The sequence below is a fragment of the Podarcis raffonei genome, chromosome 17 (assembly GCF_027172205.1).
Source record: "Podarcis raffonei isolate rPodRaf1 chromosome 17, rPodRaf1.pri, whole genome shotgun sequence".
NCBI classification, from domain to species: domain Eukaryota; kingdom Metazoa; phylum Chordata; class Lepidosauria; order Squamata; family Lacertidae; genus Podarcis; species Podarcis raffonei.
The window spans coordinates 2,520,403-2,662,966 of NC_070618.1; the positions used below are offsets into that span (position 1 = coordinate 2,520,403).

Sequence of the window (142,564 nt, forward strand, 5' to 3'; positions counted from 1 at the left end):
GTTTAAAAAACAGGGAGAGATATTAAATTTTGTATTTTTCTCTATAAACCTTAATAATATTCATTTTTTAAAATAAAAAAGTACAGGCATCCCCCCACCCACCCACTTGTGCACAATCGACTTGTGAGCAATGATGTATACATGCAGCACTGGGGAATACTTAAATTATTTAATGCATACCAGGAAATGGAAGAAGAGAACTGGGGAGATCTCATGAGGACAACCTCCCTGGAGCCTGAAGAGGACGTCAGTGAGGGCAGAGAAGAGATTGGAGGTGCGGCAGGGCTTTGTTTAGTCTGTTCAGTCTCCCTGCCTAACAGCTGACGTGTGGGGCAGCCCAGCAGGAGCAGCCGATTTCCGGCCCATCCTCCAGAGCATCCATTCCAATTGTGGATAGTTTTGGTACAGTATTTTTTTATCTGGGCTGGAGAGAGAGCAGCAGAGAGGGCGTTTAAAGGGCGTTTAGAGGGTGCTCCCCACGATCAAAGTCTTCCATGAAAGGAAGGGTGATATGAGCCAGAAATGGGTGCTTCTTGTTCCAAAAGACAGGAGTGAGCCCTTGGGAAACTGTGTTTACACTGGCTGAGGATAATACAGGAATAAACTCTTCCTTTAAGTAACCACAGGGCTCACCTATGGCATCCACATTAGGTAACAAATGTTGGCTGGAGTTCCTGATTACACACAGGTGTGCCTTACAATAATGTATGAAATACCTGTGAGACAAAAGGAAGTGCTTCTTCCCCCAAGGCATAATGAACGGGTAATTTTCCGCCACACAGTATGGTGATGATGTTCCCTGGCACTGTGGCTTTTTAAAGGATTAGGGTCTTTTTAAAGGATTAGGGTCTTTCTAAAGGATATGGGGCTGTTGTGGCCCTCAGCACATTGTGAAGCTGAGGCTCCAATACTTTGGCCACCTCATGAGAAGAGAAGACTCCCTGGAAAAGACCCTGATGTTGGGAAGGATGGAGGGCGCAAGGAGAAGGAGACGACAGAGGACGAGATGGTGGGACAGTGTTCTCAAAGCTACCAGCATGAGTTTGACCAAACTGCAGGAGGCAGTGGAAGACAGAAGTGCCTGGTGTGCTCTGGTCCAGGGGGTCACGAAGAGTCGGACACAACTAAGCGACTAAACAACAACAGCAACAAGCCTTAAATCATACGACAACAACATAACCCCCCGACAGCATACAAATCAGCATAGCTAATTCGACAACCCTCACCCCACCCCCTCACACAAAACTCGCTGCAGAGAACTGAATGCAACCAGCCATGCTCTGGGCTCTTCAGCCTCCCACACCGCCCACAAAAATGAGCAAATAGAGTCCATGGGTAGGCAAACTAAGGCCCCGGGGGCCGTATCCGGCCCAATCGCCTTCTAAATCCGGCCCACGGACGGTCTGGGAATCAGCATGTTTTTACATGAGTAGAATGTGTGCTTTTATTTAAAATGCATCTCTGGGTTATTTGTGGGGCCTAGGAATTTGTTCTTTCTTCTTTCTTTTTCCCCAAAATATAGTCCAGCCCCCCACAACGTCTGAGGGACAGCGGACTGCTGAAAAAGTTTGCTGACCCCTAAAATAGACAAATAAAGAACCTATCCTACACTATGCCAAAGAATGAAAGATCATTACTTCCCCCCCTTTTTTTCTCCCCCCCTCTCTCCCTCCAACCCAGGGGTCAGCAATCTTTTTCAGCCGTGGGCCGGTCCACTGTCCCTCAGACCATGTGGGGGTCGGACTATACTTTGAAGGGGGGGACGAACAAATTCCTATGCCCCACAAATAACAGTTGACTACCAAAATGTTTCGGAAACCGAAGCGCAGCTTCAGATTGGCTGCAGGAAGCTCCTGCAGCCAATCGGAAGCCCCGGAAGCCCCATCGGACATTTGGGTTCCAAAGAACGTTCACAAACCGGAACACTCACTTTGGGTTTGTGGCGTTTGGGAGCCAAAATGTCCCGAGTACCAAGGTGTTTGGGAGCCAAAGTACGACTGTACTGCTTTCTTCATTCCCTGTTTGCCATCTCAATAGGAGTCTCTGGCCACTCCCTGCTGAACTGACGGATCCCCGGCCCAATCCAGTAGAGATCTTCTTATGTTCTAGAAAATCATGGGGGGCGGATATTCTCAAATCCCTCTTTGCTCTGAAAGGAGAATTGTGGAAAATGCACAAATGTTGGGGACTATTTAGAAAGCACGAACAACGTCCCTTCCTCACACACACATACCCAGCCCTTCTGCCCATTACCCTGTCTCTACGTTCCTGTAGCTGTACCTCCGGATCTGCTTCCATTTCCCCTCATCTGGTGGCTTTCAGAATAATCTCATCCACCTGTTAGACCCGAGAATGTCATCTTGAATTTACAGCAGGGACTGGAAACAGGATGCTCCAGAAAAAGAATTTTAATTAAAGTCCTCTAATTGAATGCATACTTCTCAGCTAGGGAAAGCAGCTGGCGAGAGAGGGCTGGTGGCCTCGCCAACTCACCCACTGTGTGAGTTTGCAAGAGCAGGCCTTGAAGCGGGCAGCAGAACAGCAGCTCCCAGAGAGGAAACTGCCGACATCCATCTCAAGTCTGTCAAAGTTCTCCATCATATTCCCTGCCCTCCACCCCCCTCCACCTTGCTATAGTCATTCCTGCAAGGGCAAGTCCTGTCTCACAAACATATTCGAGTTCTTTGAGAGTGTCAGCAAGCATATAGATAGAGGTGACCTGGTGGACACGCTGCACTTGAACTTTCAAAAGGCTTTCAAAGTACCAAAGGCTCCCGAGAAAGTTTACCAGTCAAGAGGCAGACCCTCCAAGCGTCCCTATTTTCCAGGGACAGTCCTGGATTTACAGGTTTCTGATTTGATCCCAGAATGTCCTGCTTTTCCTTGTTGTTGTTTAGTCGTTTAGTCGTGTCCGACTCTTCGTGACCCCATTGACCAGAGCACGCCAGATGACCCCATGGACCAGAGCATGCTTTTCCTTAGGACTAACCTATTTTCATAAGAGAAATGTTGGAGGGTATGGAGTTATGTGACCTCCCACCCCAGAGTCAAGGAGATAAGTTACACTACAAGCTTTAGAAGACATCTGAAGGCAGCCCTGTATAGAGAAGTTTGTTTTAATGTTTAATGTTTTAGTATGTTTTTATATAATGGCAACCCAGTTAGATGGGTGGGGTATAAATAAGAAGAAGAATCAAAATCAGAATAATTAGAATAGGAAATCCCTATTTTCATCAGAGAATGTTGGAGGGTCTTGAGAGGCCCTCTCCTGGATCAGGAATTGGTTGTTGCAGGAAATGTAGGAATAAATGGACAGGTGTTATTTACAGAATGCCTTCTGTAAATCTGGGACTCTCACTGGAAAATAGGGTACTTGGAGGGTCTGAAATGCTCTGCACTTTACTAGTGCACCCCATTCACATGCAACCATTTCTGGTTCTTCTGCAACTTCTTCTTAAACAGAATACTCATGGCAAAGATTCCCTCTGTGAGGTTCAACCGGTGTGGAACTGAGCTGCAACTGTGCTCCATTTTCCCCAGACAGAAAGCTGGAATTGTATCCCTTGTGAACCAGGGCACAGAAGCTGCAGTACAAATATTCCCAATTCAGACTGTAGGCCGTCGCTATACCATAAGAAACCACAGGTGCTGGGGTTCCGGTGAGAATTAAAGATAGAAAAACTTTTAAAAGAAGCATGATTGTCTGCCTAGGAAGAGAGCGGGGAAGGAAAGATTCTGACTAAAATGTGTATGACAAGGCCGTGCATTCCAGACAGCTTTTGTCTGAACAAAAATCGTTTTTATGTGACTTTAAAAAAAGAAAGAAGCAAAAAAACAAGAAAAATCTCTTAAGTTCAAAAGATCAAGTTGCATTTTCATTGATGTTGGACTTGTGAGAGCTGCTCCATCAATCACAGTTGCCTTAAAAAAACCCATTAATGGCCCCGAACGTTGGAGATTTCCATATGGTTTATCTTTGTAACATTTGGGCATTTTAGCTTGAAACAGCGTGTGAATCTGTCAGTGTCAGAACCAGATGCTCAGCTTCTCTTTATATATCCCTAATAATGGCCAGAGGGAACCCTCAGGTAAAATACTGATAGCCATTTCATGGCAGAAAGCCATCCCCAGCCAGACTGCTCACTCTTCCATCTAACTCAACACACGGCCTATTGAACTGCCCACTGTAAGAAGCTTCAACTGGTGCAGTGGAGGCTATAAATCAGCGCATTGCTGGAGCTTTGAATCCTGCCTTGGCTCTGAACTCACTTAGGTTCTCTGAAGCAAGCAACTCCCTCTCTCAGCTTCAGTCCCTCCTCCTACAACATGAGTGTCCTGATGCAGAGCTGGTAGACAACGACCCTGCAAGGCACTTAGTCATTCAATAAATGCATGTGGAGTGCTTTGGATATTTGGAAATGGTATATATTTAGCTAAATATTACCACCAGCTGGTTTTGAAATAGAGAGGAAGCTAGTTTCACATCCCCCTCAATTTCTCCTCCAGATTTTCACTTGTGTATTTTGATTGCCGCATCATTCCTGTTTGTTGTTGTTGTTTAGTCATTTAGTTGTGTCCGACTCTTCGTGACCCCCTGGACCAGAGCACGCCAGGCCCTCCTGTCTTCCACTGCCTCCCACAGTTTGGTCCAACTCATGTTAGTAGCTTCGAGAACACTGTCCAGCCATCTCGTCCTCTGTCGTCCCCTTCTCCTTGTGCCCTCCATCTTTCCCAACATCAGGGTCTTTTCCAGGGAGTCTTCTCTTCTCATGAGGTGGCCAAAGTCTTGGAGCCTCAGCTTCACGATCTGTCCTTCCAGTGAGCACTCAGGGCTGATTTCCTTCAGAATGGAGAGGTTTGATCTTCTTGCAGTCCATGGGACTCTCAAGAGTCTCCTCCAGCACCAGAATTCTAAAGCATCCATTCTTCGGCGATCAGCCTTCTTTATGGTCCAGCTCTCACTTCCATACATCACTACTGGGATGTAGTCATTCCTGTAGTCTTCTCCAAATGTTCATTCCACATCTGGCTATAAGTTGCTCAAAGCCATCAGCATTTGGACATGCAGGCTATCAACCCTTGGCAGCGTCTGACATGTAGCCATCAGCATTTGATAATATTTGATAATATTTGAAAAATAGCATTCACTATTTTACAGGCTACCTTGCAAAGAAGTTTGTTTTATATTAACTTTGCTGATTTTGAATTTTAATGTTCTTGCGGTTTTGTTTCAGCTAGTGATCAAATCATTCTATTTTCTATAGCTCTGGGGTTATTAATATGCTGCTGGTCATGTTATGAGGATGCCTGATTATCGTCTTCCAAAGCAAGTACTCCACTCCAAACTTGAAAATGGTAAGTGTAATGCTGGTGGTCAACAAAAGAGGTTCAAAGACTCTCTCATCTTCAAAAATGTAGTATAAACACCGACAACTGGGAAACACTGCCCTGCAGGTGCTCTGATTGGAGAACAGCCTTTACCAAAGGTGTCATGGACTTTGAAGACGCTCAAACTCAGGATGAAAGGGAGAAACACGCTAAGCAGAAGGCACTTTTGGCAAACTCTCACTGTGATCAACTCCTGGCCAGAAACCTATGTCCCCACTGTGGAAGGATGTGTGGATCCAGAATTGGCCTCCACAGTCACTTATGGACTCACTGTTAAAACCATGTTTATGGAAGACAACCTTACTCAGCTATGAGTGATCGTGAAAGAAAGAAAGAAAGAAAGAAAGAAAGAGAGAGAGAGAGAGAGAGAGAGAGAGAGAGAGAGAGAGAAAGAAAGAAAGAAAGAAAGAAAGAAAGAAAGAAAGAGAGAGAGAGAGAGAGAGAGAGAGAGAGAGAGAAAGAAAGAAAGAAAGAAAGAAAGAAAGAAAGAAAGAAAGAATATGCTAGGGATGAATGTGAGAAGAAGCTACTTCAGAATATTGGCTAATCTCATTAAACACAGTCTACTAAGTAGCAACACCTCTCCAAGGCTTTGGGTAGATGTCATTCAGAGCCCCTGCTACTAGAAATCAAAGAAATCACCAAAGTTTATTTCTAGATTTTTATTCTCTCAAAGCAAGCACTCTTGTCGCTGAGCTGTGGTTGTTTTTGATGCATCTCTGACAACAGAGCTACTGATACTCCTGTGAATTTGCTCTTCTTAAGGAACTGATTTATAGCAACACGTTTTCTGATTATAGGGTACTTGTGGAGCTAGGAAGTCTAACAAAGGGCTCATCCACACTGACCTTTCCTCCCCTCTATTTGGGCATGGTCTCCACTTTAAAGCTCAGTGTCTTGGGTCTATGGAACTTTGTTGTGATATGTGATTGTGGCAGCAAGACTTTTATATGCACAAAGATGGAAGGGCCCTTTATTGCCAACAATGGAAGAATGGCTGTTAAAACTAACGGACTTAGCTGAGATGGCGAAGCTGACATGTTTAATCAGAGAAAAGTCATTGGAAGTCTCTCATGGACTTTTTGCAGGAAAAAGAAATAGTGACATTTGGATTTGAGGAGTGAAGATAATCTTTGTTTATAGAAAATGGCAAAAAAAAGAAGAAATTTGATTTTAAGTTTTGTATTTTTCTCTATAAACCCTAATAAAATTTATTTCTCCCCCCCCCCAAAAAAAAGCTCAATGTCTGGGTGCCCTTTTTTCCACTCTGGAGCTTTCTCCATGAAAACCCACTCTTTAAAGGGGAAAAGTCAAATTGCCCCTTTAAAGGTGAAAAGTCAAATTTCTGTGGAAAACTCAAATGGCCATTTGCTCCAATTCGGATTTAAACAGCGGTTTTTTTTGTAGGGACATGGAGCTTTAAAGTGCAGACCATGCCTGGAAAAGCCCTCAGTCTGAGAACGGTGACTGGCCCAAGGTCCCCAGCTGAGTTTCATGGCTAAGTGGAGATTTGAACCCTGGTCTCCTAGGTTCTAGTCTAGATTTCTGGCCAGTGCACCACACTGGTTGTCCCTGGGGTTTTGTGAGATAAGTCTCTTAGGAAGGCATTTTACTTCTGCTTCGTTAACAAGTGGCCAATCTGGAAACATCTCAAATGCCCTATTTACTACTTCATGTATCACAACAGCACATATTTTCAAAATGTGAAACACATTTCATCATTGGAATTTGACCCTCCATAAGTGGTTTCATTTGCCTAGGTTACTGCCCTACAAGGTCCCCAAAGCATTTTTCCGTTTGGTTAATTGCAGCTTGCTCAAGATCTATCCAAAATTTATTAGCACAATTATATATATATTTTTGCATTCTCGAAAGGTTCTCATTAACCTTTTAAAGTTCTTTGAGAATATCATTAAGCATGTGGCTAACGGTGATCCAGTAGAAACTTGTTAGTACAGTGGTACCTCAGGTTACATACGCTTCAGGTTACAGGCTCCGCTAACCCAGAAATAGTACCTCGGGTTAAGAACTTTGGTTCAGGATGAGAACAGAAATTGTGCTCCGGCAGCGCGGCGGCAGCAGGAGGCCCCATTAGCTAAAGTGGTGCTTCGGGTTAAGAACAGTTTCAGGTTAAGAACGGACCTCCGGAATGAATTAAGTACTTAACCCGAGGTACCACTGTACTTGAACTTTCAAAAAGCATTTGAGAAAGATCCTCAGGAAGACTCCTGAGCATAGATGCCAACTCTATGGGGCTAAGGACAGCTCAACACTCCCCCCCAAAAAAAAATATATGCAGGGACGGGGCTGAGCCCCACCCCTCCCAATCTGGAGGGGCCTCGCTAGGACTCCCCTGCTTTGAGTATGACTTAATTTTCTATAGCCCAATGTTTCCTGCTGATCTTCACAATAAGGGAAATTTTGCTCCTTTCAGTGTTGCTTTTTCAAAACACAAAAATATGACATCAGCAACAGTCACCATGGTGAAGAAAGGTGTGAGTAACACAGTCATATTAGAAAAGAAACATCCATTTGAGGGCCAAGTTAAACAAGACATTAATGGGACAACTTATGACGATGTGACTAAAACTAACAATGGAGACCACCAAGGTCTCAAACTATCTCCCATGCCCAGACAGACAATTCTCAAGAGACTGTTTTATCATTTGGCTTTTCCAAAATCCCTCACGCCTTCAGATTAATTCCCCTCCCACAAAAAACAAGCTGCTCTTTTGGTAGAAGTACCGTATTTTTCGCTCCATAAGACACACTTTTTTCCTCCTGAAAAGTAAGGGGAAATGTCTGTGCGTCTTATGAAGCAAATGCTGCACGGAGGAGGGGCGTGTAAACGGCTCCTGTCCACTTTGCCGCTTTAAAGTGAGCCACAGAGGAGGGAAGGTAGGGGAGCCAAGGCTCCCGTCCGTCTCTCCTCCGCAGCTTGCTTTAAAGCAGCAAAGCGGACAGGAGCTGCCCGCTTTACTGCTTTAAATAATTTAGTACAGCATTTGATTCAGCATATTTTTTTTCGTGTTTTCCTCCTCTAAAAACTAGGTGCGTCTTATGGTCGGGTCCGTCTTATGGAGTGATAAATACGGTATTTATGTTGCCAGTTATCTAAGTACCTTTCAGTACCACCTCCAGTTCTGTTTATATACTGCATATCCACATATGCATGGAAGTCAGTCATGGGTATCAAGATGATTTGGGGCATCTCTCAAGCCTACATTCCAGCATGTTCGCACTCCTGTCTCAGCGATGTTTACACTGGCTTGGTCCATGTCCACAGAATGGAAGATCCCCTGAGGATGTGCTCTGCAAAGAACTGGCTTCAGGCACCAGGTCCGTTAGCAGACCAACTCTGCATTACAAAGTTGCCTACAAACATAACATGAAAGTTGATAACATCAACCCTGCAGTGTGGGAATTCCTTGCAGACGACCGCAGTGCCTGGAGACAGATAGTCAGGTTGTGCATTCATAGCAGTGACCAAGAAGAGGAATGACCGCCGGGAGGAGTGCAGAGAGAAGAAATGCCATGGTGCATCTGCAGCAGCACAAATGCCTTCATCTGCCCCAGCTGCAACAACACATGTCTCTCCTCTATCTGTCTCTACAGTCACAGCAGGCACTGTAACTTCCCAACAATTTGATTCCAACCTCAAAGGCGCACTCCTTCCTTGTCTCCCGAGATAAACGGGTGACAACAACAATACATTTGTTGTTGTTTAGTAGTTTAGTCGTGTCCGACTCTTCGTGACCCCATGGACCAGAGCACGCCAGGCACTTCTGTCTTCCACTGCCTCCCGCAGTTTGGTCAGGCTCATGCTGGTAGCTTCGAGAACACTATCCAACCATCTCATCCTCTGTCATCCCCTGCTTGTGCCAACATCAGGGTCTTTTCCAGGGAGTCTTCTCTTCTCATGAGGTGGCCAAAGTCTTGGAGCCTCAGCTTCAGGATCTGTCCTTCCAGTGAGCACTCAGGGCTGATTTCCTTAAGAATGGATCCGTTTGATCTTCTTGCAGTCCATGGGACTCTCAAGAGTCTCCTCCAGCACCGTAATTCAAAAGCATCCATTCTTCGGCGATCAGCCTTCTTTATGGTCCAGCTTTCACTTATGGTCCAGCTTTCACTTCCATACATCACTACTGGGAAAACCATAGCTTTTACTATACGGACCTTTGTTGGCAAGGTGATGTCTCTACTTTTTAATACATACAACATATGTATTAATACATAATAAATGCAACCATACATAGGTAGCATAAATTTAAGAGCCCAGTTCTCACCTTGGACTTACTCCCAGATATGTATTTCTAGGGTTGTAGCCTAAATCATTTAAGAATAAACAAGCATGTTAGTTGTGATATATATATATATATATTTAATGGTGATGTTTTAATGTAGAATTGGCAGTCATTTCTCATGATCTCTTAATTACTAGCAACTTCATAATTACTGTATTTCCAGAGCAGAACCAATCAGCAGATTATTCCCACTGGGTGTCCATTGGCAGTCTGAATGGGGAAGCAACTGAGCAGCAGGTGGTTCAGAAATGTTGCCATGGTGCCAATAATGTGGTAGGCTGTGCTGCTGTGGCTTTGGCACTGCATAGCAAGCTAGCAAAGCAACAGCTGTATGAAAAGAATACCGCTCTGCCTGGACAGAGTCAACTGCGACTCTTTCGCTTGTCTTCACAAAGATTCTATTAAGCAGCAACTTGTAACTAAGGAAGTTACATGTAAATACTTGTAAATAAGGAAGAATTGAGAATTCCTGTGGTACCTCGACCGGTAGCAGATGCCTCCTTGTACAGTGGTACCTCAGGTTACAGACGCTTCAGGTTACAGACTCAGCTAACACAGAAATAGTACCTCGGGTTAAGAACTTTGCTTCAAGCTGAGAACAGAAAGCATGCAGCGGCAGTGGGAGGCCCCATTAGCTAAAATGGTACCTCAGGTTAAGAACAGTTTCAGGTTAAGAATGGACCTCCAGAACAAATTAAGTTCTTAACCAGAGATACCACTGTATGTGAAGCTGCCATCCTGAAATATATCAGTGTAACCCAGTGAGAGATTTTACTTTCTTGGGCTCCATGATCAATGCAGATGGTCACAGCAGTCACGAAATTAAAAGACGCCTGCTTCTTGGGAGAAAAGCAATGACAAACCTAGACAGCATCTTAAAAAGCAGAGACATCACCTTGCCAACAAAGGTCCGTATAGTTAAAGCTCTGGTTTTCCGAGTAGTGATGTATGGAAGTGAGAGCTGGACCATAAAGAAGGCTGATCGCCGAAGAATTGATGCTTTTGCATTATGGTGCTGGAGGAGACTCTTGAGAGTCCCATGGACTGCAAGAAGATCAAACCTCTCCACTCTTAAGGAAATCAGCCCTGAGTGCTCACTGGAAGGACAGATCGTGAAGCTGAGGCTCCAAGACTTTGGCTACCTCATGAGAAGAGAAGACTCCCTGGAAAAGACCCTGAGTTGGGAAAGATGGAGGGCACAAGGAGAAGGGGACGACAGAGGACGAGATGGCTGGACAGTGTTCTCGAAGCTACTAAAATGAGTTTGACCAAACTGCGGGAGGCAGTGGAAGGCAGAAGTGCCTGGCATGCTCTGGTCCAGGGGGTCACGAAGAGGCAGACACGACTAAACGACCAAACAACAACAACAAACCCAGTTTAATCCAACTGAGTTACCCTGATATATTTCAGGATGGCAGCTTCTCATACAAATGAATTATTGAACCACTCTGAGAACAGCAGCCCTGTGAGAGGAATAGGAGTCTCCTAACAACTCTGAGAACCCTTGACAAGCTACACTTCCCAGTATTCCCAATATGGGGAAAGCCATGACTGTTTGGTTCAAATGTATAGTGCGGGTGAGCAGCAGAAGCCAACAGAACGTAACCAGAACCCATTTGAATGAGTATCATAGAACTGTAGAGTTGGAAATGACCCTGAGGGTCATCTAGTTCAACTCCCTGCTATGCAGCTGTCCCCTGCAGGGATTGTACCTGCAACCTTGGCATTATCAGTACCATGCTCTAACCAACTGAACACTGTGTCTGCAAGTGTTTAAAATGGCTGAAAATACCACACACACACACGGACACATGAGAATGAACACAGAATTTAGTAACTAGGTTCAGCTCCGCTCTGTTTGACATACAGTTGCGTTTCTTCCTTTTCCCTTTCTCTTCTTGTATTGTAAAAATAAAATAAAAAAGGCAAAGGCAAAGGACCCCCGGATGGTTAAGTCCAGTCAAAACTGACTATGGGGTTGCAGCGCTCATCTTGCTTTCAGGCCGAGGGAGCCGGCGTTTGTCCACAAACAGGTTTCTGGGTCATGTGGCCAGCAGGACTAAACCACTTCTGGCGCAACGGAACACCATGACGGAAACCAGAGCACACAGAAATGCCATTTACCTTCCTGCCAGAGCGGTACCTATTTATCTACTTGCACTTTGACATGCTTTTGAACTGCTAGGTTGGCAGGATGCAATAAGGTAAAGGTAACGGTAAAGGACCCCTGGATGGTTAAGTCTGGTGAAAGGCGACTATGGGTTCTGGCTCATCTCGCTTTCAGGCCAAGGGAGCCAGCGTTTGTCCACAAACAGGTTTCTGGGTCATGTGGCCAGCAGGACTAAACAGCTTCTGGCGCAACGGAGCACTGTGATGGAAGTCAGAGCGCACAGAAATGCCATTTACCTTCCCACCACAGCGGTACCTATTTATCTACTTGCACTGGCGTGCTTTTGAACTGCTAGGTTGGCAGGAGCTGGGACAGAGCAACGGGAGCGACCTTCCAATCGGCAAGCCCAAGAGGCTCAGTGGTCTAGACCACAGCACCACCTGCTGAGTCCCTTATCTTGTAGAGTTACTTTGTCATCAGTTGATGTGACAAAACACTGAATGTTAAAGGGGAAATAAAACTGGGTAGTTGTGAAGTGATGGGCAATTTATCAAAGGGTACTATAAACGTTTATATATTAAGATATAATGGAGACAGTCAATGCTGCCGCTGATGCTTTTTTCTTCTTCTTTATCCTAAAATCTGTGCCTATGTTTGGAGAAAATGGCCAAGCTGCTTGTGAAGGCAGAGTTCACCTAGATGTATGGGGCTTGGTGGGAGCGCCATAGGCAGCCGTGGTTCACTGAAATCTTCATGGCTCCCGTTTCCTTTCCTAGCCTGGGAGAAGCATTAGAGCGAGATATTTAGACATCATAAATAATCATGTTCTATTTTAGCTGTTAAAATGCGGGGGGAAATGAATAATAGTAGCAGAAAACTGAATTTAAGAATCTCCCAGCGGTGCAATTGTAGCAGCAACTGATGAAGGGGAAATATAGATATTACAGCTGGGCGAATGAAGAGTATTTCTGGGCATTAAACTCAACTTCAATTGAACTGCAACTGAAGATATACACTGACATATACAGTGAGGCTCAATGGAGTCTTTAGTCATGTTGCCTTGTCATGGAACAATTGAAGAGAGACCCCCCGGCCATTTCCCTGCACATACAGAATTGGTCCCTTGAGAACACTTTCCAGGATTTAGAACAACATAGTTCGAACTCCCTGGTGAAATTAGGAAATTAACTATCCAACAGACTAATAAACTTTGTTGCTATGGAGTTTCCCCCTGGAATTGAGCTTATAGTTGTTCTGCTGATGGGCTCACACATCGGAAGCTGACATTGACCCTCAGTAACTGCAGTCAACAAGTTTCAGCAATGCCAGCCACACCATTTGAAAAGCCCTGACGATATCCGCATGACGATATCCGGATTGGCAACCAGAGCCTATTCCGGGATGACGGCGTTCATCTCTCAGATCGGGGAAATGACATTTGGCTGGCTAACATAACCAATAGTCTTGGGAATTGGTTGCGGCTGTGAAGGTGTTGGCGGCAAGCCGTTTGGGCTCGGGTGGCGGTTAGGCATTGGAATATGTCGTTGGTGCTTGGGAGGGCTAGGTGTGGCCATCGCCTACCCTTAAATTTTGGGTATTCCGTTAAAGGAATCCGGCGGTCGTGGATCCTGTCCAATGCCTGTGTGGCGGGGGGCCATGGCACGACCCTCGGTGACATCAGGGGAGAGCTTATAGTTGTATTAGCATCAACAGGCTCCCCCGACTGGTGGTTAACCCCTCTTCAGACTCACCCCTCACTGAGTGGGTGGAGTCTAATCTACCTTGGTCCAATGCCTAAGCCAATACCTTCTCACATGCTGTAATCAATAAAGTTGTGGCCTTTTCTTGCCCATTAACCTAATATACTGTGTCCACGTGTCTTCATTCCCCCAAGCGGGGATTGGGTCATCGAATCACAAGCTGATATTGACACTCAGCCACTGGAGTCAACAAGTTTCAGCGATGCCAGCCACACCATTTGAAAAGCCTGTTTGTTGCTGAAACTAGTTTAAGGACTTTCCCCAGGGCTGCCCTACCCGGCTGTCTGTCATTCTGCATTCTTAGAGAATATTGGGTCTCAGTGAAAAATAGAAGACCTGGTTCAGGACTCACAGACCACAATATCTCAAGGACCGCCTCCCCCCATATGAACCAACCCGGACCCTATGACCAACATCATCATCATTTGAGTCCCTTCTTTGTGTGCCTCCTCTGCAAGAGGCCTGGAGGGTAGGATCATGAGAATGGGTCTTTTCTGTGGTGGCTCCCTGCTTGTGGAATGCTCTCCCCATGAAGGCTCACCTGGCCCCTTCATTGCATATCTTTAGGCATCAGGCGAAAATGTTTCTCTATAGCCAAGTCTTTGGCTTATGGGCATTCCATGTCCTTTTAAATGTGTTTGTGAGAGGGAGGGTATTGTTTCATTTTTGTTTTTATTATGCATTTTGTGTTCTCGTTTTGCATTTTTATGGTGCAAACCGCCCTGCGATCATTTATTGTTTCATTTTCTCTTTCTGCAAATGCACAATGCTTAGAAATGATTAAGCAGTATAAAAACGTCTTAAAATAAAATAGGATGGTGTACACCACCCTGCAATGAAGTCTAGTCAGTGTTGCCATCCAGGAGCTGGCAGTGCAGTTGCAAGCAGCAGTAGCAGGGGGGGAACGATTAACCCTTTCCTTGTGGACTTGTTTTTTGCTGCTAAAATCACACAGAGAGAGCAGGTTGATGTGTGTCATTCAAAATCCAGTAAGTCTATTGTTGGGGTGGCAGTATTCCTGTGGTAGTTGCCGCAAGACGTGGTTAGCATTGCAGAGGGCGAAAGGACGACGTGTGTTTGAGTGAGAACATTAGCAGCTGTCCTTTGGGATCCAGTGTCAAGGACCTGTGAGATGAGAAATGTCAAACTGGGATGCAAGCAGGGGCTGACTGGCAGTGACTGGGAGGGACAGGGCATGTGCAACATCACTGAGTAACTGATGAAGACTTTGGGTAACTTAAACATGGCGGCTGTTGCATAGCTTGGTTGATTGAATGAATAAGCAGCATGAGAAGGCAGAACCGAATATTAGCACAGAGAAGTTATCTTTATATCCATCCCTTTGTCACGATGAGTTTGTTCACAACCCTTCTTATGAGCAATGATGCACCAAGTAGCCCCTTGAATTCATCTCTAGCAGCTACTTTCGTTTCCATCTACTATGTGAAGCTACTGTGAGTAGCTCTGTAACAAAGGTTGGGCTTGAAGGATCTCTTTGGGCACTTGCCATTTTATCTCCTACTTTCAGGTGCGTTGATTCAGCCTTCACTTGGTCTACTTTCTTTTTTGCTGGAATCCCTGTGATCCAATGGCTTATTTTATATAGATAAAGCAGAATGTAGACTCAGTATCTCCAAACAGTCAAAGCATGAGCTAGTAAGTACTGAGAGATACTGAGTGAATCAACTAGTTCAATTAAGGTTCAACTACACCAGCCCTCTTTGCATGAATCCCACCAGGACAAGTTCCCCTCCCAACTGGAGAATGATCTAATTTCTTCTCCTCCACCCACCCACCGTTCTCGGTGACACTCACTAAATGCTTCTATGTGGTGCTCTGACATGACATCCACTGAAGTCCAGCTCCGAGGGCCTTCTGGCAGTTCCCTCGCTGTGAGAAGTGAGATTATGGGGAACCAGGCAGAGGGCCTTCTCGGTAGTGGCACCCGCCCTGTGGAACACCCTCCCATCAGATGTCAAGGAGATATAGAACCACACAACTTTTAGAAGACATCTGAAGGCAGGCCCTATATCAGGAAGTTTTTAATGTTTGATGTTTTAGTATGTGTTAGAAGCCGTCCAGAGTGGCTGCGAGAGATGGGTGAGGTATAAATAATAAAAATTATTATTATTATTATTATTATTATTATTATTACTTATCCTGTGTAGGTACGGGCTGCATTTAGCTGGTGCAAACACATGGCAAGGATCACCAGTCTAGATTTCCATTCCAGAATTAGCACCACAACAAGACAGCATGTGTGTCGTTTATTTTATTTTCACCCTTTTTTTCTAACATTTTTACCCTTCTGTTGCATCCTTCACAGACACAGCTTCCCGGACATGGAATAGATTCCCAAAGAGAGGTTCCTAAGGGGCTGGAGACATGTTGTCATAGCACCAAAACCTTCCATTCCTCTCCTTCATTCCTGATGGCTGGATTTGTGTGTGCTCTCTTTTTCATGTTAGCCAGTCATATTCTCAGAACCTCTTGGAAGTGCCACAGCAGTCAGAAACCCATTTTGCGACTATTTGGAAGAGGGCCTTTAAGGTGGTGGCACCCACCATGTGGAACAACCTTCCCTTGGAAATATGGAGTGAACTGACTGTTTTGTGCTTTCAGCATATCTGTTTCCTCAAGCATCTCTGGGCCATTTACAGTGAATTGGCACAAATCACCAGCTATGGAGGATGCTCTGCTGGAGTAGATATTGTCTTGTTATGCATGTTTGTATTTTGGCTTTATGCTGTTTTAAATGTCATCTGTTGCTTTATGATTTCTGTACACCACTTTGCAATTTTCTAAACAGTACGGATAAGTGCTTTAAAATATATAAAGTGCATGTTATAAACTTAGACCTTATTACCAAGTGCTCAGTCAATTATAATACAGTGGTACCTTGGTTCTTGAACATAATCCATTCTGGAAGTCTGTTCAACTTCCGAAACGTTCAGAAACCAAGGCACGGATTCCGATTGGTTGCAGGAGCTTCCTGCACTCAAGCGGAAGCTGCGTTGGACGTTCGGCTTCTGAAAAATGTTCAAAAATCAGAACACTTACTTCTGGGTTTTCAGCGTTTGGGAGCTGATTTGTTCATCAACTAAGCCGTTCAAGAACCAAGCTTCCACTGTATAGATATTCAAATCCAAATATTCAGCAATCTTCTCTCTTACAAATTATTTCAATTTAGATGCTGCTCTTATTTCTTTGAAAGCAGTTGCCTTAACTGGTTTCCTGATTGCAGACCCCAACACCAGCTTTCCTGTACTTTTTCAGACAAATGACTATGAATTTGGCCTATCTGCTAGTCCATCCACCCAGTCACAGGAATAATAGGTGCAATGTCAGTACTGCTGTACTGTGAAATTAACAGGAGCTGTGCAACCGCACATCTGCTAGCGCACAGCTCCCATTCTTCATGCAGAAGATTGTCCTGGAAGAGAAAATATCATTTTAATGGCCTTTTTCAACCCTGTAAATTGCTCTGATCTGAAGTTCTGTTACGAAGATAATTCTGCTTTAAGGCTAGAATGGAGGCACTTTGGGTTAAACCACAGAGCCTAGGACTTGCCGATCAGAGGGCCGGCGGTTCGAATCCCCGCAACAGGGTGAGCTCCCATTGCTCAGTCCCTGCTCCTGCCAACCTAGCAGTTCGAAAGCACATCAAAGTGCAAGTAGATAAATAGGTACCACTCCAGCGGGAAGGTAAACGGCGTTTCCATGTGCTGCTCTGGTTCGCCAGAAGCAGCTTAGTCATGCTGGCCACATGACCCGGAAGCTGTACGCCGGCTCCCTCTGCCAATAAAGTGAGATGAGCACTGCAACCCCAGAGTCGGTCACGACTGGACCTAACGGTCAGGGGTACCTTTACCTTTTATGCCCAGAGAAGGTCCATTTGAATGGTATGAAACCCACCCAACCATAGAGGTGTTTGACAGCTGTATTTAAAAGCTGCCTTTTTAAAAAATAAAAAGGGGAGGGGAGGATGAATTAGGTAAAACCATCCCAGCACTCTGGAACTGGACGCCTGCATGATTTCCAGAGAGACAAAACACAAAAGGAACAAAGGTTTATTTTGCATTAGTTATGTGCTTGGCACCTACAAACAGAGTCCCCTGCAGAGGGCAAATCTTTATACATTTTCTTTCTTAATATATATTTTACATACCCATTTATTACCCTCTTTTAATATTCATAATATTGATTCCCCTCCCTCCCCCACACGCTAGAGACATAAATACATTTATCTACAACACATCAAAACAAATCTCTATACTGCAATTTCTGTATTCTGTTGCTCAGCGTTTAGACTTCCACACGACTTTAAAACTTCTTAGCACGTGCTCAGCGTCACTTGTTTGCTTACTTTTAAAAGAGCTGAAGTAAAACCAGAAGAGGACAGTACTTTAGAAAGAAAGAAAATTGGCCATGACTTGATGGTCCAGTTGGCAAGCTGGGCAGGGGATAAGAAGACTTTCCCCTGATGTTAATAACTAGCTTTCACCACTCCCCTGGTACATGCAAGATGGCTGGGGTTAGACTGCATACTTTCACAGAACAGGCCTAGCCTCTTACAGAACTCGTCATTCGACATTATCACAGTCTGGAGACTTCCTTCCCTTCCAGTTGACTCCTCTGAGTGATATATATTTTAAGCATGCCTTGCTATGGCTTTGCTAATGTTACTTAGGCTATCAATAGCTCAAAGGCACTGAACGTACGTACAATTACCGTATTTTTCCGTGTATAAAACGGTGCTTTTTGCCTTAAAAAATAGGCAAAAATTGGGTGTCGTCTTATACACAAATAGTGAATGCAGAGGGGAGATGTGCGATTAATGGCAGCAGCAAGTAGGAGATTGGCAGCAGCGAGGGGGCGGGTGATTGATGGCTGCGGCAAGGCCTGCTGGCGATTGGCTGTGGCAATTGGGCAGGTGATTGGCAGCTGCGGCAAGTGGGTGGGTGGGCTGTTGGTGGTGGCGAGAGGGCAGAAAATTGGCGGTTGCGGCGAGGTGTGCAATCGGCAGTGGCGGGCAGGCAGGTGAGCGATTGGCAGAAGTGACCCCCCTCCCCCAAAAAGCTAAACAACTTAATTTCTTAATTTGGGGTTTAAAAAAATAGAGGCCACCTTATACATGGGGTGTCTTATGCACGGAAAAATACGGTAAACACCGTTTCCCCTTACGCAGCATTTTCAACACAGAATCTTGTGCAGCAGAGATCCTCCTCTTTTTTTGCTACCAACCATGTTTAACAGAAGCCTTTCCCTGCAAAGTTAAAGAAAACCTTTTTTAATGGTTTAAATCCTCCTTCGCCCTCTTTTCAATGACATGCTTTCGTTAGGAAAATTATTGTCGTCTAGAGAGAGTGAAAGGCCCCCAACAGCAAGAACGCCAAAAAAAATTACTCAAGGAAGAAAATGCCCACTTCAAACACAATGTTCTTTTCCTACAGTGGGTGAGAGAAAGCCGTAGATTCAACTTAACGACTGGAGATGACAAGATAGGGAAAGATGGTGATGTTACAACAAGGGCCTCTTACTGGCAGTGCAGATCTAGGAAACGACGTCTTGTTGCTTGGAGCTGGGAAACAGAAGGAACAGCACACCCACACTGGACTTCCTCTGTTGTGAACAGTTCGCACCAAGTTCAGATAGTTAATGCATATACTATATAGGTCTCCCCACCCCACCCCAGGTTTTCTGCAACCAATGCCATTTTCTTTGTTTATTTTTTTTAAATCCATTAGGAACAGAAGCCACTCAGTTACATGACGGTCTTGATTCCAGTCTGCTGCTATCAGGTTCTTTGGGATCTAGCTAAGGATGGCTTGTGTTTCCATTCATTGTTCACAAACAAGTCCTTTTTCAAAAGTTGTAAAGCAACAGGGATGAGATCTCCCATAGAAATGACGAGATCCTCGCTCACTGTCGACCAGGATGGTGACTCCAAGCACCAGTTAAACCATGTGCACTGACATTTGTGAAGAGGACCCTGGGACAGCCCCGTATTGTCTATTATCGCAAGCGTTGGCTGGTGGTTGGCTGTTGCCGGGCGGGCTGATCACATGCATCCCATGATCCATTCCCGTCGACAGATATGGCCTCTCTCCAAAGGCCCCGTTGGAAGGCGAGGAGCAGAGTAAAGTGCTTTGGGTGTTGGCCAGTTTCTCGGGGCTTCCTGCCAACCTCGGAGAAGCTGGGAAATTGTATCCATACAAGTTGTAAGGGTTGTGAAGGGAAAAGGCGTTGTAGGAGCTCTGTTGCATGTGGCCACCGCTAAACATATGTGAGGAAGATGAGGTGGAGGCAGGGTTGCCAGCTTGCATGACATACTGGAACTGCGAAGTCGGGAATGACCCCAGCTGGCCACCGTAAGCTTCCATCTTGCCATTGCTGGGCAGCGAAGGAGGAGCCGGCATCCCTGAGATCAAAGATGGAGTCCGCTGAGGCATGAAGTTTTCAGAGGGCTGAGTGGCAGGCGCACCACCACTCTGCAGCCGGTTGTATCCGCTGTCGCCCAACCCTGGGTAGCTCTGCAGGGCGGCCATGTTGCTTCTTGCGCATGGAGGATAATCAGAGAGGTTTAGGTTGCACAGCTGGCTCTCCCGGCAGCCGACATTGAAAGAGTTGGGGGCCAAGTGGAAGGCCGGCGGCGAGCATGATGGAGAGAGAAGGTGAGAGGATGCAGAAGGGGAAGGTGTCCCTGTGCTGGATGTGGTGGGAGAAGTTCCTGTGCTGCCCCCTGGAAAACAAAAGCGACAACAAACATTTCTGTGGCATAATGCAGAACAACCACCAAGCGTCATCACCATGAATAAGGTCCATGAATAATAATAGTTTAGAGGTCCCGGGCCCTAAGGAAGTCAGACTATCCTCCACCAGGGCCAGGGCCTTCTCAGTGGTGGCTCCAACCTGGTGGAATGCTCTGTCCCATGAAACCAGGGCCCTGCAGGATTGAACTTCCTTCCGCAGGGCCCCGTAAGACAGAGCTATTCTGCCTGGCTTTCAATTTGAACCTAGCCTGATCTTTTATTCCCCTTCCTTCCTTCCCTCCCCCTCCCCTGGGAAAGACAGGTTGGAGTTTTGCCTGTTTGCTCTCGAGCAACCACACCAGCACCTGACAGGTTTGATGAGGCCCTAAGCTACTGAAGGCAATGGGGCCCTTTATATGTCCAGCTTTCCTTTGTCAACAACAAATTGTCACTGTTTTTTGTGTTGAATATATGCTATATGGCAATTTATGGACCTCATGGGTATCTAAAGCCATTTGCACTTGTTGCTATGCAACCAGTCCATGCAGAATGTAGGCACCCTATATATAGAAATGAGCAAACCAGTGATATTTTATGGAGCAGGCTAGCAGGCGGGCCCATGACTTACATCACAGGAGCCTACACAACACAAAACACTGTTGCTGTATGTAGGTTTTATATATTTTGGAAATGTAATCCAGTTTTTTTTCTTTAATTTTTTTAGGGGGCCCCAAGAGAGTGGTGCCCTAAGCTATAGCTTGCTTAGCTTATACATAAATCCGGCACTGTTTCTATCCTACTTTTGTTTACAGTCTCTGGGGTCTTTTGCCAAATATGTGCTATCTGCAAGTGAACAACACCTTTGATTAACAATGGACCCCATGCTTGCTTCCTTGTCACTCAGTTCTGACTAGGGATGAGCAAGAAATCAATTTAGCTGTCCCCAAAAGTTGAATTTACACTTTATGAAACAGTACAAGAACTAGAGCACAGCCATCCTATGAAATTAGCCCTTATCTGACATTTGATATGCAGTTCACCAACCAAAGTATGTTTACAGTAATGCACATATTAAGATGTGCATATACCTGTATATATTAGTTAAAATAACACTCAGAAAAATGCATTATATTAGGAGAAATTGCTTGTAAAAATGTGTACATTAGTCAAAACTGCATACAAAAATGTGCTTATTAGAAGAAATTCACACTAAAATGCTGGAGAATTTTCATAAGGATGTAAAAAGGAAAATTCATGAATTGCTCCAGAAATGTGAAGAACTGGATTTAAGGTTAGAAAAATGGGAGAATGAGAGAACCAAATGCACAAATTCTTCAAGCCCTGCTTCTGACCTCGATGTAAAATGAAGCAGATGGGTGGAAACAGATGTAGCATTTTAAGCATGATGGGAATTTTGGACACATCTTTGCTGCCTTGAAAACAAATGCCATGAAGACAATTAATGTGTTCTGAACTACTTCCACCACACTTATAAAGTGACATCTGTCTTCACGTTCCTTCTAGTTATCCCATATGACTTCCTCAAAAAAGAACATTGATATAACTTGTCATTTGACCAGTTCCCCATTGGCTTGTTGCAATAAGGAGGCTTTGGAATGCATTCTCGCATTTCCAAGTTGAGTTTCTATTGAAGCTGCCCTCTGCAAGGGGAGGTGTAAATCTGTCAGAAGGGAGCCCAGATTCTGACCACTTTGCAGTGGACCTGTATGTTCATTATTTCTAATTTTGTAAAACAATAATTTTACAGCAGACAATAAAAGGGATGGGGGAGATGAGAAGGGAAGATAATGCAAATTCATTAGGCATAAACTTATATTAGTTTAACATCAATCTATATATAGCTGACACTGAAACTGCTCCCCCGAGGAATAGCCCCACTGATTCTATGTGACGGGTTCAAGTCTGGCTGGCAGACAGAAGTTCTGAATACTCTCCAGAAATTGGGCTTTGCTCCTCAAGCCCTTCTAAACTTGGGCCCGGGCCAAGCAAGATCTGCGGTCAGGCAAAGAATCATGGACACAAGGAGACAACAGGACTGCTTGAGGCCCCCCGATTATGTAATCGTAGAAAATGAGGCGTATGTTGCAGCCCCGGCAGCATACCTCTATTTTCTCATATCAAGAAACATCAGAAGCTCTAGCCAGAAGCTCAGCCTTGCTCTCGCCGGTTTTGGAAGGAGCATTTGGAAAAGTCCAGTATGCTCAGAGACTTTGCACGTGCCCATTAGGGGAAATAGGAGGTCCCAAACATTTCTTCCTTAGATGTCCCTTTTATGATGAGGTACGCAGAGATACCATTGACCCCCAGCTGGTGAGGCTTGCTGACCTTCCAGATAAGTCTAAACTCAATTTCTTCCTCTTAGGCAAAGACCACAAGATGACTTGGATGGTCGCCAGATTCTTTGCGCAGATTTGCAGGCGCAGACCACCTCCGGAACAAATTAGTCCGCTAGGAAAACAGTCAAAATCAGCCTCCAGGGTGTCAGGGCCAATTTGTATGGGAGCCCAAATTTTTAGGTCTTTGTGTGTATATGCAAAACGAAAATTTTTTTTTCCTTCCAGTAGCACCTTAAAGACCAACTAAGTTAGTTCTTGGTATGAGCTTTCGTGTGGGAAGGAAAAAAAATTTTTTTGTTTTGACTATGGCAGACCAACACGGCTACCTTTCTGTAACTGTGTATATGCACTTATCTTAGATTTTCATCTTTAAGCTGTTGTTGTACACTGCTTTACATGTATATTTTATTCTTGTGAAAGCTGTCCCAGTTGTGCTTTTCGAGCTGGTCTTTGACTGTAATATTCACCGCACGCCACTGATAGGATTCTACTACATGTTTTGTTAGTGACATGTCAATTTCCCCCCCAGCATATTGATGTTGTATCTGGCTTTTGACATAATGGCAGGGGAAAATTGGCTTCATAATGATGTTTGTTAAAAATATTTTGCAGATGACTCTGGCAGATCAAAGACATGGATGAGAACCAGATTACTGCACAGAGGTAAGTGAAATGTTTGCTGCCTCTAATAAAGTCTCCAGTATATTATCTTGCATACAAGACCCAGCTAGCTTTCTATTCGTAACACTTGCACCTAAGATATTTCTAGTACCTCTGAATTTCTGAACCTTGTGACTTGTTGTTCTGTTAACCTGTCAAAAATAAAGAAGAAGAAGAAGAAGAGGAGGAGGAGGAGGAGGAGGAGGAGGAGGAGGAGGAGGAGTTTGGATTTGATATCCCGCTTTATCACTACCCGAAGGAGTCTCAAAGCGGCTAACATTCTCCTTTCCCTTTCTCCCCCACAACAAACACTCTGTGAGGTGAGTGGGGCTGAGAGACTTCAGAGAAGTGTGACTAGCCTAAGGTCACCCAGCAGCTGCATGTGGAGGAGCAGGGAAGCGAACCCGGTTCACCAGATTACGAGTTCACCGCTCTTAACCACTACACCACACAGGATTAAGCCCTGAAGAAGCAAATTGAAAATAGAAAATGACATGTCTGTTCAGGAGCATCAAAAAATGAATCCATACTAAGGTGCTCTGTGAAGTGTTGGCCACAGATCATTTATTCTGTGAGCAAGGTATTCTTGAGCTGAACTAGTTTCTGAAAGTTATAGGAAAGACTAAGAGTTACTCATGGTGAAGGATGGAGGAGAAACTTGAATCTGTTCACATTTTAATGTGAGCCAATGTAATTCACAGTACTTAAAACAATAGGCAAAGGTAAAGGTACCCCTGCCCGTACGGGCCAGTCTTGCCAGACTCTAGGGTTGTGCGCTCATCTCACTCTATAGGCCAGGAGCCAGAGCTGTCCGCAGACACTTCCGGGTCACGTGGCCAGCGTGACAAGCTGCATCTGGCGAGCCAACGCAGCACACGGAACGCCGTTTACCTTCCCGCTGGTAAGCGGTCCCTATTTATCTACTTGCACCCGGGGGTGCTTTCGAACTGCTAGGTTGGCAGGCGCTGGGACCGAACGACAGGAGCGCACCCCGCCGCGGGGATTCGAACTGCCGACCTTTCAATCGGCAAGTCCTAGGCGCTGAGGCTTTAACCCACAGCGCCACCCAATACTTAAAACAATTCTAGAACCAAAAAACAACTATCCAAGAGTTTTTTCAGCTGTACTTGCCACAACTCAGTTCCGGCACCTCTCAGCTGGGTGCCATTGTAAGAAAACGAGGAAGGCATTTGTGGTGAGTTCTGGCACCTCTTTTTCTAGAAAAATAGCCCTGCCGCTATCCTTCCACACTTCTCCAAATTTCGCGATGCAGTCCTCCAACCAAAAGATGCATACAAAAATGAACAGATGATGGAAAATAGCTTGTATTGTGCAAAATTGCATAGAAAAATGTGTATGTTTGGGAAAATACGTACTAATATGCCGACTGTTTTTTTTCACAAGGACTTTTTAAAAAATAAAAATCACAAACTGATGTGGAAATGTGGCAAAACGAGCTTAATATTGGGGTGGAGGATGAGGAACTGAAAGAAACCAACATTTTCAGAATGGTCTACTGCCTGGGGCATACACTCAAACCACTGTTGCCTGTGTTCACAAGAGTTTGTGGGGTTCCGGGCTGCTGGGCTGCTGGCTTTTTAGCATTTCAAAACATGAAAATTCTATATGGCAGAAGGAAAGTAGAAGTACAAAAGAAAGAAGCATGTACACTAGGGAGGATGCTGTGTCTGATCATTGTCTACGTCAAGCCTGAGATCCAGGAAAGGGAACTTCAAAATGGGGAGTCCCATTCTGGACAATGCTAGAGAACCTCTAAGAAGAGCAAGAGACAGAGTTTTCCCTGTCCTTCTGCACACCAGTGGAAGTGCAAGAAATTACACTGCAACCATCCATGCCTTTTCCTTTAACCTCATCAAACCCAGCAGGTGCAATCCCATGTGACCAGAGGAATCAGCAAGGTTCACAAAAGCAGTAGCTGATGCTTATCAGTTCCCTTCAGGCTGACATTCCTCCATCAATTATCCACAGAATGCTGAGTATTGGATTTGGAAGTCGCTGGCATTCAGCCCCCACATTTCCTGTACACACCGTCCATGGAATTTTCCACCAGATGATTACAGAAGGTCACAAATTGGAGCTATTACACATATAACCTGGGAATTATAAAACACTTGCGAAATACCCGTCACTGTGACAGGCATATGTATGTGCGGAAGGAAGGCCAGCAATGTGCTTTGGAGAGCCAGAAGGGCAAAAGAATTAGACTTTGGCTAAAGATACTTGGCTCCAAGTCCTTGCTTGGCCCAGTATACCTCGACCCAGTATACCTGAAGGAGCATCTCCATCCCCATCATTCATCCCAGACACTGAGGTCCAGCTCCAAGGGCCTTCTGGCGGTTCCCTCACTGCAAGAAGTGAAGCTACAGGGAACCAGGCAGAGGGCCTTCTCAGTAGTGGCACCCGCCCTGTGGAACGCCCTCCCATCAGATGTCAAGGAAATAACTATCTGACTTTTAGAAGTAATCTGAAGGCAGCCCTGTTTAGGGAAGTTTTTAGATGTTTTATCCCTTTATTATTATTATTATTATTATTATTATTATTATTATTATTATTCTGTTGGGAGCTGCCCAGAGTGGCTGGGGAAACCTAGCCAGATGGGTGGGGTATAAATAATAAATCATCATCATAATCATCATCGCTCAGTCCATGAAGCCCACAGTGTAAACGTGAGCCAGCCATGGTTTTCTCAGCCTGGACTACCTCCCAAGGTTGTTATGAGGATAAAATTTGGATAAGCCTTAAGGTGTGTTGATTTGGGCTCCTTGGAGGAAGAGCAGGATACAAATGTGACATATGAAGATCCCCTGCTGGGGGCAAAACTACCCAATGTCTTTGTCCTACTCCCATCGCAGTGTGAAAAGGGCTCAATGCACTCATGGATGCCACAGGGCTGGAGCACAAGCTGAGAATTACCTGAGGATAGTAATTTTTCTCAATCATTTGTGAAAGCTGGACCATAAAGAAGGCTGATTGCTGAAGAATGGATGCTTTTGAATTATGGTGCTGGAGGAGACTCTGGAGAGTCCCATGGACTGCAAGAAGATCAAACCTCTCCATTCTGAAGGAAATCAGCCCTGAGTGCTCACTGGAAGGACAGATCCTGAAGCTGAGGCTCCAAGACTTTGGCCACCTCATGAGAAGAGAAGACTCCCTGGAAAAGACCCTGATGTTGGGAAAGATGGAGGGCACAAGGAGAAGGGGACAACAGAGGACGAGATGGTGGGACAGTGTTCTCGAAGCGACCAGCATGAGTTTGACCAAACTGCGGGAGGCAGTGGAAGACAGGAGTGCCTGGCGTGCTCTGGTCCAGGGGGTCACGAAGAGGCGGACATGACTAAACAACTAAACAACAACAAAGTAATTTTTCTCAATCGTTTGTGCTTCAAGTGAAGGATTCTAAACTAGTTGCTACACATTTGTAAGGCTGGGGCTGGGGTTAATGAGTTTTGGCAAACCCTCTGCCCCCAGAGCCAATGTTAGCATCTCCTATCTGTGTTGTCTGAGAAAAAGAATTGTGTCTAGGAGCCAGCAACAGCTTCTGCACTCTTGGAAAATGACATAGTACAGAGTTACTGGAACTCTTCTCCCTCCCTAAATGTTCTTCATTAAAGTCAAGAAGCAGAGCCAAATATTTTTAATAATGAGAACCTGGATCGGGTTCAACTTGGTTTCAAAAATACCCCCAAAACATTTAAAGTGTTTAATAGTTTTTTGTCTCTCCCCAGTGCATAACATCTCATTGCCATGTGCATTTAATTAATCTCAAACCTGCTTCGTCCCAAGCTCAGTGTCAGTGACGTCATTTGTAAAGTCCAGCTCTTTCAGAGCCCTTATGTTTTGAAGTGTATCTCTATTATTTGGGCTGCTTTCTTTTTTTAAGCTGAGTAGAGCCTGGTTATTGGTTAAACCAGCTAGATGCTTCTTTTTCTGTAAAACAAACAGGATTCTACAGAAGGTCTTTTGCACCTGTCATTTTCCTGATCTTTTTCGGCCAGAGAGGTGACAGCTTTCTTAGGAGAAAGACGCGATGTCCTGGTCTGGCAAAATGCCACTTACTTGCTCAGTAATGTTATTGATGAGCAAGCCTTTAAAAATCAAACAAGCAGTCACACACAGAACACGATGTGCTGTTGTACACAAGTTAAAACCATTGCTCAGGGAACCTCAGCGTTCCTTGGAAGGTTTTTAGAGATGCCATAATGAGAATATCATCAAGGAGCTGATGTTACAATCAATTTTAGTACAGGCGGCAATATTTAGACACGTCCAACTGATGAGCAATCGCCAATGTGGAGGTCCTTTTTGACCGGGAAGAAGACAGAATGGGGGCAGAACAGGGAGTGGAACGGGGCTGAAATGGAACCCCTCTGCAAAATAGTCCTCTCCTGTAGTCATAGGGTAGGCATATTGGCATCTTAGAAACAAGGTTCTGGTTGTGTTTAGGGCTTAGAAATACTGAGTATTAAGTATTACTTGGTTCTGATTTAGTCCCCTGCTGCAACAACATTTACCGTATTTTTTGCACCATAACACTCACTTTTTTCCACCTAGAAAGTAAGGGGAAATGTCTGTGCGTGTTATGGAGCGAATGCCTACGGATGGCGGGGGGATCTGCTGCAGTCGTGAGCAGAGGATCCATGGTTCCCCTTCCTTCCCTCCTCCGTGGCTCGCTTTGAAATAGCAAAGCGGGAGAAGACCCGCTGAGTGGGGAGGAAAGAGGGACAGAGAGCCTGCTTGCTTTAAAGGAGCAAAGTGGGAGAGGAGAGGAGCCTTCTCCCCTTATACCCCTCTTCTGCATTATTAACAGCATCCTTCTCCACCCACCCCACGCGTGTTCCTTGTCCCTTGAGTGCTTTTCCTTCCCTCCCCACTTAAAACATGGTTACAAAGCACAGATCCACATGGATCCTCAGGATTTTTGCACTGGGTCACCCCAAATTCACCATCAGATCACATAGCATGTCCATGGCTACAGCTTGCACCAAAATAATCACGCACCCACTGTTGCCTGGGGCTGCAATGGTGCAAAAATGTGGTTACAAAGCATGGATCCACATGGATCCTCAGGATTTTTGCATTGGGCTACTCCAAACTCACTGTCAGATCACATGTCTGTGGCCACAGCATGAATCACAAAAATCATACATCCACTGTTTCATTTAGAATATTTTTTTTCTTGTTTTCCTCCTCTAAAAACTGTGTGTGTGTTATGGTCGGGTGCGTGTTATAGAGCGAAAAATACGGTAATCTATTATCAAATTCCCTGGTTGTCCCAAATTTATATCTTTGTTTCAAAAAGTGTGAACAATAAAATCATTTTAAAAAATAATAATGGACAAGCTATACCCACATATCACTTGCTCCCCACTATCATCCTTCCCTTCCTGTGTACAGCCACCGGAGATGATTAGATACGTTCTACATAAGTCACATTCTTATTTCACACAGATAAACTGTGAGGTCCAAGAAATTTTGGCCTTGCTCTGGAAAATCCAAGAATGTCCAGAATCCTCTGCAGTGCTCTGCAGGGTGGGGTTCCACAGTGAGGTACAAGGTAAAAGTAAAGGACCCCTGGATGGTTAAGTCTAGTCAAAGGCGACTATGGGGTTGTGGGGCTCATCTCGCTTTCAGGCTGAGGGAACCAGCGTTTGTCCACAGTCATGTAGCCAGCATGACTAAACCGCTTCTGGCGCAACGAAACACCGTGATGGAAACCAGAGCGGGCGGAAATGTCATTTACCTTCCCGCTGCAGTGGTACCTATTTATCTACTTGCACTGGCATGCTTTCGAACTGCTAGGTTGATAGGAGCTGGGACTGAGCAACGGGAGCTCACTCTGTCACAGGGATTTGAACTGCCGACCTGCTGATCGGCAAGCTCAAGAGGCTCAGTGGTTTAGACCACAGCGCCACCCACGTCCCTTTTGGTTCCACAGTATATGGGCCACAACAGATGCATTCAGTCATAGGTGCCAACTCCCTGGGGCACTGGGTGCCTAGGCACCCACAAAATTCCCCATGAAGGAACTGGACACCCAAAAATTTAGGCACCAGGGCCATGCACTGGGACTAAGCCAGCATTCCTGCATTCAGTCCAACTCTTATTCATCCTGAGGAAAAACCAATATTCTGGCATCTGTCCTTGGTCAATCACTGCCCACATTTTCTCCCCATTTTGCCTTCAGAGGAGATATTAGGATCCCTTTCAAAATGTCTGTTAATATAGCCAGGGAAGTTTTTCACATTTTTAGCACTCCCTCCCACCCCCCACCCCCACCCATAGTAACAGATCTGAGTAAGGGGACACATTTATTGTGGGTGGAGCTAACTTTTACTCAGAGAAAACCTATTGAAATTAGTAGACCTAATTTAGTCATGGTCACTAATTTCAGTGGGTATAATCTGAGTAGGCCTAGCATTAATTTTCAGCCCTTCTGTAGTTACCTGTGTTTGCAGGCAACTACAAAAACATGGATGGACAGGAGCAGCACTCCCTGTGAAGGAACAGCAGTGGCGTTTTGGAACTGATCCTGGAGTGTCTTCCACCAAAGGGACTTTCTAATGTGTGACACAAATAGCTTTACTGTAGCCAGTTTTAATACGTATCATTTCTTACGCTTTGCTGCTACAGTAATAGGCTTTAGGAGTTTCACAGTTGTTGCTTTTAAAGTGGCAGTTGTGTTTCTTACTGTTTCAAGAAACTGTTTCCTGGATCTTACAATTACTTTGTCTGCCACTCTGAGTGCTTCTAGAAGATGAGAAAAATATAGACAATAAAAAATAAATAAAGGCTTGCACAGGAGAATTTCTTAGTGAAACGGACATGCCGAAATCTGTCGTCTGGGCTGTGCTTCTCACATTGTTTCACGGCCTAATCCTGCTAATGTCCTCCTAAGCCCCTCTAAAAAGAAATAAGCCAACTACAAAACATTTATAATGACTGAGATCTTAGTGGACTGGGACTTTCAGTTATGTAAAAAGCACAGAGGAAGGAAGGAAGGAAGGAAGGAAGGAAGGAAGGAAGGAAGATTGTGTTAATCTCATTTATTTGGCAACAGCTTGCTTGTTTTTGTTTATTGAAATCAGTTTTGACTTTCTGACCTAATTCTCCTAAAGGAAAGTGACATAAATGGAAAACAACAATTATTTACAAGCTGTTTGTAAATACAAGCTGTTTGGACAACCTCTCCCCATACGCTGACCTGGACCCTGTGATCATCATCCCAGGCCTTAAGTGTGCCTCCTCTGCAAGAGGTCTGGAGAGTGACAACATGAGATTGGGCCTTTTCTGCTGTGGCTCCCTGCTTGGGGAATGCTCTCCCCAGAAAGGCTCTCTGGTGCCTTCATTACATATATTTGGGCACCAGGCAAAAATGTTCCTCTTCTCCCAGGCTTTTGGCTGATTAAACAACCATTTGTAACTGAAAACCAATGAAACACATTTTATTTTTTTAAATGGCCTTTTAAACTGGGGGAGGGCTATTGTTTTTGTTTGTTGCCATGTGATGCATTTTTGTGTTTTCCTATTGTAAACTGCCCTGTGATCCTTGGGTGAAGGGAGGTATATAAATGTAATTGATAATAATAATTTATATATGTCAAAGAGCCTGTAAAATGCTGACAAGTCCACAGATCAGCCCTGAACCTCTCTTGTTCAGCAACTCAGAAAGCACTGAGTTCATATTTTGCATGGTGGTCATAAAAGTCCAGCTGAATCGTAAAGAAGTTAGTCACAAAGAACATAATCTTCCACACATGAGCAGGAGTCCAGGGGGCAAACATTGTGTTGAGCCTGATTCTAGTTGTTTAGCAATGTGCCACAGGTCTTCAGTCGGTTCCTTATAAGATTCAGATGGTTGTTTCCAGGGCTAGCAATGTGGGCTAGCATTTTGTTGTTTAGTCATTTAGTGGTGTCCGCCTCTCCGTGACCCCCTGGACCAGAGCACGCCAGGCACTCCTGTCTTCCACTGCCTCCCACAGTTTGGTCAAACTCATGCTGGTAGCTTCGAGAACACTGTCCCACCATCTCGTCCTCTGTCGTCCCCTTCTCCTTGTGCCCTCCATCTTTCCCAACATCAGGGTCTTTTCCAGGGAGTCTTCTCTTCTCATGAGGTGGCCAAAGTCTTGGAGCCTCAGCTTCAGGATCTGTCCTTCCAGTGAGCACCCAGGGCCGATTTCCTTCAGAATGGGTAGGTTTGATCTTCTTGCAGTCCATGGGACTCTCAAGAGTTTCCTCCAGCACCATAATTCAAAAGCATCCATTCTTTGGCAATCAGACTTCTTTATGGTCCAGCTCTCACTTCCATACATCACTACTGGGAAAACCATGGCTTTAACTATATGGACCTTTGTTGGCAAAGGTAGGCTAGCATAGGCAGCGTTATTAAATTGCTCTTAGCTGTTGGTTCTACTGGGTTCAAGGTTTTACATAGCTGGAAAAATGCAAAACCGCCTGTCTCTTCCAGGGTGTCAAATCCTTATGCCTTTAAAACTTCCTGTTTTGCTTGAGCTTAGCTATTCTTGAGGGTCTCTTCAGAAAGCTGAAGACCATAAAAGCTGTAGGTGTAAAGTCACTTATGACTTTGGCAAATGGGTCCTGAACTAGGGACAAATTTTAGTTGATGCCATCCTGAATGAGCAGCCAAGGCAACAGTTGGTAGTAGGTCTGCAGGGAGCTCACCGGTCACATGGTGTTGGCTCGCTTCCTGGTTTTTCAGCTGCCAAATTGCATTTAAAGAAGCTAAAAATACATGAAATATTTTCCTTTCCTTATATTACTTGACTGTGTCAGCAGTTGCTGCGGCTGATATGAACATGTCATTTGATAGCCACTGGGGCAGAAGGTTATCAGTGCAGCTATGGAGTCAAGGCCTAGTGGTCCATCTAATCACTGGAGCAGAGAATGCCACACTTGGCCTGATAATCCAAGGATGCTCGCAAGCAAATGTGCGGCTAAAACATGCCCCAGGCTTTGAGTCAAAGCCTTTAGGCACAGGGCTACCTTTCACAGTCTTATAGTAGCTACATGGGAGATGTGTGATCTGATCTCCCAACATTTGATTTTAAAAACAGCTATGGGGCATTCTGAATTGGATCAGAGCAAATATATTGAGGAGGGATGTCAACTTTTTACTCCCATGCCATTATAAAGTTCTATATTGACATCACCACCCCTCTAGAAAAAGGAAAAAGGAAAAGAAAAAAAGACTGCTATTAGCCTGGCCACACATGTAAGTTGTAGAAAGTACTATTTACTTACAATGTTTTGACCAAGGGTATCAATCAAACAGAACATAACAGATATTCCAGTCCTAAGCGGTTGAAATATACTCGGAGTTGAGTTTGAATTTCTTGCTCTTTATTCAGCTCGTAGTAGCAATGAATGAAACTTTCCCAAAAATGTCTGCTATATATACATTATTTACCCAATGGGCCCCGTGTGATTGGCTAAGTACGGGCTGCTCCTGTAGGCCAATCAGGTTGTGGATTCACTTCCTCCAGAAGCCTGATTGGCTGCTCCTGCAGGCAAATCAGGTTATTGATTCACTTCATCCTGCAGCCTGATTGGTTGCTCCTGCAGGCCAATCAGGTTGCTGATTCACTTCCACCTGGAGCTGGATTGGGTGGCTCCTGTGGACCAATCAGACTGCTGCATTCTGGATCCTATTGTTCTAGGATTCAGCTCAGTACATAACAGGGGCAAATCACTAAAATCCATGGTCCCTGAGGTCTTTGTATGTAGCATTAATGGAACATAATCAGCAACAGAGATGGTTTGTTTTTGGGTTTGGTGCTAAATTCTTGAAAGAGCTTTGGACTGGGTGAGAGAGAATTTTCAACAGCACCCAGGAAATACCTCTCAAAACTGGATAGGTGCAGTGCTTTTGGGGGGGTGCAGGGGGATGCTTACCCCTAAACATTTTGTGAACCTTTGCACTTTTGTCCATTTACTGTATTTATTTTCCCCGATTTGAACTATAAAATGGAGGTTTTCTTAGGTCAAAATGAGAGTACACCTAAACATTTTTTTAGGGGGGGGAGCACTGGATAGGTCACACATCTGACAAAACAGAATGATACAGAAGTTTCCTTCTCATAAAGGTAAAAGTAAAGGGACCCCTGACCATTAGGTCCAGTTGTGACTGACTCTGGGGTTGCGGCGCTCATCTCGCTTTCTTGGCCGAGGGAGCCGGAGTACAGCTTCTGGGTCATGTGGCCAGCATGACTAAGCCGCTTCTGGTGAACCAGAGCAGCGCATGGAAATGCCGTTTACCTTCCTGCCGGAGTGGTACCTATTTATCTACTTGCACTTTGATGTGCTTTCTAACTGCTAAGTTGGCAGGAGCAGGGACCGAACAACAGGAGCTCATCCCATCGCGGGGATTCGAACCGCCGACCTTCTGATCGGCAAGTCCTAGGCTCTGTGGTTTAACCCACAGCGCCACCCACGTTCCTTCGCATACATTTAAATAAACTGTGGACTGAGGAAGCAGTAGTTAAATTATATCAGAACAGTGGGGGGCCATGGGACTTAATGAACCATGGAAGCACCTCCCAATGTTATCCAAATCATGGATCACCCTCAGCCCCCAATAGCCTTCGAACACAGGAGCTAAGAAGAGGTCACAAAATGTAATGGTCCCCTTTGCCCACCCAACCCTCACAGTTCAATCACTATGGATGAAGTGGGGGACTAGCTATTCTACTTATTTATTTCATAAAATTTATACACCGCTTTATATTTTTTTAAAAAAATAATTCAAAGCAGTTTACAAAAAGATAAAACAAGAAAATCAAGAACAATTTACAAGGGTACTTTAAAACACACAAAAGAAAAAAAAACTTAAAGAGATTAAAATTACCTCAATGTTTTAAGCACCTGGGTAAGGTAAAGGTAAAGGGACCCCTGACCATTAGGTCCAGTCGTGGCCGACTCTGGAATTGTGGCTCTCATCTCGCTTTACTGGCTGAGGGAGCCGCCGTACAGCTTCTGGGTTCATGTGGCCAGCATGACTAAGCCGCTTCTGGCAAACCAGAGCAGCACACGAAAACGCTGTTTACCTTCCCGCCGGAGTGGTACCTATTTATCTACTTTCACTTGACGTGCTTTCGAACCGCTAGGTTGGCAGGAGCAGGGACCAAGCAACGGGAGCTCACCCCGTCGTGGGGATTCAAACCACCGACCTTCTGATCAGCAAGTCCTAGGCTCTGTGGTTTAACCCACAGCGCCACCCGCACCTGGGTAGGCTTGCCTAAACAATAATGTTTTTAGCAGGTGCCAAAAACACGTACAGTGAAGGTGCCTGCTTGTTATCAATAGGCAGGGAGTTCCAACTGGTTTAATAGCTATTCCTTCTCTCCCAGTAAATTCTTCCGGTGAAATTTAGCACAAGAGAGCGGGTTGTTGGTTTTTTTTAACGCATGGTTTCCATTAGGTTTCCTGCCACTGTTGGACGTGGGTTGCTGATGTTTATGCTGCTTATTTGTTTCAATTGGTTTTATCTTTCCTTTTGGTTTTTTGCTAAAGGTTTTTGTGTGATTGTGAGCTGCCCTGCAGGGCAGAAAGGCAGGGCATAATCTTTTATCTAAACAAACTCTGAGAGGTCTAGTTCCATACAAGGAGCCACGGCTTAATTCTTAACACCATGATAATTAGGCTGGTATGGAACTGACAGAAGTTTATGGCATAAATATGCCTTATATTTATTGACAAGGGAAGGCAGCAAAACAGTACAGCTCCTCCCTGCTTTCTTGGTCACCACCCAGGAGGCAATCCTTGGCTCTGGGGCAGAACCTCCTGGTGATCCCTCAAAAGACCACCCTTGGGCATAGTTGCCTGGGAGAATGCAAACCACAGTGGGGATATTGTGACAAGCACACTGGAAATGTTGCCACTTTTCCCAGGAAAAAATAACAGCGGAGGTTTATTTCAGCCCTGGCCTTTGCTAAAGGCAGGGATCGTCTATCAGGGCTCCATGTTCCTTGGCAGTGACGAGATGGAAAAAGCAGTGCAGGAACAGTAAACTTACAAACGAGGAGCTTCATCTCAACTGGCAGATGAACAAGGGAAGAAATAAGGAAGGCAGAAGAGAGCAAGAAGTCAGCCACGTACAAGGAACCCCAATGCTGAACTGAAAATGCATTGATGTTCCCACCATTATGTTGACCAGACACCTTTCATTGTAAGTTCATTTAAGTAGGCATCCTCTTTCTCTATCAGAAAGAAACCGTATATTGATTCAGACCATGGGCTCCTGCAGCCTAGCATTGTCTGTTCCAGGGATAGGGAACCTATGGCCCTCCAGATATGTCAAGCTACAACTCCCATTTATGGGGTGCTAGGGGAGGGGTAGTATCTGATGGGGGATATGTCATGCTCCTTCTAGGGTAGCTTGCCCACCTTTGGTCCCTACCTGCACTCAGATCTCACCTGTGGCGCCTAAAAGCTGTCGGCATTTGACAGGGGCCCAGGAAATGGCTTCAACTGGCTGGATAAACCAGGTGAGGGTAGCCAATGGGGCTCAACCCCTCAGCGAGTTAGGGACTTCCCCCTGCATGTGAAGACGGGCTCTGGTGGATTGAGCGGATGAAACCAATAGTGGGCTCAATGGTCAAGAAGGCAGTTTCTGCACATGTTGTAGAGGGAAATGGGGCGCAGATGGGGCTCGTCAACCTGGGAAGGTAGCCCATCAAGAAAAAGGACCCTGAACCTCTGCTACCTTGTGGGATATCTTCAGGAGAAGAAAAGGCTCAGGAGCAAACCCTACACAAATCCAGAGTGGAGTCCCCAGGACGGCTGGAAGGCACCTTGTACACCTCCTTCCAGAAACTACTGCGGCCAAGCTGGTGCCAAGCGCATTGCTCTGCTTTCCTTTGGACCACATCAGTGAGGCCGAGAGGGAGGTCTTGTCACCTGGGCAGCCCATACACACTGCCCAGGCAGTGGGGAGGCCACTTCAATTTGTCTTCACCCTTTGAGGAGCACTCCATTGTCTCTCAAGACAGATGGACGCCAACAACAAAGTGTTGTTGGGGTCCAAAACATCTGGGGGGATCCAGGTTCCCCCAGCCCTGTCCTACTCCAACTGGCTGCAATTCTCCCAAGTTTTCAGGCAAAGAGGCCTTTCCTAGGCCTTTCGTCTGAAATCTTGCTTAAGTGGGAGGTTCAGCTTGGGATCTTCCAAACTCAAAGCACATGTGCTGCTCTCTCCCATACAGTAGGGGTGTTAGCCCAAATATGAACTACCCATACAGAGAGCTTTGCAATGGCTATAAAGTGCCCCTGTTACGAAATCTCCCCTGTTTCTGAAACTAGTAGCTGAACTTTTTCTGGTTTATATCTCTGCACGGCTGTCAAGAGTCCCAGGACTATCAGGGATTCAGCTGGATACCATATGCCCATTAGAGCGGCTCTGCAGTTGCTTCCTTGCCACCATTCTGGTGCCCATTATAAAATGGCTCACCTTGTTGTTTCTGCATGGTGGTGAAATCTTCAAAGGTGAGCGTGCGCACGGGAGGCCTCCAGAATGCATATGTTTCCATAATGGCCTCCAGGCCAGTTCTGTGAAATGAAAACAGAGGGAGAGAGACAAGAGAGAGAGAGAGAGAGAGAGAGAGAGAGAGAGAGAATGCCAGTGAGTAGGTATAGCCACTTTAATAAATGAGATTATTTCAGCTTTATTGTTCTCTCTGTCAACAGAAACTTTCTGAATTGCTATGTTGTGCACACCTGTGCTTTTTTATTTGATTTTTAATATCACCCATGCTTTTAACGAAACAGGTATTCCCCTTCATATTTTCCTGTTGGCTTCTAAATCATCCACTCCTTTGTGAGAAGCGGCTTTAGTGATTAATTTGGCACTGCCTCTTTGATCAGAAAAACTGATCTTTCCAAGCTGTGCCTCAGACTCTGAACTGGGAAAACCTCTGGAAGGGACATGAATAAATAAAAATTAAACAGCCCATGCAGAAAGTGAGGCAGAAGGTGATAAGCCAGGGGCGGCATTCAAGGCCTGTAGCAGAGCTGGAGTCCAAACTCAGAGTTGGCTTGACAGCCTCCATTATTGTCCGCAAAGCTAAAGGAGAACTGGGGAAAGAAACAGCAAGAGAAGTGAGGAGGAATCAGGGGAGACCAATTAACCTTCCTCCATTACTCACTCATCCCTCTTTTGTTTTATTTCCTATCGCTGGCCTGCTTTCTTATGGCTCATTAAATTTGAGAACCTGCTCATGTTCCATTTCTGCAGCCCTCGGGCCCCTAGAGACTCTTAAGGGAGCTTGTGTTGCTGCAGCTAAAAAGGTTTCCTGAACATGCATGCCATTGCTCAGTTGACTTTCCAAAGTCACCCCGGAAGTCTGGATGTTTAAAATATATAGCGCCTGGCAAAACTCTGTATTGTAATAGCAAGTCTGAGAGATGAGAAGTTGCTGTACAGTGTTTATTAGCTGCTAAGCTGCTGAGTGTAAGAACAGAAGATGTTTCCACCTTGCAGTCTCACAACAGCACAGGCTATAGCTCCACAAAAAACCCCAAACCCTTCTGGTTCACGTGAAATCCACAGGAGTCGCACAAGGCTCAAGTTGACAAAACAATGTGAACTTGCATTGTTAACACTAACACAGTCCAGAAAGAAACTTTAAAAAGAGCTGCTTCACACATTTGAAAACCAGAAATAATGTTTATTAGCAGTGTGGGGAAAATATGGCTTAAGAACCTCCTTTGGATAAGGAGCCTCTTCGCTTTGGATCACTTAAAACAAGCTCCACTTTGCTCCAGATCCAGGGCAGGGGCTTACTTCAGATTTCCAAACCTTAACTATAGCAAGGGAATAAGCATACAGATATAATGTAGTCCAAGAAAACATTTGGACAAGAGCACAAGGTTGGGGAATGTTGGACTGAAACGTCTCCTCTGTTGGAGACAGTAATGTTTCTGGAAATTCCAGAAAGGGATTTTCAGTTGTGCTCAGAACCTATTTGTGAGCAATTGGATGTCCACTGTGAAAACAGGATGCTGGACTAGATGGGCCTGATCCAGCAATGCTCCTCTTTTTGACAACTCACTTCAGACCCTACCACCAAGGGTACTTTAAAGTTAACCTCAGGTATTCATGTTTAAAAGACGCCTGCTTCTTGGGAGAAAAGCAATAACAAACCTAGACAGCATCTTAAAAAGCAGAGACATCACCTTGCCAACAAAGGTCCATATAGTTAAAGCTATGGTTTTCCCAGTAGTGATGTATGGAAGTGAGAGCTGGACCATAAAGAAGGCTGATCACCGAAGAATTGATGCTTTTGAATTTTGGTGCTGGAGGAGACTCTTGAGAGTCCCATGGACTGCAAGAAGATCAAACCTATCTACTCTGAAGGAAATCAGCCCTGAGTGCTCACTGGAAGGACAAATCATGAAGGTGAGGCTCCAAGACTTTGGCCACCTCATGAGAAGAGAAAACTCCCTGGAAAAGACCCTGATGTTGGGAAAGATGGAAGGCACAAGGAGAAGGGGACGACAGAGGACAAGATGATTGGACAGGGTTCTCGAAGCTACCAGCATGAGTTTGACCAAACTGCGGGAGGCAGTGGAAGACAGGAGTGCCTGGCGTGCTCTGGTCCATGGGGTCATGAAGAGTCGGACACGACTAAACGACTAAACAACAACAACAACATCCATGTTTTCATGGACCTCAGTTACTCTCAAGCAGTAGTGGACCTTGTGGTGGGATGGAGCAGGGCAAGGGCACATTTGGGGCTTAGTAGATGCACCAGCAGAACCAATTGGGTGCTTCCACTCATCCCAGACCTCACTGCTGTCCCACCTTGGCAAACTCCAGGGTCACCGGTCTCAGGAAGATGGCTCCATGCCTCTACCCTGCCAAATGGGCTGCTACTGCATGGAGAACGAGTTTCACAAGATGATATCAGACTTTGATGAAATGGTTGCAGATTTGAATTCCTAACCAAGACTGAAGCTCTCATGCATGACCTGGTCCAAGTGGACTGCCTGCCTGTCAGCTCAGGTTTCCTAGTCTCTGCCCTCCCCCCAGTCCTATTGCGGACTAATGTTGTCTGTTCAATCACAAACTCTCATTTTTCTTTCTGTCGTTAATGATGGACTGGAAGGAGAAAGAGGGAAACTGTATAGGCTCCATTTCATTTTTAAAAACCTAGCCTCTTTAATAGGTCTTCAGAATTTACTGTCTCTTGTTTGATTTTCTTTTGGGTTTTTAGGGTTTTTTTTAGTGCCATTACATTTTATTAATAGGTAATATATTAAATGACCCCATTGTTCCCCCAAAATGGGAAAAGATGTTCCACGTATCTCTTTGTTTCAGTAACTCTTTCCATATGGTTCGCCTCCCCCACCACATCTGTGTTTTTTGCTGTCTTCTGAGTGTTCTTGCATGAATCCCATTCCTTGGCATCTGGAATATCTTGCTACATTTTCCACCCCACCTAGCTGATCTGAAAAGCTTTCCCCACCCCCAGCGTACACCGCCAATCTCAGTTGTCAGAAAGCAACTGCATATCTAAAAGTTTCACTTCTGATTTGAGAACGCCAAACCGTCACTGATGGAAAGTAGCATCTCTCCAAGGCAAAATGGCCATGAGAGCAATCTGCCAAAGATTTGTTACGAAAGTTGGGGAGGATTTGTTTTGTTTTGGCATATGTCGTAGAGCGTTTTCCAAATAAATTTGGGATTTTATATGAAATTAAGTATACACTTTGGTAAAACACACATACACTTTGTCCCTTTCGGCTTAACACTCTCAGTACCATTTGAATAATCACAATATCCAGCATTCAGCTTAAGTTGGTTCTCACAGAGGCAGAGTTAAGGATAGAGAACTGCTATATTTTTAAGCACATATACAGAAAAGTTAGCTGGTGTAATATTTTTCTGCTTTTATTTGCAAAGTATCCCTAATGAGGGAATGGCAACAGTGAGGTGGAGCAAATTAGGGGAGCTGAGCAGGAGTGAGGGTTAGAAGATGAACATTGTTAGGGACGGGGCTAGAAAAGAGGACCCTAACAACTGTATTTTAAAACCAGATAGATGAATGACAACTCTCTGTAAGGATTGAGAGCCTTATTTCTTCTGGTTTTTACATTCATCTCTCTAGAGACATTAAATGCATCGGAGCAAATGAGGGGTGTAAAAATTCCCAAAACAAAAGCAAACTCCATTTCTGTTTCTCAAGACACAGGCAAAAAAGGAGGGGTATTTTTGTTATAGTTATTATCAGTGCTTTTTTCTATAAAACAATGTTTAGGGGTACTCTCATTTCCCTACTCATATTGAAATTGTTGTTGTTTAGTCGTTTAGTCGTGTCTGCCTCTTCATGACCCCCTGGACCAGAGCACGCCAGGCACTTCTGTCTTCCACTGCCTCCCGCAGTTTGGTCAAACTCATGCTGGTAGCTTCGAGAACACTGTCCCACCATCTCGTCCTCTGTCGTCCCCTTCTCCTTGTGCCCTCCATCTTTCCCAACATCACCACCCCTCAATGAGGCCGAACTTAGATTCACAAAATGTTTAGGGGTATGCGTACCCCTGCGTACCCCCCACAAAAAAAGCACTGATGGTGATGATGATTAGGGTATGAAATATTCAAGGCACATTGAATGCATTTTGTAGAATTATTGCCTTACTTAGCTTGTGCCATGTCGATTACTCAACAACTGTAACCTGTAGTTCACACTGGCTACCTAGTGCCTCATTATTTTGTAACTACTCATTTAACGAGAACCTGGGTTCAGATTTCTCCCCTAGCATATTAAATCCAGCCAAGCTGTGGCATTATCTATACTAGAGATATCTGGTAGAGATAATACCACAGCTTGGCTGGATTTAATACGCTAGAAGAGAAATCTGAACCTCCGGTTCTCTCTTGTTCTCTCTCCCTCCATCTCCCCCACCCTCCAGGTCAAGCACCCCAGCGAACCACTACACCACACTAGGTTAAGTTTGTTTTGTGGAGTAGTACATTTCGGTTGGTGTTCCCAAGCCACCAATTAATTCAGCCAGGTTTTATAGGGTTGTGCAGGGTTTTACCCAGAAAAAAGGGGGAGGGTTGAGGATTGGTAGAATTTATGAGCAAATAAAAACCATGGCTTTAATCCAGTGTGCAGTTAAGCATGCTTAAGCCCGTTGACACCAATGGGAAACCGGCATGCCTAACTCGGTGTTGGAGCCTGCCCCATAGGTTTCTAAATGGACAGCAAACTATGCTTTTAATGGCAACGTTACACCGTGTGAACGCTGCAGTAGCTAATAAAAAGAAACAAAACCTGGAGACTGAGAGGCAGAGAAGGCCTCAATTATCCCAGGATATAGTGTGGGGGAGAGACACAGTTTCTAAAAGGAAAGGCTTGATGAAAGAGGATACCAATATTGTAATCCTTTTTGATTGTTTGCTACTCGTTTTTCAGCCCTGGGGGGAGTTTTGAACAAAGGAAAGTTTGTAATGGAAGGCAAAAGTTATGGGTGCACCCCCAGAGCGGGGAAGGATAGCTGTTGATCCCCCTCAGATGAGACACAATCCCCAGATTCCGAGCTTGCTTGCTTCAAATAAAATAATAATAATAATAATAATAATAGTTTTTGCCCTTGTAATTATGGATATTTATTGCCACTTTTCCTTTGTGGTGATTGAGGAGGCACCCATGGCTCTCCCCAACCCCATTTTACCCTCACAACAACAAGCCCTGTGAGGTAACTTAGCTGATCAAACACTAGAGATTTTAATAGCCAGCATTTTGGTTGTTGAAAAATTGCTTTAGCGTTTGATCAGTTGAAACATTAGTAATAATAATAATAATAAATTATTATTTATACCCCACCCATCTGGCTGGGTTTCCCCAGCCACTCTGGGCGGCTTCCAACAGAATATTAAAAACACGATAAAACATCAAACATTAGAAACTTCCCTAAACAGGGCTGCCTTCAGATGTCTTCTAAAAGTCAGATAGTTCCTTGACATCTGATGGGAGGGCGTTCCACAGGGCGGGCGCCACTACCGAGAAGGCCGTCTGCCTTGTTCCCTGTAACCTCACTTCTCGCAGAGACGGAACCACCAGAAAGCCCTCGGTGCTGGACCTCACTGGGCTGAACGATGGGGGTTGAGATGCTCCTTCAGGTATACTGGGCCAAGGACGTTTAGGGCTTTAAAGGTCAGCACCAACACTTTGAATTGTGCTTAGAAACATACCGGGAGCCAATGTAGGTCTTTCAGGACTGGTGTTACCGGTATATGTAAACATCCTGCATTTATGTTACTGTGTTTTATTTACTTTTAATTAATCCAAAGCTTTGCTATGCTTTTGCAAATCAAGGGTTGAAAACTGGGAACCACAAGCAGTGAGAAGGTAGAGAGGGTGACTGCACATCCCTTTCTGCTGTCCACACGACAATATTTCTGATCACTTTTTTGATAATGTTTACTGGCGTTCTAGGGACGCGGGTGGCGCTGTGGGTTAAACCACAGAGCCTAGGACTTGCCGATCAGAAGGTCGGCGGTTCGAATCCCCACGACGGGGTGAGCTCCCGTTGCTCAGTCCCTGCTCCTGCCAACCTAGCAGTTCGAAAGCACGTCCAAGTGCAAGTAGATAAATAGGTACCACTCCGGCGGGAAGGTAAACGGCGTTTCCGTGCGCTGCTCTGGTTCACCAGAAGCGGCTTAGTCATGCTGGCCACATGACCCGGAAGCTGTACACCGGCTCCTTTGGCCAGTAAAGCGAGATGAGTGCTGCAACCCCAGAGTCGGCCACGACTGGACCTAATGGTCAGGGGACCCTTTACCTTTACCTTTACTGGCGTTCTGTTTATGTATCTCTCATGTTACTTGTAAACTGCCTTGTGAAGATTTGTATCCAGAAAGGAACGACATATATAATTACAGTGAGAGAGAGTGTGTGTGTATATGTATGTACACACATACATACTAGGGTTGCCATATTTTGAAGAGCAAAAAGGACACATTTGCTGACTTCTGCTTTTGACTATGGATCACTATGACGACTCTCATTTTACGTACCCTAATACACACACTGTATGGCGATGGTAAGAAACATATAACAGTAGTAAAAAAAAAAAAAATCTGGGTGAATTGAGAATAATCACAGAGCCCCCTGCTGGTTCTGTACAAGGCTAACTATGACGCTGAAAATTGTGGTGAAAGAAAGAAGACAAGAGTAATTCAAAGTACACAGTGGGGTTATCTACGCTTGAAATGTATATCAATTTTATAGCAATTAAGCTGTCATGGCTCTCCCACTGCCTCCCCAAATCCTGGGAACTGTAGTATGTCCTTCGTTTGTGAGCCTTGCCATGTTCTTGGCTGATTTGATTGACATCCTATGCTCTTTTAAAATGGGGGGGGGGTGGAAGGGGAGTAATGGGTAGTTGTTTTTAGTTTAATTATATATTTTGTGGTTTTATATTTTGATTTTGTTCTGTGAACAGCCCTGAGGCCTCTGGGTATAGGGCGGTATTTGTATTCAATAAATCATAATAATAATAATGCTCCCCCGATTCTACAGGTGAGGGAACGGCTGTTGAAGAAAATTAATGTGTGTGTAATGCAATAGAAAACCTCTTCAGGACAGCTTTATTCTGCCTTTCCCTTTAGCCCCTCCACCCAATTTCTCCGCAGAAGGCCTCCGAGAATTACAGCATCTCGTTGGCTGAACCCTGCAACAAAATCTTGGCAGGATCTTCGTTAACGCTCACAACTATTTGTGTGGCTTTCCTGCAATAAGCCCCCCAGGGCAGCTTTCTTAAATGTGTAATACCTTAAAGATTTCAGTTCCGTTTGACGTCAGCAGAAAGCTGCGCTGAGCTCTCCGCAGCCACAGCCGTGTAGCAATTTCCTGCCCTATACCTAATGTTAATGAGCCACAAGTTTCTGTGATTCCCAGAGTTTTTTGGGGTGGGGGGGAGTCCAACCGCACTAGGCCAAAGCCTTGTGGATGTCTCATTCAGATGCTGGACTTCGGCCCCCCAGCCACATGTTCATGGACCACTCTCATCACTCACAGACACCTTCAGACCTGCTGAATGGAGTTAATTTATTTACACAAACTTCCCTGGCCCTTCCCAATTTTCCCCAAACAAGGCTCTTGAATCTATCAGTCCTCCTGAGACCCATGCTTCATCAGGGAAGGGACAAATCCCTCCAGCCCATCCTAGAAATTATTTTCAGAAATGACTAATTTCCCAGATGCGTGGGAAGTTCATCCAAACTCCAGACTGAGTTCAGATTGGACTCCTAGGCCTAATAGTGATTATATCATCGTCGTACACCAGAACTGTGGGATGTAATCCACTGGGAGCAGTCAAATACAACATTCCTTGTTTTGCTAGAGTGGACATGCAAGGGAATGTTTGGTCCAGCCAGTCGAAACTTCCTGTTCCTCCTGGGCTGGAGCATCCGTCCTTGCATGTGACTAGTGGGTGGGCGTGACCTTTCCAGACTTGGTAAAAGGACAAGTCATGCTGCCACTCTCGCTTTTCCATCTTCCTTTCATCCTGTCAACTTCCTGGAATGAACTGCTGGCTGCCAGCCAAGCAGTCCCCCAAGTTATCTCCCATATGGGGTAAACCTGTTTGTACAGGTTTGTAAATTTAAGCCTAAAGGCTGCCTTCGGGGATCACACTGTGCTCTGCCTGATCGTGAGTAAACTTACTTTTTATTGCTTATGAATAAGACAGTGGTATATTTATTATTTTAGGAGGGATTCAAGGGGTCTTACCAGGAAAATATTAGAACACATTTCAGTCTGGACAAGCCAGATGGAACTGCGTATTGTCTTAAGAAACTCACATGAGTTTGCAACTAGTTTTCTGCCATGTAAATGGGAATGCACTCTGCTGAGTAAAGAGTTTGGATTTGATATCCCGCTTTATCACGACCCGAAGGAGTCTCAAAGCGGCTAACATTCTCCTTTCCCTTCCTCCCCCACAACAAACACTCTGTGAGGTGAGTGGGGCTGAGAGACTTCAGAGAAGTGTGACTGGCCCAAGGTCACCCAGCAGCTGCAGGTGGAGAAGCGGAGACACGAACCCGGTTCCCCAGATTACGAGTCTACCACTCTTAACCACTACACCACACTGGCTCTCAAGGAGAAAGGAAGTAAAGGAACTTGCTAGTGCAAGTTAGGAAGGATATTGATAAACAATATATCCTCTCTTGCCACCCTGAACATTCCCACAAGAACCAACTGATGTAGCCTTCCTTGGCCTTCAGACTATGACTCTCCTTGATGTCACCTCTCATATTCTGTTGCGCTACTTGCTAGAAGGCAGCAAGGAGAGCTGCATCCATGGCAATGTGGGTTTCACTGTGTACCAAGTCCTGGAGGCCTCTTATGGGCCTGGAGCCTGGAGGGTCTGGTCCAGAATTGATCCCTGGGAGACGATGCCTAAAATCCCAGAGTTGGACCTCCCCCCACAACACACACGCTTCAAGCTTTTCCACCATCTGCAATGTTCACTGGATCAGAAATCCAAAAGAACTACCCAACCACCCAGACTTGCCCAAATAAGAGAGGAAACCTGGCACCCTCCAGATGTTTGGGTCTGAAGTTCATATCAGTCCCAGTCGGCAGGGCCTATGGGAGTTGTAGTCCAAAACGTCTGAAGTTAGGGAAGGGCATCCTCTGGTCTTGATAGAGACCTAGTGGGGTGGATGGCATAAGTCTCCCGCTTGGACTACTGCAACACGCTCCACGTGGGACTACCTTTGAAGGTGACCCAGAAACTGCAATTAATCCAGAATGCGGCAGCTAGACTGGTGACTGGGAGTGGCCACCGGGACCACATAACACCGTTTCTGAGAGATCTGCATTGGCTCCCAGTAGGTTTCTGAGCACAAATCAAAGTGTTGGTGCTGACCTTTAAAGCCCTAAATGGCCTCGGTCCTGTATACCTGAAGGAGCGTCTCCACCCCCATCGTTCAGCCTGAGAGCCAGTGCCGAGGGCCTTCTGGCGGTTCCCTCATTGCACGAAGTGAGGTTACAGGGAACCAGACAGAGGGCCTTCTCAGTAGTGGTGCCCGCCCTGTGGAACACTCTCCCTTCAGATGTGAAGGAAATAAGCAGCTATCCTATCTTTAAATGACATCTGAAGGCAGCCCTGTTCAGGGAAGTTTTTAATATTTAACGCTGTACTGTTTTTAACACTTGATTGGGAGCCGCCCAGAGTGGCTGGGGAAATTCAGCCAGATGAGTGGGGTATAAATAATAAATTAGTAGTAGTAGTAGTAGTATGGTGAAGAGGAAAGCAATCACTGGGCTAGGAAATCAGTGCCTGTTTCAAAAAGCATTGTGAAGAACTAGAACTATCAAGCTTGGGCAACCTGATCAGAATCACCCACTGAAACCAGGGCAATTAAAGCAGCACGACAGCCTATATCTGTTCTGATCGCTGCCCTCCCAAAAACATATAACCTGGTCCAGCGATTCATGCACATAGCATTGGCTATGAACAAGGATCTGAGAGGGGGATCGCCCATTTATTTATTTCATAACATTTATATATTGCTTGATTGTAAAAGAGCAGAGCAAAGCAGATGGTAAGTGTCATTAGATTTGATATCAGTCACGTCTTGGGGAGGGGCGAATGTGACTGGTACAAATAAAACTGACCACAGCCATGTTTGAAGATGCAAGTGAAGCCATCTGCTGCCTCAGATGCTGCTTCCAGGGTCTTTTAACTACATAAGGCACCACATTGTGCCTGGGGGACCTGCTCCAGCACCGTGGCCAGAGAAGGATGATACAATAAAGGAAATCAGAGGTGATTAAAGGGACTCCTCTTACCTGTTTCTTCCAGAATCCCTGAACCCTTTTGCAAATGGATTCCGGTCAATTTTTAATCGTGTAATCTGTAACAGAATGTAAATTAACTTAGATTCTATGGAGAATATTTCATTCCTTAACACTTTGCATAACTTTGATCATTCCACAATTACTCTTCTTTTCGTTGGTGCTTCATGCCATTTCACACTGCCCCCCAGTTAAACAGTTTGCAGTTGCGTTAGGGGCATGCACAATGAATTTATTGCTTCCATAAATGGTAAATTAACAGTTCTTTCTCACTGTAAATTCTGGGTTGCGTTCAATTGCATTTTATTCAGAATTAAATTACACACTCACCTTGTATTGTATATTGTGTGTGGTGTGTGCGTGTATTTCTTTCTTCAACTTGTAAATCAGCTATCCCTGATCAATACCCCTTGCTCTTCCTAAAATCCCATGTCGCTTATTCTATGAGACCTTTAGGCATCCCTGCCACCTTCCTCTACAGCAGTGTTTCCCAAACTTGGGTCTCCAGCTGTTTTTTTGGACTACAACTCCCATCATCCCTAGCTGGCAGGACCAGTGGTCAGTGATGATGGGAACTGTAGTGCAAAAACAGCTGGAGACGCAAGTTTGGGAAACACTGATCTATAGCTAAAATGAAGACTGCGTTGGACACGGGTGGCACTGTGGGTTAAACCACAGAGCCTAGGACTTGCTGATCAGAAGGTCAGCGGTTCGAATCCCCGTGACAGGGTGAGCTCCCGTTGCTCGGTCCCTGCTCCTGCCAACCTAGCAGTTCGAAAGCACGTCAAAGTGCAAGTAGATAAGTAGGTACCGCTCCGGAGGGAAGGTAAACGGCGTTTCCGTGCGCTGCTCTGGTTTGCCAGAAGCGGCTTAGTCATGCTGGCCACATGACCCGGAAGCTGTCTGCAGCCCTCGGCCTATAGAGCGAGATGAGCGCGCAACCCCAGAGTCGGCCACGACTGGACCTAATGGTCAGGGGTCCCTTTTACCTTTACTAACCATTATTTATCATTCCCTCCGCTCCTTTTATCATTTCTCCTTGTGTTGAAATGCTGTGTCGGCTTTTAGGAGGTTATGTTGCAATAAAAATAGCAAATCTCAGAAAAGCATTCTATCTTCAAAGCTGCAATTGGTGTTTCTAGATTTCCATCTCTCTCATATCTTGGTATTTGTTTTTCCAACTACAGTGAGCTCACGAAAGCAGCAAAGTACACTCAGTCCTTCGCATGTCAGCTGTTTCTGGGAGAATGGCAAAGTTCACAGATGGCAATTCCTACTTTAGCCTGTCCTGTTCAGGAATTTGCTGAACAATGCCCGATGGCATTAAAACTGGAACCAACATACATTACTTTGTAGGATCTGTAGTACAGGGCAAAGAGTTTTGATCTTGTCAGGGGACCAAGTAAAGAAAACAGATTGTGCTTTCGTATGCTTTAAGCTACATACTATGTAATGACACTGTGCATCTTTCATTGCAGCTGGTTGACCTCACAAGAGAGAGATTTCATGAAGGATTTGGGAAAAGAAAACAGATACCCATTATGAGGAAAGCCCGCTCTCAACCCTTGAACACTTCTCCGTGTTTTCCTGAGTTCCTAACGCGGACAATTTTTTAATAGCTGTGTAAGTAGCTTAAAGTCATAAAGTCGCAGAAAGGGTTTCTTTGTCTTCTGCAAAATTCAGCGTGTATTTACGATTTTGAGATTTGAAATATACACATGTACTCGAAACGCTGTTGGGTTATCTTGACATTAATGTTAGGTTGGTTCCTACTGGAATTCTTCCAAAGACTTAATATTTCCATATCAACAGCCTGTAAACTCAACTGTCCATGTTGCAAATCTCCTTCTGTTCCTGATTTATGACAAATTCTGTTCCTCTGTGGAATTTGTGTGTGGGGTTTTTTTTCCACAAGTTGGGTTACACCACCTGTCTTTTTCTTTCAAAGCTAACTTATGCTGTCGTTTTCGCTTGCTCTGCTGACTTATTGCTGAGACCACCACTCCGTGCATGCATTGTAACAGGACTTGGCTTGTTGTGACACTTTTGCTGATAGATTTGTTTATAAATGTATTAACTAGTGGGCCATAGTTTGGCACAGACAGCATAACTTTCATTTAAGAGCAGATCAAAACCTGGCGGCGGTTAACAGATGGGCTGCTAGAGCATCTTTTTCATTACCTGCTGGTTTTGATAAGCAGTGACGGTGGTAAAGACAGTCTCTGGGAAGTTGAAGGTTTTCACCCCATCACCTGTGGGGACTGGCTTTGTGGGAGACAGGTCACTGCTGAAGTCTTTGCGGATAACATGGACGCGGGGCTGATACTTGTGCATTGAGTGCAGGATTATCTTTGGGAAAACAGAGGAAAGGCAAGGGAGATTTACTTGAAATGCACCATTGCATGTCGAGACCCTGCAGCCACCCCCTCGTTGGAAATAATTCACACAAGGACACGGATATTAGGTTTATGTTATCAGGCAAATTTTGGCCACAACTTTATTGAAATTACAGAATGTGAGCAGTATTGGCTTAGGCATTGATTGGACCTGACTGTATCTGACTCCTGCCCATTGTGCAGGAAGTCCAGCAAGGGTAAGCCACTGGTAGGGAGAGCCCTGTCGATGCAAACCAACTCAAGCTTCCCCTGGTGTTCCCATCGGGGTCGTGTCAAGGCCCTAGCCCCCCAGCCGGGCTTCAGACTAGATCAACACCCCCGGGTTCCTTTAATGGAATACCCTTAAGCATGGAGGGGCAGGTGATGGCCACACTTCCCCTCCCCCCCACAAGGTCAAACAATGCCTAACCGCAACCCTAACAAAGTTGTGGCGATTGCTACGAGGTAGGCGAAAACCAAGCGGCCAGTGCCAATTTGCCAAGTGGAAAAGTTCCTACCAGGCCCCTCGGACAACCAAGGCGACCAACCGAAGTCCATAGCAAGGTCATTGCCTAACCTGCAAAATAGGGAAGGAGGGCGGGTGACTGAGGAAGTGAGCCAAAGAGGAAGTCCTCTGGCTCGCTCCTCCGTTTAAACGGCCTCGGCCACGCCCCCCGGCCAACAGATTGGCTGGCCAGGCTCTGACATGGCCGGGATCCCCCAGGCAACGGGGGACAAAATCCCCTGCCCCCGGTGGGGAGTGGGTGGCCACGTGGTCCACCGCAACTCCTCCCCACTGGGAAGTGGAGCGGATTTCTAAAAATTTCAGAGCTGATATTTGGGGATGGATACTGAACAAATGACTCCCAAACTAGTAGCCTGATGAGGATAGAATTATATAATAATAATAATAATAATAATAATAATAATAATAATAATAATAACAACAACAACAACAACAACAACAACACCCCCACCCATCTGGCTGGGTTGCCCCAACCACTCTGGGCAGCTTCCAACACATATAAAAACATAGTAAAATATCAAACATTAAAAACTTCCTGATACAGGACGGCCACCTTCAGATGTCTTCTAAACGTCAGATAGTTGTTTATTTCCTTGACATCTGATGGGAGGGCGTTCCACAGGGTGGGCACCACTACCGAGAAGGCCCTCCGCCTTCTTGCAGTGAGAGAACCTCCAGAAGGCCCTCAGAGGTGGACCTCAGTGTCCGGGCTGAATGATGGGGGTGGATAAGCTTTAAAGCTCAGCACCAACACTTGGAATTGTGCTCAGAAACATACTGAGAGGCTGCATAGATCTTTTAGAACCGGTGTTTTATGTTCCCTGCAGTCACTCCCAGTCCCCAGTGGAGCTACAGTGGTACCTCTGGATGCGAACAGGATCCATTCCGGAGCCCCGTTCGCATCCTGAAGTGAACGTAACACGCGACTGCACAACTGCGCATGCACGGGTCGTGTTTCGCCGTGTCTGCGCATGCGCGAGCGGCAAAACCCAGAAGTAACACATTCCATTTCTTCCAGGTTGCCGTGGAGTGCAACCCGAAAATGCTTAACCTGACACGTATTCATCCCGAGGTATGACTGTAGTCCCTAAACCTTCTTACCGTTGGTTGCCAGTGTCCAGCATGCACACACTGGGCAGGGGGAACACCAGCCCAGTCCTCACTGCCAGAATGACCCCACCCCCACTGGAGCAAAGCAGGGCTTCCCTGAGCAACCTTCTCACCCATGCGGGGGGAGTCCAACCGGCTGACATGACCCTTGGTGGCTGGAAAGGAGCACTGGGCTAGGCGTGCATGGGGGCACCCCACACACTGTGCCCCTGCCTTCCTATGGCCCTGCAGGAAGAGCAGAAGCTGAACCTGATCAGGTGCCTGGGGCGGCGCATATACCCTGCGCCCATGGGCGGGGCCAACTGCCCGCAGGGCGGGGCAGGACGCTCCACAGGGCTTCCAAGGATTCTGCCTGCCCCCTCCCACTCAGCTGTTCTACAACTGAGGGGGAGGCAGCGGGGGGACCGTTTGGGGCAGCACGGAGCCTGCGGGCGCCCAAGTCACCGCGTCACTCCCAGGAGAGACGCATGGCTCGGGCACACTGCAGGCCCCGCGGTGAGTGCCACCCGGCATTTTGTCACCTCAGTGGTGACACCCGGGGCGGCCCACCCCCACCACACACCCCTTCCTCTGCCCCTGCTTGGAGGAAGGGCTTTGCGCTAAGGAAGACATGTAATATGTGGTGCCCAGACCTGAAAGGGGCAGGTCTGAAGCAAAAGGCTGGTGAAAAGGGAATGTGCTTCTTAATAACTTACATGGCCTTGGTCGTCTAGCTCGTTGTTGGTCAGTTTAAGTTTATCAAAACTGACAACCTGCCGCATCCAGGTGTCCCCAGATGCCAGCGAGTCGGGGTGAATATAAACCCTTGGAGGCACAGGGGAGTCTGCGTTGCCCGCTACCATCCACTTGGAGCTGTGATACACATACCTGCGAGAGACGAGGATGCGAGAAAGGAGGCTTTAATATTCAAAGTGCAGACACAGACAACACCTGTAGTCCCCCTCCTGCTAAGAGCTTTCCTTCTGCACTCACCCAACAGCGTTCAGGCTCAGATTATATGCACAGGAAGGAAACCGCGTGCTTCATCTTTAATGGAAACCAGATGATACCTGGAACCAGTTCCTCCCTTTTGCATCTCTATTAATCCTCTTTTCCAATTACTGTCCCAAGAAAACTTTGCACATGGGACAGACTAATTGGTTAACCCTACTAATCCACAGATGAAAGCCTTTAGAGATATAATAGGAATATTTCATTACTTGCAGATGACTCTTATAACACACTCTGCACCTGCAAATGCCATTTGCTTCTCAGTTTACACAGCGGAGGTCCCATGATTTCATCTCTAAAAATCCTTAGTTCAGACTTCATTTCGGTGTGCTGCAACACTGGCCATGGACATTTTAGTGTCCACCCTGTTATCTTGATCGTAATCTGCTTCAACTGTTTTTAATATAGTATATTTAAATTGTTCTAACCCACCCTGAGATCTCATGGTGAAGGGCGAGTAAAAATATATATAACTGATGAAGAGGATAGCAAGCTGAAAGTTTTCTATTCAGTGAAAGTTACTAACATCAGAATCCGCACCCAAAATCTGCTGGGATGAGAGTTTGGAATTGGCAGGTCTTGGGCTTTCCCAGCGGAGCCAGAGCTCAGCCAAGCTTACACCAGAGTGAGACCCTCAGCCCAGCTGGGGGGGCATCTTCAATTGTTTCTGTTTGCTTAGAGCCACAGGGGAGAAGAATGCAATAGGAGTTACTTACAGCAAGGTAAGCAGTGCTTTTTTCTTTAAAAAAAATGTTTAGGGGTACTCTCATTTTCCTACTCATATTAAAATACTGCCCCTCAACGAGGCCAAACTTAGATTCACAAAATGTTGATGATGGTGGTGGTGATTTTATAGACATGTGTGTGTGAGAGAGAGAGAGAGAGCGTGTGCGCACACTATTTTTTAAAAAGCAATTCTGACCCTTTTGGGTCTGGCGCTGAGCTTTCTCTCTTGCTCGCTCAGGCTCTCTGGTTCTCAATGGAGCACTTAGTTAATAGTTCCCATTCCTTAGCAGCTCTTACCTGTACCTCTTGTTATCCACAGGCACAATGTCCATGGCGATGTAATACTGCTGGTGGGGGTCCAGTCCGGTAATCTTCACTCTCATTGCAGGAAACATTCTCCTAGAAATATGAAGGTTGAAAAGGAAGGAGGAAAGTGGTCAACGGAGTCATCCTGATGAGCCTAAGACAGCTGCTCTGTTGAGACAGAACTGTGCAGGGGCCTACAGATTATGGCTGGGCTTGGTGACAAAGTATTAGTTTCTACCAGCAAGCTGTGAAGTTCATTCCCCGCCTCTTAATTCACACACTTGCTCCGTGTGCATTGTCTTTTTGTGTGCCCATACTTAGTTGCTGAGAGTTCTGCTTACAGAAAGTGGCAGGAAATCCTCAGAACTGAGACTCTTGACAGCGTTAGGTAAGAGGAGCACTCTATTTAAGCATCACACTTAAGAAGGAGGTCCTTAGCTCAGTGATAGAGCACATGTCAGGGAATCCATTTAAAGCTGAATCTATCAAATTCCAAAATACCATGAGACTCTTAATCTCAGCTTTGTGGATTCAAGTCCCACATTGGGCAAAAGCTTCCTGCATTACAGGGGGTTTGACTGGACGACCCTTGTGATTCCTGCCAACATCAAACATTAAAAACTTCCCTAAACAGGGCTGCCTTCAGATGTCTTCTAAAAGTCAGATAGTTGTTTATTTCCTTGACATCTGCTGGGAGGGTGTTCCACAGGGCAGGTGCCACCACTGAGAAGGCCCTCTGCCTGGTTCCCTGTAACCTCACTTCTCGCAGTGAGGGAACCGCCAGAAGGTCCTCGGAGCTGGACCCCAGCAGAACGTTGGGGGTGGAGACGCTCCTTCAGGTATGTTTAGGGCTTTAAAGGTCAGCACCAACACTTTGAATTGTGTTTGGAAACGTAAAAAGCATAACAAAACATCAAACATTAAAAGCTTCCCGATACAGGGCTTCCTTCAGATGTCTTCTAATAGTTGTGTAGTTCTTTATCTCCTTGACATCCAATGCTATGATTTCTATGATTCTATAAGACCCAAAACACAGCCACCCTGCAAAAATTCACATTTATCCGAATTTTGTAATGCAGTTCCCCAACCAATCATAGAATTGCAGAGTTGAAAGGGACCCAAAGGATCATCTAGTCATATCCCTTGAAAGGCAGTAATCTCAACTAAGGCACCCAACACAGAAATGCATTTGCTAGGGGGTAAGTGTGCAGAAAAATTAGTACAGTAGTGCCTCCAGTTACATAACCCTCTGGTTACATAACTTTTGGGATGCGAAAGCAGCAAACCTGGAAGAATTTTACCATGTTTTGCCCCCCGCGCATGTGCAGAAGTGGTCTACCACCGTGCGCACATGCGCAGAAGCGGTCCTCAGGTTGTGGAAGCCTCAGGATCCAACCAGACCTCCGGAACAGATCCCATCCGCAACCGGAGGCACCACTGTATATTGGTGGAAATAGTGTACAAAATTATATCATATTAGAAGAAAATGCTTGCAAAAAAAAGTGTACATCTGTCAAAACTGGCAACAAAAGTTTGTTTATTAGGAGAAATTTGCACTAAAATGCTGAAGAATTTTCATGAGGATTTCTTTTAAAAAAATCACAAGTTCCTGCAGAAATCTTGAGGAACAGACGGTGACAATTATACAAAGCTAGATGAACCAGTTGTCTGAATTGGTATAAAGTAACTATCTAAGCTTCTATGCTCTTTATCAACACGACAAAGTGTTGCACTATTTTGGCAATATGCTACCTATCTCTTCAGTAACTAAACATAACTAACTTGAATTTGGAATGGCTAATTTCCTCCTGGAATGTTTTATGTCAAGTTGCAGATTTTTTATAAAAGTTTTGCGACACAGAGCCTGAACAAGGTCTTCCACTGTAGATATAAATTTGTAGAAACACTGCCCAACACATTCCGTTTGCTGCACAGAGCCTTTCTTAGCTACAAGTTTATAAATCCACCGCATATTAAATAATAACCATCCATCCCCACATGGTATCAATATAACTCAGACAGGACTATGCTTCAGTCAAAAGGCAAGAAATTACCTTCACACAGAGCACAACAAACATCAAGAAAGTGAACTACAGGCTTCAGGTCATATCACACATGATACGCTTGTGTGATGATGGAATTGCACATGAACCTCTTAGAAAAAAAATGTACCCCTTTTAGAGATAGGGGTACATACCACCCAAGCCTGAAATGACAATTCACATGATTTTATATAGCCTTCTCTATCATGCACAGACAGGCATCATACAATCAGCGATAAAACTCATATACTCTCCTATCAAACGCTGGGGACAAACGGGATGCCTTGTGCGCCAACCACTTTTAAGCATGTCAAAGGCATGTGGCTGGCACTGCTACAGAGGCATTTGGAGACATTTTATTGTTCTACAATAATAATAATAATAATTTATTATTTATACCCCGCCAATCTGGCTGGGTTTCCCCAGCCACTTTGGGCAGCTGCCAAGAAAATATTAAAAACACAATAAAACATCGAACATTAAAAACTTCCCTAAACATGGCTGCCTTCAGGTGTCTTCTAAAAATCAGATATTTGTTTATTTCCTTGACATCTGATGGGAGGGCGTTCCACAGGTCAGGCAGAGAAGGCTGGTTCTGGTTCCCTGTAACCTCACTTCTCGCAGTGAGGGAACCGCCAGAAGGTCCTCAGCGCTGGATCTCAGTGTCCGGCTGAATGATGGGGGTGGAGACTCTCCTTCAGGTATGCAGGGCCAAAGCCGTTTAGGGCTTTAAAGGTCAGCATCAACACTTTGAATTGTGCTTAAAAAGCATAACAAAACATCAAACATTAAAAGCTTCCCAATACAGGGCTTCCTTCAGATGTCTTCTAATAGTTGTGTAGTTCTTTATCTCCTTGACATCCAGTGGGAGGGCGTTCCACAGGGAGGGAAGGACTATTGCAAAGAACACACCCCCACGTTTCCCCTAATTCATTGTCCAAATGAATTAATCCTAAATTAACCCTCAGTCCACTCATTTCCTCTGTGCAAATAAGTCACCCCCCATCTCTTTCTCTCCCCCAGGATCATGCCATACACACACACTGTTTCTCCTCAGTTCTTTGCCCAAACATACATGTAGCTACTCCAGCAGTTGGTGACCCTCTGATTAATATATATTTTATAATAAATATAATATGAGAACATCTGTGTCTGTAACATCAGTTCCACCCCCCCCCCAATAATTACCCCTGTTCATCAATCACCACATCATTCCCTCCCCATAAATTAAATTAAATTGAGGCTGCAATCCACCCAGCACCAACAAAAAGTGTTTAATTTCTCTGAAAAATCAATCTGCACATCATTTAAAGAGGAAGGGGAAAGGCAGGATTGTAAAGATGACAGAGGAAGAAGTCTGCTAAAACGTAGAAAACCGCTGCTCTGCGTCCAGCGTCCAGGGACGCAAAGGGACTCTCAGCATAGAAAACTCCTCAAGCAAACATGCCAATAAACTCTCGCCTCCACTCACTCGCTCATTCCAAGTTTTTGCAGAATCTCCAGAATGAAACGGGGAAGCAAAGAAGCGACGCTTTGGGATCTGTTAATGCAGGTGGGGGCTCAGGTCACACCTGTGGCTAGGAATGCTGCATTAGGGCATGCTGAATTTTTCAAAATCAAAAAAAGAGGGGTGCTAAGCTAAAATGTTGTAAGAGACTCGGGAATTCAAAAATATTTCAGTTAAATTAATATTGTTTAGTTTTGTTTGTTAAGGAAAATGTGTGTAAAAATGCATAGAAATCATTTCAAATGGTTGCCAAGTACTTGCAATTATATTATATATTAATATTATTTTTCTTTATTAATGCTATTTAGAATTGGCCTGACCTTTTCAGAAGGCAAAATTAAAATTATTTGGTTTTCCGAAAGCAGTTTGTGTTCTTCTTCCTCATATGTAGGCTTACCAAGTTAAATACAAAAACGATGGCAGCTTTGAATCCCGCACACCTAACGACATATTCTCAAGACCCCCCTCACTGAAGAAATTTGCAAAAATTAAGTTTCGCTCCCTAAAATGGCACACCCTAATGTCATAATAGACTCTAGAGAGTCCCATGGACTGCAAGAAGATCAGACCTATCCATTCTGAAGGAAATCAGCCCTGAATGCTCACTAGAAGGACAGATCCTGAAGCGGAGGCTCCAAAACTTTGGCCACCTCATGAAAAGAGAAGACTCCCTGGAAAAGACCCTGATGTTGGGAAAGATGGAGGGCACAAGGAGAGGGGACGACAGAGGACGAGGTGGCTGGACAGTGTTCTCGAAGCTACCAGCATGAGTCTGACCAAACTGCGGGAGGCAGTGGAGGACAGAAGTGCCTGGCGTGCTCTGGTCCAGGGGGTCACAATGGACAATGACCAACAATGTCATAATACCAGGGACAACTAACATGGTGTTCTCCAGGTGTTGCAAATACAACTCGCCCCCAACCATTGACGAGGACAACTGCTACCCCTCACATATAACCCAGCCTCCTGGTCTCTCCTCTGCCCCCCAGATCTCATCCTCTTTCCTTTGGTTAGGACGGGGGTCAGCAACCTTTTCCAGCCGTGGGCCGGTCCACTGTCCCTCAGACCATGTGGTGGGCCGGACTATATTTTTTGGGGGAGGGGGGAATGAACAAATTCCTATGCCCCACAAATAACCCAGAGATGCATTTTAAATAAAAGGACACATTCTACTCATGTAAAAACACGCTGATTCCCGGACTGTCCATGGGCCGGATTGAGAAGACGATTGGGCCGCATCTGGCCCCCGGGCCTTAGTTTGCCTCCCCCTGGGTTAGGAGAACAAATGACACATTCTGTGCACCCTTCTTTTTTCTCTGAAGGACTGATGCACCCAGTCTAATTCACGCATCAAATTTTCTTCAGTGTGTGTGCCATCCCACTGATGGCCACCTGACACCAATTTCTATTTATAATGACATTATTTTCCTAGTGCCATCCTGGTATTTTACCAAATGGAGACAGTAGCCCTGTTTTATGAACAAAGAATATTTGCTGCTGGGGTCATCGAAGAGATTATAACTCCTCCTCCGGCCACACTGGAATCCTGCCAATTCAGTGTTGTTATATAACGGAAGCAAGAAATGATTTTCAGTGGTGGCCGCAATGCCTTCCGCTCAAACGTAATAAGCGGGGAAAATACTTCCTATTTATATAGCATTTAGTGTGCTTTACACAGATTACCTCAGGAATCCTCACTGCACTATTTATATATCTGTGCTGTAAACTGGGAGAGGGGCTGAAGAGGAAAATGGCAGCTTACTTGAGGCCACCTGGTGACTTCATAGCTGAGGCGAGGTTTCAGCTGCAGCCTTGACCCTTAGCCAGCATTCTCATGCTACCTAGATGGAACCTCCATATTCAGAAGCATTCTACCACCAAATAACAGCTTTGTTGTTTAGTCGTTTAGTCGTGTCCGACTCTTCGTGACCCCCTGGACCAGAGCACGCCAGGCCCTCCTGTCTTCCACTGCCTCCCTCATGCTGGTAGCTTCGAGAACACTGTCCCACCATCTCGTCCTCTGTTGTCCCCTTCTCCTTGTGCCCTCCATCTTTCCCAACATCAGGGTCTTTTCCAGGGAGCCTTCTCTGCTCATGAGGTGGCGAAAGTATTGGAGCCTCAGCTTCAGGATCTGTCCTTCCAGTGAGCACTCAGGGCTGATTTCCTTAAGAATGGATAGGTTTGTTCTTCTTGCAGTCCATGGGACTCTCAAGAGTCTCCTCCAGCACCATAATTCAAAAGCATCAATTCTTCAGCGATCAGCCTTCTTTATGGTCCAGCTCTCACTTCCATACATCACTACTGGGAAAACCATAGCTTTTACTATACGGACCTTTGTTGGCAAGGTGATGTCTCTGCTTTTTAAGATGCTGTCTAGGTTTGTCATTGCTTTTCTCCCAAGAAGCAGGCATCTTTTAATTTCGTGGCTGCTGTCACCATCTGCAGTGATCATGGAGCCCAAGAAAGTAAAATCTCTCACTGCCTCCATTTCTTCCCCTTCTATCTACCAGGAGGAGATGGGACCAGTGGCCATGATCTTCATTTTTTTGATATTGAGCTTCAAACCATATTTTGTGCTCTCCTCTTTCACCCTCATTAAAAGGTTCTTTAATTCCTCCTCACTTTCTGCCATCAAGGTTGTGTCATCTGCATATCTGAGGTTGTTGATATTTCTTCCGGCAATCTTAATTCCGGCTAGGGATTCATCCAGCCCAGCCTTTCGCATGATGAATTCTGCATATAAGTTAAATAAGCAGGGAGACAATATACAGCCTTGTCATACTCCTTTCCCAATTTTGAACCAATCAGTCATTCCATATCCAGTTCTAACTGTAGCTTCTTGTCCCACGTAGAGATTTCTCAGGAGACAGATGAGGTGATCAGGCACTCCCATTTCTTTAAGAACTTGCCATAGTTTGCTGTGTTCGGCACAGTCAAAGGCTTTTGCATAGTCAATGAAGCAGAAGTAGATGTCTTTCTGGAACTCTCTAGCTTTCTCCATAATCCAGCGCATGTTTGCAATTTAAAATAACAGCTACTCAGGACAAAACCATGTTTTGCATTTACACCTTGCTTATAGGCATCCCCAAGGCCTCCTGGTGACTATAGTTGGAAACATTAATATTGGATTCAATGGACATTGGGCCCAAATTCAGCAAACCTCTTGTGTTCTTACCAACATTTGGTCAACATGCTTCTATCTTGGGCTATCTTGGGTCATATGAACAGCCTCACAGCAATACATCAGAGCAACAAGGTAAATGACCACTCATAGAAGACAAACTAGTGACCTTATTTCCCTCAGTGTGTTCACAATAGTTATTTATAATACTGAACAAAAAGAATTAAAATGATGTGAATTCCCCCGCCAACCTCTCCGTCTCTTCCTTCACTACACAAAGGCAACAAACAAAGTCAGTAGGTAAAAGAAAATTAAATACAAAGAAAGAAACCCATACCAACTAAAACAATACCCCAACCTCAATAAAACAACCAACAAACAGGCTAAAATCTGACACACAGCCACCACAATGGTGGCACCAGAGCGTGCCAATACCCATATCCCCACCCAACAAAACCCCAACAAACCAATAATGTTGTTAACAACACTGACAACATTGCTTATAAACCTTATACCCAACACAAGTGTCACAAAGGCGCTTAACACCATCTCACTGACCATTCCCCTATCACAAACGACAGGCAGGATGTCCTGTTCTTAAACAAGGCCCTCCATGCCAGCTGAGACCCAGGACAAACGGGTTGGAAGCCAGATGATCCAAATATCCCCAAGCAAATACTTATATAACTACATATAGGCTACTTTCTGTAATCTACCCCCCACTCTTTAACCAAAATCTAAGTCTAACCCCCCCTCTTCCCCCACCCATCACACTTTATGCCAACACAACAAAATAGGTTGGATAGACAATATAAGGTGAGAGACACAGGACAACCCTGACGGGTTGGTAGGGAATCATCCTATAAAGTAGACAAGCAGAATGGCTTGCTTAAAAGCAAGTACACTAAACGTGAGGGGGTTGGGAAACTCTATCAAAATAAAATGCATCACCTCGTATGTAAACACCATGAAACCACACATTGCCTTCCTACAAGAAATACACAATTCACCTAAAGGAAACAAACTCCTGAGCAAACCCAGCTTCAGTCAACAATGGTTTGCACCTGACTCTTGAAAGGCTCGTGGAGTAGCTATAATACACAGGAGAGACCTGAATTTCTAAGCCACAACAGTGCTAAAAGACAAGAGAGGCAGATTCTTTTTCGCTAAAGGGATACTAGACGGCAAAACCAAAGTGACAGTGGAAGCTACGACCAGGAGAAGAACAAATATGGATAAGCAGTGGTTAACATACAGTGGAATTTGAGATTTTATAGGACAGGAACCAAGACTGAGAAATCTCGAGGAGTTAAGAAATCTGGTTACGGATTGGCTACAGGTACATCAGATTAATGAATTGCTTAAGATAGTTAGGAAAAACGGCTTTGTAGGACAAAAGTCTTAAAGACCTATTAGATACAAATATAAAAGTAGTATAAAAAATGTTCATACTGCTGCTGGAGTGGGAAACTAAAGAGGAATTTGTGAAATCAAGCATGATTAAGTGGGCACAAGATGTGGGTCACAATATTGATTATGAATTATGGGGAAAGTTGTGGGAAATAAATATGAATTTCACAGCATGTTATGTGATAAAAGAAAATATGATGAAAATGACCCACAGATGGTATTTAACACCCACCAGATTGGCGAAAATGTCTGAGAAAGAAAAAGGTATATGTTGGAAGTGTGATGAAAATGGGGGATACTTTTTCCACATGTGGTGGTCCTGTAAAGTAATTAAGGAATATTGGGAAATTATATATAATGAATTTTAAAAGATACTTTAAAAAACTTACCCCGAAACACCACCACCGCAGCTAGAACCTTATTGGCACAAAGCTGGAGAGCAAATATAGTACCCACTAAGGAAGAATGGCAGTGTAAAATGTTTGAATATGCTGAACTGTCTGGCCTGACAAACAGGATAAGAGAAAACAAATATAAGTCATACAAGGAGGAATGGATAATGTTTGTTGACTATTTTAAGAACCAGTATAAACAAATACATAGCTTAGCAGGTCCAGAAGAGTTGAAACAGACAGAGTTTTTAATAGATAACAAATTGGATGATTAAAAAGATGTAGATTACACAGAGTAGTAGAAAAGCAAAGGAACCAGGACAAGAGTGGAAGTCATATGGTATATGTATACATGCTGTATTTGGTACGAAGTTGTAAGTGCAACAGGGGGGTAGAGTATGCTTTCTGTTCCTGTTTTTGAAAATGCAAAGAAAAAAAGAAAAGAAAAAGAAATACAAGACAAGATAGGGGACATCAAAATGCCCTGGCTAACACACCACCAATTGCATGCCTTCTTAAACAATCCAGTAGTAAAATCAGCAGCAACAAAACTTCCTCCTAACAACAAAGGGACATGGCAAGGGGGTGGTATGCACAATATACAAAATACTGCTCCAAAATCCCACAAACCCCATCGACGTAATCAAAAAACAATGGGAGGATGACATAGGCTATGAAATTAACCCCACCCAATGGACTAGAATGTGGTCCAAATCCCACTTTAAATCCATCTCAGCTAAAAGAAAAGAACTCACCCTGAAACTCACTTACAGATGGTACCTAACACCTCAGAAACTAGCGCTGATATGCCCAGGAGCCTCACCAAAATGCTGGAGAAGATGCATTTCCATAGGCACATACCTCCACATGTGGTGGGAATGTCCCAAAATCCAACTCTTCTGGACATCAGTCATACAAGAAAGAAACAAAATAACTAAACAAGTCTTAGAAGTCACCCCAGAACTGGTCCTATTTAACATCTTCCAAGAGAATAATGCCCACTCACATTATAAAGAGTTCATAACCAACCTACTCTCAGCAGCCAGAAGCATAATAGCCAGACAGTGGAGAGACCTGTCAGGACTAAACATGGACCAATGGTATCAAATAGTATGGGAAACAGTCTCACTAGAAAAATTAACCAATAAACTGAAGCTGACATGGGGACAAATAGAAGAAGATGCCTTCACCCCAGTATGGTTCCCCTTTATCACACACAAAGCCCAACAAGACAACAAGAAGAATCCACCAGCATACAAATCAATATGGCTAACCTGACCCAAAAACCCACCCTCTCACACACTCCGACACATAAACAAATCTCACTACAGCCACCCAAAGACAACCAACCACACCCTAGGCCACCCCCAACCTCTCTCACTGTTATGTACTGAAGTTCAGACCCTGGGCCAGCAGGGGGTTACTGCAGATAGCTTTCACTCAGGTCCACATATGCAAATAAGGGATTGAAAGTGATGTTCAGTGATTGGATAGTTACAGAAAATGGTTACTGTTGCGTTCTAGTGGAGCTCTATAAGCAGGCTGGCTAACCCTTCAGTTCAGTTCAGTTCTGTTCTGGCCTGTGAATAAACAAGAGCTGTTTGAAGAATCACTGTGTCATTTGATATGTTCACCCACGACTTAACACTCACCACCAAGGAAATATAACAAGTAAATAGAAAGAGAAACTCACACAAGTGACGCTGACACAAAACCCCACACATACAACTAAGCAGAAAAATAGAAGCATTATGTAACTGATCTGTAGAAAACACAACTTGAAAAAAGAGACAATGCACATATTTCTGTAAACTAAGAAATCTTTAATTAAAAATATATTTTTTATAAAAAAATGATGTGAATGTTCCCACAAACAACATCATTTTTTTTTTTACTTGTATTAAACTAAATCTTGGGAGATATGCGCAGGAGTTATATTTATGGGGGGGTTATAGTCACCTCCCAATGCCACCTTTACCCCAATAGCTGCTTCTCCCATCTTCTTGACAATGCATACGCTCCTCTCATCCCTTTCTTAGTTCATTTACAGCCTGATTCAGCTCTTTGGTGCCAATGATTTATATCTCATTCATCCTAAAAACAGCAACGTTTTCATATAGCCAGTTGACTTTGACTAGGGCCTGGGGACAAAGATTATGGACAGTAACCTCAAAAGCTTTGTTTGCCTTCTATGGTCCCAGCACCTAGGTAAATCTAACTGGCTACATGAGAACTTCAATCATAGGAGCAAACTCCTAGGGGCCAAAGTCCCTTTGCCCCCCCCTAAAATATTTGAGGGGGCCGGGGAGCCCAAAAATTGATGGGCATTGCCATTCAAATAGTGTGTGTGAGCCACATCACGTGATCAATTATGGGGGTGTGGCTTACCTGCCCCCTCAAAAAAATATTTTATTAAAGTTGGCACACCTGACCTCAGTATTTAAAAAGGGAAGATGGCTGGTGGTTTCCTTTTTTTAAAAAAAAATTATGTTTATTAAAATTTCCAAAAAGATATAAAAGAAAAACAGAAAAGAAAAAGAAAGAAGAAAGAAGAAAGAAAGAAAAAAGAAAGAACAACAGTTAAAAAAAGTTTACCTTACTCACATTCCGTGCCCAATTTCCTTGACTTCCCCACACCTGCCCTTCTTGTATTCCAATTCCAGTTTTTAGCTCAGCAATTTTTGTCCCCACACTTTACCTTATTTCCTCTAATTCAATTTACTTAATCAATTTTAACTTCTAAACCTCAATCTTTATATTTCAAAACTTATTCTTAAAATACTTTTCCTAAATTCCCCCCATCAATTTAATTAACTTATTTTAACTTAGAAACTTCAGTCTTTATACACCAACACTTATTCTTAACAATCTTTTGCTAAGGTCGGCCCCAAATCCCTTCCCCAAAATCCCCATTTTTATGTTAGTGGCAAAACCAACTTAATTAAAACAAAATATATTTGTACACCCTTTAGATTCCCGAAACCCTAGGCTGGTGGTTTCCAATGAACTGAAGCAATAGCTGATTGGGACAGCAAATAACAGGAAACAGATGCAAAACACCGTCATCAACAAACCACTTGAGTGGGGTTCAGGAAAAAGTTTGCCACACTCCAAATCTCTTTTGCACCAGGTGTATAGACCCCTGTCCCCCAAAAAATGTTGTGCAGTACTAGTTTTAATGATTAAAGGACATAATGATATGTTCTGATGTCATTTATCACAATTTGTTGTTGTTTAGTCATTTAGTCGTGTCCGACTCTTCGTGACCCCCTGGACCAGAGCATGCCAGGCCCTCCTGTCTTCCACTGCTTCCTGCAGTTTAGTCAAACTCATGCTGGTAGCTTCGAGAACACTATCCAACCATCTTGTCCTCTGTCGTCCCCTTCTCCTTGTGCCCTCCATCTTTCCCAACATCAGGGTCTTTTCCAGGGAGTCTTCTCTTCTCATGAGGTGGCCAAAGTCTTGGAGCCTCAGCTTCAGGATCTGTCCTTCCAGTGAGCACTCAGGGCTGATTTCCTTCAGAATGGAGAGGTTGGATCTTCTTGCAGTCCATGGGACTCTCAAGAGTCTCCTCCAGCACCATAATTTCTTCCCATTCTATTGATCACAATAGTCTTTTCTATTGGGCTCTTTAAAAATGGTTGGTTGTGGGTTGGAAATAAGCACTGTGGAAAAGTTCTTTCCAAACCAGTTCAGAATGGCACAGAAGGAATTGTCCGTGGAACATTTGCGATCTATTGCTCCACCTAGCTGTCGCTTCTTCCATTTCATCACCTTAAAGTCTGCATTTTTTAAGCATGAGGTATCTGGCGGCATTTGCAGCTTCCTTGCTTTTTAAGCAGCATTCGTAGGAGCACAAGGAAATCTTGCTGTGGCCAGAAAGGCTCTGGGTAGTTAAAGCTAAGAGCATAAAACTGTCCGGGGGGGGGGGGAGAGGAGGAACCCTTCCAAAACCCCATATTGAGGGAGAGGATTTGTCTATTTGATGAGGTTAGCTTCATAGCCGGACACAGTCTTTAGGCAAGATAAATTACTATGGAGTGGCTTGGGGGCCTTGCCTCATTTCCACCACACCGGCTTGTTAAACCTGCCAAGTCAAATGGGTAGAGGAAGTTGCAATTTACAGCCAAGGTCTCCCTAATTGGAGAGAGGAGGCTGGGGAATAGCTAAAGGATGTATCAGGTTTCCGGGGCCTGATCCAGAAGCAGCCCTAATAGACAAGGTGAAGCAAGACTGAAGGTGGCAGAGTCAGACAGGTCTCAGCCATGAGAGGCAGCCCAGCGGAAAATCCTCCAGCACTGTAATATATAGACATCATGGCACTGATAGCCTTATTCTCCATTAATGTGCCTTTTGAAGCTGTCCAACTTAACTATATCTTGCGGCAACGATTTCCATATCTTAACCACGATCTGTTGTGAAGAAGCACTTCATTTTGTCTCTCCTCAATGTCTCACTTTCAGCTTTATTGAATGACCTAGCTGCTAGAATTAAGCAAGAGGGAAGGTGATGGACTATTTTGAGCTAGCTGACCTGACTGGAAGAATCCACAACCAGAAAGAAGAGGAGTTTCAAGAGGACTGGAGGAAATTCGAGGACTATTTGAATAAATATTGTAATATAAAAAATTAGAAATTACTTGAAAGAAACACATAGGCCTAGGATTAAATTAAGTTATAATTAAATAAATGGGATTTAGAATGTTAAGAAAAGTGAATAAGATGGACTATAATTGGAAATTGTTTTAGTTTAATAATGATATTGGAAAGCTGTTACCTTTAATTACAAGGAAACTCAGAAGGGAGGGATTTGAGGAAGTCAACCAGGATGTTTAAAAGGTTGGATTTGTGAAGAATTAAGTTTGTTGTTACTGTTTATCTGTTTATTGTTCCCCCCTTTTTTCCTTTTTTCCTTTCTTCTTTTTTCTTTTTTTCTGTTTTTGTGTATCATTTTGCTTTGTGGTTTGTGTTATCACAGTGGAAAATCTAATAAAATTTTATTTTTTAAAAAAGAATTAAGCAAGAGGGAGAAAAACTTCTCTCTATTCACTTTTTCTTTCTCTCTCTCTCTTTGCCAATTAATTTTTATTAAGTTTTCTTTAAAAAATAATAATAAACAGATTAACAAATTTAGCAAATATCAGATTAACAATTCTAAAATTAAAATTAATTTCCAATTGAATATATCCTTAGAAGTTGACTTCCCACCCTTAGCTCCAGGGTGTTTTTATCTCTACCCATTTTCTCTATACACAGTGATGTGAACAATCTTCCCTTTTTTATAAACTGAAAAGCCCAGGGCATTGTAACCTTTTCTCATAGAGGAATTTTTCCAGCCCCCTTAATAATGTTGGTAGTCCTTTTCTGAACCTCTTACAGCTGTCCAAAATCCTTGCAGTGGGGCAGTGTAACTGCATTGGACGTCTGCCTACAGATAGCTCCATGTGTCAAGGCATGGCTCAAAGGACCTCGTCATGGGAGAAGAATTGTTTGCGGACTTCAAACTCAGACTACCTAGGTAAAAGGTAAAGGTGAGGGAACCCTGGACAGTTAAGTCCAGTCAAATTCGAGGGGCACAAGGGAACTGGTGGAAGATGCAGCTGCTGCCCAGGCTTGGGGTGGACACTTCAGCAGGTCCTCAGTGGTGTTAGCCCCTAACATTGTCAGATTTTAAATGGTAAAAGATAAAGGACCCCTGAACGGTAAAGTCCAGTCAAAGACGACTATGGGGTTGCGGTGCTCATCTCACTTTCAAGCCGAGGGAGCCGGCATTTGTCCACAGACAGCTTTCCGGGTTGTGTGGCCAGCATGACTAAACTGCTTCTGGTACAATGGGACACCGTGACGGAAACCGGAGTGCAGGAAACACTGTTTACCTTTCCGCCACAGCAGTATCTATTTATCTTCTTGCATTGGTGTGCTTTCGAACTGCTAGGTTCGAAACCTAAACATTAGGAAGAACTTCCTGACAGTAAGAGCTGTTTGACAGTGGAATTTGCTGCCAAGGAGTGTGGTGGAGTCTCTTTCTTTGGAGGTCTTTAAGCAGAGGCTTGACAACCATATGTCAGGAGTGCTCTGATGGTGTTTCCTGCTTGGCAGGGGGTTGGACTCGATGGCCCTTGTGGTCTATTCCAACTCTATGATTCTATGATTCTAGGTTGGCAGAAGCTGAGACAGAGCAACGGGAGCTCACCCTGTTGCGTGGATTCGAACTGCTGACCTTACAATCAGCAAGCCCAAGGGGCTCAGTGGTTTAGACCCTTATATTACCCATGCCAGGATGGTGCACAAGTGTTTCTCCACTGGCCTCCAACAGTGCGAGGGGCTCCTTGGGTGCATTTTTCTGGGGCTGAGAGGTTTTCATGACATTTGCTTTGCCAAAATGAGCCCTCCAATCAGTGCTGGATTTACGTATTAGCTAAACAAGCTATAGGGCCCCCAAAAAATTTAAAGGAAAAAACCCAGCATGTACATTTCCAAAATATAATATAAAAAACAAATAAAATAAAACCTACATACGGCAACAGTGTTTTGTGTTGTGTAGACTCCTATTTGTTATGTGCAAATGGCTTTAGATACCTATTAGGTCCTTAAATTACCATGTAGCATATATCCAACACAAAAAATAGCGACAATTTGTTGTTGACAAAGGACAGCTGGGCATATAAAGGGTACCATAACCTTCAGTTGCTTAGGGCATCATCAAACCTAAATCCAGCCCTGACTCCAATATTTCATTTCACATGAATGTTTTACCCGAGAAATAAGAAACAGAAATGGCATGTAAGCATAATGGAGTCTTGGGTACTGATTTCCTCTTTCCCTACGCAGGAGCAGCTCCCCTGCTCAGAGACCTGTGTCTGCAAAGTGTCTACAAACGGCAAGAGATACAACCTAAGTAATGCAACAAGTCCTACAAATCCATCAGGCCTGCCTTGCCTGAAAGTCGGTAAGATGCCAAAGAGTTTCGTGGATGGAGAAAGCATCAGGTGCAAGACAGCGAAAGCGGCTGCTAGGAGCCAGCTGGTCCTGGAACCTGGGATCCCAAGAGAATCCCAAGAGACTTTTAAGCACTGCAGTACAGATTTCTGAGGGGAGAACAGAGCCAGCTGCAATCATAGTTCAAAGGATGGGAAACCAGTTTTTTTAAAAAACCTGACCTAAGTGAAGTCATGGGAGATTTGCCATAGATGTCAATTGGTTAAGATTTTCAGGCTAAGACAGGGTAACCTCCATGTAGCCAGTGTGAGCAGTCTACAGAAACAACTGTGCAAGTTCTGTGCAAAAGCACAATGGCTTTGCTCCCAGCACACAGAAACACCATTACATTCCATACTAGCAGCATGGAACACAGCACAAGTATGCAGTTAAAAGAGTTTAAAATAGTAGGGCCTCATACAACCCTACCTGTACTCAAGTCTTATATATATCTCATCTCATTTAGAGACTACTCTTCATTAGAAAAAAAGAAAACCAGAGTAACAAAACAACAACGTACAACAATATCCCAACGACAAACAGGAAAAGACATGAAAATCCCTAAATTGGAATTCTTAATCATAATCAGAAGAACAGCAGCCACTATAACACACTCCAAAATCACCATTCAACAATAATATAACACAGCCTGCTTCTTATATGGAAACATCAGGAGGTCGCCAAGTCTTGGGTGGGTAGGTCTTGTGCAACAACTAACAACTCAATAGGGCGATGTGTAAAAGGTAAAGGTAAAGGTACCCCTGCCCGTTCGGGCCAGTCTTGCCAGACTCTAGGGTTGTGCGCTCATCTCACTCTATAGGCCGGGAGCCAGCGCTGTCCGCAGACACTTCCGGGTCACGTGGCCAGCGTGACAAGCTGCATCTGGCGAGCCAGCACAGCACATGGAACGCCGTTTACCTTCCCGCTGGTAAGCGGTCCCTATTTATCTACTTCCACCCGGAGGTGCTTTCGAACTGCTAGGTTGGCAGGCGCTGGGACCGAACGACGGGAGCGCACCCCACCGCGGGGATTCGAACCGCCGACCGTGTGATCAGCAAGTCCTAGGCACTGAGGTTTTACCCACAGCGCCACCCGCGTCCCGTTAGAGCGATGTGTAGACACACTCAAAGTTTCATCCAGCTAATTCAATGGAACCTGGATGAACATCATGAAACTGCATTCAGATGCACTCCCAACACCCACATCCATTTCACCCATGTGCAACAGCTTGCTTTTATGTGTAGATCACACTCATTGGACCAGGAGGTGAAGGTTTTAAAGCCAGACCAAAATGCTGCAATGAATTCCCTAAGCTTAAAGTCACACCATGACGTTTCTATTCTACCATTTCTGCCATGAGCTCAGAGTGGTGGTATAATGTCGGCCTCTGTCCTCTCATGTTCCATCTTCACAACAAACCTGTGTGGCTGAGAAATGTCTTGAATGTACTGTCAATCAATTTATTTGGGGTAAGAGAGGGAGGGGGGAAATTATCTCTCTCTACATCATACTAATTCATCTTTATATTTAACCAGAACATACTTTTTTGCTTCACTGAGCTACTGATGCTCAATTTCATTTTAAAAGAGACCCTGCCCAGTATATACTGCATTTACTGATTTCAAAAAAGTTATATACCACTTGATTGTAAAAAAAACAAACCTCAAAGTGGTCACTTTTTTACACAACAAGTTAAGAACCTGCTTATAGGCTTCATAGTGGAATATATAGAATCACGTTTTGGGTTTTTTCCATTCCCATTGCTTATATAGTTGTTTGTTTTTTTAGGTGTTATTTGTCGTGCTGTTTAAAAAAACCAACATCTTTTTTAAAAGCACAATTGAGAAGTTCCCTGGGAAAAGGGATTGATCGTTAAACCACTCTAGGGATTGTAGCTCTAGGATGGAATAGGGAGTGTCCTATCAACTCACAGCACCCTTCACAAACTGCCCTGAGTGGTATGATGCTGCTTTAAATGTATAGTTCAGATAGCTTGAAGCATCTGCATATCCCATAAAGCCCTCTGCCAGCAAACAGGCACAGAGTCACCTCTTAAAGCCTATTTGCAAACCTACAACTGTGTTGAAGGAGTATTCCTCACTGAATGTGATATGATTCCGTAAACATGAGAACAGCGGCTGCCAAACATCCATTGTTTGTTTCCAGTGATCTGTATAATTAGGAACCATGTACAGTCTAAAACAAATGACAAACGCTAGATTATTACCTGTACTCATGGGGAAAAGGAGAGCCTTGAGACAGGTAAGAATTGGCTTCTAAGATGTGGATTGTTGAAACTTCTCCAAACCCATTGGGTTCATCTGGAGCAGTAGCTCAGTGTCACGTGGACCATAATACAGGCCACAAACATATCTTACACTTGGTTCCTCTTATGAAATTCAGGGAATTAAAGGAGAGCAAAGAAAAAGGATAACCAAAAACAAACAGTGGGGGGAAAGAGGCTAAATCTCCTTCCCCCAAACTTTCCTTCCTGTTAAGTGACTGAACACTATTAGAGCCTGGTGACTCCTTTCTCTGTCCAAGGTGCTGATTATTTGCAAAAATGAAAATTAATTGGAATTAAAATGGGAACTGGCTGGAATATGCAACACCAGTTTAAAAGAAAACAGACCATTGGGTGCCTCTGAAGTTATCATCACCCAATTGCTTTTAATGGATCTTTTAATATTATTGTTTTAAAGCTGAAGTTCTAAAAGCTTCCAAATGTCATGAGTTTTTTTGTATTTGCATATATAGGTTACCATTGGAAATGCTTTAAAATCAGCACTAAAGGTTTCATGCTGGCCAGTGGTAAGGCACCAGTACTAATAATATATATTTTGGTGGGAGCAGCTTATTGTTTTGCTCTTGTTCTTATTATGCTTTTTTTTTGTTTTTATCTTGTGTTTTTAGGCTGTGAGCTGCCCTGAGATCTACAGATGGTGGGCAGTATACAAAATTATTATTATTAATATTATTCTTTAGTGTTATTCTTTTTAACAATCACCCTTCTGAATGAAAATACACATACGTATACATGCATACACACCTAAACATGTACCCATATGGCAACAGTTGCTTTGGTATGGCCATAGCTAGGATTAAGAGATGAAATCTGAAAGGTTTTGTGTACAATTATGGCTTATATTTCCTACATACAGTCAAACCTCGGATCTCAAACGGCTCCGTTTCAGTTTCCAAACTCTGAAAACCTGGAAGTAAATGCTCTGGTTTTCAAACGTTTTTTGGAACCCGAATGTCCGATGTGGCTTCTATTTAAAGCAGGCATAGGCATGGCTGTCGCCAATGGAAGCTAAGGCAGTTAAAAAGTTAAATATGGAGTCGAAGTGGCCAAGATATTGGGAAATTCTGGAAAAGGAAGGGGACAAACTGAGATTGCAGAGTTTTGAGAAATTAAAAGAGAAGGTGAGAGATTGGTTGCACTATCACCAAATAAATGAAGTGTTTAAATTGGACAGTAAAATTGGCTTCCAGGTGGAAAAATCAAAATTGGAGACTGAATTGTTAGAATCCAGTACTAAGAATCTGTCAAAAATGTACAATTTGCTGCTGAAATGGAATACACAAGATGAAACGGTTAAATCAACTATGATTAAATGGGCTCAGGACATTGGTCATAATATTTTGTTTGCTGACTGGGAAAAGTTGTGGACCACCGGGATGAAATTCACGGCATGTAATGCCTTAAGAGAAAATATTATGAAAATGATTTATAGGTGGTACATAACCCCAGTCAAGCTTGCAAAGATTTACCATTTGCTTGATAATAAATGTTGGAAATGTAAAGAAAAGGAAGGTACATTTTTTCACCTTTGGTGGACATGCCCGAAGATTAAGGCATTCTGGGAAATGATCTATAATGAACTTAAAAAGGTATTTAAATATACCTTCACTAAGAAACCAGAGGCCTTTCTCTTGGGCATTGTCGGCCAAGGGGTGTTAAAGACGGACATAACTTTCTTTATGTATGCTACAACAGCAGCTAGAATACTCATTGCAAAGTACTGGAAGACACAGGATCTACCCACACTGGAAGAATGGCAGATGAAGGTGATGGACTACATGGGCTTGGCAGAAATGACGAGCAGAATCCGAAACCAGGGAAGAGAAGCAGCGGAAGAAGAATGGAAAAAGTTTAAGGACTATCTAAAGAAATATTATAAAATTAATGAAAGTTAGAATGATGTTGGACTGGAAAGTAAATGGTTACTATTAGCAATGGTTAAGACAAGGAGAATAAGGAAGATTAGCTTAAATTTAAAGTAAAATAAGGGAAGATTTGCTGAGTAATTGATTAGAATTTGGAATACAGAAAAGGGAGGCATGAGGAAGTCGAGGAAGAAAGGTTTAAGAAATTAGGATATGAAATGATACTTGTTTTTTGTTTTGTTTCTGTTATTGTTTGTTTATGTATTTGTCGTTGTTATGTTTTGTTTGTGTGGCTATAAAAACTGTTTCATAAAAATATTTTAAAAATATATATATATAATTAATAATTCCCTCCAAATGAATAATGAAAAAATAAAATAAAAAAATAAAGCAGGCATAGGCAAACTTGGCCCTCCAGATGTTTTGGGATTACAACTCCCATCATCCCTAGCTAACAGGACCAGTGGCCAGGGATGATGGGAGTTGTGGTCCCAAAACATCTGGAGGGCCGAGTTTTCCTATGCCTGGTTTAGAGTTTCCCTGTTGAATTGAGGCTCCTGCTTTCAGTTTTCGAACGTTTGGTAAGTCAAACAGTCTTCCAGAATGGATTACGTTCGAAAACCGAGGTTCCGCTGTATCTCTGTTGTGAAACTTACTGCCAGGCGGGGCTGCCTCCAGAGCAGCATGGATGTAAAGCTAAGGCATGGATATTATGATGAGGGAAAAGTCTCGTTCCAAGCTTCAACCCTTGTCAGTCTTGGGAAATGAGTTTGTGACAAAGCACGGACGATACCGTGACAACCTTTCTATTTCATCAAGTCAATTTCACGTTGAAACTCAGAGTCTTGTGCTGAAGGGATGCCTTCGTCTTACCTGCCTGCTTTAGTGATGATCATTTCTGTGCCAATATCATGGAACCTTTTCCAGAGGTCAGCACACTGCAATTCCACCTGGATCTCCTCCATGGATGAGGTAGGAGGTGGTTGAGAGATGGGGCCGCCGGATGTGAGGTCAGAGTGTGTGTCAAAGGAGCAGGATGTCCTCTCAGCCAATGCTTCAGTGTCTGAACCCGTACTCTGCTCTGAATCTAAACAAATGAGAGGGAACACGAGATCAAACTATCAGTTTCTAAAATTCCCCACAGAAGGAAGGCATAAAGAAAAGTCAGCATAAGGATTATTTTTAAAAAAAATAAAGTAAAGTAAAGAAAGACGAGTGAAACGGCATCTCTTTTATTATATGCATGCTATTGTTGTGATTTACAATCTGGTTTCTGGTTTTCTGTTCCTAACATGACATCTGGAATTTTCGTTAAGTTTTAAAGCAGCTGTATGAAATTGCCCACAATATAAAATATAAATAGCAAGAAATGTATTCAGGATGCACAATAATGGAGCACTCCAACTGGAGATGGGAGGAAAAGAAAGAAAGAAAATTCACTCAACACCAGAGAAATAATGTTCTGGTTACTCATATGTCCTGCCACATATGTTGCTCTTGCAGTTAGGTATTTTTAGACAAAACGCTTGTTTTCCTTCTTTTTAGTATCTCAGAAATAATGGGTGTTGCTTTTGGTTTTGGGTTTTTTTTGGCAGAGCTTTCTTTGCAAATATATGTTATTTGTTCCTCTATTATAATTTCTGGAACAATGATTTTTTTCCCCCTTGAGAAAATAACCACATTGCACTAAAGCTGCAGAAGGAAGGATGGCGAACATATGGGAAGAATTATTGGGAAAGTAATTGTTATTTCAAGGGACACCTAGGTTTTTGCAGGGGTCTTGGGATATAAAAGTCTGACTAACAAAGGAGGGGGAAACAGAACAATGGGGCTGAACGAAAAAAATGGCTTGTGCCAAAGCATTTTCAAAAACTGCTCTGCAAACACCGAATGTTTGTGGAGGCCATGGCCATATTGTGAATATTTCCATGGCCTTCTGAGGTTTGGTGAGCTGGAAGGCAGGACAGGGCCCTCTTGGTCATGGCCTCCTGGTTGGTAAATCTTTTTTCTAGAGATGCCCAGCTGCTTCCCTCTATTAAGGCTTTCAAGTGAGCCATAAGAGCTAGTTCTATTTCGCCAAGCATTTGGCATGATGTGACTCTCTCCATAATGTGATGTTATTGGATTCCATTATAGTGCTATTAAGGGACGCGGGTGGCACTGTGGGTTAAACCACAGAGCCTAGGACTTGCTGATCAGAAGGTCGGCGGTTCGAATCCCTGCGACAGGGTGAGCTCCCATTACTCGGTCCCTGCTCCTGCCAACCTAGCAGTTCAAAAGCACGTCAAAGTGCAAGTAGATAAATAGGTACCGCTCCGGCAGGAAGGTAAATGGAGTTTCCGTGCACTACTCTGGTTCGCCAGAAGCGGCCACATGACCCGGAAGCTGAACGCTGGCTCCCTCGGCCAATAAAGTGAGATGAGCACCGCAATCCCAGAGTCAGCCACGACTGGACCTAATGGTCAGGGGTCCCTTTACCTTTACTTATAGTGCTATTTGCTACTTCTTGAGGGAAGTTTTTAATGTATGACATATTAGTGTATGTTTGGTATTTGTGGAAGCCGCCCAGAGTGGCTGGGGAAACCCAGCCAGATATGCGGGGTACAAATAATAAATTATTATTATTATCATTATCATTATCATTATCATTATCATTATCATTATCATTATCATTGATGTGATCGTTTTCACATTTGTCTTGCAGTTTCATTTTTTATTATTGTTGAGTTGCCTTGTGAACCGAAAGGTGGAGTACATGGTTTTATACTTGTAAACCGCCCTGAAAGTATTATTGGATGGTATACAAGTATAATAAATAAATATAGGATATACTCTAAGCAATATCACTGGCCCCTCCCTAGGATTTTCATTTTGATAAAACGTTAAGCCTCCAGTCCTTTTACTTATAAATAAAAACAGGCAAGCAGTATTCAGTTTTCTTTCCTTTTATTGGTCGTTTGCACAGATAGGAAGGAGAACTTCAGCAATGTATTGCTAGTGCAAGGAAATGATTTTGCACCAGCCTAGAGAATTTGTACACATTAAACACATTAAACAAAAATCTGATTATCAAGGACACCGATATGAAATGACACATCCCATACTGCATGCTTAATATGTTTTATTAACTTAACTATTGATCGTGTTGAAAAACATGAGGACAAACCATCTAACAAGCAATATAATAATAATTTATTATTTGTACCCCGCCCATCTGGCTGGGTTTCCCCAGCCACTCTGGGCGGCTTCCACAAAGACCAAAAATACACTAAGATGTCACAAATTAAAAACTTCCCCAAAAGTGAAATTGACATGTTTAATCAGATAAAAGTCATTTTCTTTAACATTTGTTAAAGACTGGAAAGCTCACATAGACTTTTTGCATGAAAAAGAAAAAGAAATGATGATATATGGATTTGAGGGTTGAAGACAATGTTTGTTTATTGAAAGTGAATATTGTTTTTATATAGTGGACAAATGAAGAATAGGAAGTTCTTTATTTTCCCAATCTTATTTTTCTATGTTTCTCTTTTAACCTCTTTTCTACTCTTCATTCTTTCTTCCTCTTTCTCTATTTTTTCTCTCCCTCGCTCCCTTTTTGTGTATTTATTTTATCTAGATAAAAGTCTTGGTTTGGTTTTTAAAAAGGGGGAAGATATTAAGTTTTGCATTTTCCTCTATAAACCTTAATTTAAAAAATTATTATTTATTTTTTTTTAAAGGAAGATGTCCCAAGGATTAGAGTGGCCTTACTTCCAAAGAATAGTACTTGTCTTTTATATAGAGCAGGGGTGTCCAACCAGTAGATCGCGATATACCGGTAGATCCCCAGCTGATCCTAGTAGATTGTGGGATCGTTATCATGTACAAAAAGTTACGAGGGGAAAGCTAAAAAAAACCTCTGTGCAATCCTCCCCCAAAGAAGCTCAACAACGCAATCCACCCACCCCACGCACGCTCCTCCCCCCCCCATGACAATAGGTAGGTCACTGCCAGTTTTTTTATACTGGGAGTAGATCACAGTCTCTTGGGAGTTGGACATGCCTGACACAGAGTATTCAAAACACTTCACAAAGAATGCAAAAAGGTAGAAGCTAGTTCTCAAAAGTGACACCTGTTAATGTTTATTGTAGCTCAACACATTTCTGATCTACAGTTTCTTCTTGAGGAGCAAGTCTAGACTTTCTTTCTTTTTTTAATCTATTTTTTATTAATTTTTACATAAAATTTCCCCAAAAAAACCATACAACATATTTTCTCATCTTATTCAATGTTTTGAACTTCCATCAATCACATCTGAAGATTTTTCAACCTTTATCACTTAATCTGCATTGCATTAATTTCACTATTGCTTTTAATAGTCCTTCACTAATAGTTCTCTTTGTACTTTTCTCTGCGATATTTCACATAGTCCTCCTTACAAAACTTCTTGCAGTCCTACTATTGTAATCTGTTGATTACAATTGCTTTTCAGATGGTTCACATATTTACTCCAGTCCTCTGAGAATCTCTGATCCTGCAGGTTTCAAATCCTTCCTGTCATCTTGTCCAATTCTGCATAGTCCATAAGCCTAGACTTTCTGAAGCAGATCACACAAACTCTGCTTGTTGCCCATCTGGCTCCAAAAGGAACCAGCTTCAGAAGCTCTAAGTCTGCATTTGAAGAAAGAAACCTACAATAAACCTCCATCGCTGGCACTTTTGAGAACTGGTTGCTCTCTTTTTGCATTCTGTTGGGTTTCTGTGCCACTCACCTGACTTGTTTGGATTGTCAAAACACTTCAGATAGCTTTTAAGGCCATAACCTTTGCAATAGCTCAGGCTGGTAGGTCAGGATTATTGTGAATGGAGATTAAGATGGAGAGGTTATAGCCTGCCTAATGCCAGCCTTACAAGTTCATGGGAGAATGAATGGAGTTTCCGCTGGGGATTCCCTCATTTGTAGCTTAATCTCTTAGGCACTATGCCAGCGCAGCTATAATGTGCTCAAGACTGCCATGATTCAGCCACATCTAATTTATCAAATAGTTTTCATTTGTAACAGCAGCTTTCCGTAGTAAACCTATGATCAGAGAAGACTGAACGAGAGACAGGCAGACATGGGTGTGACTGAAATATACTACACAGTTGTTTGCTTAAAAACTGCCATCAAAAGCTGTTTTCAAGTCATGGGGTTCGAGAAGGCAAAATGAATTTTTTGTCATTTGACAGAAAATGTTCTGCTGATGAAACATCACCTAATTATTCTGGATTTTTAAGCAACCTCTCTGCCTAAGATAGAATGGACTCCTATATTGTTTCTCATGAGAAAAGGAATTCAACAAATTATTTCTTTCAGTTGGGTCAAAGATATAGATTTCCCTCTACGTCTCTATATAGGCTGTTCTAATGTTTACATAATGCATTCTAACACTTTTGGGCTCCTATAGATACATGAACCCGTGCAATATTAGGGCAAAGCCCATGGCAGTTCATGTGTTAAATTTACACTGAATTCCCAATGCAAACCTGCATCCAAAATAAGGGCACAAGCCCTCCACACAGAATTAAATGCACACAGATGTCAATTCCCCATAGGAAGTCAACTGAGCCTTTCCCACCCTCCCACTTTGCCAGCCATCAGCTGGGCACATATGTTGAGCACACTGCAATATGCCTCACAACAGGTGTCCAGTGGCACAGAGCATGTTTCTCCCTTGCCAAAAGTCCCTTTTGGGGGAAGGGTGGTTTCAAAGTCTTCAGTGGAACTGAAGACATCTCTTCGGAGAGGCTTTGCAGCGTGCCATTTACAGCTGCCAAAAACCAGTTCAGTCAATAAGTGGAAGCTTAAAAAAAGCAAAAACCCTACAGATGAACTGAAAGTTGGCTCCTGCACTTTGGTATCTGTCCTATTAACCAACCCCTGGCTCTACCAATAGGTCAGCCTTCCACCAACCTGGTTCCTTCCAGATCTTTTGGACTACAGTTCCCATCAGCCTCAGCCAGCACAGTCATATTGGTTGGGGCTGGTGGAAGCTGTAGTTCAAAGCATTTGGAAGAGACTACGTTGTGGAAGGTTGATGGCTTCTCCTGCTTCCACCTCCATCATCTGCCAAAGACAAGGATGGAGATAAGATTAATTCTGTGGCCTGGCATTTGGCAACTTAATGTTTCCATAAAGGAAATGAGGGAACTTCCCTCAACTTGTCATTATTTTCCACACTTATGATGGTTTGACAGATGCCAACAATTCCAACAGCAATTCTAAAGGTTCCATAATGGTAAGGAGGAAAGACTCCTGAAAGCATTGCAACTGCACATAACTTTAATTTCCCATTACTTCCTGTTTCCCATTATCCTTTCTTGTTCTCTCCTGCATCTCATCTTTGCCTAGATAGTCAGCCTTCAGGCAACGGCTTTTTATTAATTGATTTTAGGATTTATCATTTGCTTTTCAGCTCAAATGAGCATTCAAAGTGGGTAATAATATGGCCAACAAGGAGAAAAACCAAACCCCATTAAAACAGCCCAAAGCAAATCAGCAGCATTATCTTAACAGCAGGAAGAATGATGCAAAGCCAGTAGAACTCTCTAAATTATGAAGGCTAAAAGCCTGGCTCAAAAGAAAAAATCTTAGTAAATGATTCAAGAATCTGAAGATCTAGAAGAACTTGAGTGGGAATGAATCCTATCAATGCAGGACCAAAACAGAAAATGGCTCTATGGTTGAGGGCAACCTGGCTTCTGCAAGAGGAGTCATCGAAAGGAGGGAGCGGCTGTATGTCTCTCCACCAGCTGCTAACCAGCCAGTCTTTTCCACTCATGTACTTAAAGCAAGCCCCTCAGTGATGCGCCAGAAGAGCACAGGAGCCTCTCGTTCTCCAAGTCTGCCAGATGTCAAGGAGCTGTCAAGTGAGCCCAGGTCAAGCACAGGGCAGGGAAGCATGGGAGACATGGAACACAATTAGCTTTTTATTAACAGAAAATAACAACATAGTAGGTCCTCTTTTGATTCCTCCCAAGTGGACAAAGGCAAGCTCTGGGCCTGTATGGCCCATTGCTCAGCAACGTTCAGGATTCTCCTTGAGTAGAGTGTCAGAGGGAAAGGAGAGCCAGCAGGACAGGGATTGTCCTGCTGCTGTGTAGCAGGGTCAACCTCTGACTCCTCTCTGTCTGTCTTCACTCACGCTGTGACTCTCAGCCTCTAACCCTGTCCTGGAAGACCACCTCCTCTTGACTCCGCTTGACTGCTCAAACCCCCTGCTTCTAGCACCTCCCAGCTCACCCCTTCCCCAGATTGCTCTTCCGTGTCCCACCACCATGATTCAGTCTCTAAGTCGTCATCTTCTGTGCCCTCCCTGGGGGGATCATGGGCAAGTGGCTCCCACCAGTCTTCCTCATCCAACCAGCCCCTGTATCAGAAATTTGTTGTTTAGTCGTCTTAGTCGTGTTCGACTCTCCATGACCCCATGAACCAGAGCATGCTTTGGAAACTCTCACTTTCTTCTCAAAGCTTCTCCTTTTTTATGTCCATGGAGTTTTCTTGGCAAAATACTGGAGTGGTTTGCCAGTTCCTTCTCCAGATGGCTCACGTTTAGTCTAGACGTCAGAAATGGAAGAGTGTTAAAAGGCTGCTTCTGCTATGAAACACCTTCCTTGGGACATTCTGGGTTTTTTCATGCTGTTGAAAATCCTGCTGCCAAAAGGAAGGTACCCTTTATCACATGTTGTGGACTTGTAAGGTAATAAAAGCTTTCTGGGAGATGATATATAATGAAATGAAAAAAATGCTTAAAATAACCTTTGTTAAGAAACCAGAAGCTATTCTATTAGGAATTACAGGTACCGACATCCCAAAGGGACAGAAAAGACTTTTTATGTACAGAACAACAGCCGCCTGGATGTTACTTGCCCAGAAATGGAAAGAAGACAAAGTCCCTACCAGAGAGGAATGGCAAACCACACTGATGGACTATGCGGAGATGGCAAAACTGACTGGAAAACTCAGAAATCAAGAGGATAATAACTAAAAGAATGGGAATTTTTTTACAAGTTGTTTAGGAGACCACTGTAAGTAGATGGAAACATTAGCAGGATTTTGATCTCACTAGTAATGTAACAATTACCATGGATGATATGATTTGATATAAAAACTGTATGGAAGAATATGCAGTAATAAATGTTTAAAAGGCGGCTCCATGGAGGGAGTGGGTCTGGAGATTCGAAAGAATCTCTTTATATGGATATGTTTTTCGTTTTTTATTTGTGTATAACGTTGTATGTGTAAAACCAAATAAAAATTATTTCGAAAAAAGAAAGAAAATCCTGCTGCCATTTTATGTGGTTTTGATTGTTGTCTTTTATGTATCATACTTTCATTGTGCGTTTCTTTTGTATTAATATTGATGTTGTTCACCACTTTTGGGGAAACCTTCAGGCTAAAAAGCAGTATAAGTTGTACCATACCATAGCTGGACGTCACAGATCTACACATGGGGGCAGATGAGCCTTCAGCCATTCTGGGCTCAGGCCAGTCAAGGCTTTACAAGTAAAAACCAGCACCACAAAAGAAATTGGTAACCAGTGAAGCTCCTACAGTATAAGTGTTAAGATACTGCTTGGACCTGATTTTTTAAAGTCTACATACTTTATTTTAACCTGTGTACATATAATACATAGCAAAATGACAATGACCTTAAAAAAAGGAGCAAACCAGTTCCTGCACCCACCATTGCGTGGTGAGTTCCCACCCCAATGGAAATAAAGACACATGACACAATTATTTAAGGTTAATGGGCTAAATATGGCCACAACTTTATTGGTTGCAGGTGATGAGCAGTATTGGCTTAGGCATTGGTCCTAACTGACTATATCCGACTTCAGCCCATCCGCTAGAAGTCCGGGAAGGGTTAACCACCAGTAGGGGGAGTCCTGCTGATGCACATCAACTAGGAACTCCCCCAGGGTCACCGCTTCAGGGGCATGCCTTAGGACCTCACCTCCCCAGGCTTTGAACAGGGCCACACACCCCAGAATCCTTTATTGGACTACCCTTCAATATGCGGGGCAGGTGATGGCGCTTCCTCCCCTCTTCCATCTACAGAACAATACCAATACCAATGCCTAACCAGCAATACTAAGAAAGTTGTGACGATTTGCTAAGAGGTAGGTGAAAACCAAGTGGCTGGTGCCAATTTGCCAAGTGGAAAAATTCATACGGGAAAAGAGGGAGATCTCTGGCTGCGCCTGCGTTTAAATCGGGCGGGCCATGCCCCCAAAGCCAGCCGATTGGCTGGCCAGGGGGTGACGCAGCCGGGGATTCCCCCAATTGCGCGGGGGTTGGGCTCCAGCCTCCACGCGGGTGGTGGGGACGTGACGCCTGCAATCCCGCCTCCTCTGTAGGGCGGAAGTGGCTTTGAAGCAAAACACTTCCTTCATCTTCACTGAATTTGTCCAGCTTTCCCTGCTGCCACAGCAGAATTGCAGCTACAACCAGCATAATTTAAAGGGGGGTGGGTTGCTCTGAAAGCGCTGCATCTGTAGCCTGAACCCACAACTCACATGCTGACAAGACAATTGTGACAAGGCTTGTTCACCTCAACTACCAGTGCCTTCCCACCACACACACATGCCAAAAGCACAAAGGGCTGCTCTCCCCACTCAAGAGCACAACTTGGTGTTTGTTGCTTTGCAAGTTATATTTGCAAAGATATTAGCCCCTACAGTTGCATTTCACATCACAGGGACATCACCGTCTTACAAATCTAGCTGTTTCTCTCATGTCACACACAACAATGTATTAACAATGCCCTTGCATGACCTTCTGCAAAATAATGCAATGCAGTGAAAGAGTTTCAAATTGCAGTCACAACCAGCTTCCTTTCAACTGTTCGACACAATGTTGTGTTTGTAAAGATATGTATTAAAAAATTGCCACTAGGGGAGTATCAAGATTCTGGAGAACTGTTCTGTGCAACTACTGTTGGGAAGTTTTCTAACATTGAATCTGCTTGCATTAACACTTCTGTAGCACTCTGATTCCCACCCACACCCCAAGTTAAAAGTTCATCCTCAAGATGATTCTTCAGAGCCATCTTTTCTACAAGCTTGCCAGGAGATCAACGCGGTCCAGGAAAAGGCTTGCTGCAAAAGGCACAGGCGTGAGCCAGCTGAAAGACACATCTGCTCTGATCTCTTACAAAGCTTCCTTTCCCCAACCATGAAATCTCAATGGAACTGAACAGACCTCGCAGGACAGGCTTTGCAGCACGCTGTGAGCAATTTACAGCTGCCAAATCCATATCAATCAAATCCCAGGGGAGATCCTTCCTTCTTCAAACCGAGCAAGTTAAAAGGGGGGGTGGGGTGAAGGAAACTGCCATCAAATTCAAACACACACACACACACCAAGTAAATTTCTACAGCTGGAACAACTTCATATGCTACCCTTAAAAATTCCAAGCTATCAAACACATAGTGGGCAAAATTTCAACACAAACGACTGGAAATCCCTTAAGGTATCTCTCCATTTGCCATTGGCTGCACTGTTTTGATTTATATAGCTGCCATGACTGCAAGCTCTAGCACTGCGGAATGGCAGCGAGAGGTGGGTGTGGAAATTCAACTGGCCACAACCTTATCGGATACTTAATACAGCTATGAATGCAAAAACTGGGACCAAGGTGGAACCAAGTTGTTTGTCTCTGCTTGGAATTACCAAGGGAAACGGCTCAGCTATCCAACAAGCAAAGGTCCATTGGTGCCATGGCTCAAGCTTGAGCCATCTTACTATGATGGAGACTTATGCCTTATTAAAGATAAAGGACCCCTGGATGGTTAAGTCCAGTCAAAGGCGACTATGGGGTGCGGCACTCATCTCTGCTTTCAGGCCGAGGGAGCTGCCATTTGTCCACAGACAGATTTCTGGGTCATGTGGCCAGCAGGACTAAACTGCTTCTGGCACAACAGAACACTGTGACGGAAGCCAGAGCACATGGAAATGCCATTTACCTTCCCACCACAGCGGTACCTATTTATCTACTTGCACTGGCGTGCTTTCGAACTGCTAGGTTGGCAGGAGCTGGGACAGAGCAACAGGAGCTCACTCCGTCGTGGGGATTCGAACCACTGACCTTCTGATCAGCAAGCCCAAGAGGCTCAGTGGTTTAGACCACGGCGCCACCCCTGTCCCTTTTACCCTCTTACCTTTCACCATGCCTCACTACAGCCTTCCCAACCTGGTACCCTCCAGCATGGCTGTGCTGGCTGGGGCTGAGAGTTGCCATTCCAAATATCTGGAGGGCTTAAATATAGAAGAAGAGTCTGCTAGAACAGGCCAGCTGTCCATCCAGTCCGGCATTCTTGTCTTACAATGGCCAACACCCATGGGATGCTTGCAAGCAGGACCTGAGTGCAACAGCACTTTTTCTATTTGTGATTCTCAGCAACTGGTGGTCAGGAACATACTACCTCCTAAGGTGGGGGTAGCACCTATCCATTGTGGGTAGAAGCCATTGGCAGCCTTATCCACCATGAATTTGTCTAGGTAAAGGTAAAGGGACCCCTGTCCATTAGGTCCAGTCGTGGACGACTCTGGGGTTGCGGCGCTCATCTCGCTTTATTGGCTGAGGGAGCTGGCATACAGCTTCCGAGTCATGTGGCCAGCGTGACTAAGCCGCTTCTGGTGAACCAGAGCAGCGCACGGAAACACCGTTTACCTTCCCACCGGAGCGGTACCTATTTATCTACTTGCAGTTTGTGCTTTCGAACTGCTAGGTTGGCAGGAACTGGGACTGAGCAACGGGAGCTCACCCCATCGCGGGGATTCGAACCGCCGACCTTCTGATCAGCAAGTCCTAGGCTCTGTGGTTTAACCTACAGCGCCACCCGCGTCCCCAATCCTCTTGTCTAATCCTCTTTTAAAGCCATCTGACTTGGTGGCCACCACTGCCCCCTGGTGGAATCACACAATCCGTCAATGCCCAAAGTGGAAGCTGTTTTTAAAAGCCTAGCACTTCATATCTACGGTTTTGAAAGAGGAAGACTATGGCTTATAGATGATCTGTATACATATACAGTAGCTGCTTGCTTTTCAGAAGGTTCCTCCACTCCTGAACATCGGGGACAATGGTGACTTATGCAGTGAGAAGTATATTATTTATATTTTTTCACACAAAGGCGTTGCATGGCAATTACGTTCTTCTGAGTGGCAACTTGTTTAAAGTATAGCTATTGGGACCACTGGAAAACATTTCTCTCCCGATCTCAATTAAAGGGCTTTTTACGTGGTGAAAAATCTGCAGCACAAGCCTATTTTTGCTTTCATGAAAGTATATATGGCCTGCTACATGGAGTGGGTCTTTTACCAAGGTAAGTTTATGCAAGGTGGCAGCCTTAAAGAAGCAAAAGCAGGCTTCTAGACTGCCCTTCATCTACAGAGATACCCCTGCAGCATGCAAAGGTGAAGAAAAATGAAACAAACAAATCCAATATAAGACCACTGGGGGAGGGGAGCACCATTCATGAAAACTACAAAGGCCATTACAAAGCACAAAAGCAGAATAGACTAGAACATATTAGATTAGATTAGATATTAGATGAAATGAGATGAGATTAGAACAGAGTCTGATCAATTTTGGATTTTAAAATGCCTGGGGAAATAAATGAGTGTTGTCCTCCTGCTTACATGATTGTTGTGTTGGCTCCAGTCACACATGCCCCTAATGGAAAGGTCTCCTACAGAGGCGGTGCCACCCCAGAGAAGACTCTGTCCCACACTGTCACCTAATGAAGTTTACCCAACTAGAAGCCTCCTCTGAAGCGACACCCTGCACGACCAATTACAAAACATTCCGCATGCACACCATTTGAATGGCAATGCCCATCAACTTTGAGGGGGGCAGCCCCCTAAAATATTTTATTGGGGGGCTAAATGAACCTTGGGCCCTAGGAGTTGGCTCCTGTGACTCCTACAGGTATTGGGGTCCCCAAACTGTTTAAAGTGTCGGTGGAATCAATAAAATTGCGTTATAAGAATTCTAAGGTCTCAGATATAAAATACATGTCCATAAATTTACAAGGCAAACACATATACACTGTAAGTATATAAACCACGTGTCTGAAATAGTACAGGAGAACAGTCCTGAAGCCGTCTTGACTCTCCCAATGGCCTCAAATATTCCTCTTCAGTGAGGAAGGAAATGGGAAAGACTCCCCATTGTCTCTTTACTCACAAATCCTGTCTTAAGGGCGTATTTGTGCATGAATAGGGTGAGTCCATGACCTGAATTCAGGAATTAAAGTATTAACCATCACAAAAGAATGGCCAGGCTGCCCATGTAAAGGCAATCAGTGACCATTATCAGGTATCCTGGCAGACAGGATTTCTGTTGTAGACCACCTCCTTCTGTGATGTATGTATGAAGTTCGGGGGGGGGGGTCTTGAGTTACAAGGTGGGCAATTTCAAAAGTCTATATAAGGGCTTGCACACCATTGTTCTGGGTTCCCTGCGTGTGGTGAGTGAGGACCCTGTTGCAACAGTTTAATAAAGATCAGGCTTACTGGCAGCTTTGCTTCTCAATATTCTCTGGTTGGCCTCTGTTATTTTCTCCTACCAATAGGGAACCCACTTAAGGACTCTGTACAGGTTCTTGGGTACCCCATAAGGGAAAGGAGTAGTTTTTTCTTACAACAATTGTAGAACAAATAATGTTATTAATGGGGGAGGGAGCGGTGTTTAAATTTTCATTCTGTTTTCTATAGGCAGGAGATTTTTGTCTTTGCACCCAGCTGTGGGTTTGGCTGCTTTGTCAGTTTGCTTTATCTTTCCGAGAGAAGTGGGTCCTGCTCTTGCCCGCACTGCCCTCTCTTCCTCCTCCTCCTCCTCCAGCAGGCACAGATGGAAAGACCAGAGGAGACGCAGCGGGGCACTTGGCTTCTCTGCATCTTGCAGTGTTTATAGCCTTGACGTGACTTTTCCAGCAAAAGTTGACGTGGGCACACACACACCACGTCCCCCCCATCCACTCGCCCACCTCCCTTTTCCCTTTCATCCAAACCGTACACCAGAAGTTTCTGCTTTCAATATCCTTGTGCATATATTTTTTTGAACGGGCTCACGGGGGTTGGGGGGTGGAAAAAATCAATACACGGGGAAGTAACGCCAACCCAATAGGAGATGCGGAGTTTCCCTATTAAATTACCAGCTTCAGACTCTGGCGATCAGAAGTGATTTCCTCTTTGATGCCTGCAGCAGAGGAGTTCCTGCCACTTTCGAACACATTTCGTCCCACCGAGACTCCGGCTCTGAACCTCAAAGGGCTTCTCCCAAAGTATCCCCTATTCCTGCCACTTGGGAATGTGGAGTTCTTGGAGGATATGACTCTTAAGAGCAAGCAGCAAGTTTCCTGCCTGTGCAACAGATCTCTGCCTCATGCTTCTCTCCCTCCCTCCCTCTCTCTCTGCATGGTGCCTTCCTTGCCCTGACAGGAAAAAGAGATGGTGAAAGTCCTATAGCAGTGCTCAGAAAACACCTCCCTTAGCTCTTTTACCCGGAGAGCCATGTGGGGCATGTGCAGAGCAAGGTGACCACCCAAAGCCTTTGCAGTGGAAACCAAGGTCCTTTATCTGATCAGCAGCACCTGGCCAGGCCCAGTTTTTAGGCTTTGATGTTGATCCAAGTGGAACTGCAAGAGTTAAATAATCCCATGAGCGCATTGTGAGGACTTGTTTTTATTATTTTACCAAGGAAGAAAGCATCTAGCAGGGACCACTTATTTTCTCCTGCCCAAGCCCCATTTGAAGGAACAGCAGCTGCGTAAGGATACGGAAGCGGAGCCACAAGATTTAGATGCCACTGGTGCCCCCCCCCCAAAAAAAGAAAAGAAAGCTGAACAGTGATTCTTAATTGGCTTGTGGAAAAATGAAAGAACAGCTATAGTGTCCCTAAATCTCAAAGGCCCTAATTCAAGGAGGAAAAGAATATCAGTGTCTGCTAGGCATGATGGCTATACAGTGGTACCTCGGGTTAAGTACTTAATTCGTTCCGGAGGTCCGTACTTAACCTGAAACTGTTCTTAACCTGAAGCACCACTTTAGCTAATGGGGCTTCCTGCTGCCGCCGCGCTGCCGGAGCATGATTTCTGTTCTCATCCTGAAGCAAAGTTCTTAACCTGAAGCACTATTTCTGGGTTAGCAGAGTCTGTAACCTGAAGCGTATGTAACCCGACGTACCACTGTATTGGCTGCATACTGTCTGCGAGATGGGAGTGGCAGCGGGACCCAGCATTGAGGTCTGTTTTGGGGGGGACACCCCATGGATCCAGAGAACTGGTATGGACTTCAATAATATGGTGTCCTGAGCAAGGACAAAATTGCCCCCCTACAAAAAAAACCCCTCTTATTTTCACAATAATTCCTTTTGTTACAGTTGCTTTTTTATGAATGTTCTCAAAATTATTATTATTATTACGAGAGATCCATAGATCCAGACAGAACAGGCACAGCTACTACTCATTTAGCAGAGGTGGGTGGGTCCCCAAGACCTTCCTAAATCTTTGGGGGGGGCAAACATTTGTACCCTCCTCTCTAACTCTCAGGGTTAAAGGATTTCCACAGCGGTCTGAAACTAACGTCGCAAACATCTCATGAAAACGATGAAACAGCAGAGCAATTTGTGACAACGCCGATGTTAAACCCACTTAAAATCTCTACCAATAAAATAAACGGTATCGAAACACCCAAGCAAATCAAAAGGCTTGACGTGGCACCGAAAAGACAACAGTCTCCTGGGACACATAGGGAAGTCCAGCATGAACTATCAGTGGAGGCCAGGCCATTTAGGGCAAGGGGGGCACTGTCCCAACAGCCTACAAACCCACCTGCCTCCTTTCTGACAACCAGTTCATCAAGCTGCCCTGGCAATCTGCCTCCTCCTCTTCAGTCTCAGTTTTGCCCTTGCAAAACACAGCAGGGAGGAGGATGGGGGCAAAAACCAAATTAGCTGGATCCGCCAGTCCTTTGCACTGGCTTCTCCTACGGTTGAGCTCCTCGGCTTCCACCCAACCAGTTATTTATTTATGAGATATATTGCCTCCCCTTTGCCCAAAGGTTTGTTGTTGTTGTTTAGTCGTGTCCAACTCTTCGTGACCCCCTGGACCAGAGCACGCCAGGCACTCCTGTCTTCCACTGCCTCCCGCAGTTTGGTCAAACTCATGCTGGTAGCTTCGAGAACACTGTCCCACCATCTCGTCCTCTGTCGTCCCCTTCTCCTTGTGCCCTCCATATTTTTCTTTACAGCATTGGACTTTCCTTTCACTTCCAGGCATATCCGCAACTGAGCGTCCTTCTGGCTTTGGCCCAGGCGCTTCATCAGCTGTGAATCTACTTGTACTTGTCCTCCGCTCTTCCTCAGTAGCATGTTGGACGCCTTCCGACCTGAAGGGCTCATCTTCCAGCATCATACCTTTTATATGCCTGTTGTCTTTGTCCATGGAGTTTTCTTGGCAGGGATACTGGAGTGGCTTGCCGGTTCCTGCTCCAGGTGGAGCACATTTGGTCAAAACTCTCCACTATGACCTGTTCATCTTGGATGTCCCTGCACGACATAGTTCATAGCTTCTCTGAGTTATTCAAGCCCCTTCGCCACGGCAAGGCAGTGATCCATGAAGGGGTCACCCAAAGATAGGATTGCCATATTTCAAGAAGTGACCGTTCCTTTTTTTTTTTTTTTGCTAGGGTTGTTGAGCTTCTTTTGCAACAAACAAACCAAAAAAAGTTTTTGAGCTATTTATTAGGAAATTCACCATATCCACATGCCCATGTTTCCCTGGACAGTTTTGCCGATTTTTGGAAATTACGCATGGACGCTACTTCTGACAGACGGATCACATATATGTGCAAAAAATTCCAGACATATGGCAGCCCTATCCAAAGGCCCCAGGGCAGTATAAATAAGACAATGAAACCACAATGAAATCACTAGACAGGTTACCCCTGAGAGATAGCTCAGTTGGTAGAGAATGAGACTCTTAACCTTGGGGTCGTGGGTTCAAGTCCCACATTGGACGAAAAATTCCTGCTTTGCAGGTAGTTGGATTAGATTATCCTTGTGGTCCCTTCCAATTCAACAATTCTATGATTCTATGATCACCAGCATTGAAAAAAATATATAGTAGCCATGTGCAATCTGAAAAGCATTTGTCAAGAGGCTTGCGGATCTTCGCTTGGAGAAGAAAAAGCCAAGATGGAGAGGGAGTTCATTTACCGTATTTTTTGCTCTATAAGACTCAGTTTTTCCCTCCTAAAAAGTAAGGGGAAATGTGTGTGCATCTTATGGAGTGAATGCAGGCTGCGCAGCTATCACAGAAGCCAGAACAGCAAGAGGGATTGCTGCTTTCGCTGCGCAGCGATCCCTCTTGCTATTCTGGCTTCTGAGATTCAGAATATTTTTTTCTTGTTTTCCTCCTCCAAAAACTAGGTGCGTCTTGTGGTCTGGTGCATCTTATAGAGTGAAAAATACGGTGCTTCATGTATTAATGCAAGCCTCCCTAATTTGTGCGTCAAACATAAAATAGTTCATCACTTACACAAAGGAGTCATTTTTCCTTGGAGGTACAGCCCAAATTAAAAAATTACCGTATACATTTAACACAGGGCAGTGACATTAAATTTCAGGTGCTTTCAGCCTGCCTGGGCAAACAGGTGCAAAGTCTGTTGTCTGAAATCTGCCAGGCAGTATATTCTCATAACAATTCCAACTGCAGCCTCCAGAAACTGGTTTTGGCTCAGGTTTAAAAAAAGGAGCAGCAGCAGGGGTTAGCCATAACATGCAATAAAAAGTGGGTAAACATAGATGACACTTCAAAGTACTGAGCTGGGAGGCTGCTCAGCAGGAAGAGGAAAGGAAAAAGTCTATAAATATCAGTTGCACTGGACGCTCGAAAGAGGAAATTGTGATTCTGCTCCAGCCAATAGAAAATGCACACACCCTGGGGTCACTTGGATAAGTGAGAATCACATGCGGAATGGACAAAAGGGAAACAGGAGACTTTTGAATCCTTGTCCTAAAAGGCCCAGGAGGTTTAATAAAGCCTAATCTGACTGCCTCATTTGAGGAGCACAAGATGAATTTGCCTGTCCTAGAAGGGCAAGACATATTTCCAGTGGCCTGGCCTCTCAGTGGCTGGGAGAGAGCCTCCATTTTCCAGCTTGTTATATTTTAAAGGTAAAGGGGCCCCTGACCATTAGGTCCAGTCGTGGCCGACTCTGGGGTTGCAGCGCTCATCTTGCTTTATTGGCTGAGGGAGCCGGCGTACACCTTCCGGGTCATGTGGCCAGCATGACTAAGCCGCTTCTGGCGAACCAGAGCAGCGCACAGAAACACCGTTTACCTTCCCGCCGGAGCGGTACCTATTTATCTACTTGCAGTTCGTGCTTTCAAACTGCTAGGTTGGCAGGAGCAGGGACCGAGCAATGGGAGCTCACCCCGTCGCAGGGATTCAAACTGCCGACCTTCTGATCAGCAAGCCGCAGGCTCTGTGGTTTAACCCACAGCGCCACCCATGTCCCTGTTATATTTTAGAGAGTAGAAACTCTGGGTGCATTGGGGGAACCTGAATTAGGGCCAGCCCAAGACACTTGGGCACCTGAGGCGAACCACAAAATAGCGCACACATCCTGCCAGGGAAGAAGGGGCAACTGAAGACCTACATTAGGAGCAAAGGAGTGGGATAAAGACAGGGCTGGATTTAGGTTTGATGAGGCCCTCAGCTGCTGAAGGTAATGGGGCCCTTTATATGTCCAGCTCTCCTTTGTCAACAACAAATTGTCGCTGTTTTTTGTGTTGAATATATGCTATATGGTAATTTATGGACCAAATAGGTATCTAAAGCCATTTGCACATGTTGCCGTGCAACCAGTCCATGCAGAATGTAGGCACCCTATGCATCCCATTTGCAGACGGGATCTGTTCCAGAGCTCCAGTCGGATCCTGAGGTTTTCTGCAACCGGAGGGACAGTTTCTGCGCATGCGTGCACAGTGGTATACCGCTTCTGCACATGCGTACATGACGAAACCCAGAAAAATACTTCCAGGTTTGCCGTGTACGTATCCCATAGGATACATAACCGGAGGTGAACATAAGTAGAGGTACCACTGTATCTAGAAATGAGCATTACTTACATTATAGGAGCCTACACAACACAAAACACTGTTGCTGTATGTAGGCTTTATTTTATTTGTTTTTTATCTTATATTTTGGAAATGTACATCCAGGTTTTAAATTTGGGGGGGGCAAGAGAGTGGGGCCCTAAGCTATAGCTTGTTTAGCTTATATGTAAATCCGGCACTGGATAAAGATCCACATACGGAACAAGGGAGGGAATCAAAGGTCATCACAGGGAAGGGGAGGGGCCCACTCTGAATCAAGCACACGCTGGGACCCCTCAATTTTGGGGGCAGCCTGGTGCCTCTGCTTCAGGGTGGTGGCACTGGAGGGTCATAGACAGGGATGTGTTGAGATATAAGAGAGGAGAGATAAGGGAGAACTAGCAAAATAATAACAGGGCAATCAGAGAGGAAGGCATGGGCAAACTCAACCGGCTTGGTACATTTTTGCACATTTATGCATAGCTGACCCCTCAGCGTGGGGTTTAATACGCAGTTCAGTATTTTCTTCTTAAAACGCTTCAGGTACGTTAGCTAGATGGAGGTTAATTCTATTAAAAACATTTTAAGGCCACAGTGTAATTTTAACTGCTTATAGTGGTACACCCGGTATAAATTTAACCTTGAAAACAAACATTTTAATATGGGAATCTGTGACTCATGATGGCTTTTGCATACACGTGAGCCCATGCCAGGAGCACGCAAGGAGCACAGGAAACACTCCCCTAGGTCGCATGCTGTTGCTTTGCCAACAAATTATCTTTGGGATTCTCAGAGTCCCATGAGCTTTGCTGCAGCCCAAAAGCAGGAATCTTGGTGCCTGTGCATAAAATCCAAATGGCAGCAAATCCCTGCAGTGATAAATATATGCAGTATATATAATTAATTGATAATGTATCACTACTTAAAGGTAAAGGGACCCCTGACCATCAGGTCCAGTCGTGACCAACTCTGGGGTTGCAGCGCTCATCTTGCTTTATTGGCCAAGGGAGCCGGCGTACAGCTTCCGGGTCATGTGGCCAGCATGAGTAAGCTGCTTCTGGCGAACCAGAGCAGCACAAGGAAATGCCATTTACCTTCCTGCCAGAGCAGTACCTATTTATCTACTTGCACTTTGACGTGCTTTCGAACTGCTCAGTTGGCAGGAGCAGGGACCGAGCAACGGGAGCTCACCCTGTCGTGGGGATTCGAACCACCGACCTTCCAATTGGCAAGCCCTAGGCTCTGTGATTTAGACTGCTGCACCACTGCCTGAGCCAAGCCACTTTCTCCTGCCTAAGGGAAAAGCCAACTCATAAAGCTACATGAGGCAAGACTGTGCGCCAAAAATACCTGCAGGAGCCAAGACAATGCTAGAAGCAGCTTTGAGCTCTGGCGGAAAAGGTCCTTAACAAGGTGAAATCTCCAGCTATGCAAACTCTTTCTGGGCCTACAGGTCTCTTTACATTGCATGCTTCTGCTGTTGTGTCAATGGGAAGTATTGGATAGAATTTGCTGTATCCCTCAGCCTATCAGGAGGATAAATCTCTGATCAATCATGCTGGCTATTACTTTTCTATAAAACTGGTTGAATTTATTATTATTATTATTATTTTGGAACTAATGAAACCGCCCCATTATTGCAATTTATTTTTATTTTTTTTACCCATCCTTCAATTAACTGTTGCCCAGAAGAAGAAAAATACTTTAAAAGTGCTAGAACAGCTCATTGCTTTCATAATAGCTGGCAGAATTTACGTTCCTCTTTTAGTCATTCTGATATTGCCTGCTGTTGAACTGCATAGTTAAATAGTAGATTTGGGAATTCAAAGTCATTCCCTACTTGCTTAGGTTTTCTAGTACATTTGGTTGAATGTTTTGTCATCTTTGTCCCTTGGGCAAAAGGATTCCCAAATCCTTTGCCACTTTAGGGCTCGTCTACAGTTCCGCTTGCGCCGCGCTTAGAAAGCATGGGTCCGAACATTTTTCCCCTTTCCCTGCTCCTTTCCAAGGGAAACCCCACTCTAGCCATAGATCGGAAGAAATGGCAATCTGGGGGGAACCCAAATCACTGTTTTCTCTGGCTGAGCACTAAAGAGCAGTTTCCCCAGGCAGGGGAAGCAGTGAGAAAAAAGGATAAGGCCTTGGTTAAAATGCTGACCCCAGGGAATCCAGGAACATCCCCTCTCTGCGGGTGCCACTACCGAGAAGGCCCTCTACCTGGTTCCCTGTAGCATCACTTCTCGCAGGAAGGGACCCACCAGAAGGCCCTCGGCACTGAATCTCAGTGTCTGGGCAGAACGATGGGGGTGGAGACGCTCCTTCAGGTATACTGGGCCGAGGCCGTTTAGGGCTTTAAAGGTCAGCGCCAATACTTTGAACTGTGCTCGGAAATGGGCAAAGATCAGAAAAAGAAACAAATCCAGTTCAAAAAGACATCTATCCATTGATTCATTCATTTACTTATGTGCTTAAAATGTTTTTATGTCACCTCTCACTGAATGGAGCAATGGCAGAGGTCCCATGGCAGAGTACAATTAATACAGTTACAACAGGTTTTTTTATTTCAAAGAAGCCGGTAAAAAATAATCCACAAATACCAAAATTCAATGCATACGTACAACAAAAAAACATCAGTAACAAGCAGACAAGCAGACATCATCCTCACATCAGCCCAAACCTCCAGTCGAGTTTCCCAAGCTGTTTCATGTAGAAGGGAGACAGAAAGGAACCTGGAGAGCAATAGAACCACATTCTGAGACTTCAAATCCTCAAAAACTGGAACCAGGCCTCATCCAAGCAACTGCTCTGGAGAGATACTAGGCTTGGTGATACTGAAAACCACTGAGAAGTCCAGGGGAATTAGCAGGGTGGCACTCTCCCAAATCCATTCCACTGGGCTAGTCATTCATCAGGGTGGCCGAGGCTGCTTCCATCCCAAAACCAGGCATGAAGCTGAACTGGAATGGATCAAAACCACCTGCAACATCACAGACTACCTGGAGCTGAGAAGAACCACACACACCAACAGCTTGCCCCCAAATGCTGGGGTAGTTATCAGAAACCAGGAGATAGGAATTAAGTTTCTTCAAGCTATCGATGTTCATACCTTCACTCCCAGAGGCCTTAGCCACCTTCAAGGTCCAAATGTCCAGTCCTACCTGATTTTACAAACTGTAATGGACAAGATTCCACCACCTTAGTTCCAGCCTATTTCTAGCACTGATGTGAATAGCCCTGGTTTATTTTTGGATAATTTCCTTTGCACATACTCTCCTTTAGAAACAAAATGGTCATTTCCCACTTGCATTGCAAAATGTATCCTGGACTCTTCTTCTTATTCAGTACAATATGATATATTTGGTGTTGAGGTTGGGATATGGTGCGATCCTACCAGAATCAAGGACCAGCAAGCTCAAACTCACTTGGGGCTTGCTCCTAAGTAAGTTACTATAATTTCCCCTGGGACTAAGTCTTACTGAAGTCAATGGGACATACTTCTGAGTAGACATTTCTAGGATTGCCTGATCAGTCTTATCAAATCCCACTGGGTGTTAGGATAATGTGAAGCTTCTTGCTTACAGTCCAGCTGCTCATGTGTCAGGGCATCAGATCAGAGAATCCAGAATAGGAAAGAAATGTTTCCCAAATTACAGAAATATTTTTAGCAAAAATTCACAGCAAGACGCATCTTCCTCAACATTTCCAGCTCATAATTTTGTGAAAAATCTAACCATTTTAAGACCAAAACCTTACATAGAGATGTTTTAACCTTTCTGGATACTATTTCCTGAAGACTCATATTAACCATGCACATTTTACAGTGTTATTCTGGTTGTTGTTTTTCTTTTCATGCAAGCCAATCATGCAATTGGGGTAAATCTGGGTTGGTGGTGCTGTTTCTGTTTGTACCGTCCTCTTATGCTGCTCTGATCCATTTCAACAGTACAAATGAGTACGATCAGCCAGGAAGTTCTCCTGTGCAAACAAACAAAATTCATCGAAAATGAACAGTAGTTGGGCAAGAGCTTCTTGGTGGATTGGGCCCCTTGTCTCTTGTTTATTTCATAGAGGAGGGGAGGGGTGAGCTTCCAAATGTGCAGTGGAGTCAAAAGCAGCGAGTAGAGTGCAAAGAAGCAAACATGGATCTTCTGGTTGTAAAAAGATTAATATGTTTTCCATACGCTTCACTCCCTAGCCGTATTTTCCACATGTGTTAAAGATCAGTGCCAGCATCTCTCTCTCTGTGCTGCCGAAATGGCACGCCACATAAAATAGCTACAACTGCTAGGACAGAAAAGAACCCTAGGAGCCAAAATTGATGGCTTGCTGCCACTCAAATCTCGTCGTCATTTAACCTTTCCCTGTTCCTAACCTGGAGAGAGATGAGGAACACATCATAACTTCCTTTCAGTTCTCCGTTGTTCGCGCATTAAATGGTGGTGCAGGTGGAGGCGGGGAACAGGGGGAGAGACCAAAAGGAAATTTCCTGGGTTCTTCAGAAGGCCACAAGCTTTGTTGCATTTCCTCCTGTCCATGGGATCTAGCACAGTCTGAAGACGTTTTATGCAAATGCAGACCATTGTGGATTCAGTGACACCACACGTTCCAAACACTGTTAAAATGTGCAGCTTTTCATAGAGCTGTGGAATGGGAAGTGATCCTGAGGGTCGTCTAGTCCAGCCTCCTGCAACGAAATGTTACTGCAGACTTTTTGTCCAAGAACCATTTAGTGTGATGGCTACTGTAGTATTGTAAAAGCAGCAGAGACAGGAAGCATCAAACTAGGCAAGATTAAAGGTAAAGGGACCCCTGACCATTAGGTCCAGTTGTGGCCGACTCTGGGGTTGCGGCGCTCATCTCACTTTATTGGCCGAGGGAGCCGGCGTACAGCTTCCGGGTCATGTGGCCAGCATGACTAAGCCGCTTCTGGCGAATCAGAGCAGCGCACGGAAACGCCGTTTACCTTCCCGCCGGAGTGGTACCTATTCATCTACTTGCACTTTGACGTGCTTTCAAACTGCTAGGTTGGCAGGAGCAGGGACCGAGCAACGGGAGCTCACCCCGTCGCAGGGATTCAAACCGCCAACCTTCTGATCGGCAAGTCCTAGGCTCTGTGGTTTAACCCACAGCGCCACCCGCGTCCCTTAGGCAAGATTATGTGCCTCCTGTTGGTTGGGTGGGTTGAGTTAACTGTAGTCTTTTGAGGCAGGTTGGACTGGGGCTGCAGAAAGATGGAATTAACTCTTTCCTGATCTAAGTGGATCCCACAGCTGCTATTTGCCCAGTGGGGAAAAACTTAAAGGTGTCAGAAGGGTCAAGAGTTTGCTCTAACATAACTATTTTAAAAACTGCTTTCTCACAAAAGAAACATATTTTTACAACCCTGTGTTTTCTAACTATTAGTTAGTGCCCTTCCAGACTCGTCCTCCATGGCCTAGCTGAACGTGAAACACTTTCACAAGCAATTAGAAAAGGCACACACATGATTTTCTTTTCATTTGTACTGCCATCAGCCACACTGGCACAACCATTTTTTGAACAATCTTGCGAAGTTGTCCGGCAAGGGAGAACTTTTAACTGGTAGCAGCAAAAAGACCAAAATCAGCAGGTGGGGAGTTCTGCTTTGCAAATCGTATGGAAATAGCAAAGTTTTTGCACAGAGCCCACTCACTTGAATGAGTTGAGGAAAGGAGAAATTCTCACTGGGCTCCTTGTGCCTAAAACCTTGTACAGCTTTATTAAAAGGCTGGCCATTCAAAGAATCCCCACACACACACACACACTGCCCAAAACTGAAGCACATTCCTAAATATATTTGGAAGGCTGACTGGATCAGATTAGATATTCTTGTGACTGTGAAGGGTGACACACACACACACACAAAAACAGTGTTAGGCAGAGCTGTAGCTGGGGGGGGGGCTGGCTGTTCAGGATTTTTGCCCAGGATTTGTGTGTGTTAGACCCTCAAAGTGTCCCTATTTTCCAGAAACATCCCTGATTTAGAGAACTGATACAACACATTGTACAAATTACTTACATAACTTCAAATTCATGACTAATCACTAAATTAGAGAAACATATTAGCGACTATAGCTTAAAACACTGAGTGCTGAGTTTGTAACTAAAATGGGTTATTCAAGCCTTTATTTGGAAACCTGTGCAATCTGTTACCTTCTAACTTTGGTTTATTATTATTTTATTACGTTCCATTACAGAATTGTACATGGAGATGAGTTAGGAACCCAGGCTTCCTACCACCCACTCAGAATTTTATAAGCATTATAAAGACCAGTCCTGTTGAACCCAGTGTAGAAGAAAAGAAATGCAAAGAGTGAAACAACAGAGGTACGACTGGGAGGAAAGAAGCGTTGGCCAAGCTGTTTGACACCAAACAGAAAAGAATTCTTTTGCATATCCTGGAAAGACCAGCACACAGAAAATGCCTACCCCAAAACCTTTTGATTGCTATTTCTACTTATATAATGAAATAAAAGTGCTTTAAGAATTTAGACCCATGTGTTGTTTTAATGACTTATTTTAATAGTTTTCCAGATCTGTCAGACACATAGGCATGGACTATTTCATTTCTTACTTTAATAGCACTTGGAGTAAAACTCTAGTTATTGTGCCTGTTTAAAATATTGCGAAGCTTCGCTGTAATAAAACTGGACCTGGAGAGCTCAATGCGACACATGCACCTGAATTGCCATGCTAAAGACACATAGAGAATGAGAAATGAGTTATGCAATACTGCCAGGGCACAGTGGAGTCAGTCTTGCAAATAGATGGGGATCAGGTCCAGTGGGGTGTTGGGTGTCAGTGTGAGGCAAAAAGAGGAGAGAAGTGAGGTCAAGTGCAGGCACAGATCAAGTCTGAGAGATGGTAGTCAAGGGGCAAGAGACAGGCAACATAAACTAAGGCAGGCAGGAATCAAACTCTGAAAGATAGCAACTGACAGGTCAAAAGAACAAGTAACCAGTGGTGTAACATGGGAGGGCCACAAGGACAGTTGCCCCAGGCACAAAACTGTTAGGGGCACAAAATTTCCCCTTATTAGTCTTAGCTAGCAGGAGATTGCCAAAAGCGATCACATTATAAAAGGTAAAGGGACCCCTGACCATTAGGTCCAGTCGTGGCCGACTCTGGGGTTGCGGCGCTCATCTCGCTTTATTGGCCGAGGGAGCCGGCGTACAGCTTCCGGGTCATGTGGCCAGCATGACTAAGCCGCTTCTGGCGAACCAGAGCAGTGCACGGAAATGCTGTTTACCTTCCCACTGGAGCAGTACCTATTTATCTACTTGCACTTTGACGTGCTTTCAAACTGCTAGGTTGGCAGGAGCAGGGACCGAGCAACGGGAGCTCACCCTGTCGTGGGGATGGGCAGTGGCTAATTACACACAGTACCGAATGCTCATACCCATTTCAGTTTTACCTTTTAGGATCAACACTGCTAATTAGAAACGGTCAGAGAAGACATTCTCCCCACTAAGTGAGTCAGTAGAGTTGAAACCAACATTCAGAAACAGCCAACAGACTTATTTGCATGGTTTATTATGCTGATGACATTCCTAGCAATGCTGAATGAAAGCGGACTCCAGTGTGAAAACTGAATGTGAAAACAGCATGGAATACTTAACTCTACCTCTCCCACAGCAAAGAACAGTCTCCTCACCAATCAGCAAGCAAGAACACCAGCAAGACCAGGGATGAACAGGCTCAGAGTATATTGATCAGACGCTCTACTCCCTTCCACTCAGTTCTCTTCCAAACTCTTATTATCTGCTTCTCCCTCCAGACTTGTTAATGCCTAGTTCTCCCTGAGGTAGCCTACCTGCATCTAGCCTGCACAACTACATGGGTGAGCTTCACACAGAAGCAGATAGCGGCCCATTGGGGTTGTTTAACAGGCTCCCGAGCCACCCCCAAACTGAGCCGCCCACTAGGCGAGTCCCCGCTTGCTGCGCTAAACCAGCGCAGTGCAGCACGGGGGCTCGCTTCCACGGCACCATAAATCGCATCTGTGCATATGCAGGCACCAGAAATCGTGTCTGCACAGATGCAGATGCCAAAAATTTTGAGCATGCGCACTCACACACGCACAATCCAGCCCACGGAGTGTAGTGAACCAGCCCAGGCGAGGTAAACCTTGCTGACCCCTGGTCTACTAGATAACCCTGTTAATAATTAAATAAAGAGAAGGCTTAGGAGCTGAAGGAGCAGAGCAATGCAGAAATTGGGAGGGAATTAAGAATCTATGCCCCCCATTTTTCCTTCATGAGGCAAGCACCCAGTTGGTTTACAAGTTGTGGTAGCTGGAAAAAAATGTCTCCATAATAAAGGTGAACATTTGCTTATAAATAACCAGAGCTCACATTGGTCCACTCCTGGTTTTATCTAGAAATCTATTCTAGAAATAATTTTATAGTTATAATAGGCAGGATGTTGAGGGGGGGCAGAAACTCTACACACAAACACACTTTGCACTTCTCCGTCAGGGATGTTGGTTAGGTTTTGTCATTCTACGCCGCAATGCAGTCTTCCCCTCCGCACAAACACACGCCACACAGTAATGAAAGGCAGGCAAGCAGTTGTAGCAATTTAGAAGAAAGGGGCAATTATTTTGAAAGGATAAAAGTTCCTTGGAAGAGCTTTGTTAAAAATGCCAAAAAAAGTGCATTTTGGTTGGCTGAAGAAGGGCATTGATGCATGTTCACTCAGAAGAAAGCACCACTGACTCCAATACAGCTTATGCCAGCTAAATATGCTTACATGCCCAGAATCTGGATTCATTATAAGTTCTGATTAAAAAGAAATAAACCCAAATGTAGCTTTTCCAGACTCCATGGGCAGAGAGTTTCAGTGATGGAGTCTGGAAAAACTGCATCTGTGGGCTGCACCCAGGCTTCCTATGAGTGAAGTTCCAGTAACAGGATACTGGAGGAAGGGAGAGATTATTGTTGCAGAATCCGCCTTCCCTCTGCAAAAAGCAACTTCAGAGTGTTATGGGGGCTTCTGGAACATCCTGGGGGGTGGGATAGCACTGGAGGCTGCAGGAGAGGGAAAGGAAAGCTGCAAAAAATATGCCCCCCCCCCAGCAGGAGGAGCCTATGATGAATCAGAGACTCTTCCAGAGACCCGTGAAAACGTATGCCATAAAACACTGTACTGTCTAGCTGCTTGAAAAACAGATCATTCTTCCAGTAAAAAATTAATTGGGTAGGAAATTAAATAGGCATTTTATTGGCCAGAACCCAGAATGTTGGGTTTCGTTCCCAGAAAATAATATAAATGTTGCTTAATTATTATTATCTTAGATGTGTAGTTTCATGGTGTTTACATAGGAGGTGATGCATTTTCTTTTGATTGGGTTTCCCAACCCCCTCACATTTAGTCAATTGTCTTCTAATTATTATTCTAATGTCCTTCAGGTTATCTATTATTTTCTATTATTATCTTAAGGCAATATAAAGCATAGCATTGTTGCTTCTAATAGCGACTCAGGTGGTGAATGCTGACAGGATGGAAGACAAAATGGACCACAATGATGCTTGACACAATTTGTGGACCATTGACCGAAAAGCAGCACACAGGTATTTCTAATTCGTAAGTTGCAAGCTGACTGTGAGATCCCTTTCCTACACCTGCAAAGTGATCAATCCACCAATAAGTTATCCTTATGTCTATACTTAAGTTCTGCTATCTGCCAAAACGCTTGGAAAGTAGCATGCTACAAATTTAAACAACTGAAAGAAAGGATGATATTAGACAGGCAACCTGCGGAGTGAGCTGGGGCTAATTCACACACAACCCAGTAATGGTTTATGAGAACACAGCTGCATGCAATAGGGGTATCTGATTGTCCCACAGAGACATTAAGTGCATGCGATGGTGGGTCCTTTATTTTTTTCTACTCACCTCACACACTTCTAGAAACTGTTTGCTCCATCTTGTGGCCAGATTAGTTTCCGTGCAATTGCACAAATTCATAAAATCATGACTCCCATCAGATGTAAACATTGATTTGGTTGTGAGATTGAGAGACTGAGACACTGATTTTATTATTAGGCATTTAAAAAAAAACCCCACCTTTCATCAAGTAGCTATTAGGATAGTGCACAAAATAAAATAAAATGTTTGGACGCTTTACTGCATGGCCAGAATTTGGATTTCACTGTGTGCTTAGGGTTGGATCTACCTGAGTCCTACTCAGAGCAGAGAACCACTGAAATTAATACACTTAAGTAAGTGTTCCATTGATTTCAGTGGGTCTGTACTGAACATGATGGGCACAATCTGCACTATACATTTATAGCGGTATTATACCAGTTTAGTCACAGCTTCCCCTGAAGAATCCTGGGAAATGGAGTTTGTTAAGTCCACTGAGTTGTTAGGAGACCCTTATTCCAAGAACTACAGTCAATCCTTGTTCCCAGGTAAATCTGGGATCTGTAGCTCTGTGAGGGAAATAGGGGTCTCCTAACAGCTCTCAGTGTCCTTGACAAACTACAATTCCCAGGAATCTTCGGTGAAAATCATGATAATTGTTTAAATGTAAAGGGTGGATGGGGCCTAAGCTGAAAACAACTCTTGGGACTGATTATTTTTTTTATCATGTGAATTGACTTAACATAATTTCATGTACTTTGAGTTAATTGCTAGGTCCCAAGGATTATAGATACAACATAATTTACATATTTAATGTGCCAGCTTGCTGACTACCATATGTTCTATTATTCTGTAAAAGAATCTCTTGTTTGATTATGGATAGCAGTCCCAAAAGCCATATTGTCTCTGCAGCCATTTGAGTGGGGTCAAGAAACGACAAAAAATCATGATCCAATTCAAATCACAAATCCAAATTCACAATCGGTGTACTTATCTGACTTACGTTAAAAAATAAACTCCAGAATGCAATCTGCACTAAAAGCATTTTATTTTATTATTATTATTTTTAAAAATCCATTTTGGATACTAATGGAACCGGTCCTTTCCTTTGCCCTGTGGCAACTTCCAAAATATTTACTAGAGTTAGAAAAACATTGGTATAGTTTGATATACTGCATTCTAGCACAAGACCACTTATGCATGCATATACACAGACAAAATGAAAAAAAATGTGAATCGACTTAAATTCATCTTAATCTGTAGTTTTTGCAGCTTAATAGAGAACCCAGCACAAATTCTACAGTAACCTATGGAAGCAAGCCTATATTGTAAAAACTTGAAACTGAAAACAAGTAGTGGTAATTGTTTTACACTGTAAGCCGTTTCAAACCCTTAGAAATATGAATACAATCAAGCAGCATAAACTTTCTAATGCAGAACAGAAACCTGTAAATATAAGACGGGGACAGAGAAATGTTATTATCCTAAAAACTAAAATATAAATCCTAAAGAGCCGAACTCTTCAAACTCCTAATGCAATAAATTCTTACTCACTCAAACCAGTGCTTTAGGGGGCTTCAGGAACAGGCTGCAAAGTAATAAAGCATTTTGTGGCGTTTTTGAGGCTGTCCCCTCCTTTTTCTCCCTCCCAGCTTTTCCATCTGAAAAAAACATCAGTTTCGCCAAAGACAGATATGAATAGGGCCGGGTGCCACTTGTGGAAGAGGCCAAGTTGTGTTGATATTTGATATAATAACTCCGGCCCAAGTGGGGAAAGGGAGCCGTGATAGATGATTTGTAAGTCAATCTTTGACTTTTGCTTGTAATCAAACCTCTTTGGATTTGCTTAGAAATCACAGTCCAGACAGGAATGTCTTCTGAATCCCACTTCTTCCTGCTCCTACAGATGTAATAAAATTATATTGTGCGGAAACCGGTGGGGGGGTATTTAAAATGCATGTAATCTTTCTAAATGAAGACATCAGTTGACACCTCTTGCAGCCTTGAGTGCATTTGTAGGATTCTCCCCCACACACACAAAAACCCCTTATTACTTGCATTCTTATGGCAATCCAAAAATCTACAACAGAATGAGGTAACAGAAGAATGGACTGCAGGTGGAGAGGGGCGGATCACAATTTTTAACGCTTCACTACTTTAAAGAAATAAAACCCCACTGCAAATAGAAATCTGGTATTTAGCAGGCAAAATCCTGGGCTACGCCAGTGTATTATCACTATTTATAGGTTTTTTTTAAGAAGGGAAAGTGGCCCCCTTCTGGGTGGTGTTTCTGGAAGCATTCTACAACCACATTCTCACCTGCTTCACACCTCATTCTGCTACATGCACAGCCTAGTTCTCCTCCATATAAAAGGAATTTCAGAGGCCTAGAAGTGAGGATTGCCCAGGAGGATGAGATGCAGATTCTTTTAGAGACACACAACAAAAACCCACCCCCTCCCCACGCTTCCTCCATTCTCAAGACTCAGAGGTCAAAGTTGAATGAATCTGACTAAATCCGGGGCGCATGCCTAGGCTGCTATACCGATTCACATCTGGGCAGCTCCAGATGTGTTTATCTGCCATGTAATTTTGTAGCAGCCACAGTCTCTGCCCAATCTACCTCTGTGGGTTGCTGTGAAAATCAAGCAGGAAGAAAAAGCTATGTGTGTCACCCTCAGTTCCTTAGAGGAAGGACAGGGCACACAAGTCAAAAATGAATTAATACTTAGGGGGTAATTTGGCCAAATTTAAATACTTTTCTTTTCCAGTTATTTCAATGGGACAGAAAATGATTTGCTTGTGTCCTTAGTTAGTTAACATTTAGGGAAATAAATGTTGGTGTTGACAGTCCCTTCAATAACCATGGGATGTCGGCTGGTAGTATTTGCAACAGAAAATGTTTGCTTCCATATATACAATGTAGCCTCAGAGAGCGAAGCTTTCATTTTAATTTCCAATGGGCAGACCTTTCCCTATTTGATAGTCTAACCAGGTTCAGATAATTAAATGCATTAGGTTAATGAACAAGAATAGATCAGTAGGTTAATGAACAAGAATAGATCAGATTAATGACAAGCCTTTAGAGAGCACAAATATATTTTAGAAGTCTGGAAGGGCCTGGCTGATTTTAAAAGAAAATACATTGGCTAATGTTACTGAACAAATGAACTTTGAAAATATCAGTAGCAAGTAGGAAATGGAACTATTACAGGGAGTTGAAGTGGCAAAAGGCACCCTCCCCTGGCATTTTCTCCTAAACATCTCACATTAAAATGAGCAGGGCTTGCCCTAAGAACATCACTGTTCTTTTCCACAGCCTTTATTAATTTCAGTGGGACTTGTGCATGAGAACTCAGCTGGGGATCAGGCCCAGAGCATTGCTGTTAATGTGTTCAGATCCTTTCAATGACACTTGGTTGCTTCTTAGGCAGTTTTGCATGAGAAATAAGCATATGAAACCTACTATTGAATGTTGGGCTTCATAATGACATAGTTGATCACATACTGTATTAATCAGAGGTGTGCTTGCACTTCAGACAAATGCCAAACCAAAGTGTGCCACAATGAAAAGATACAGGATTCATGTGGACTGAATTGAATGTCTTTCAAAGGATTCCAGGGCTAATTGGTTTGTTCCTGGACCTTTGGGACAGATTTAGAGGGACTCTGAAACACAGAAAGTGAGTCTGTATAAAGTGATTCACACACCAAGATCCACATATTAGTAGCATGACAGGAGAGGTGAAAACGGAAAGTAAGGGGTGCCGTTTTGTGGCTAAGAGCTTGAGTTTTCAACCAGAGAATAATTTTATCAGGACTCCACTTTCTGCTTCTAATCATTCTGCTTTTGGAAGGGATGCAGAAGGATCATCAGTTTGTGGAGGACCGGTTCAGCCATGAGACAAGGTGAGGTTATTGTCTCAGGCAGCAGGATCCACAAGGGCTGCTGCCTCCTTGGCAATCACCAGTCCAAGCTGCCTCTCCAGGAGCCTCTCAGCAGATATCAGGCGCTGCTGGTCTCTTCCACCTTAGGGAGGAAATGACAGGGGTTGCCCTCTGGGGTCTCCTGGGGTCTGTCCTCGCCCAGCATTATTCAAAGCTAGACCCCTTTCTCGCCTGAGATGGCCTTTGATTCCCACTTCAACTATGGGGTAAGATTGATTTGATTTCCTCCTCCTTGTTCCCAGTATAGCTATTTATCCCCCCCCCCCATTCCTGATGTAGATCTTTAAATACAAATTGCCCCTCCCAAAGTGGGGGAAACAAATTCCTTTTTCCCCAAATGACTCTCCCTTGCACATAATCCTCTGTAGATATCTGTCCAAAACTTGGCAGTCTTCACTCCCTCAGGAAGAGAAACTGTGCATAAAAATATAATCCAATTCTGCTAAGGAATTAAAAAGTTATAGGGTTTCCTTTTAAATATATCTATATTAATGGTAAAGATAAAGATAAAGGGACCCCTGACCATTAGGTCTAGTTGTGACCGACTCTGGGGTTGCGGCGCTCATCTCACTTTATTGGCCGAGGGAGCCGGCGTACAGCTTCCGGGTCATGTGGCCAGCATGACTAAGCCGCTTCTGGCGAACCAGAGCAGCGCACAGAAACGCTGTTTACCTTCCCACTGGAGCGGTACCTATTCAGCTACTTGCACTTTGACGTGCTTTTGAACTGCTAGGTTGGCAGGAGCAGGGACCCAGCAACGGGAGCTCACCCCATCACGGGGATTCGAACTGCCGACCTTCTGATCGGCAAGTCCTACCTAGTCTATAAATCGCTGGACCTGTCTGAGACTCAATAGGCTTCTTACCCACAGAAAGGGCTACTTTGCCTTCAAATTTCATTCAATTCTGACAAAGAGAGGTCTGACCGCAGCAATATTTTAAACTCCTATATGTCTTTATGGTCAGATTCTTCCTTTTCCAGATTCTTATTTTGATACTACACATACATGTTCAGCTGTGTGGCGGTTGTACAAACCCCGAACAAAGCTCCTTATATGTCCCAGACTATTAAATGTTTCTTTAGAAAATAAAAAGCTAACTTGCGCAGCCTTCCTTGGGTTTATTTCCACAATGGGTCACCAATTTTATTTTATTTTTAAAAAGCAAACCTGTTCAAAATAAGAAGCTGCCAAAGTTATGTGAATCAGCCCTACTTTGAATGAATCATTTAACTAGATGTGCATCTCAATGCACATGAGGGGTATTTAATTCATATTAAGCGTCTAATACAACCTCATTTAAAACCTAATAAATGATTATTACAATCTCCTCTTAAGTTTGATGTTTACCAAAAAAATAAAAACCTTTGGAAAAATCAGCCAAACGTACTTGAGACCAAGGAAGTCAAATAGATTCCTTATAATGTCATCAGCGCTAACTAATCATCATGGGAGACAGTCCAGTTAAAACATGTCATCCTTGATCTGCAGTTCATGAGTTAATTGGCTAATCTGCTGATTAATTGAATTAGTGCTTTCAGCTCCTATTCCTCTATAGCCTCCCAAAATGGGTATTGGTGTGCAATGGAGCGAGCGGGGGAGGGAAGGGAAGGGGGAAAGAACTGTGCTGAGGGCAACTTGACTTCCCAGATCGAATGTGCTGGAGATTCTTCCTTGTTTCCCTTCCCCATGGGAGCAATAAACAAACAGACAAATAGGCTCTGAGCACCGTTAGGCAGCCACCCTAACCACCTGCTACGCCTCAAACAGCCTCCAGCTTGGGATCAGGGAAAGAGTCAGAGGCCAAGCCAAATGGCAGTCAACTTTATAAATATCCCTCCCACAGCTGCTGAAGCTGAGGTGTCAGGCTGAAGAGCAAGAGAGATTAATTTGGGCACATCTTGTAGTATTATGAGGATTGCTTAGACAGTCGTCTAGGGTTACACACAAGCACACACACACTTTTATATTACAACTCCCACACAGGGCCGAGAAGGCTTTTGAAAGGTTGAAGGGAGGCAATCTGACAGAAAGAGCAGTTATATATTAATTACACTGAAATAAAACTGGCTGCTTTTCGGGATTGGGCTGCATGTCAAATAGGGACCCTAGATAATCAAATCATTGGGCAAGTTCGTTGTTTCAACGATTTGAGGGTGACATCTGCAGAAACAGGAGCAATGATGTGAGCTAAGCTAAAAGCTACTCAGCCTTCACAAGCTATTCCTGGGTTTGGCAAAGGAAAGGGAGTGGTCTGGCCCTCCTGTCCCTGAGAGTGCTCAAACCAGAGGTTTCTTCCCCCCAATTACGATGCTGTGGCTTGGGGTTTGATTGAGACCAAACGGCTGGAAATCTCACTAAATAAATTCCTAACAACTTTGCCTGGAACACCCACAGCATGTACTGGAGGAGAAGTGAGACTTACGCCGATAAAATGGTGCGCTTTTAGGTCTTTCTGTATATGTTATTTTAAACTTTTCTGGAACAAGGCAGTGATATTAGCAGCAGTTACTGGAAAGTCAAATAGGGAAAGGGGGCATTAAAATTAGGGACACTGGGCATTAACCCCCCCAGAATTTAAGATACTGAAGCCTAGATCAATCAAAACATTGGTTACATAAGAGATTAAAGCATTTTCTCCCTAGTTTAGATATGAAGTCGAGTCAAACCCCAGCATTTTCACTATATACCCTCACCCTACAAAACCTACTCATGCTTTAGAAAGTTATTTTCATAAAATCATAGAATTTCAGAGTCGGGAGAGACCACAAGGGTCATTTAGTCAAACACTCTGCAATGGAGGAATCTGTTGCCCAGCGTACAATCGGGTCAGTGACTGAAATAAACCGATTCATTCATTCATTTGCCCAGCGTAGGGCTCAAACCAACAACCCAGAGATTAAGAGTCTCATTCATTACCTACTGAGTCCCTTTATTAATTTGCCATCTTAGATTGACCCTACCATTAGACAGCTTCAGACACAGCTGATGACCGTGGGGGTGGAGACGTTGTTGTTTCACTTTTCCCAATAAATTCAAAGCAAAAAGGCAGCAAGTTGTTCATTGCTTATTTTTTATTCTTGTATTTTTACTGCTAGAATGGCAGAGAGGTATCTGTGGAACTTTCCTGCCTCGGGTCCAGAATACCTTGGTTAGCCTTGCCGTATATTGCACCTCGCCTTGAGGAGAGGGGTGCCATTGTTGCTCTGCTTCCAGCTGTGGGGGCTGGTGTCCATTGGGACTGATAGGGCAGAAGGCAGGGATGTCAGCAGTAGGTGGCGCAAGAGCCAATGACAAGAGCAAGCTCAGCCAGTGAGAGGCAGAGCCACCTAGTTCTAGCTTTGACTCCTGTCTCTTTCCTGCTGAGGGCAACACTGAGACTAACCAGGAGGAAGCTGGTGGGAAGGTCATGCTCCAGGCCAGTTGTAAGTAAGAAGGCAGTTAGGTGAGGGCTGGCTGAAGGCAGATTAAGGTTGGTGGCCCCATTCACCATAGTGGACCAGCATCCACTGGCTTCAGGTACCAATTCAGGCACCATTCAGGCTCCAAGTAATGGCTTAACAATGTCCTGATCACTGTTCTTGGAAAATTCCAGTTGAACAACATATACCTGAAGGAGCATCTTCACCCCCATCACTGAGATCCAGCTCTGAGGGCCTTCCGAAGGTTCCCTCACCATGAGAAGTGAGGTTACAGGGAAGCAGGCAGAAGGCCTTCTCGGTAGTGGCACCCGCCCTGCAGAACACCCTCCCATCAGATGTTAAGTAAATAAACATCTATCTGGCTTTTAGAAGACATCTGAAGGCAGCGCTGTTTAAGGAAGATTTTGATGTTTTATGTTTTATCGTGTTTTAATATTCTGTTGGGAGCTGCCCAGATTGGCTGGGGAAACCCAGCCAGATGGGTGGGGTATAAATTATTATTATTATTATTATTATTATTATTATTATTATTATTATGCATCTGTGGGGCCAATGAAATTTAAACAGTGTTTCATTATTTATTCCATTGCACCATCTCTACTGAACCTGAAGACCTTAGCTAATTTTTTTTTATTTTACAAAGATCGGTTGTTTTTTTAAAATAAAAAATAAAATAAAATCAGGAGAAATGTGCCACAAAGCGAATCTCAAAATTTGCAATGGCTGCTCAGAAACTGAGGCCAAAAAAAAGCCTCCATATTCTTGCTAGACTGCAGACACATTCATTTGAACCATACTTCCTTTGTTTGACATTTTATCATTATGACCTTTTGGTTAAAGTATAAAATTAAACTTGACCTCAGTCAATTCTCAGGAGAATCATTATGCCAACGGAGAGATGCTGCCCAGCAATAAGACAGACAGAAAAGCCCTCTTCATCGAACAACTTCACAATGAAGTTGAGAAATGCAAGTAGAACATTAAAGAAACTAAAAAAATAAGGTGAACTCACAATGCTTTGTTGAGCAAAGAAGAAGAAGAGGAAGTTTAATTTTCTTCTGTTCTTTCTGACCTAAAAGTACAACTACTAAAACTATATTAACAAAAACAGATGGACTAGTTGGTAGTTCTCTGGTTTATGTAAACCCCCTCTCTGAGTTATCATCAACATAAAAGAGATAAAAGGGAACCATATTGGAAGAAAATCTTCCCGTTTGCCTTGCCCTGACCTCTAGGGGGGTTATTTTAATGCACACTGTGACGGCCAGCACCATTTACACAGTCCACATTTTATGATGGACAGCTGTGCATAACAAACTCACAGCCTGCTCTGCAACCCAGATAAACCGAAGCTTCTTGGGCTGCGGCTGATTAAGATGTGATCCTAGGCAAAGGCGCTAGGAAGCAAGACCCGCTAAAAACACGGGGACCCGATAACCATAAATATGGATAGGATCAACTATAGGTCCTAGCTGGCAACTTTGACCCCCAACATATAACTGGTGAGCACAGCCACCTAACTCCAACTGAGTTTATTCCAAAACGGCGTGGTGAAGGTTGTGGGAATATAATTCTGCTCAAATTTTGGCACTTTTGCCGGGCTCAGAAACAGGTTAGCAAACAGTTACTTGGCACAGAAAGTAGTAACCATCCACCCAGTTAAGGAAACATGCTTAGATTCAAATTTTGTGCCTCTGACCTAAATGTGTTTAGGGGCACATATTCCAGAGATGGATACTTCCAAGTCAGCGGGCCAAGCACGAAGCCATACCTTCATTGAGCTTAATGAAAATAAACACAGCATTTGGGGATTTGTTTGAAATCCCACCAATTTCTATTCCAGCAGCCTGATAATTTGCACGCGCCTGGAAGAAAATCTCGTTGATTTCAATGAAACTTTCGGGATAATTATGGGGAGGATTGCACAACTATAAAGCATCTAAACTGCTCACCTTTAGTGGGTTGTAGTTTGGGCTGTGTTGCCACAGATTCATCGCAGCCGATCCCAAACTAAGGGGCAAGTTCCTCTGGGAGGAAGAAAATCTGGGAACGGGGTAGGATCCTGAGGTGTGTGTGGAGATCTCCTGCTGTCACAATTCAAAAGGGCTAAATTCTCCCTCGAAGAGGACCCCCACTGGCTGACCCTGGAGGGGGGCTGTTCCTCCACTTGCCCCACCATCCCAGTCTGACTCGGGAAGAACGTCTCCTTCCTTTTCACAAACTTTTTCCCTGCGCGCCCACTTCTAGAAGGGGCCTACGACGCCCTGTTCTACTCAATTTTCTACTGCCACTGTCAGATCGGTGTCCCCAAACCCACCCAGATCGTTGCATACACCAGTCGAGGGCATAAACTATGTGTGAAAAATCTCTGCACCTAGGACACGTGTGCGGCGCTGAGGGCGCGAGGAGGAGGAGAAGGTCGTAAGCCCATCGGGCGAAAACACACCATCACATAGGTGGCATGTGGCTGAGAGATTAATAGAAAGTGGAATCGCTGTGAAAAACGGTACCCACCATCACTACCCCGAAAAATGCAAGGAAGGACACGCAAGATCATATATAGTTTTGCTTCCAGGTTTGTTTGTTCTCTGAAAAGACTCCTGAATCCTTAGTTTCCGCTGGCATCTCTTCTTGCAGTGTCGGCTGTGTACAGAACGACTGGGGAGATGCTTAGCGCGTCAGAACCTTTAAAAATGTCTCGATATTTTTTTAAAAAAATTCCTCCAGATTCTCCAGTGTTATTTTATTTTTAAGGGAGAAGCAAGAACAATTTTCTCTTTTTCCAAGGCTGTGCCTCGGATTAACCGAATGGCGCATCCTACCCGAAAGGGGTTCTGCTTCAGCTAAACTAGTCGCTTTCACTGGGGCGAAACTGGCAGACTGGGTTAGGCAGAAATCCAGACAAACCGAGAAGCCAGCCAAACTTCTTCCAAACTGGACTCGCCCTTTTAGGTAAAGAGGATCATCCGCCCTCCCAGTGTGCCCCCCGCCACACACACACACACACACACACACACAGAGAGAGAGAGAGAGAGAGAGAGAGAGAGAGAGAGAGAGAGAGAGAGAGAGAGAGAGAGAGAGAGAGAGAGAGAGAGAGTGTCGTTCTCGGCCGGCGCAAGTTTGGCGCAAACGCCCCGCGCGTTTTGCAGCGGCAAGAGCCGGGAAACAGAGGACTTGTCAGGTTTACGGGTCTAGGGCAAAGCCCACGCGGGAGGAGAAATACATATTATGACGGGGAGTAGCGGGAGAAAAGACGGGGTGCGAAGTTAGAGCCGTGTTTTAGGTTTCTTCCAGGACGCGTTTCGGTTGGGCGGCTCGGCACCAACACCAAAGCTCCTTTAAAACTTTTAACTATGATCCGGTGTTTTAGAGGACGGCTGCAAATATAATGAACGCTGAATTTGAGGCCTGGCGCAGATCGTGGCCCGCTGCGAAGAGGCAAGAGGAAACCAGCCACGCTTCTTGTGTATAGAGCGGATTTCGTTAAAAAGCAACAGCCAGGTCTCGCCTTGTGCTTTTTATCGTTGCAGCGAGATCCCCGCCACACACCCCATTCTTGGTTTAAGTAAGCAAGGACTGTACTTCCCTCCCGCCGCCCACATTGTTGGCGTCAGAAATAAATGTCCATAATGATCGCGATAATCTCGGGATCTAGGCGGCTGTTGCAATGGGCTCTTTCCCCTAACGATTTGCCTTTTGTGATTTTTTTTGGTAACTATTATCTTCTTGCTGCTGCCAGTCCCTGTTTCTGTTCTGGTTTGGTGCTTTGCGCAAAAGCCTCTCGCCTCGACCTCGCGTTTCCCTTCGCAATTCTCCTTTTCCGACCCTCAGCCCGGGGGATTCCTTCGAAACAAATCCGCTGGGAGCGGGGGTGGAGCAGAGATCGCCGTCGGTCCTGCTAAGTTGAAAAACATCTCGCTTCTCGGGACTGCAAACAGTTGAACAATGTGCGCCCTCCTCCGAGAGGTGTGTGGGGAGTAAAGCGGTGTGGGGCTTTTTGGGGGTGTGGGGGAAGGAATCCCTCAGATAGATCTCTCTATATTCTTTACTTTGTGGAAGAACTTTCGAAACCCAAGTCTGGATTCCCGGATTCGCGGGCCCTCTAGAAAATCAATTTTCGCCTCCGGAATTGCAAACGCCTTTCTTCGCAAGGTCTCTTTCCGACGGTTCCCAGAAGCGCTTATCGAAGGGCTATTAAATGCGGTTCCAGGAGACTTGGAAGGCTATAACGAGGGGCAAGGAAGTTGCTGTCCCGCCCGCACCCGTTATTCTCTAATTATTTCCGAGGCAGAGCATAATTAAGACATTTGTAATTAAGACGAGCCCTCCAATTTATTTATTTTTTAAAAAATCACCCCACTTGAAGTAGAAGTAATAAGAGAGGGAAGGAGTTCGATTGGCAGCAGAGGGGGCCCTCGGAAAACAGCGCTGGGAGACGGGCCTTGTCCGACTGAGTTAAAATAATTCACCCGTGAGGCAAAGTGGGAAAGGCCCGCGGACTGCAAATCGGACTGAAAGCCACCATATTTCAGAGACTGATTGACCGGGCAGTTCTCCTGCGCAAAGCTCCACTGACTGCTCGAGGAAGTGGCTGGAAAACGTCCCAAGGAATTGCGCTTTTCCGAGACTGGACGGCAAAATCCAAAAATCATGCCGAATTTGAGCGAGTTGCGACTCGCTGCCCCCCGACGGGGCTTCGGCTACAGCGGAGAGGTCAGAATAGGGATTTTGTTTTGTTTTTTAATCACCATCGAATTGAGGGGAAGTGTAGGAAGCGGGAAAAGGACTTGCAAAATGACTTCGATCCTTGGCTACGTGGAAATCTAAGCCTCGATGGAGGCTCGACGGCACTTTGAAGCGGGCGCTCTCTCAGCCTCCCAGCAAGGGACTGACTTCGAGCAGGCAGTTTCATGAAACAATCCACCGGTAATTCTGGCCTGTATGTATACTCCTAGGCACACGAACTGACTTGTTTTAACTCAAAGAAAATGGATTTCGCTTTTATTGCAACAGGAAAAAATTACGTTTTGGAAAATTACAGATTTTCAGCTCTTTCCTACTTTTGAAGTCCTTATTTTTAAAAAATAATATTTACAGTAATTAAACAACCGTCGTTCGAATTATAACTGAAATGATTTGACACATACAGCCAAACAGGGGAAAAAACGGATTTCAATCAATTGATGTTTTTAAACCCTTTCTTACAATAGTGTCATTGGAAGACACAATATAATTTACAGGAAGCACTGCTTAAAACGGGAAACGGTTAAAAAGCTGAAAATTCAAAACGATCACCTAGGATGTCATGTAATTATTTGTGGAGGCTGCGATCCCACGCATACACGTAAGGCTCCATGAACTACATGGGACTTACTTCTGAGTAAGGCTGCTTAGGCTCATATATATACGGATCACAAATACAGCTATAGATACAGCTATAAATAAATATAGTATATATATGGCAGGCGTCCTGAAAGACCAGGATGAGGAAGAGGTACCGACGCGAAGAAGTAGATAAGTCTTTGCTAACACTACACCGAGCCCCCTGGAGCCGTGGGGAAGGAGGGGGGGACCCGGTCCTCGCAAGAGCCCGGTCCCTCCATCCTCGCTGCCGGGCTCCGCGGGCCAAAGACTCTGGAACGAAAATAGTCTCCAAGCTGGGTTGCCAATCGCGGCGCCTCTTTCCCGCAGGACCCGCAGCCCAGCTCGCGCCCGTGGGCCCAAGGCCTGATCCTGTTGCGTCCCTGAGTGAACTTCCCCGGACTTCTCCGCGCTAGGAGTCCCGAGTCTCCATCCCGGGATATGTTCGCGGTAGGAGCGCGCGAGGAGGCGCCCCTTTCCCAGATCTCTCCCAGGCCCGGCAGTGGCGAGCTGGCAAGGAGCGTGAGTCGCCCACCCAGCGCCGCTTGGCCCTTCGGGGGGCGCTCTTTCGATGCCAGGCGAGGCTTGCCTTGATGCCTTTGGCTATTAATAGCCATCAGCCGGTCTATTCCTGTCCTGGTGGGCGAAGGGGCTGCCTGGCAGCAAGAGGCAGGCATGGCAAGGGGTGGGGAGGCCGAGTCCCTGGGGACGCCCGGGCCCAGGGTTCAAGAGATACAGTTTCCCCGACGGCTATTAAAAACCACAAGCAACATTGAGGCGATTCCTGCATTTCAGGGGGTCGGACGAGACGGCCCTGTGGGTCGCTTCCAACGCTACCATTCTGCGGGGAGGCTGTGCTAAATTAACCTTTCCGAAAGATCTCTCCGTCGGTTGCAGCCTGAATGGTTTCCACCAGGAACCTCCAAAACTCCGGCCATTATTCCGGGCCCCCTCCAGCAACACCTGTCGGCGGAAGGTCAAGCCTCCGCAGGCCACAACGAACGCCTGTCTCGTTGGACGGGCTCTGGCCTCGCATTTGGCCACGGCTTCCGCGTGCCAAGAGGACTCTCCAGCCGCCCCAAGGCGCGTCCGCGGACCCTTCCCTTCCTTCTTTCTCCCCCTCCCCAAATCCAACCCCGTCCAGGCCACTCACCGTTGGCGTTGAGGTCCAGGCACTGGGCGGGGTCGTCGGCGTCCGGCAGCTGCCCGTCGGGGCTGAGGCTGTCCATGGACAAATCCAGGCCTTTGTCGTCCCAGTCGCGGAGCTTCCTCTTCTTGTGCGAGCCGATGAGGGCCTCCACGGAGAAGGCGTGCGCTCGCGAGCTGAGGGCCACTGCCGAGCGCCTCCTCTCGCTCATTTTAGCCGCCCGACGGGGTGAGTGCGTGCCTGGCGAGTCCCGCGGCCCGAGGGGCAGGCACGCCGCCAGCTGCCCAAGCGCTGGCCGGAGGGAGGGCGACGCTGGCTAGCTGGCTGCTTCACGAGGCTGGGCCCCAGCAAGAGGCGAGCGGAGAGGCCGCCTCGACGTGAGAGCGCCCAGCGGCCGCCTGGACGCTACATGGATCCGCGGAGCAGCGCAGACGACCCACCGACCGCCCGGATCGCCGGCGCCGCTCAGAGTCGCGGCGCTTGCAGCCTGCGCTTCATTCTTTCCTTTCTCTCCCCCCCCTCCTTTCCCTTCCTCTGATTGATCCAAACTTCTGGGGAACTTTCTTCTCTCCCCCCCCCCAACACCCCCGACGACACTGCCAGGCTGTGCGCGCCTGTCAGGAGAGAGCCGCAAAGCCCCTGCCCAATGGAAAGGCGCGCAAGCCAGGGACCTCGGCGCCCCGGAGCCAATGAGGAGGGGGCGGGCCAAGCGCCCGGGCTGCTTCTCCCAGCTTGGCTCCTCCTGGGCAGCTGCGCGCGGAATTAACCCTTTGCTGGACGGGAGCCGAGCAGCACTCCCTCCCCTCCGCCAGCACGCAGCCACTCTCTCTTCTCCCCCTCCAAAAACAAGCCGAGAGGGCGCCCAGCCCCCCACCCTGCCCCAGATGCTAGCCCCCACCTACCCACCCTCATCCCTGGCATCTTGCATAAGATTCTCCCCCACCCGCTCCCCCCAAATATGCGAAGCTGCTCGGAGAAAAATCGACAACGCCGACGACCGCATGCAGGAGGGATCGTTTTCCACTTCTGCAAACGCTACCTTTTCCTTCAAGCGAATTACGGCCGCGAGGGTTGGGGGAGCGGCAGCGAGGTTTCTAAAATGTACTAACCTATATATATACATATCTCCTTGAAAATGAAGTCCGTTGTGAGGGTTTGGCAGTTCCACGGCGAAGTCCTGTTTAAGCAGACTGAGCCGGCATTCCGCCCGAGTGCAAAGTTTTGTGCGCGCACGAATAGCTTCTTTGGGCGTTATTGGATGAGATTTAAACTGGTTTCAATCCAGGCAAACTTCGATGTTGGTAGGTTGGTGGGTGGACGGGAGGAGGGACTGTCCGTAAAAACCTTCGGCCTTAGAAAACTCTTTCAGGTATGCTTCCAAAATGCATAATCACAACGACCGAATCAAAAATCAACAGAGGCACAATATATTTCTACGTCACGGTATGACGGCTAGGACTGTTCGATGTTTCCTATCCTATATCCTATCCTAAACATATTTTCTACGCCTTTTACATCTAATAATGTATGGCATGTATTGACCATACCAATAACCCATCCGCATAATTCTGATTATCGCTCTGCAAGACTTACAGGCCACATTCCCACGGACTCAAAGAGGTTTCCTGGGGCTGGGGGAAGAAAGAGCACTGTAAACGGCAACAAAAAGGTGGATGCGATAAAAGACGTGGGCAGGATCTAGCCCAAGGTAACAGCCACTTTTAAGCTGACCTCAGAGTTAAGGCCCGTCGTGAAGGCTGCGATTCTAAACTCTCTAGCTTGGGAATGCCTCCCGACGAAATCAGCGCACAGGAGCCGGCTGTAAAAATCTGTCCCGGTGAAATCAAGGCAGGCTGCGATCCTGCGCATTTCCCCTCGAATTAAACCCTAATTATTCCCGCAGAATTTACTTGCCAGTAAAGCATGTAGAGACTTGGGCTGCCTGGTTTTGGGGTTTGGGCTGGAATCGGCCTCTTTATGGAGAGGATATTTTATTTTAACCAAATTTCCCAGTTCATAAATCCGGGCAAAAGCGAAGCGGAGACGTCATTTTTTAATAAAATGTCCAACTCTGTTTTATTGCTGCATTTCATCCCCCCCTACACGCCCTTCTATGTTGAGATACAGAAACAGAGAAACAAACTGCCCAATAATCCCACAGCGTTGAGAGAGAGAGAAAGAGACGCAGGGAGCGCAGGCAGGCAGCCGCGCGCGCGAATCGTGCACCAAGCCTCTCCTGCATCCATAGCAGACAAAGGCGAAGTTGTCATAACCGACGCTCGCAGGCTGCTGCTCTGGACGGCAGAAAGGACGCGGGGACATCCAGGCAGCCAGCTACCTAGAAAGCCACGTCGGGGCTAGCTAGGCAGCGTCTCATTGCGGTCCTTTGGCACGGCTGAACCAGACTTTTGCTGGGGCCAAAGGCAGCCTAAGGCACAAACCTCCTTCTTCGCATGGATTTCAGGTCCTCTGAGACCGAAGAACCGACGGGAAGGGGGCTGGGAAAGCCTGGCGAAGATCAGGTAAGGTATCCCGCGGGCGGGCGCGGTGCCTTGCGGTGGCTCCGCTCAGAGTTGACAACGACAAATAACGCGCGGGCGCGCACCAAACTCTCCCTCTCGCCGTCTTTTTCTTTCGATTAGACTTCCCCGACTATGGTGACCCACCATGCGAAGAAAGCGGGGCTTCTTCGTCAGCGTTTGCGCTCATATCCTCTCTTTCGCCAGCCTTGGAATCGCAAGAAGAATTTCGAAATTCGCAGAAGGCTGAATTCCGGCAAAGCAGCCGGAGGAGGGCGAAAGCTCGGGTCCTCCACGCAAAAGCAACCGTGGTGCGTCGGGGAAGGAATGGCGGGCGTCAGAGTGCACGATTCTCTCAGTATTTGGGCGGACTCTGAAATTCAAAGGCTCTTTCGGAGAGGACTAGATGCTTGGGGAGGGCGGGTAGGCAAATAGGTGAGGGGCTCATTTTTGTATTAAAACAAAAACGAAGGAAAATAGGAGCTACCTGGGGAAAGCAGATGAAGAATTTTTTAACGTTTTGACTAGTTTTTTTTTAAGCCGCTCATTCGTTTCCTAGGAGACCCTTTCTAAAACCAAAATCCTGGCTTTAAAATAGACAGAATTATCTACTCACCTTTAATCCTTGTAAAGCCGGCGGATTTTGATAGTGTTTATGTAACAGAAAGCTTTGTGAGGAAAATTTAAGCGCTCTCAGAAGAGGCAGTGACACTTTGCCAATTTTTTTTTTAATCTTGGGTGCAAGTTCTTTCGATTTCCATGACACTTCAATGCTGCAACCCTAAGAACATTTACTCGAGAGTAAAGGCTCACTGGAGCCAATTATATTTGCGTGAGCATGCTCTGCACGCACATGGGTCCAGTCAATTCAATGTAGTCACCTGGACTGATTTGCTAGTAAATAAACAGGGTTCGAGTGGAAGGGGGCGCTGAGTGAGACTCCTTAATTGCCCCCCATCCTAAGCACACTAATGTGTACGCAAGTTAAGTGGAAACCAACGGGATTGAGTTCCTATCCATTTAATGACTGGTGATAAACCCAGCACAGAAATGAAAATGAGTTTAAACAAATCTCATTTACTCTTGCATGTTGCCTTATGGCCTGTGCGCTTCATTCGCCCACATCACGGTCCCAGAACAAGTGGCCTGCAAGGGACCTGGCGTCCAACTAAGGTACGGACGTCCAACTAAGTGCAAATAGTCTGGGCGTATTTTGTTTTAATAATAATAATAATAATAATCTGCACGCAGTGTTTCGAAAAGATAAGAAGATAAGCGACTATAGCCACTCTGCGCCTCTTTCAGTCTGATTTGGCGACGCCAAAAGCGCGCTAAATTCCTTTGGTGTTTCTTCGCAGTTTGGAAAACATATTTAAGTCGATTTTTCCTTAGGGCTCCAGAGGTGACAAATATTTACTCGACCTCCGCTGCCCGCATTACTTCCGCGCGCGCTTCAGAAATTAATCCGAAATTAAGTGGTCCGACGATGCAGTCAAAATCCACCAGCCAACCGCGGAGGGAAAAGGCGGGCCGCAGTGATTGCTGGCAAATCTGGAGCGAATAGGAAAATCCGAGGGCGAACAGCTCTTCTACTCGGAAGTAAATCCCATAGAATTAAATGGGATTTGATGGCAAGTTAACGTGCGTGAGACAGCGCCCACCCAGGCGGACAACTCACCGCCCCCTCCCCTATCGCTCTCCTAGACTTCGCTCACCTACAAGACCTGTCTCAAGGTCACGATTCCGAGCCCATCTCTGTCCTTCCGTCGGGTTTTTCTGTCTTTTGTTTAACTTCCGAGATATCCGCCTCCACTCCGAAGCACATTTACCCGGGAGTGAGAGCAAGAGCTCCGTGGCACCTAACACGTTTATTATGGCATAAAGTAGCCTTGAGACCGCCACGAGGTTGCGCGGCATCCTACGAGTGGGGCTGCCTCCTGAAAGTCTTTGCGAGGACGGAGGTCAGTTCCAGGACATTGGGAGGACCTCAGAGGTCGTCCCTCCGCCCCACAAGTTTTAGGTGGAGGCCTAAACACCGCCGTCGGTCATTTCGGATTAATTTCGGATTAATTAGCTGTTTACTGACAATCGCTCCCATCTCCCCACCTGAATCCTTTGCTGTGTGGGATTTTCTATTTCTTCTTCTTTGCAAAAGGAGAAACATCTATCACAGCGCCCCTCACTCGCTCCACACACACCCCGGACCCATTAGACGAGCGATTATATCTGATGAGAGCCTTTATCTCCCTCTTCACGTTCTCTGGAGTGATAATGCCTTTAGATTTTGAAACCTGGAAACCCCAGTCCAGAATCGCAGTCTTGCGCACCCTTAGGCCCGTTTCGCCCTGAGATGGTAAACCTGGGTCTGGGCTGTGTACCAGCTCAGAGACCCCAGGAATGGATTCATTTGCCTGTGTGCTTCTCCCGAGTCCCACAAAAAAACAAAGCAGGAAGAAAACGCTGCACGCATAATGAGCTTCACTTGGCATGCTGTGGGCACATAGCATTTTTATTTTATTTGGTGCGAAGGTTAATTCCATCAGACTGGCCTCCACCTGCGATCTGAGGTGCCGCAGCGCAGATCCAGCTTTCCCATCTCAACCTTGTGCCCAGCAGGGCTTACTTCAGAGTAGACCCTGCAGGGGCTGCCCCCGGGAAAGCTGCGTCCTCTACCTAACCAAGCTGAAGCAGCGAGGCGCACAGTTCAATAAATGTACTTCAAAAACCACGGATGGGAGAAGAGGGTTTTGCGCTAAAGCCGGTTAAAACGCTTATAAGTAGTAGCACCGTCAACTACCCCATCCCCACGAAGGGGAGGGTTAGTTCGCTCATCCCGGAGAAGGGGGGGGGGAGAACTTGTTGAGGGCACCCCCCTCCCCGCTTTGTACCAGGCTCGGCTAAGTAAGGGGACCATGCGCAATTGCTGCAGAGCGCTCAGCCGGGCCGGCCGGCGGGGTGGGCTGGCGTTCTTGTGATTTATGGTCCTTTACTACCTTATTAGATGGTCTTTAAAAGGGGGTGGAGGAGCCGGGCCCGGCGCTAGTTTAAGAGGCGAGATTAATTTCAGCCCAATTGCTCTGGTTGCCCTCGGAATGTCAAGCACGTTGATATCCCCGCGCCGGCTGGCAAAGGGGCGCATTTATGAGGACTGTAAAGAGCAGGCCTCCGACTGCAATTTTATGGGACACCCCCAAGCCCAGTGCCTCCTTCTTATTACCTAGTTATGATGGAGGTTCTCTCGCCCTCTTCCTTCCCTCCCAACTCGCATGGAAGAAGAAGAATGCTGCATTTATTTGCGTCGCGCCTTCGGGTTGTTCAAAGGGCGCCGCAGATATTATTTTGTGGCAGTCCTCGTTATAAGAGCCCCGTAAAAGTAGATCAGCGCCATTATGCCCAGTGGGGAGAGGATGGGGTGGGGATCGAGGAATAGCTTCCCTTAAGGACAGTTAGCGAGTGAGATTTTAAGAGGTTGTGGGTGGGAGGCGTTGACTGGCATTTCCATCTGCTGCAGGAGCCTGAGCTTCTTCAGGGTGGCTTACTCCCAAGTAGACCGTATTGGTCAATAGCCCGCGCCCCGCTCCACCACACGAGCTCTAGGCAGCTCCGCGAGGCGTGCGCAAGAGAACCTCACAAAGGATTCTTGCTAACCCTCCCCCCTTTTTTTTGTTAACTGAGCAAATAGGGTTTGGGGAGAGTGGAAGCGTGTTTTGACGAGGCTTCTCTTGCTTTTTTGCTCCGAATTAAAACACACACCGGCATTAAGAGTTTGGAACCAACCAACCCCATGCCAGCCTCCTTAAGCCCGCCAGATGTTTGCAATAAAATGTCAGCTTTTGCCTTTGGGGATTCGAAATAAAATTTAACGGCCTTCCCCTGTAATTATTCTCTTAGCTATCCCTTCATAAATTTATCTGTTTTTCTCCAGGAAAGGGGGAACTTCGATTGAGTGCGTTACTAGAAACGGGGGTTGGCGTGGGGGGCGCTTAGAAAAACCGAGCCACCAGGTTCCCTTTTGATTTTATCACCCTCCGCCTCTGGTTTAACAGCAGGCGTCGGTGAGGACTTGGCCGGGGTTTGTTTTGTCTTTCCGCTTTTGTGGACAAACATAATTGTCCGAAATGGGAGAAGGGGGGGAGATATTTGGGGGCTTCCTCTGTTTCCACAGACCCAAAACAGAATCTCCCCATATTTTCCCCAAAAGATGGATTGCAGCATTAATTCGGTCTCCGTCAGCCCAAAGGTTAAAGCTGTTTCATCGCATTTCGAGGCAACCAGACCTCCGCTCCCCCCCCCCACTTCCTCGTTAACTGGACAGCCTGAATCAAAGCCTGGGTCGACTCCGGCCAATTAGTTACATGGACCTGGCTGGGACCGAGTCGCCTTACATGCAGCTGCTTTCGCTTAAAACTGCTTGCAAATTGGAGCAGTTTGCGCGTCCGATTCTCGCGTCTCTCCGCCTGCAGTCAAAGCAGCTGAGACACCCTGAAAGGATAGTGCGCTGCGACCCGACCTGAATGGGTTTCGTGGGCTGGACCCATTTCATCAAGGTCTCCCGAAGTAGCCGAGGTGCCACAGGGCCTTGATTGCTTTTCTTAGGCTAGAGCGCTTGCCCTTTTGGACCCTGCGCCTGGGCGTGTGGGGAAGGGGCTCTGAATCCTCACCCACAGGCAGCCGACCTCTTGGCAAGCTCCCCGGCAGCCCTATTCAAGCTTAAGGAACCTTTGGGTAAGGGGATTGCGCAGAAGAGTAAAAAGCGCAGAGGGGAGATCAGCCACAGGCAGCCCCACTTCCTAACTGAGAAGCGGTGAGGGAGGTGGGTTGTTTAAACAAAGGCCAGGGCACAGCCGCCCTTTTGCGCCGTTTTCTACCCCCCCTGCACGCACCCCTCCCGAGGGAGGGGGCTGTTTCTAGGTTGAACTTTGCTCTCTAGCTGTGTCGAGCTCCGCATCGGCACGGGTGGAAATCCGCGCGATCTGCAGCGCCATCCCTAAGGCGACCTCTCTCTCTGCTTTGCGCCGTGGCGAGAGAAGATGCCACGCAGTCGGATGGCACCCAGGGTGCGCGGGCAGGTGCGCCTGCTTTCCGAGGAGGCAGGAGCGGGTGTCTGGCGTGGTCGAAACCGAAGGCCGGTGGAAGCAGCTGGCGAAAGGCAAGCGGCCCCTCTTTGTCACCGCCTGAGAGCTGGACAAGACGCGGGTGAGGATGGGTTTGGAAGGAGGCAGAGCAAGGCGAGAGGCCAGGGTGGAGTGCAAAAGGGCTGCTTCCTTCGGAGGGCCTAGCGCACAGGCTAAAGCTCCGTGATCCACAAGTGGCGCGCAAGGGCCGCGCAGAGTGCGAACGGAGGCTTCGCCAGCGCGCTTTCGGAACTTTTCCGTTATAGACCAGATCAAATGCAACGACGGCTCCCTCTGCTTCAGACTGCCTTAGTGAGAAATCTCGACGGCGTTCCCCTCAGGCCTTCAATCCTTCCCCGCAGTAAAGTTTTAGAGGTTTTCGAGCGGAAAGCCGCGCAGTGGAAAGTCTCCCCGGCGTCTTTTATGGAAAGGGGTGTTGGGGAGAGGAGAGACCAGGACAGCGTCGCGCAGGGCGAGAAAGGGCAGCGGGGCGCTGAAATCTGGTTTAGGGGATCTGGAAGAACGAATTAAGCTGCGTACAAGTGGCAGAAGACCCTTGCCCCTCGGGGCCTTTGAGTAACCGACGTTGGTTTCTATGGGGCTGGCGCAGGAGATCTTCCCAGAGGCTGGCGCCTGCAACGCCTTTGCTAAGAGTTCAGCTGAGATAGTGGCTGGATAACTGGGCATCCAGGACCCTGAGGCTGAATTTTTGCGGGAAATAATTTCTCTCTTAGGCAAAGCGCTGCATTCTTAAGAATAAATGGAGAAGGCAGAGGTCGAACTGGTTTCTTTTCCGTTGTTTTAAAACAAATGACGGACATGTCCTCCTTGCTTTTTGGAGGGCGAAGAAAGCGCATGCAAGGGGCGGGGACAGCAATGTATAATTTCATCTTTGGTTTCAATGGTTGCGACGGTCTTCTTCGCCCTTCTGGTGGTGATCACGTTGATTTCACAAACGCAGGTGCTGGATCTCTCAATTCTCCCACGTCCTTCTTTCCCTAGGGTGTTCAGATAAAGGCTTCGATCCCAGGAAGCCCTGCTAAAACCAGTGGGATTTTCTTCTGGGTAAACCATTAGATCCAGACATTCACTGCCTTTCCTTGCTTTTGCACTGAAGTACCTCCCAAGTGGGCCCGTTATGAGCGAGTGTTTCTGAGAATGTTGCAGCTGATGAATGCTGCTGCATGGCGGGAAGCACAGCGCAGCATTTGCACGAAATCTCTTGGCAGAGAGATCCCTCTTCCGTGAATTCTCTCCTGCACCCCGCATTGCCCCGTCTCCCTCTCCACCTTCAAGGGCTTGGGCTCTGCTCATCTCGGTTTTATTAAAATAACCATTAACTTCTGACACCGTCTGGATAGCAGCAGCACCCTAACGCCTGTAGCAAAGATTTGCACACTGCGTTTTTCAGTGGAAGCCCCGCAACCGTATTGCCGTTTTGTTTTGTTTATTCTTCCATTTTTTTCAACACACTTTTTATTTTTAGTTAGACTGGCTTCTAAGGCACCTTCTGTCAAAGCTTGAGGCTGAATGCCATCATGCTTTCTTGGGTAATCTGTCTTTGAAGGGTCATGGTTTAAGTAGGCATGAGAAAAAGTTTTTTTTTGTTTTTGTTCTTTGGCCAAGTTTATGGGCTACCAAATATTCCCCTTTACTGTTGTGGGATTCAGGAGTCACAAAAGTCAACTGAGTATCACCTGCAATTTGGCCCCCAGAAATTCCAAGGCTCCTGCTATGCTATTCAGTCAACTAATTCTAAGTGGTATCCAGTTTCTTGAAATACTCAGTATACAGACATTCCCACATTCATTTCATTATGTGACATCATCAGAGCAAAAGGGGCCTATCAGCTGGATTCTATGCATGCTTATAGGAATTGCACTCCCATGCACAAAATGGGGCTTATTTTTGAGTTGACATGCATAAGACTGATGCCCTTCATTTGTTGCTGTCAAAAGATTATTTCAAATTCTGAAAGTACTATTTCATTTCTGTTTTGAATCCGAGTTTGAGATTTCATTCCATATTTCAGATTAAGCAAATGCTGTAGCTGATTTGGGCACTTTTGTCCTGAAGTAAGAAACCTCACCATTCCATGTAAACAGCAGCATTGTATGTCAACAGACCAGAGTGACAGAGCAGGCCATTTTCTAAAATATATTTACCGGTAACATTTTTGCTTTGACAGGGCCAGGCGACTAACAGTTGTTACTGTTAAGTCCACTGAAAACTATTTCTAAATGCATTTTTTTAAAGCCACCTATCAGGATGAATGATCTTCCCAAGGCAGTTATATCTGACCTCCATCCAATGACCTACAAGCTGCACAGGCAGAAACCTATGCAAAACACGCATGATGGTGTCACATTGCAAGCCTGTGCACATGTTGCACAAGCTTCCAGGCTCTGAAAATGGTCCACGTTGTAGAGCTTCTGCAGATTCAGACCATTCCCATCCTGAGTAACCACTCATTGGAATCATGAAAATTAATCCTATTCTGAAAAACCTGCCAGCATAAAAGTAGTAATTTTGTGAATAGCAATTGAAAACAACTGATGTGGGTCAAATAGTGTAGGGCTCAGTTTATTACCATGAAGATATTCTTCTTGTGAGAAGCTGTAGAAATTTGTGAGAAGCACACTCTTTCCCTCCACCTCAAGTGATTTTAAAGATCTGTTTCAGATGCTCACTTTAGTAATTAAACTCCTCCTTGGGGCTGTATTACTAAGCATTTTTACTAGCAGGCAAATCCCACTGAGTATAGTGTATACACTTAGGTTTGCACTGTTGGAATTCCTGCTCCACTCCTCTTCTCCACTTTACTTTTTAGCTCTTCTGACCTCCCTGAAGTTAGAGTACATTTCCACTCTCACCACTCTATACCTACTATAGACCAGAAGATGGAAAAGACCTGTATTTCTCTAGTAAAGTGTATGATTAGCTAAATCAGGTGGTATCCTGTCCAGATCTGTTGGACTGCCATGCAGCGGAGCTAGAGGAGAGCACGCAATTATAATTGACAGCTTCAGAGTAAGTGTATAAACAAAAGTTATCAATGTTGAAATCAAAAGGCCTAAATGACATGGTCCACCCTCCCTGCAGCTCTCCCACTTAACATTTCCTAGAGTTGTGCAGAATATAGGATGGCAGAGGAGAATTGACCCCTTTGAGCCTATGGAGAGCTGTGACGAGATTCTAGCCATTCCCTTAAATGGCTGTTTTCCTGTAATGCCAATAAAGTATATATTTCACCTGGAATGCATCATCCCCTGCAAAAGTGGGGCATCTTCAGAACTGCAAACTTCAACACATTTTCTAAAGGGGGAAACAACCCTGTTGAACTTAAGACTTACCTCTGAGTAAGTTCCCAAAGAATTGTGCTGCAACCCATTTTCACACAAGACCCTTGAAGAGCGCTTCTCTCACTCTAGTTTCACCAGGTATGAAAATGTGAGATGGAAAGCCAAGGAAGAGAAACTCAAAATTCAGTCTTCTGACCAGTGTTTGCTTTTTACCTTTGCAATATCAATTGGTTTTTGGGAGGGGAAACCAATTTAAATCTCATGCCACTGCGATGCCATTTGGATGAATGTGAATCTAGAAAAGGGAATATATATATATATATATTAAGAAAGGAAAGATGTGCATACATATCGGTGCAAGTTTTCGGTTCTTATTTAAAAAAAAAGAGGAAGGAAAAGCGGATTTCGAGTATCACCATAACAAGCTTCATAGAGATGCAGCATAGAAAAGGAGAAAAAGCAACAGGCCTCTTCCTTTTCTCCCTTTTAAATGGCAAAACATCCCCACGGAGGGCGCTTTCCAAATTGCCATCCTGGATATGAATCCGTCTCCTCTCCGGCGACTCCGGACTCGCCGTTTCCACGTCCCGTCCACAAAAAACGGAGCATTTCCAGCCCCGCTTCCCCCCCTGGCAGGCCGAGCTCCGCAGCGCACCCAGCAAACTTTTCCGGCCTCCCGAGCCGGACACTCCCGGGCCTCAATTGCAGCCTCCGCCCAGGGAGGCCCCGAAGGCCGCCTTTCACCGGCCCTTTGCCAAACCCAGGCCGCCCCGGCCTCTCTCTGACCCGGCCTCCCGTCAGGCGGCAGCCCGGTCCCCGGGAGGCCGAGAGGAGGCCTGGGGTCCCGAGAGGCGGCTTGTTGTGTCTGCCCCTCGGAGAGGCCCGGAAACCTCCAGGCGGTGGAGGAGGCCGGAGGCGCCAAAGCGGCCTGAGGCGGCGGCGGCAAGGAAGAAGAGGCCTGCGAGGAGGGCGCGCTGGAAATGGGGGAGGCCTGAGCGGGCAAAATGGCGGCGCGGGCGAGGAGGAGAAGGAAGGGGCCGCGCGGCCTCTCTTCCCGGCCTCCCGGTGCGGCTTTCCCGCCTTGCTAGGCCGGCGGCTCTTGGCGGACTCTCGGCGAGGCCACCGGGGATGGTGGGGACTGAGGGGGCGCCGGAGTCGGGCGCCATATTCGGCTGCACCGCCGAGGTATCCGGCCTCTAGACTACCTCACGGAGCCATTTTCTTCTCCCTGGCTGGTTGGCTCACGGACCGGCGGCCCAGGATTGGCATCATTCCCCCCCCCAAAAAAAAATTTTTTTTATTAGTTTTCACAATATTATAAACAAACAAACAAACCCACAAGACAAACAAACCTAAATCATAGCCTTATTGAAAATTACACTTCTTTCCCCAGAAGTCTTTCACCTTGGGACAGGTCCACCACATATGACAAAAGGTTCCTTCCTTTTCATTTCCAACATATATTGTCACAATTATGATAGATCTTTGCTAATTTTACAGGAGTCAAATACCATCTGTACATCATTTTCATTATATTTTCCTTTAACAAAGTACATGCGGTGAACTTGACCCCTTTCTTCCACAATCTTTCCCAGTCCTCAAACATTATATTATGTCCTACGCCTCTTGGATTGGCATCATTTTTTAAAAAGGGCCGTGCGCGCATCTTCCATTATGGAGCTGCAGCTTCCGACTGAAATAATCTTGACGGGAAAGGGGTGACATGGACATCTGATGGGGAGAAGAATATCTTGCCAAGTGACCCAGACATCTCGGAGCGTGGAGGTACAGTGGTACCTCGGTTTAAGTACTTAATTCGTTCCGGAGGTCCGTTCTTAACCTGAAACTGTTCTTAACCTGAAGCACCACTTTAGCTAATGGGGTCTCGGCGTGATTTCTGTTCTCATCCTGAAGCAAAGTTCTTAACCCGAGGTACTATTTCTGGGTTAGCTGAGTGTGTAACCTGAAGTGTATGTACCGGTAACCTGAAGCATATGTAACCCGAGGTACCACTGTACTTGCACAGCCTTTGTTTCTGGCTGGTAGGAGCAAGAAGGGAAGCTTAACCTGGATATCCACCTGGTGGTGTTTGGCATTGGCTCCCCCCCACCCAAAAAACGCGCACAGACCAGCAAATTTCAGCATTTATGAAGGTTTATTTAAATCTCTTCATTCAGCAAGGGAACGTAATTGGACGGGGGTGAGCTAGGAGACACTACTGTAGATGGCTTCCCAACAAAAAATACCATTATTGACATCATAATGTGCTGCGTTCTTAGACAAGCACCCTTGGCATCTTCCATTAAAATCGCACCTGGTGATGTTTAGGCAAAGGTGCAAGTGTAGAAATAGTGGCTATAATATAGAAATGCAATGGGAAACGTCTGAATGCTGCAAAGTGCCCACGGCTCTGGCGCTCCCTTTGCCTGGTTCCTTGTTTTGGGGCTGGAGTCCCTAAGGCGCCTTGGAGACGCCGCCTCCTTCCAGCACCTCCTGCAGCCAAGCTGGTGCCAAAGGTAGTTGCTCTGCTTTCCTTTGAACCCCCATCTGAGAGGCTGAGTTGTCTTCTGGGCAGCCCAGGATACACGCGATACACACCACCCAGGCTTGCTACAGGTCACTTCGGTGCAGGCTAACGCAGCAAAAGCGGGAGGCAGCGGTGGCATCTTGGTCTCTGCAGCCACAACAGGCGCTGTGATTCTCCAGCCGTTCGTCTTGGAGGCGCATTCCGTTGTCTCCGGAGGAAGGAGGATGCCAAGAACGGTTTGGGCTGGGCAGCCCTCAAAATAAGGCACCCTCAAAAGAGAGGGTTGCACTCCTGACAAGCCTGTCGCAACAACAGCGGGCCGTCTTTTCTAAAGCAGGGCCACGCCGCAGCACAGAGCCGGCCCTCCCATTAGGAAGGAGCCTTAGGCAGCTGGTTTGGGACGTCATAAAATGACCGCGGAACTGTTATTTTGTTATCGTTGCGCTTTTATTTTATTTTTATATAGCAGCCAGAGAGGTGAAAAGGCGGTTGTGAGGTGTGTGCGTGCGTTTTTCTGCAGGTGTTGTGTTCCTAGAGGATAGGATCAAGTGTGAGTGTGTGCGCGCGCGCCCTACTTGTTCTGCCTCAGGCAGCAAAAAGCATTGGACCAGCTCTACAGGCTCAATTAATAGACTTAAGCTCCGATCCTTTGATCTCCCCTACCCAGTAAGTTAATAAATGCCACCTACTCCGACTTGCTGGGGGAGCAACTAGCTTGCCAGGACTCCTAGGGGCCGAGGTCCCTTCGCCCCCTGGCCAATAAAATATTTGAAGGGGCCAGCCCCCCCCCCAAGTTGATGACCATTGCCATTCAAGTGGTGTGTGTGTGCCTCCTCTTGTGATCCAGGTCGGGGTGGGGCCTACCTGCCCCCTCCCCATATTTTATTCAAGTTGGCACCCTTGCCAAGGAGATCAGCCTCGCCATCTCCCTGTGAGCTCTCCGCGCCCTGCGCTGGAGGAGCAAGAGGCGCAGAGCTCCGCCGCCTCCCAGCTGCTGGAGAGATTGCTTCCCCCTTTGCGTCCTTGCCCTCCGCGCCCGCGCCTGTTCCGCCACTGCAGAAGAAGGATGAAATGGAGCCGGGCGCCCAGCAAGTAGGCCGCCCAGACAAGAGAAGGCGGCAGCTGGTGGCCGCGTCCGCGCAGCCCTGTTTGGCCGCGGGCGCGCAACAACTTCCAGGGAATGCCTCGCTTCTGGGCTGCTCCCCCCGAAACACTCCTTCGCCTGCCGAGGCATCGCAGTCAAACAGTTTCTCCAGGGGCTTTGGCTGCCGCTCGCCTTTGATGCGCTCCTCTAACGACGCTTGTGCCCAACTTGTGTCTTTTCTTTCGGTGCTTCCCTTTCACCCTGTTCTAGCCATCTCTCCATCCATGCACTATCTTTGAAGCCCATTCTTCCCTTCAAAGAATTCTGGGTTCTGTAGTTTGTTCAGGGTTGCTGCGAAATGTAACGGGGGGTGGGGGACGACAATGCCCAGAATTATTTGAGGGGAAGAAAGCGCTTCGGGATGTGCTTTAGAGGTGTATTATGAGCACAGCCATGGTCCCCTCAAAGCGCAATGCTACGCGCAATTACTCCGAAATCAGTCCCAATGGATCTTGCTAGGGTAGAATTGCGCAGCTAATTTTGCCCCTTTCTTGCCCCAGCAAATGCACAAACTGGGGAGACCATCCGGGAGGAGGTTCTCCTGCGCAGGCTCCCCGAAGTGCCCGGGAGTCGCTGCTTCTTTTGCTCCGTTCCCACCCATTTTCATAGGGCTTCCCGTGAGATAGAGCCTGGGTCTACCTGTAACTGCTGGTTCTTTCCGAGCCCAAAGCGCGTGCGGCAGAAAGACGCGTGTCTTTGTCCTGTCTTTCTGCACATTGCTTCAAAGCAGCGGGATGAAAATATACCTCAACGCCTAAATTCCTTAATCGGTGCCGAGCAACCAAAATTGGATTAAAAAATAAATAAACCGATGCTTACGTTACTCGCGATCTAAAGTTGATTTCAATGAAACAATGGGATTTAAAAGCGCTTGAAACCTAATCCCTGGAGTTTGGCCGTTGCCTACAGTCTGGCAACTTATCGCACTCTTTAAAGTAACAGTCCTTTAAACCAGTGAAAGAATCAGGCGAGGATCGGGCTAGTTTTGAGCCTCATCCACTATGACTATCCAGTTCACTCGAAGTTTTTAGATTTGGAACCGTGTGTAGTACGAACTAAGCACGCTCGCTTTAATCCTCTTGCTTCCAGGCCACTTAAATTTAGGAAGTGTGCAGTGCGCCACGAAGTTCAACGAGACTAAAACTGCAGGTTTGTTTGTTGCCGCCTTACTCTAAGATGCGCGGTGTCTCTGAGACTAGGATTGCGTGTTTAGTCTTCAGCGTGAACAGGATCGTTGCGGGGTAACTGAGTTTATGACAGTCCGTGTTGTCAATAAACCTAGAGTCCCCATCCTTTAAATCCAATCCGCGCCCTGCAGAGCGCATTGCAGGCGAAAGAACGGGAGAATCCTGCTCTCCAGCAACACAAATCCACGCTTTTAGTGGCGAGAAACAGCGACTAGTCGTACGGATTGTGGTGTTAGGAAAGGCTGTCTAGAACAAAACAAGATTTTTTTCTTCCCCACTTTTCTGGTTTAGTGGAATCTTGCATCGCCCCCTACATTTCCCTGGCGCACGTAGCTGGTAACACCCTCGAGGTGCCCCCCCGCAATTTTCGTTAAGAAAAAGCAGCCGGAGGGGGAAAAATTTAAGAGCTGGTGATTCCAGGATGGGATCATTTCGGACCTACAGGAAGGAGTGCAAAGCCCATCTTAGTGTCGAAGTGTAAAAAAAAAAATTCAGTCAATATGCAATTGTGCAGGAAGAGAGAATAAAAATGGGAAATAGAAGCAGTGGCTGGAATTGGGTTGTGGAGAGCCCTGTTAGAATCGCCGAGGAGGCTGACTGCGGAGAAACCTGGGTGGTGGAAGAGAGAAAATACCAGTATGTGGCCCTAAACCCCTGGGAGAAAGGGCGGAATAATAAGTTTGTGTGATAAATTGAAGGAACCTTCCCCCTGCAAACCGAGGCCTGGGCTGCAGCTTTCTCCGAAGCCCAGAGCTCAGGCGATTGCCTCCACTTGCTTTGTCTGCCGCGTTTAACCCGCCAGCGCCGCAGATCCCACCGGGAGGCGCCCGGGGCGCACAGGACAACTTCGCTGCAGCCCCGAAGGCGCGCTGCGGTTGAAGGGATCAAACTAAGCTCTGCCGCACGTCGAGCAAGTTATAAAGGTTCGGTTCCTCCGCCTTTGATGGTGAAAACCCTTCGGGGGTGCGGGGTGGAAATGAGTTGCCACGGGAGTAGATAATTTTAGACTCTGGACTTAATGGAGCCCCCGCCCTTGAGATGGTAAATATTGCTTCAGATTCAAAATTGGGGGTTCGGCTTGGCTGCGGTGGTGGTGTGCACGTCTGCTTCCCATTCTGACGTGCAGGGCTCTGCTTGGGCATCTGCCCTGAGGGTACCTCAGGGATGCTATAAGAAAGCCCTTCCTGGCTGGGAATGTCTATTCATCAGGGCCGCCCAAGACATTTTGGCACCTGAAGGGAACCACTAAACCGCACCTCTCCCCACTAGGGAAGAAAAGGTAAGTGAAGATCTACATTGAGATTTGCTGCCCCTGTGGATTCTGCCGCCTGAGCCAGTCTCCCCACCTGGCCTCATGGGTGGGCCGGCCCTTTCATTGGCTCTCGCTTGAGATGAGTTCGCTTGCCCCATCCTGTGCATGGCTTAGGGACTCCGTGGGGTTTTCTCCCGCACAGACAGAGGTTGGTACTGTTCAGGCAGTGACGTCGGTATCTGCAGAGCTGAGGTTTCCATTTGTTAAGGCGAAAGTTTGTATACTCATATAGCAGTCTAAGCAGGCAGAGCTCATGGAAGTGATCCAAGGCTTAAATACTAGTACACTGGGTTAAAGACGGGCATTGAAATGTACCCATGAAATACGATAATTCGATTCAAACGTGCAGATCCTCATGACAGCTGAGCGTTTTTCTTTATTAGTTCGCATGTGCAATTTATTTTTTAGCCGGGATTCGTGGCTGGCATTTTAAACTGAACTTGTTATTTAACTTATTATCACACTTGTGGTTAAGGATTTATAAAATCCATTGTGCTCCAATGAATTTTGCTTGGTGTCCTCAAATAACTTTCCTAAACATTGTAGGAACTAAAGAAGTTTTAATCGAGATAACTCGGAACTCTCCCCAATAGCTATTCCAATTAAAAAAACCCAAATAAATCAATGAAAGACTCCATCCGGAAATGGCGTCACTTCCGCCGGAACAAGTTGCTCTTGAGCGCCGCCTAGCTGCGCTTGGGAATACTGTACCCACTCTCACCAGTTAAATCACAAATCAACCTTTGGCAAGCTCTATTGGCAGGAGACTAGAGCAGGGGAAAATTCCTACTTTCTTTTATAAAGTTTCTATACGTATTTTTAAAAATCTCGATTACGATATACACAGATTGATTGATTTTAACTCCAGCAAAAATGATTTTTTTGACAGTTCGGGCAAGAGTGGAGGCGGAGAAGCTGGCAATCGTACTGTTTTTCTTCCTTTCCAGGCAGGCAGAAGAATCTGCTCCAGCCTCCAGCAGAAGCCAGAGGTCAGAGCAGGCAGAAAACGCAGCGAGGAGCAGGAAACTTCGTTAGGGTTTCTTCCCATAGCTGTCAAGCGTCCCTTATTTGGCGGGACAGTCCCTTATCCCAGCGCCATGTCCCGCTGCTGTCCCTTATTGATGATGTCCCTTAAATAAGCTACTGAAGGTCATGGGGCCCTTTCTATGTCCAGCTGTCCTTCGTCAACAACAAATTGTTGCTGGTTATTGTGTGTGTTGAATATATGCTATATGGTAATTTATGGACCTAATAGGTATCTAAAGCCATTTGCCCGCAACAAAATATGTATTTTATCAAAGTAATTGTTGATCCCTTATTTTAGCTGCTGATCCCTTATTTTCGAGGCTGCTGGTCCCTTATTTTCAAATCTGTAAGTTGACAGCTATGGTTCTTCCTTAGGAGAAGATTTGCTCAATCCAAAACTCCTCGCTTCGGTTCTTTTCTCCCCACCGCTCTGCCCATCACTTGCATCCGAGTTTCAAGGCTTTGGGTCTGCTGCTCGGGGTGGGGTGGGTGACAGCAGGCTAGAAGGTTAAGGGAACCCTGATGAACTAGGTAAAATTCCTGCTGCACCCCGACCTGTCCAGTCCACCCCACCCTCCACAGAGCCCCCCCCCGCTCCATGGGTGTGGCCAGGATTTATGTTGGGGGAGACAGGCTTCATGTTGTGGGGTAGAATCTCAGTTAAGTATTTTTATTGATTTACTTGATTTTGGGGGGGCAGCTGCTGTCCACCCTGGCTACGCCCATGCTGGGCTCCCCTCCCAGCTCTCTGCCCCCCCTTCCCCCTCCACAATGACCTCATCCCCCTGCATGGTTGCTATTATGCTCTCAGTTACGCAACCACGTTTCTCCCCCCCCCACCCCAAATGAAACGAAACGAATGAATGAATTGCTGCTTTCCGAGATCAAAGCAACGATCTCTCTCCGTGCATCTGGAGACCCAAGCCGGGTGGGGAAAGAACTGGAGCTGCAACAGTTGGGGGGGTGGACTTCAAAGTGATGCCCCCCCGCCTCTCCTCTCTCTCTCCCACTCTCCAACCCATCAAGCATCCTTTGCAGACAATGGATTTGGTGGCTGCCCTCCAAAGAAATAACCTGCCTTGGAGAGAGAGGGGGGGGACCTCTGTGCGCGCGCGCGTTTCCTTTCTGCTTTGCATCCGAGCAAGCTAAAAACAGCGGGGAGAAAAAGTCTCGGGGAGCTGAGAGCAGCTGCGGTGAGGGATCGCAGACACGCAGCTTGCCCCCCCCACCCCAGTTTCACTTCTGGCAAGCAAGCTCGTCGGGTTCTTGCGCTTGCCTTCGTCTTCCCTGCGCGCCCCTAATGCGCTTTCCCTCGATTTTGCTCCGCATTCAAGGATTTGAGGCAGAAGCCGAGGCGCTTCCGTGGTGAAGTCCAGAGAGCCAAGGACGTCGAGAACGCGGGGAGCGACGGGCCAGGGGGCGCGCCCTCGAGAGGCATCGTCTAGCACGTCTACTATTTTATTCCCGTTTCCAAGTTCTGCGCCCTGACGGGTGGGGACATCAATCAATCAATCAATCAATCACTCAATCAATCGATTGTTGACAGTATGATAAAAACAAAGAAATGGGCTCGACGTGCCGGGTGGGCGTAGTGTTGTTGTTGTTTAGTTGTTTAGTCGTGTCCGCCTTTTAGTGACCCCCTGGACCAGAGCACGCCAGGCCCTCCTCTCTTCCAATGCCTCCCGCAGTTTGGTCAAACTCATGTTCATAGCTTCGAGAACACTGTCCACCCACCTCGTCCTCTGTCGTCCCCTTCTCTTTGCGCCCTCCATCTTTCCCAACATCAGGGTCTTTTCCAGGGAGTCTTCTCTTCTCATGAGGTGGCCAAAGTATTGGAGCCTCAGCTTCAGGACCTGTCCTTCCAGTGAGCACTCGGGGCTGATTTCCTTCAGAATGGAGAGGTTGGATCTTCTTGCAGTCCATGGGACTCTCCAGAGTCTCCTCCAGCACCAGAATTCAAAAGCATCAATTCTTCAGCGATCAGCCTTCTTTATGGTCCAGCTCTAGGGTCCCCAATCCTCAGTCCTGCGGCTTGAAAGTTTCATTTCGAAGTCCATTAAGAGCGGCAGCTCTCGCTCCGAATTGTTGAGAGGCAATCTCTGGTTTGGAAGATGAGACTGCAGACCAGGGGTCCAACATGATTAAGATATTGGTGGGAGGGGACAGGTAAGCCCTGCCCTGCATAATCAATCACATGGCCTGGTACACCCCCCCCACTGAATAGCAATGTCCATTAACTTGGGGGCCCTCAAATATTTTATCTGAGGAGGCCACAAGGGTCATCTAGTCCAACTCCATGCAAGGCAGGAATCTTTCTCCCGATGTGGGGCTAGAACCCACGTCCCTGAGATTAAGGGGTCTCATGCTTTAACAGTTGAGCTACCTGTATGACAGAAGAAGAAGAAAGACCCAGTAACCAGAAATGCAATTGGAGAAGAGACTTCGGTTCTGGGCACTCACCTCAAATTAAATACCATGTACTGAAATCTGTGGGGAATAATTCCAGGGTCCAGTTTCCCTCCCGTCTTCCAAGTCCCCAGATGTGTCCAGATGTGTCCAGAGAGACTTGCTTGTTGGGATCCTTATAAAGTTCTTGGGAGATGTCCCAAACCTGACACCAGCAAACCTGGGTCTGGATCATTTAAAAAATGCAATGTTGCATTGAACTGTATTCCTTTCAAATGGTTTTTCTTTGCAAGATTTCGCTGCTCACTTACTCGCTGTTAAGTTGATATCGTCCCGAAACGAACTGCGTTTGTATCAAGTATTTTTTTGTTTATTTGCTTTTGCTTTAACCATAAAGGGAGGGGCAACGGAACCAAAGGAACAATATTTCTCCCCTTTTGCTGCCCCTCTCTGCTTTGTGAAAGTTCCTAATCTAGAGAAGCTATTGTTATGTTTAATTAGTTATAGCGAAAACCCCAAATAACAAGTGGGAATGTGACGACGACAACATCATGAGGGAAGGTGGGGGAACCCAAGACACAAACCACCTTCCTCCTAGATCAGGGACGTCCAACTCCCAATAGACTGCGATCTATTCACACTATAAAAAAAACTGGCAGTGGTCTACTCGTTGTCGTAATAAGACTGGCAGTGATCTACCCAAAGTTGTGAAGCTTTTTTTAAGGAAGCCAGAGTTGTTGAGCCAAAGTTAAGTTGGTTTTTTGTTTTTGCTTTTTTGTAAGGAGGGGCCAGAGATCAACCAGGATCTACCAGGAACACCCTGATCTACCTGTTGGGCATGCCTACCCTAGATGTCCCTGTTTGACTTCTCTGGTTCTAAAAACGTCTTCTGTATTAAAATCTAAATGTCAGCATTGGTCTTGCTCCAAATGTGGGGATGCAACAAACCTAGAGGCACAGATCAGGGTGCCTTTAGGGGCTGATGACTTGACTTGGGTGCTTAGGGGCTGCTTCAGACATTACGCTGTCCAGGTGTACACCCCAAAATGGAACGTGTCAAGAAGTGCTTTGAAAATATGCCTCTTATACGGTGCGCCAGGTTTGGTTTATTTTCTTTATATAATATTTTGTATTGCAGCAGCCCGTCGAGTATATGCTCAGTGGCAATCCCTTGCTAGTTGCTGTGTAATGTGTGAAACGGTGCCCAAACCTGAGTGATTATTCCAGAGCTGTCAGTGATTTCTCCATTTTCCCATGTGTTGTGCTGACTTTTCAGAAAGCTCCGCGTTTTAGACTATACTGCCCCCTGGTGGCCACCTCAAGCAGCACTTCACCCCTAGCTGCGCTGCAACCAAGACCTCTTTCTTGCAGCCAAATTCATATTGTAAGGTTGAGGAAGCTGTACCTTTGTACTTTGGTAACTTTGCAGAGGCAGGGAAGAAGAGGAGTTACCCTTCTCATCTCTTCATCAACAGCCATCATTACAGGGATGCTGTGCCAGAGCACTGTCCTAGTTATGGTAATACTTTTTGGTACCTATAGAATTTCAGTACTTGAAAGTGGAGGCATTCCAGCACAATAGGTAAAGGTAAAGGGGCCCCTGACCATTAGGTCCAGTCGTGACCGACTCTGGGGTTGCGGCGCTCATCTCGCTTTCCTGGCCGAGGGAGCTGGCGTACTGCTTCCGGGTCATGTGGCCAGCATGACTAAGCCGCTTCTGGCAAACCAGAGCAGCGCATGGAAATGCCATTTACCTTCCCGCTAGAGTGGTACCTACTTATCTACTTGAACTTTGACGTGCTTTCGAACTGCTAGGTCGGCAGGAGCTGGGACCGAGCAACGGGAGCTCACCCCGTCGCGGGGATTTGAACCGCCGACCTTCTGACCAGCAAGTCCTAGTCTCTGTGGTTTAACCCACAGCGCCACCCACATCCAGCACAATGCTAGGCAGTAAATCAGGGGTGGGGAAGCTGCAGTCCTCTAGAGGCCAGAGCCATAGCCACGAGGGGGTCTAGCCTGGTGTTTTGCCCCAAGTGAAGCCTCCAAAGGCATGCCATTGAGGCTCTCAGTCTGTGTACTCAAATGCACAAGGGCATGTGTGTGTGCCAAAATGGGTCTTTGACCTGGGTGAAATAAAGCCTGGTTTCACACCAGCGAGAGGCTACTGGATTCCATCTCCCATAACCCCTAACCAGCATGGTCAATGGTCAGGAAAGATGGGAGCTCACAGAGGGCCAGTTTATCCTTGTTGTTGTTGGCATCTTCCGTGTGTAGATAGACAATGGAGTGCACTTCCAAGGAAGGTCAAACCGCTGTGTTAGCAACACCGAAGTGACCTCCCTGAGGTGCAGGCCTGGGCAGTGTGTTTGGAGGTCCTGGGCTGCCCAGACGGCAAGGCCTCTCTTTCAGCCTGGCTGATGTGGTCCAAAGGAAAGCAGAACAATGTGCTTCGCACCAGCTTAGCTGCAGGAGTTGCGGGAAGGAAGTGTACATGGTGCCATCAAACCGTCTTAGGTGCTCTACTCTGGATTTGTGTAGGGTTTACTCCTTAGCCTTTTCTTCTCCTGAAGGTATCCCATAATGCAGCAGTGGTTTAGGATCAGAGTATTCCTTATCCTAGATGGGCTACCTTCCCAGGCGGATGAGCCCTATCTGCCCTTCTCTTCCCTCTACAGTACATGCAGAAACTGCCACCTTGACTGTTGGATCCATTATTGGGTCTCGTCTACTCAATTTGCCAGAGCCTGTCTTCGCATGCAGGGTGTCAGGCTGCTGCCAGCGACTCCCGGCTGGTTGCCCAGGAACGTAAAAGACAAGGAACAGTTTCTTACCATCCACTTTTTATTCAGTATTTACAGAGAGAGGCTATAGAACCCAGCCTCTTGGATGATGGCGTTGTCCTGAGGGAATCTCCACCCCTCCGTCTCTCCCTCTTCCTCATTTGTCATCTTCATCGCCTCCTCTCTACAGGTGCTGCTAAGTGCCCTCTGTCTTTGATCTCTTTGCTCCCCTACTTTCAAGGCTCGCCAGGTTTGGGGCGGAGTTTCTGGAATGCTTTCTAAAGACACTGTGTCCCTCAGTTGTCGCCCTCCTCGTGCTTCCTCCTCCTCTCCCATAATTTCCCAACTTTCCCCCTCATCTGCCCCTGAGCTGTGACCTCCCTCAAACCCCTGTTGTAAATCTTAACTGTCCTGCTCTTCCTCCTCCCTGGGAGGGTCAAGCTGGGGAGGTGGTCTTCACCATTCCTCCTCTGCCCAGTCCGACACAGGGGAAGTCTCTCATTCACCAAGGGTTTGAGCTAAGGATACCAGATTTTTTTCAATGAATCTGGGGAGACTTTTCAACTTCAGTGGGGACTGGTGTGCAAATCCGGGGACTGTCCCCGAGAAACGGGGACGTCTGGTAACCTTAGTTTGAGTCCCACCTGGTTTAGCCGGCCAGCCAAAGTCGTTTGACAGCTTCTAGGAGCCACAGGTGAGAGCTGAGTGCAAGGTGGAGACCAAATGTGGACAAACTACCCCAGAAGGAGCACAGCATATCCCCCACCAGAGGTACCACCCCTCCCCTAACTCCCCCCTACACCCCAGAGAGCTTACCTACCCACACAGAAAATGAACACAAAACTGGCTGGAGGCTGCAGGGCTTCCATCCCCACACAATGAATACCAAGAGAAGCAGCCTTCTTGCTATAGGGAGTGTGTTGTGATTTCATGGAAACACAGAACCTGACAGTGGATGCAGAATTCCAGAAAACCTCAGCCATCATTAACAACAACAACAAAAAAAATGGCGTGGGGAGATAACTTTCTAGCTCAAACGTATGCCTGACAGTTAGGCAAGTGCTGAGCCTGCTGGTATCTCAGAAGCCAGAAAGACAGGATGGTGGGGTAAGACAGAAATGAATAAAATCCCCAGACATCTGTGATGGAGCTGAAGTGTTCTTACTACATGATCTAGTTACATGCTCCAGTTATCTCCTGCTTGGACTACTGCAATGCATTCTACGCGGGGCTACCTTTGAAGGTGACCCAGAAACTGCAATTAATCCAGAATGCAGCACCTAGACTGGTGACTGGGAGCGGCCGCTGGGACCATATAACACCAGTCCTGAAAGATCTTCATTGGCTCCCAGTACGTTTCTGGGCACAATTCAAAGTGTTGGTGCTGACCTTTAAAGCCCTAAACGGCCTCGGTCCTGTATACCTGAAGGAGCGTCTCCACCCCCATCATCCAGCCCAGACACTGAGGTCCAGCTCTGAGGGCCTTCTGGCGGATCCTTCACTGCGAGAAGTGAGGTTACAGGAAGAGAGGCAGAGGGCCTTCTCGGTAGTGGCGCCTGCCCTGTGGAACACCCTCCCAACATATGTCAAGGCAATAAACAACTATTTTACTTTTAAAAGACAACTGAAGGCGGCCCTGTTTGGGGAAGTTTTTAATTTCTGACTCTGTATTGTTTTTAATATTTGGTTGGAAGCTTCCCAGAGTGGCTGGGGAAACCCAGCCAGATGGGCGGGGTATAAATAATAAATTATTATTATTATTACTACCCCTGCCATGACTAGCAGAAGTAAAGTTGTGCAAAGTTAGATAACTGGGTCCTCTAAGAGACAAATTTTAATTGTCATATGATTTAAAGAGAGTTGCAGAATTTCTTTCTTCTTGGTGCAGAAGGATTCTCTGAGCGTAGATTCCCCCGCTCTTTTGGCACTGCAACGTACTCTGTGCCAATGTGTTGGGATGGCACTATGGTGGGCAAGCGGAGGCTACAGTGACAGCGTATGAGCCACCACTTCACTCTTCTCTCTGCAGAGTGTGTTTGGCAGCTGTCAAGTTTTGCAGGAAAGCCAGGAGAGGCGAGCTGAGCAATTCAGACAAGTGGAAGCCCCGCTACCCTGGAGTTTGCGCTGTGGATTACTACACACTGCTATTTTTTTAAAAATCAACAATAAATGTTTCTTTCAGTCTTGCGAACAATTCATTATTTATTTCCATAGTTTTACTCTACCCTCTTCCGAAGTTTTAAAGAGAATACAGCATTTGCTCTTCCTGATTCTAAATAAATTCATTCTACGTCAGTGCGTTATTCTCCCACCAAGCTAGCTTGGCTTCTCCATCTTTCTTATTGCTTCAAAGAGAGCCAGGCAGATGCCTCCACAACCTCCATAGTGATTTTATGTGCACAGAAGAGCCCTTGGTTGCAATCTGGCATGAGCAGAGTAGAGCAGCCTCTCAAAAGCCAACACTTTTAACCTCCTCTTGCCCAGTGGGGAAGCATCACATTGTGCGTTGCTCATGAGGCATTAGGCCTATTCCTTCTGCAACCTGCGTACAATAACCATCGTCCTTCAACACTGGCCTTGTTTTGAACTCATGAGATTGATTCACCCAAATATTTAGAGGGCACCAGGTTGAGAAACCAACAGGACGCGGCTGGCGCTGTGGGTAAAAGCCTCAGCGCCTAGGGCTTGCCGATCGAAAGGTCGGCGGTTCGAATCCCCGCGGCGGGGTGCGCTCCCGCTGCTCGGTCCCAGCGCCTGCCAACCTAGCAGTTCGAAAGCACCCCCGGGTGCAAGTAGATAAATAGGGACTGCTTACTGGCGGGAAGGTAAACGGCATTTCCGTGTGCTGCGCTGGCTCGCCAGATGCAGCTTGTCATGCTGGCCACGTGACCCGGAAGTGTCTCCGGACAGCGCTGGCCCCCGGCCTCTTGAGTGAGATGGGCACACAACCCTAGAGTCTGTTAAGACTGGCCCGTACGGGCAGGGGTACCTTTACCTTTAGGTTGAGAAAAGGGGCCTTAAGGCATCCAGCAGCCCACTCTTCCTACAGGCTCCTAGCATGTAGCAGCTCATAAGGTAAAGGTAAAGGGACCCCTGACCATTAGGTCCAGTCGTGAACAACTCTGGGGTTGCGCGCTCATCTCGCTCTATAGGCCGAGGGCTGCAGACAGCTTCCGGGTCATGTGGCCAGCATGACTAAGCCGCTTCTGGCGAACCAGAGCAGCGCACGGAAACGCCGTTTACCTTCCCGCCGGAGTGGTACCTATTTATCTACTTGCACTTTGACGTGCTTTTGAACTGCTAGGTGGGCAGGAGCAGGGACCAAGCAACGGGAGCTCAACCCGTCACGGGGATTCGAACCGCTGACCTTCTGATCGGCAAAAGCCCTAGGCTCTGTGGTTTAACCCACAGCGGTAGCGGCTCATAGGAGAAGCAAAACCACATCTCAAGGCTGCACAAAAAACAGGCTGCTGGAGACTCTGGAGCAAGGCTTGAAGGTGCCTTCATTTAGAGGGGTGAGATGCATCCTGCTC

At 45.7% G+C, this 142,564-nt stretch overlaps 1 protein-coding gene across 1 annotated transcript; it reads right to left on the reverse strand.

The window, feature by feature from the left end:
* Nucleotides 1–17,618: 17,618 nt before the first annotated feature.
* Nucleotides 17,619–116,217, reverse strand: TBX15 (T-box transcription factor 15). Its single transcript, XM_053370833.1, has 8 exons — nucleotides 115,721–116,217; nucleotides 73,700–73,913; nucleotides 53,199–53,300; nucleotides 51,881–52,052; nucleotides 49,356–49,523; nucleotides 47,169–47,233; nucleotides 36,815–36,912; nucleotides 17,619–20,304 (listed from the first exon to the last, which is right to left on the reverse strand). Exons 1-8 carry the CDS (start codon nucleotides 115,923–115,925, stop codon nucleotides 19,520–19,522), a joined length of 1,809 nt encoding a protein of 602 aa, XP_053226808.1. The 5' UTR covers nucleotides 115,926–116,217; the 3' UTR covers nucleotides 17,619–19,519.
* Between the last annotated feature and the right edge of the window lie 26,347 nt (nucleotides 116,218–142,564).

What these genes read in the sequence shown, in the direction of transcription:
- TBX15 (XM_053370833.1), bottom strand. Translation starts at nt 115,925, where the DNA reads ATGAGCGAGAGGAGGCGCTCGGCAGTGGCCCTCAGCTCGCGAGCGCAC. An exon ending in CTGCTTATCAAAACCAGCAG is followed by an intron (nt 47,234 to 49,355) that starts GTAATGAAAAAG and finishes ATTCTGTTACAG; the next exon opens with ATTACACGATTAAAAATTGA. An exon ending in AGGGATTCTGGAAGAAACAG is followed by an intron (nt 36,913 to 47,168) that starts GTAAGAGGAGTC and finishes TTCATTTCACAG; the next exon opens with AACTGGCCTGGAGGCCATTA.